Below are 144179 nucleotides of genomic sequence, written 5' to 3'. Positions count from 1 at the left end.
TTTTTACTATACGCAAACTTCATTAGGATTCTAGCAAGCCTGAAGGTTTTCCTTCATCATCCGCATGGGAAAAACTGCACACCGAGGATAAAAGGAGCGTTTGTATTACATGTAGATAAAGCCTAAAATGGTCTGTGGTAAGCTGATAATATCTATTGAATCAAGAAACGGCTCAGCATACCTGCAATCCCACATGAGAAGGCAAGTAGAGGCAGCGGCAGTACCAGCAACAGTGGCCCACCCAATCCCATCTTCATGAGAGTCGAGATGAGCCTGTTGTGTCGTTTCCTTGAAAATGAAGGTACCAACTCTGCTTCGGCCATCAAAAACCAATGGTCCAAGGACACAGTCATATGAGTCATGATTGAAAATGACCATTGCTCATGTGTTACTTGTAAGCCAACTGTCGTTGGGTTTGACATTCAGCCGGATGGATGACCAACTACCTTATGCAGTTTGGATTCATCCATGACTCATCATTTAAAGTACAAATGCAACAGCTTCATGAAGAGAATGTGTATAAAAGTTCTTTAATCGCCAATAAAAAATGAAAGGGGGCTGGCTTTGGGAGCCAAAAAAAAACAAATACAAATGCTCTTGTGGCCACTAAAAAACATACAAGTAAGCTAAAAGTCTTAAGTGGCCACCAAAAAGAAGTAAAAGGTGTCTGTAGTGGCCCGTGATTATAAAAAAAAAAACATGAGTAAAAGGAGCCTTTTTTTATTTAGTTTTGTGCCAAAACGAAAGTCTTTCATTATTGCATAAAAGAAATTTCAAGTGGCCATTAAACAAAACAGAAATAAAAATAACAAGCAAAAAGTGCGCGAAAGTTTCTTCTGCACAATCAAGTCTTCTGTACGTATAATGCTGTACGAATCTATGGGCTATGAGTCTATGACTGGTAGCGCTTCAGTTGCTCCCTAGATGCTGTAGAGTGACGATGATTTGCGTCCCCAAAGCGCTGCCAGATGCACGATCCATGGCTAAATTCAACCTGAAATCAAATAAAAACTACTAAGGCTAGAGGGTTGCAATTTGGTATGTCTGATGATTGGTGGGTGGATGATCTACGTACCAATTTGAAGCCCTAACTCCTCAGTAGTTTTTAAGATACAGATCTTAAAAAGAGCAATGGACAGACAAATTCTGTACAATACTTTTACAGAAAACTAGAAAACGGAGCTGACTTACGATAATTTTATGGGCAACTACAATATTAAAAACAAATATTTGTGGGATTTTCTCTCTTAACTGTGATCCTTATTATGGCCTCCAACACTGTGCAAACCAAAAGGCCTCTGTGAAATTCCGCAATTCATTTCTTTTGTTTCATCCTCCACAAAGGTCCACTCATCACCGTTTCATGGTTCTCCTTCAAGTAGGTCTGGGTCTGCCAACTCATCTAATGCCCATGGCAGAACAACTGACGCTCTTAAATTTTGTTGTCCCCAGTTTGGTGAACAGGTCACATCCAAACCATCTCCCCTTCATCATTACCTCAACTATTCATGGAAATTTCAGTGACTTCCCAAGTGAACAATACACTACATTTTAAAGAAGATATGATTAAATTGCAATGCAAAGTTGGCTTTTCATAATTTGGGATTTCCTTCAAATTTTATGCAGTCACCCACTGCTTGAGGAAATAAGACACTATAGTTCCAGTGACGTCAGACACACTTCCCTCTTCTAAGTCATACTGGTAACTGTGTACCAGAGATATGAAGAAAAGAACAGTAACCTTGCGAATTTGGTTTTCCTACTGTTAACAGCGTATGACTAAGAGATGTGTATAAGAAAACAGTATTATTGAGAACACTGTTTTCCTTCAGAAACTGGGTAAAATGTTTAAGATAAGGGAATTTTAACTAAAAAGTAGTAACACAAAAATAATACTGGTATGTAAGAAAAACGCAAACAAGTATGCAATATTTTTTACTAAAGTTCATAATAATAAACCTGGAGAGTAAAAATCATAAACCTTCAATTTTATCATAAGCGTCAAAATTTAAATACATTCTAATTTTTTAATTTTGTATTTCTTTCTTGGTTATTGTGACAGAATATAAAATTTGATATTCCCCAGTCGCTCAGACCTTGTATTCAGTCCTACATAAAATAACGCTTTTCCAGAAGTCTGCCTCCCAGTGTAATAATAATTAGAAAATGTAAACAGAGGAATCACACACATTAATTATTATTAATCAAGTAAACCATATCACTTTCATTAAGAAAATCAGCATTTTAAGGATTCAAAGAAAATTATTTCAATTTTTATGGGTAACTAATCAAAATAAATTTTCGTCTAACCATTTCTTGATCATTCTGTATTTATATAAGGTTTGAACCTTCTTACGATAATGCTGAATAATTTAATGAGCTTTCTAAAGAAACTGAGTGATTTTTCTTTTGAAGACAAGTGAGGAGAGAGATATGGGTCGATTTGTGCTTTACAATGAGTCTCATTTTGTTTACATGTGACGCCAGTTTCAGTTTGTGCTCTTCTTTTCGATACCATTTGTAACTTGTGGTGCCCTTACAATCTACAGACGTAAAGTGCCACTTCCTGTGTTCTGGAATATTCTCTTTTTTGTTTCTTAGTCCATAACGTTTGTTCATGTGTTATCTGCGTCTTTGCTATCTGCGCATATGTAGTATGGCGTTATATTCGCTTTCTTTCATGTTCTCTTTATTCTTTTGTGTTTTATCAGCCCTGTTACTCATACACAATGATGGTGGCATGTCGCTTTTAGAGTTGTCTCCCTAGTAATTGTAGGCTGTCATTTTCATAGCCACAGGTTGTAAAGTCCCCGCTCAACGGGTTCTCTATGATGAACATCCCGTTTTCTGTGGTGCCTCACATGCGACCTAAGGTCGGACGAACACAATCTTATTATCATTATTGTGAATTGTATATTTATTACCTGTTCATTTGCCCTTGTAACACGTATATGTGTCAGAGTATTTTTATGTCCAACCAGCACTTGTTAATCAACATGTTTTCTGTATGTACCTGTCCTGTTTTGTGTAGAGAAATAGTTTGACCTCAGGTCACTTGTAAATTTTTGTACCCGCGGTCTCTGCGTATACGCAGACGCCCACACGCCGCTTTACAAGTGGGTCACTTCATCAATAAACCAGCAGTACTTCTCTTCCTGCTCATTATTTCGCACCTCTCTCACAAGGTCATATAATTTGTTCCTTTGCCCTCGCAGCCAAAGCTAAGAAATAGGGTAGTTTATGAAGTCCATCATCTAATATCTATCGATAATACTTTTTACTGTGAACCTCATGACACATGTTTCTCGTGATGGTATTTAATTCTAAATAACTGGACAACATTTGTCACACCCAGCTTATAAAAATCAAAAACATGAATTTCTGATTCAGTTCACAAATATTACAAAGATATGGTAAAAGCTTTGTTATCTTCACTGCACACTGGCTTAGACTGTATCTTTCACTATTGACTGTAGAAGTGCATAACGCTAGGAATTCAGTGGTTAGCGTGGTGAAAATATATAGAGAAAAACTTCCCTTAAGAAAAGTAAACATCAGTTTAGTGAGTAACTCACTTGTATATATAAACATGCATACACAGCTGTATATATATATGACACCACAATGAACGGAATGCTTGCATAATCGGAAACGCGATCTTCCATACTGAAATCAAGAGTTAAATTTGAGCAACGTGGGAACAATAAAGGAACGAATGCAATGTTACGATGAGAGAGAGAGAGAGAGAGAGAGAGAGAGAGAGAGAGAGAGAGAGAGAGAGTTGCTTGTAAGTCTTAGGCCTATATGTAGAGCTACTCATTTCATTATTTTTTTTTTTAGAGATTGAGCGATACTATATCTGTATAGTATGTTTTAGCAATGGAAGAGAGAGAGAGAGAGAGAGAGAGAGAGAGAGAGAGAGAGAGAGAGAGAGAGAGAGAGAGAGAGAGTGTTGCTGTTGTGTAAGCCTAGGCCTACAAGTAGAGCTACTGATTTCATTATTTTTTTTCTTTTAGAGATTGAGCGATACTATATTTGTACAGTATGTTTTAGCAACGGAGAGAGAGAGAGACTATGGCAACGTCAAGAAACATCCAGTTACTTGTGTTTTCCTGCCGAATTTATCGCGGTACTCCGCACATCATAGAGAACGCTCTTGCGGATTTACATAGATTGGGTCAACCTGCCCTAGCTGTCACAACATTTACTGCCATTAATTCCAGCTGACCTTTAACACCATGAAATACAAATATGAATCTGTAAAAATTAAAGAAATTATCATTACCTCGTATGATGATGCAATAATAAGCCTGTTCATAACGGAAAACGAGTAAATATTACCGTTCTGATAAACAGTACTACACCGAGATATCCACACACTATCTTTTAGATTCTATGAACGAAGTCATCTGAGAAATTCTGATTACTTCGGACATGCATGGTGGTTTTAAGTATCTGAACGTTTTGGTTTTGCAGATTTAACATATATGATATAATTTGCATTGTATTTTCATATTCTAGAGTAAATTTACCAGATTATGTGTTTTCTGTAAGAAAAATTAAAATTGATGAACGAAATGTAATGAAAACTGTATCTTCACTTTTCTTGCCGATGTACATACACACACACACACACACACACACACACACATATATATATATATATATATATATATATATATATATATATATATATATATTATATATATATATATATATATATATATATATATATGAATGTCTTTTCTGTAATACTGTGTAATATGAATATAAAAAAAGGCCCCATAAACACTATTTAAACGTTGTAACCATATATTTCTGGGCACTTGCTTCTGTGCCCCTGTCTACTGGTAGAATATGGACAGATAAGATGTTACAAGGGTATATATACAAACATATGTAGGTGTGCAAGGCATTATGTTCTTTGATGGTATGCAGGTGACCGTTTCCTAAGAAGGTGGAGAGTGACCAATTCCCTAGTGGTTTTTGGCCTCATTAACTCCTGTTTGGCGACGATTCTGGAGGTCTTGTTCTCTGGTCCACCTTCTTCAGAAGAGGTCTGAGGATTAGCGCGTCGATGTTGTCCGATTTCCAATGTCCTCCTGACAAGTTCATGTTGTTGGTTTGATTGAAGATAGCAGATTCCAGCATCTTTCTTTTGTACGGACAGCTACTTTTGAAAACCAGCTCCGCCTCCCAGCTATGGAGTGGCCAGGTCTCTGATATGTAGAAGGAAAATCCCCGAACTCTCTGGAAGCATATCCACTGACCTTTGTGCTCTATTATTCTTTGCGAGAGCGATCTACCTTTCTCCCTCTAAGTGTAAACCTCACTACAGTTACTGCACGGCATCTTGTAAGCTCCGGCTTCTTCCCTTTGTTATTTAAGTATACGTTAATGAGAGAGCCCGATGGACTTGGGATAATGGAAGATGAAAGAATTGTTAGACCTGAGTTGTTCTGCGGCTTTTTGGATGTTTTCGTCGTACGGTAGCTTTATTTTGTTGTTAAAATCTATTTGTCTGTTGTGAGTGGGACCTTTGTAGTATATTTTATTCGCTTTGTTAATAGCCTTCTCGAATGTGGGTGGGTAGAGAAAGGTGTTAGGTGCTGGCGGATCGTGTTGAATTCTTTTGTCTAGGTACCCATTTGAACATATTCTCTAAGCCCCCGAGGAATGAGCTGCACCCTACCATGATCTTACGGAGACATCATGGTAGCTTAAGAAATGAATATAGGAAACAGCGAAAGTGGGTTTCCTATATACTGTGTACCTCTAGGAACGGCAATTTTCCTTCCTTTTCCTGTTCCGTTTTTTGGAATTTTATGGTCGGAACTAGCGAATTTAATGGCTAAAAATTCATTAAAGTCTCCCAGCTATTGTCCCAGAGTAAAAATATCATCTACGTATCTAAGCCAGATCATATTGCGGGGTTTGATGGACGACAAAAGTTCTGTTTCAAAATATTCCATGTACAAATTTGCTAAAAGGGGTGATAGGGGACTTCCCATTCTACAGCCAAATTTTTGTTTGTAAAAATTACTATTGAAAGAAAACACGTTGTTAGTTACACAGAGGTTGATAAGTTTTAGAGTTTTATCTATGCCAAGAGGAAAATGGTCTTCATATGGTTGTAACGTCCTTCTAAGAAAGACAACACGTCGGCGATCGGGGACTTTAGTAAATAATGACTCGACGTCTAGGCTGAGCAATTTGATGTTGTTTGAGGGGATGTTTAAAGTATTAAATTTTGTATAAAATCCTCTGTGCCGTTTGACGGGAGGATGAGAAGATTCCAGAAAGGGTGATAACAGGTCTGCGAGTCATTTTGATAGTTTGCACATGAATGAGCCCCCTGCCAGATAATATGGGCGTGTGCAATCCCATCTTTATGTGTTTTGGAGGCCGTAAAATAGAGAGAGGGTTGATTACCTTGAATGTCTCTAGTAGTTCCATGTCCTTCTTATTGCCCCCTATGGTTCTGACTGGATTTGTTAAATTGAGCAGCAATATTTGTTGTGGGATCTTTCGTTAATTTGTCATAGGTCTCCCGCATCGTTTAGAAGTTCTGACTTTATTGATGTATGTCTCTGCCTAAGAGAACTATTTTCCCCGCCTCGCCAGATTTTGTGATGTTGATATCCCCTTTTCCTTAAAACTAACTAACGCATTTTGGAATCTTTTCGAGCGAATTTGTTATTTTGCTCCAAGACATTTAGCAAAAATGCCTTTGAGACATTTCTTCTTGTCATAATTGTTTTTGCAAAATGTTTATCAAAGGCAACAGAAACAAGATTACTCTCGTGACCTGGTTTAGAGCGAATGAAACTCCAAGATTTAAAATGGTCTGTTTCTGCAGTGAAGGGATGGTTAGAGAGATTCACATGTTACGCTACTGCATTGTATTCATTAATCTGTCTCGAATCTCATGCAAATATTCATTTGTGGAATTTCCTGGCCTTTTCATTGTACGTTAATTATGTCTCTCACAATCACCATCTGTTTGTGTGTCAACAAGCACAGATGTCCAAAACTTAACCTCTGTTTTGCCTTGTCTGTGTGTAGAAACTACATTGCGGTTCACACCAGCCAATAACTACCTGGAAGATTCTGCACATTCATTCAGTAAGGAACCAGCAATAAACTAGACAACACGCAGCCAGTATGTCACTAAATACCTTCCTTACAAAGGATATAACTAAACTGCAGTTTAGTTATATCCATTGTATGAAAAGTCAGCCATTGCTTGAAAAAGTAAGAAGCCTTCCTAATATCAATGGCATCACCTGAACATGTTTGACTGGTCTCAACATTTCTAATAGTGTGTACACGAAAACAGTATTGTCGAGAATACTGCTTTCCTTCAAAAGTAAGACCTAGTTATTTTGCGAAAGTAACCAAAAGTTTTCTGAAAGCTAGTAACACAAAAACAATACTGATATGAAAGAGAAATACAAACAAGTATGTAACATTATTGATTAGAGTTCACAATAATAAATTTGAATAGTAAAATTTTTAAAACTGTACTTTTATCATAAGAATCAAATTTTAGATACTCTCTAAGCTTTGAATCTTACATTTCTTTCTTAGCAGATCGTATAGCGTATGTCACAGAATATAATATTTCATATCCCACCATTCACTCAACCTTATATTTAGATGCCTACATAAAATTACGCTTTTCCAAAAGCCTGCCTCCCGGTGTAATAATGATTAGAAAATTTGTACAGAGGAATGATAAACATTAATCATTATTAAACAACTAAACAATAGCTCTTACATAAAAAAACCAGCATTTTACGGATTCAAAGAAAATTGTTTCCCATTTTTAATGGGTAACTATTCAAAATAAAATGTCGTCAAATCATTTCTCCAATTATATACGGTTTGAACCTTCTTACGATAATGCTGCATAATTTAATGAGCTTCCTAAAGAAACTGAGTGAGTTTTCGGTAATTCTATATATTAGCTCCGCGCCTGTTTTTACCTTTTCAACTGGTTTTTTCTACACTTTTAGGGGTTCTGATACTGGCGGTGCATCTGTTTGTTGTCGGCCAAATAGAATGTCCCTTCGCCTTGTTTAGTACTGGCCCAGGGGCGGTGGGTACCTATACATTAACAAGTTATTGCACTTGCGGACGGGATATGAACCGTTCGAAACAGTTTGTACCCGTGCTCTGTCTTGTGAAGGTCACGTATGAAACCACTTGTTGGATGGACTTCAGGGATTAATTACACTCGAGCGCCAAAAATTAAAGGTAAATTCGTAATTAGCAACCAAAAAACTGTAGTAAAAGTTGAGTTAGAAGGCAGTTGCCGCCGCAGAGCTACTATATAGTTCTACCAATTTTTCTTTTGAAGACAAGTGAGGAGAGAGATGTGGGTCGATTTGTGCTTTATAATGTTTAGATGTGACGCCAGTTTCAGTTTTTGCTCTTCTTTTCGGTACCATTTGTAACTTGTGGTGCCATTATAATCTACACACATAGAGCATTAATTCATGTGGTCTAGAATATCCTCTTTTTTGTTTCTTAGTTCATAATGTTTGTTCATGCGTTATCTGCGTCTTTGCTATCTGCACATATGCAGTATGGCGTTATATTCGCTTTCTTTCATGTTTTCTTTATTCTTTTGTGTTTTATCAGCCCTGATACTCAAGCACAATGATGGTGGCATGTCGCTTTTAGAGTTGTCTCTCCAGTAATTGTAGGCAGTCATTTTCATAGCCACAGGTCATATGATTTGTTCCTTTGCCCTCGCAAGCGAAGCTAAGAAATAGGGTAGTTTATGAAGTCCATCATTTAATATCTATCGATAATACCTTTTACTGTGAACCTCATGACACGTGGATCTCGTGATGGTATTTAATTCTAAATAACTGGACAACATTTGTCACACCCAGCTTATAAAAATCAAAACCATGAATTTCTGATTCAGTTCACAAATATTACAAAGATATGGTAAAAGCTTCGTTATCTTCACTGCACACTGGTTTAGACTCTATCTTTCACTATTGAATGTAGACTGCATAACACTATGAATTCAGTGGTTAGTGTGGTGAACATATATAGATAAAAACTTTCCTTAAGAAAGTTTAAACAAATCTAGCGAGTGACTCACTTGTATATATATATACATCCACATCCGTATGTCATATTTACTTCTCCATATGTCATACTTCTTACTTGTTTATACTACTCGTGGCTTTATATGTCAATTGTCCTGGCTTAAATTCGGAGGCTACCATTCATTTTAGGACAATTAACTCAGACGAGCCTATATATAAGGACTCAATCCTGGGCATAGGCCAAACAAGTGCAACACACCGGCCTAGGTTAATAAACCCCGGATTACTCTTAGCTTGGACTGGTACTTGACGTCGTAGACGGACGAATCTTCATTTTGTATTTAGGGTTGAGGGAAACGCCGACTCCCGCGGGTTGTTTAATGCTTCTTAGTAGGGTACATGGTGTAAACAACTTATTCCTAATGTTCCTTCCATAATTGTTAGAGCTTCTTTTTATACAGGTACTTATACTGGTTCTTGTACAGATACCTTATACTGGTTCATGTAATACGAATGCCCTAGACTGGTTCATGTATTACGAATGCCCTAGACTGGTTCCCTGTAATACAAAAAGTTCATTTAGGACAGCCATCTTGTGCCAAACAGCATGCAGTCCTTAGCCTAGGCTATGCTGTGCTCATGCCTAACTTAACTGTTACATTACACAGTTAGCCTGGCTTTTCATGCATAAGAGGTGTAATTGAAGTCAAGAATTGATATATATTCATAAAATTATGGAAGAATATCACACATCTTAGCCTATGGTTGGTGGCACTGCAACCACATGCAATCTCATCATGTTGCAACTTACGTAACATTACCATAACAACTCTCGGTAACTTGCTGTTACATTAAGGCAAAGATACACAAGAACACTATTAAGTGTTATGGCAACATGTACAACATAAACTAAGATATGTGCATACCTTTTACAAGGAGAAATATGGCATTTCAAATGAAAATAAAGGAACTACATCCCTTTCCCCTCTGAAGTCGCCAAACACGTCTTGAACAGTGCGAGTTGAGCTTACGCAACTACGCAATATTTGGTTGAACTTTACGCACTTACGTACGCACACTCGATCATAGACAATCTCAATTTCGAGTGGTTAAGTCAATTTATTGATAAGATGAAAACCAATTCGTTTTTCCAGTCCACCAATTATGAAGGGTATTGTCATTAATTCAAAAGAAGGATTTCCATCATTACACGTATATATATATATATATATATATATATATATATATATATATATATATATATATATATATATATATATATATATATATATATATATATATATATATATATATATATATATATAATATATATATATATATATATATACATATATATATATATATATATATATATATATATATATATATATATATATATATATATATATATATATAGCCTATGGCTCAGTCAGTTACAGCAGCAGCTTCGGACTTCGTAGAGGTCTGTGGCGGGTTCAATCCCCGCAAGCCGGCTGATAGAATTTAGACATCCCGGGACTAAAAAGCAAATGGATGTTACAGACTAAATACACACATAAACAAAGGTCATTTCAACTTCGCTGCTGGGAAGAAAGGGCGTTGGGTTGAAGGGTCTAAGCGATGTGCAGGGCAGCCGATGACCACAAGTCTACCCTAAAAGCCAAATCAAAAAAAGTCCACACCCCATACAAAATGGGAATAAAAGCACGTTAAAAGAAAAAGAAGAAGATATATATATATATATATATATATATATATATATATATATATATATATATATATATATATATATATATATATATATATATGAGGAACCAATCAGGATTGCCAAGCCCAGGTCTTTCAATTGAAATAAGACTGCTGCTGTACAAGCCACAAAAAGTCATGAAAGAAGTTGGAACCTAAGTACCACTGTACCTAAGGCTTTACCTGGGTAGGCTAACTGCCTTGCATACCAGGGTGTTTTCCCCAACTTCCCAACTCAACAGTGACCCAATTGACAGCATTTCATTCGAATTATCCTTCCTGAGTGAATATGATAGAAGTAATCAACGCACAATCATGTGTGGAACAGAAATAAGATTTCTGACTGACATCAGGATGAAACCCAGGTCTTTCAATTGAAAGACATGACTTCTTCCAACCATATTCAATCAGTAAGAATACTTTGAATGAATTTCTGTCAATTGGGTCACTGCTGAGTCGGGAAATTGGGGAAAACAGTGGTACTTAGGTTCTAACTTCTTTTATGACTTGTGTGGCTTGGTTAGCAGCATTCTCTAATTTCAATTGAAAGGCCTGGGTTCGATCCTGATGTGAGTCAGAAATTTATTTCTGTTCCACACGTGATTGTGTGTTGACTGTTCCTATATAGCCTATATGTTATTACATTCTGAGGCCGGGTGTAATAATGAAAATGGATTTTTTTATTAACTGCCTTAAGGGCCAACACAGTGCTCAGAATATAAGCAATAAATGTAATGAATAAACTGATTTACCTTGATATCACATCTAAGTAAACAGAGAGTTGAGGTCACCTTGGTAAATTATAACCAGAAAATGTTTTAAACTGAATTTATTTACAAATGGAGCAACTAGGAAATTAATATGAAAGGGCTGACTGAGCAGCAAGCAACATACAATGAGTAATAAAAGCTAGACAGTGCGTAGCAAATAGCTGAATCTGAAAGGGCTACAGCCCTGAAATAGTTCGACACTTAAATAACTTTACTGCGTACAGGTTAAACGGTTTTTGGTGGTAAACGCAACTGGATTGACCGGGGAGAACTGTTTCTAGTGCCCCTGAACTGGTTAATCAGAAGTGTCATGCATGTGGCAGGATGGCAGTTAAATGTCTAAGGCTATTTGGTTCACTAGACTGGGGCAGACCACTTGAAGAGCCAGATAACAGGATTCTGGAAGAGAATTAGCATTCAAATCAAATGATTTTCTCTCACATGAAATTACTTATGCATGATGGAGGAATTGATCAATTAGATTTTATTAGCACTTGGTAACACTCTGGTGGGAATGCTCTAATTATTATCAATGAACTAATTTAATTTGAGTTTGGGACAAGTCATGAGGGCCAAATGTGTGTGCTAGACTGACTGAACAAAGGGGCTTTGTTTAGGAGAATGAAAAGTCGGAAATACTGAAAATGGAGAGAAATTCATGAGAAGAGAAAAAACTGGCAGTAGATTGCAACGTCAAGACGTACCTTATTTCCTCTGTGCATGGAGCTCGCTTGCAAAAAGACGAATTTGGCCACAGGAGTCTCAAGATCTTTGCCAGTGTGAAGAAAAAGGAAGGACCACACCGACTTGATGCGTTTGTGTTCTGTGACGGAGCGCGTATGAGCAGAGAAGTCGAGAGCTCCTCTCATTCGATTGTTATGGTTGGGCACAGGGCATCGGTCGATCTGAAATAACAATCAACAGCTAGCAAAAGTTCGAACAGGAATGGCTCTTATAGCTAAGTCTCTTAATGGTCAGTATAGCAGCCCACTTACGGCCAATTGCATGAGATTCGAGACAGATTATTGAATACAATGCAGTAGCATAAGGCGAGACGTTTGGCGTCTTCACAAACAGAAACATACATACAGTTTGATACAGAAGATTCGGTGGAACATTATGAGTACATGATCAGAATGCTTGCATGGCAATGCAAGTAGTGGTGATTGTACATAAATTGAGACAACAATGGTTAGGGAGAAACTGACGGAAATATTGTATGGTAGAAGTTGGGTGAAGTTGCATTCCTTGAGAGAGAGAAAATGGGATGCTCTTGTTTTTGTCTTGTTCCCTCCGATGGATGACGCACACACACACAGACACGTTCGCTCGAAAGAGACTGCGATGGGTCTCTTACATATACGTATGTATATATTTAGTGGCAATCCTTATCCTCCAAGGTAGCCTATATTCATATATCTGTGTGTGGATACATGCTGCAAGTGGATTAGATAGTGGTCATAAATTCAGTCAAACAGAATGTAGTGGTGAGTCTTCTTTTATATCTCTTGTGCAAGAAAATCACTGCATTTGTGAAACGTGCTACCATAATCATCAAGAGACATTAAATTATGGCATTGCGAAGGAAAAGACTTATAAAATGAAATTAGTGTTTCCTGACTTATTTTAGGGCAACCTCTAATCCCTCTTTTAAGTGTGAAACCTAACCTTATCTGCAGTTAGTCATAGGTCCATAGCCATGCTTCTGGACTGTATTTTTATATCCACACAGGCGGAACTTCAAAATAATCTACTCCGTTGACCATTGATATATACATCAATAGTTTGTTCTTTATACCCTTGATTACAGCTTTAATATTATTTTCAAAGCAGGGTGATATAACCTGAGTTATATCCATCAATGCAACCTAAGATTCATAGAATATTTACCACAACATACCTTGTTTTTTGCCATACACAGACTTCATTAGGATGCTAGCAAGCCAGAAGGTGTTCCTTCATCATCCGCATGTGAACAACAGCAGGCTGAGAAGAAAAGGAGCATTTTTTATACATGTAGATAAAGCCTAAAATAGTCTATGGTAAGCTGACATCTATTGAATCAAGAAACAGCTCAGCATACCTGCAGTCCCACATAAGAAGGCAAGTAGAGGCAGCAGCAGTACCAGCAACAGTGGCCCACCCCATCCCATCTTCATGAAAGTTTAGATGTGCCTGTGGTGTCGTTTCCTTGAAAATGAAGGCACCGACTCTTTGCTTTGACCATCAAAAACCAATGGTCGAAGAACACAGCCATATGAGCCATGTTTGAAAATGACCCAGTGCTCATGTGTTACTTGTAACCCAACTGTCCTTGGGTTCAACATTCAGTCTGATGGATAACCAACTACTATATGCAATGTGGGTTCATCCATGACTTATCATTTAAAGTACAAATGCAACATCTTCATAAAGAGAATGTGTATAAATGTTTTTTAATCGCCAATAAAAAATGGAAGGGGCTGGCTTTTCGAGCCAAAAAACAAGTGCTGTTGTGTCCACTACAAAACATACAAATAAACTGAAAGTCTTAAGTGGCCACCAAAAAGAAGTAAAAGTTGTCTGTAGTGGCCAGTTATTAGAAAAAGATTAAATGAGTAAAAAGATCCTTTTTTTATTTAGTTTTTTGCCAAAACGAGAGTCTTTCATCATTACATAAAAGAAATTTCAAGTGGCCACTAAACAAAACAAATAAAAACAACAAGCAAAAAGTGTGCGGAAGTTTCTTCTGTGCAGTTGAGTCTTCTGTAGCCTACACCATATAATGCTGTATAAATCTATCAGCTACGACTGGTAGCATTTTAGTTGTTCCCAAGATGTGGTAGAGTGAGGCTGCGTTGCACTCCCCTCCAAAACACTGCCAGACACGTGATGTATGGCTAACTTTAACCTTAAATAAGACAAAAACTACTGAGGTTAGAGGGTTGCAATTTGGGTTATTTGATGATTGGAGGGTGGATGATCAACATACCAATTTACAGTCCTATAGCCTCCGTAGATTGTAAGATCTGAGGGCTGACAGAAAAGACTGGATGGACAGACAAAACCTGCGCAATAATTTTCTTTTACAGAAAACTAAAAAACAGGGAGCCTTCTTACGGTAATTTTATAGGTAACTTCAGTATTAAAAACGAATATTTGTTGGATTTTCTCTCTTAACTGTGATCCTTATTAATGCACAACGCTGTGCAAACCAAAAGGCCTCTGTGAAGTTCCGCAATTCATTTATTTCTGTTTCATCATCCACAAAGCTCCACTCATCGCCGTTTTACAGTTCTCCTTCAAGTAGGTCTGGTCTGCCATCTCATCTGATGCCCATAGGAGAACAACTGACGCTCTTAAATTTTGTTCTTCCCAGTTTGGTGTACAGGTCACATCCTAACCATCTCTCCTTCATCATTACCTTAGCTACTCTCGGAAATTTCAGTGATTTCCCAACTGCACACTACAGTACATCTTAATAAGGTGTAAGGGACTAATGTGTGGTCCCAGGGCATCGCATGTGCTGAGTCAGCCATCGGACAAAACAAGACAACAAAGCATCCTGCTCTCTCTCTCCCCCTCTCGTGCACCAACGACGATCACTCGAAGGAACACAGTCTACCATACAACATTCCTGTTTATTCCTCTCTAACCATTGTTGTCTCGATTCATGTACAGTCACCAGTACTTGCATTGCCATGCAAGCATTCCGATCATGTACCCATAATGTTCCACCGAATCTTCGGTATCAAACTGTATGTATATTCTTGTTTGTGAAGACACCAAACGCCTGGCCATTTCACACGTATTACGCTACTGCATTGTATTCATTAATCTGTCTCGAATCTCATGCAAATATTCATTTGTGGAATTTCCTGGCCTTTCCATTGATATATGTTTTATCATTGTCGTTAATTATGTCTCTCACAATCACCATCTGTTTGTGTGTCAACAAGCACAGATGTCCGAAACTTAACCTCTGTTTTGCCTTGTCTGTGTGTAGAAACTACATTGCGGTTCACACCAGCCAATAACTACCTGGAAGATTCTGCACATTCATTCAGTAAGGAACCAGCAATAAACTAGACAACACGCAGCCAGTATGTCACTAAATACCTTCCTTACAAAGGATATAACTAAACTGCAGTGCAAGGTTGGCTTTTCATAATCCAGGAGTTCATTCAATTTGTATGAAAAGTCAGCCATTGCTTGAAAAAGTAAGAAGTCTTCCTAATATCAATGGCATCACCTTAACATGTTTGACTGGTCCCAACATTTCTAATAGTAAGTACAAGAAAACAGTATTGATGAGAATACTGCTTTCCTTCAAAAGTAAGGTTCAGTCAAACTGCCAAGGTAACCAAAAGTTTTCTGAAAGCTAGTAACACAAAAACAATACTGATATGGAAGAGAAATACAAACAAGTATGCAACATTATTGATTAGAGTTCACAATAATAAATTTGAATAGTAAAATTTTTAAAACTGTACTTTTATCATAAGAATCAAATTTTAGATACTTTCTAAGCTTTGAATCTTACATTTCTTTCTTAGCAGATCGTATAGCGTATGTCACAGAATATAATATTTCATATCCCACCATTCACTCAACCTTGTATTTAGATGCCTACATAAAATTACGCTTTTCCAAAAGTCTGCCTCCCGGTGTAATAATGATTAGAAAATTTGTACAGAGGAATGATAAACATTAATCATTATTAAACAACTAAACAATAGCTCTTACATAAAGAAAACCAGCATTTTACGGATTCAAAGAAAATTGTTCCCATTTTTAATGGGTAACTATTAAAAATAAAATGTCGTCAAATCATTTCTCCAATTATATACGGTTTGAACCTTCTTACGATAATGCTGCATAATTTAATGAGCTTCCTAAAGAAACTGAGTGAGTTTTCGGTAATTCTATATATTAGCTCCGCATCTGTTTTTACCTTTTCAACTGGTTTTTTCTACACTTTTAGGGGTTCTGATACTGGCGGTGCATCTGTTTGTTGTCGGCCAAATAGAATGTCCCTTCGCCTTGTTTAGTACTGGCCCAGGGGGCGGTGGGTACCCATACATTAACAAGTTATTGCACTTGCCGGACGGGATATGAACCGTTCGAAACAGACGTACCCGTGCTCTGTCTTGTGAAGGTCACGTATGAAAACCACTTGTTGGATGGACTTCAGGGATTAATTACACTCGAGCGCCAAAAATTAAAGGTAAATTCGTAATTAGCAACCAAAAAACTGTAGTAAAAGTTGAGTTAGAAGGCAGTTGCCGCCGCAGAGCTACTATATAGTTCTACCAATTTTTCTTTTGAAGACAAGTGAGGAGAGAGATGTGGGTCGATTTGTGCTTTATAATGTTTAGATGTGACGCCAGTTTCAGTTTTTGCTCTTCTTTTTTTCGGTACCATTTGTAACTTGTGGTGCCATTATAATCTACACACATAGAGCATTAATTCATGTGGTCTAGAATATCCTCTTTTTGTTTCTTAGTTCATAATGTTTGTTCATGCGTTATCTGCGTCTTTGCTATCTGCACATATGTAGTATGGCGTTATATTCGCTTTCTTTCATGTTTTCTTTATTCTTTTGTGTTTTATCAGCCCTGATACTCAAGCACAATGATGGTGGCATGTCGCTTTTAGAGTTGTCTCTCCAGTAATTGTAGGCAGTCATTTTCATAGCCACAGGTCATATGATTTGTTCCTTTGCCCTCGCAAGCGAAGCTAAGAAATAGGGTAGTTTATGAAGTCCATCATTTAATATCTATCGATAATACCTTTTACTGTGAAACTCATGACACGTGGATCTCGTGATGGTATTTAATTCTAAATAACTGGACAACATTTGTCACACCCAGCTTTATAAAAATCAAAACCATGAATTTCTGATTCAGTTCACAAATATTACAAAGATATGGTAAAAGCTTCGTTATCTTCACTGCACACTGGCTTAGACTCTATCTTTCACTATTGAATGTAGACTGCATAACACTATGAATTCAGTGGTTAGCGTGGTGAACATATATAGATAAAAACTTTCCTTAAGAAAGTTTAAACATAAATTTAGTTGAGTGACTCACTTGTATATATACACATACACGTTTTATGTATTGTATATATATATATATATATATATATATATATATATATATATATATATATATATATATATATATATATATACATACATATATATATATACATATATATATATTTTATTTGTAAATTTCTGACTCCAATCAGGAGCAAACCCAGGTCTTTCAATTGAAATAGGAGACTGCTGCTAGCCAAGCCACAAAAGTCATAAAATAAGTTGGAACCTAAGTACCACTGTACATAAGGCTTTACCTGGGTAGGCTAACTGCCTTGCATACCAGGGTGTTTTCCCCAACTTCCCAACTCAACAGTGACCCAATTGACAGCATTTCATTCGAATTATCCTTCCTGAGTGAACATGATAGAAGTAATCAACACACAATCGTGTGTGGAACAGAAATAAGATTTCTGACTGACATCAGGATGAAACCCAGGTCTTTCAATTGAAAGACATGACTTCTTCCAACCATATTCAATCAGTAAGAATACTTTGAATGAATTTCTCTCAATTGGGTCACTAGAGTAGGGAAATTGGAAAAAACAAAATTAGGTTCTAACTTCTTTTATGACAAATGTTATGGTTAGCAGCATTCTCTAATTTCAATTGAAAGTACTGGGTTTCTGAATGAGTGAAATTTATTTCTGTTCCACACGTGATTGTGTGTTGACTGTTTCTATATAGCCTATATGTTATTACATTCTGATCAGTCATAATACCTGTGACTGTTATTGATGGGGGGCTGTTAATTGTGAAAAATTGAGTTCTTTCAATGAAGAACCGTCTTTGCTTCTTGTGCCATTTGCAAAATAATGCTAGGCCAACCTGTGAAAAGAAGAATAAATACTATTTTAGAGCAACGATGTTTCTGTGATCTTACAACATCTATGATAATTAAAATTGAGCACAAGCCATCACTGATCAATAATATTTTAAAATCATCCTATTTTATTCTAAGATTAAAAACACATACCATCATGTTACATACCATCACACCAACGTCTGAGACAAGACTGGTGGAGGCAGTCCACACTCTGTTGAGCCTCCCCTTCTCCCCCGCTTCAATTCACAACAACCAATCACCAACGTCTGAGACAAGACTGCATGGGAGGCAGTCCACTCTCCATACTGCCCAGGAAGCTTCCCCCTTCTCCCATTTCGTAAAATTAAATAGTAAAATAATTTACGTACTTCCTCATTGTTTTGCAGTAATTTTTTCATATAAATATATGAGAATAGGTGTTTTCATGTTAATGATAGTCAAACATCAATAAATTAACTTTATTTTCGTGAATCCTAGAAATCCACTGGGGGGGCTGCAGTCTCACAGTCCCTATTGACGAGCCGCCCCTGATTCTGAGGCCGGGTGGAATAATGAAAATGGATTTTTTTATTAACTGCCTTAAGGGCCAACACAGTGCTCAGAATATAAGCAATAAATGTAATGAATAAACTGATTTACCTTGATATCACATCTAAGTAAACAGAGAGTGGAGGTCACCTTGGTAAATTATAACCAGAAAATGTTTTAAACTGAATTTATTTACAAATGGAGCAACTAGGAAATTAATATGAAAGGGCTGACTGAGCAGCAAGCAACATACAATGAGTAATAAAAGCTAGACAGTGCGTAGCAAATAGCTGAATCTGAAAGGGCTACAGCCCTGAAATAGTTCGACACTCTAATAACTTTACTGCGTACAGGTTAAACGGTTTTTGGTGGTAAACGCAACTGGATTGACCAGGGGGAACTGTTTCTAGTGCCCCTGAACTGGTTAATCAGAAGAGTCATGCATGTGGCAGGATGGCAGTTAAACGTCTAAGGCTATTTGTTTCACTAGACTGGGGCAGACCACTTGAAGAGCCAGATAACAGGATTCTGGAAGAAAATTAGCATTCAAATCAAATGATTTTCTCTCACATGAAATTACTTATGCATGATGGAGGAATTGATCAATTAGATTTTATTAGCACATGGTAACACTCTGGTGGGAATGCTCTAATTATTATCAATGAACTAATTTAATTTGAGTTTGGGACAAGTCATGAGGGCCAAATGTGTGTGCTAGACTGACTGAACAAAGGGGCTTTGTTTAGGAGAATGAAAAGTTGGAAATACTGAAAATGGAGAGAAATTCATGAGAAGAGAAAAAACTGGCAGTAGATTGCAACGTCAAGACGTACCTTATTTCCTCTGTGCATGGAGCTCGCTTGCAAAAAGACGAATTTGGCCACAGGAGTCTCAAGATCTTTGCCAGCGTGAAGAAAAAGGAAGGACCACACCGACTTGATGCGTTTGTGTTCTGTGACGGAGCGCATGTGAACAGAGAGGTCAAGAGCTCCTCTCATTCGATTGTTATGGTTGGGCACAGGGCATCAGTCGATCTGAAATAACAATCAACAGCTAGCAAAAGTTCGAACAGGAATGGCTCTTACAGCTAAGTCTCTTAATGGTCAGCATAGCAGCCCACTTACGGCCAATTGCATGAGATTCGAGACAGATTATTGAATACAATGCAGTAGCATAAGGCGAGACGTTTGTCGTCTTCACAAACAGAAACATACATACAGTTTGATACAGAAGATTCGGTGGAACATTATGAGTACATGATCAGAATGCTTGCATGGCAATGCAAGTAGTGGTGATTGTACATAAATTGAGACAACAATGGTTAGGGAGAAACTGACGAAAATATTGTATGGTAGAAGTTGGGTGAAGTTGCATTCCTTGAGAGAGAGAAAATGGGATGCTCTTGTTTTTGTCTTGTTCCCTCCGATGGATGACGCACACACACACAGACACGTTCACACAAAAGAGACTGCGATGGGTCTCTTACATATACGTATGTATATATTTAGTGGCAATCCTTATCCTCCAAGGTAGCCTATATTCATATATCTGCGTGTGGATACATGCTGCAAGTGGATTAGATAGTGGTCATAAATTCAGTCAAACAGAATGTAGTGGTGAGTCTTCTTTTATATCTCTTGTGCAAGAAAATCACTGCATTTATGAAACGTGCTACCATGATCATCAAGAGACATTAAATTATGGCATTGCAGAGGAAAAGACTTATAAAATGAAATTAGTGTTTCCTGACTTATTTTAGGGCAACCTTCAATCCCTCTTTTAAGTGTGAAACCTAACCTTATCTGCAGTTAGTCATAGGTCCATAGCCATGCTTCTGGACTGTATTTTTATATCCACACAGGCGGAACTTCAAAATAATCTACTCCGTTGACCATTGATATATACATCAATAGTTTGTTCTTTATACCCTTGATTACAGCTTTAATATTATTTTCAAAGCAGGATGATATAACCTGAGTTATATCCATCATTGCAACCAAAGATTCATAGAATATTTACGACAACATACCTTGTTTTTTGCCATACACAGACTTCATTAGGATGCTAGCAAGCCAGAAGGTGTTCCTTCATCATCCGCATGTGAACAACAGCAGGCTGAGAAGAAAAGGAGCATTTTTTATACATGTAGATAAAGCCTAAAATAGTCTATGGTAAGCTGACATCTATTGAATCAAGAAACAGCTCAGCATACCTGCAGTCCCACATAAGAAGGCAAGTAGAGGCAGCAGCAGTACCAGCAACAGTGGCCCACCCCATCCTATCTTCATGAAAGTTTAGATGTGCCTGTGGTGTCGTTTCCTTGAAAATGAAGGCACCGACTCTTTGCTTTGACCATCAAAAACCAATGGTCGAAGGACACAGCCATATGAGCCATGTTTGAAAATGACCCAGTGCTCATGTGTTACTTGTAACCCAACTGTCCTTGGGTTCAACATTCAGTCTGATGGATAACCAACTACTATATGCAATGTGGGTTCATCCATGACTTATCATTTAAAGTACAAATGCAACAGCTTCATAAAGAGAATGTGTATAAATGTTCTTTAATCGCCAATAAAAAATGGAAGGGGCTGGTTTTTCGAGCCAAAAAACAAGTACTGTTGTGTCCACTACAAAACATACAAATAAACTGAAAGTCTTAAGTGGCCACCAAAAGGAAGTAAAGGTTATCTGTAGTGGCCAGTTATTAGAAAAAGATTAAATGAATAAAAAGATCCTTTTTTTATTTAGTTTTTTGCCAAAACGAGAGTCTTTCATCATTACATAAAAGAAATTTCGAGTGGCCACTAAACAAAACAAATAAAAACAACAAGCAAAAAGTGTGCAGAAGTTTCTTCTGTGCAGTTGAGTCTTCTGTAGCCTACACCATATAATGCTGTATAAATCTATCAGCTACGACTGGTAGCATTTTAGTTGTTCCCAAGATGTGGTAGAGTGAGGGTGTGTTGCACTCCCCTCCAAAACACTGCCAGACACGTGATGTATGGCTAAGTTTAACCTTAAATAAAACAAAAACTACTGAGGTTAGAGGGTTGCAATTTGGGTTGTTTGATGATTGGAGGGTGGATGATCAACATACCAATTTACAGTCCTATAGCCTCCGTAGATTGTAAGATCTGAGGGCTGACAGAAAAGACTGGATGGACAGACAAAACCTGCACAATAATTTTCTTTTACAGAAAACTAAAAAACAGGGAGCCTCCTTACGGTAATTTTATGGATAACTTCAGTATTAAAAACGAATATTTGTTGGATTTTCTCTCTTAACTGTGATCCTTATTAATGCACAACGCTGTGCAAACCAAAAGGCCTCTGTGAAGTTCCGCAATTCATTTATTTCTGTTTCATCATCCACAAAGCTCCACTCATCGCCGTTTTACAGTTCTCCTTCAAGTAGGTCTGGTCTGCCATCTCATCTGATGCCCATAGGAGAACAACTGACGCTCTTAAATTTTGTTCTTCCCAGTTTGGTGTACAGGTCACATCCTAACCATCTCTCCTTCATCATTACCTTAACTACTCTCGGAAATTTCAGTGATTTCCCAACTGCACACTACAGTACATCTTAATAAGGTGTAAGGGACTAATGTGTGGTCCCAGGGCATCGCATGTGCTGAGTCAGCCATCGGACAAAACAAGACAACAAAGCATCCTGCTCTCTCTCTCCACCTCTCGTGCACCAACAGCGATCACTCGAAGGAACACACAGTCTACCATACAACATTCCTGTCTATTCCTCTCTAACCATTGTTGTCTCGATTCATGTACAGTCACCAGTACTTGCATTGCCATGCAAGCATTCCGATCATGTACCCATAATATTCCACCGAATCTTCGGTATCAAACTGTATGTATATTCTTGTTTGTGAAGACACCAAACGCCTGGCCACTTCACACATATTACGCTACTGCATTGTATTCATTAATCTGTCTCGAATCTCATGCAAATATTCACTTGTGGAATTTCCTGGCCTTTTCATTGTACGTTAATTATGTCTCTCACAATCACCATCTGTTTGTGTGTCAACAAGCACAGATGTCCAAAACTTAACCTCTGTTTTGCCTTGTCTGTGTGTAGAAACTACATTGCGGTTCACACCAGCCAATAACTACCTGGAAAGATTCTGCACATTCATTCAGTAAGGAACCAGCAATAAACTAGACAACACGCAGCCAGTATGTCACTAAATACCTTCCTTACAAAGGATATAACTAAACTGCAGTGCAAGGTTGGCTTTTCATAATCCAGGAGTTCATTCAATTTGTATGAAAAGTCAGCCATTGCTTGAAAAAGTAAGAAGTCTTCCTAATATCAATGGCATCACCTTAACATGTTTGACTGGTCCCAGCATTTCTAAGAGTGTGTACAAGAAAACAGTATTGATGAGAATACTGCTTTCCTTCAAAAGTAAGGTTCAGTCACACTGCCAAGGTAACCAAAGTTTTCTGAAAGCTAGTAACACACAAACAATACTGAATATGGAAGAGAAATACAAACAAGTATGCAACATTATTGATTAGAGTTCACAATAATAAATTTTAATAGTAAAATTTTTAAAACTGTACTTTTATCATAAGAATCAAATTTTAGATACTTTCTAAGCTTTGAATCTTACATTTCTTTCTTAGCAGATCGTATAGCGTATGTCACAGAATATAATATTTCATATTCCACCATTCACTCAACCTTGTATTTAGATGCCTACATAAAATTACGCTTTTCCAAAAGTCTGCCTCCCGGTGTAATAATGATTAGAAAATTTGTACAGAGGAATGGTAAACATTAATTATTATTAAACAACTAAACAATAGCTCTTACATAAAGAAAACCAGCATTTTACGGATTCAAAGAAAATTATTCCCTTTTTTTATGGGTAACTATTCAAAATAAAATGTCATGAACCCGTTTCTCGATCATTCTGTATTTATATACGGTTTGAACCTTCTTACGATAATGCCGCATAATTTAATGAGCTTTCTAAAGAAACTGAGTGATTTTTATTTTGAAGACAAGTGAGGAGAGAGATATGGGTCGATTTGTTCTTTATAATGAGTCTCATTCTTTTCGGTACCATTTGTATTGTGGTGCCATTACAATCTACACACATAAAGTGTTACTTCATGTGTTCTGGAATATTTTCTTTTTTGTTTCTTAATTCATAATGTTTGTTCATGCGTTATCTGCGTCTTTTCTATCAACGCATATGTAGTATGGCATTATATTCCCTTTCTTTCATTTTTTCTCTTGCTGTTATTTTCATTCTTATGTGTTTTATCAGCCCTGATACTCAAGCACAATGATGGTGGCATGTCGCTTTTAGAGTTGTCTCTCCAGTAATTGTAGGCAGTCATTTTCATAGCCACAGGTCGTATAATTTGTTCCTTTGCCCTCGCAAGCGAAGCTAAGAAATAGGGTAGTTTATGAAGTCCATCATTTAATATCTATCGATAATACCTTTTACTGTGAACCTCATGACACGTGGATCTTGTGATGGTATTTAATTCTAAATAACTGGACAACATTTGTCACACCCAGCTTATAAAAATCAAAACCATGAATTTCTGATTCAGTTCACAAATATTACAAAGATATGGTAAAAGCTTCGTTATCTTCACTGCACACTGGCTTAGACTCTGTCTTTCATTATTGAATGTAGACTGCATAACGCTAGGAATTCAGTGGTTAGCGTGGTGAAAATATATTGATAAAAGTTTCCTTAAGAAGTTTCAACATCAATTTAGCGAGTGACTCACTTGTATATATATGCACCAATGTGTTGGTATATATAACACATACTACAATTCTTCATTCTTACCTGCAAGGTAAATATGATGTATTTAGTATTTGAGGTTTGGTCCCATTCTCGCTGCAGATGTCCCAGGATGAAGGGCGATAATAAAGCTATATCTTTCAGCTCGTGTTTATTGTCTCTGCTACATTGGAGAAGCGGTAAGAGGTGAATACAAAAGACAAAAAGTATATATAATGGAATCATAACAAACATATGAGCATCGGAGCTCGATACATAATAAGGAATTATATTCTCCGTACATGAGGTACAATTCATAGGATAGAAGCCTGTGTGTCGGATTCGACACTAACACAATAACAATTTTATTATACTTATAATCTACAGCATTACGTAGCATCTAGCTGCAGCTTTGAACTGAATGCGTCTACGGACGGCGTTATATAACGTCTTGCACTTATGTTAAGACATACATGACAGTCTCCTTCCCCTTTACATGTGACTAAGAAACAGAACTGTTTCTCTACACTTACAAATCTAATCTTTCAGGAGGTTTTCCTCTTCTCATTCGGTTAGGGAGTACTGGACGTGTGTTCTTGTGAGAGGTACTAAAGAAGAGAGCAGGTGGACATGTACTGCTACTTTATTGAGAGAGCAGGCCGCTTATAAAGTGGCTTGCAGACGTCATACAAAGACATACAATAGGATACAGGTGACCAGAGGTCAATTGTTCTCAACATGAAACAGGACAGGTAAATACAAATAACATGTAATCACGGCGTCTGCCTGCAGCACTTCATTGGTAATTCCCGCCAGCCTGAACTGCCCCTCAACCCTGTAGAGCCATGATGATGGGTTGCTGTGCATGAAGGGCAGCAGCTTTATGGTGAGGGCGGATCTTGTTTGGTCCATCAGGACGGGCAGCACGCGAGAAGTGGGTACCAGTGTGGAGGAGCGCACGAGCCTTGGCATGGGGGAGGGCACGAGCGGGTTTTGTGCAAGGGAGATATCAGAGTCCGTGAAGTTCGCGGTTATTTGTATGTGGGAGGGAATGTCCACGTTCATACTTGCTTCTGCACTCTCACCTGGAGTGGGTTACACTCGCATCAATACATGCTTGGGAGAGCGCCGAACGCTTTGTAAAAGTGCCGTGTTTAGTCCATTAGGGGCCTGGGTAGTTCATGGAGCCAAAACTAGGTCGCCGTATGGGTCCGCTAATGGCTCCGGGAACCGCTCCGGGAACCACTCCGGGGTCACCACTGTGAGAGGTGATAAAGAAGAGAGCAGGTGGACATGTACTGCTGTTTATTGGGAAAGCAGGCCGCCTTATAAAGCGGCGTGCGGACGTCATACAAAGGCATACAATAGGATACAGGTGACCCGAGGTCAATTGCTCTTGATGTGAATCAGGACAGGTAAATACAAATGACTTGAAAAAGTAAAATTACAAGAATTGACACAATAATGTTCTGACACGTGTACAATGTAAACAGGCATAAATTGATTAGTAATAGATACATATTTACATAGATAAAAATGTGGCTATTTAGCGTGACCTAAGCTTGTGGGAAAGGTACTGTAGAAAATGGGAGGTTCACCATAGAAAACCTGTTGAGCGGGGACTTTACAAACATACTACAATTCTTCATCCTTTCCTGCAAGGTAAATATGATGTATTCAGTATTTGAGGTTTGGTCCCATTCTTGTTGCCACTGATGTGTTTGTTGGTATATATAAAACATACTTCAATTCTTCATTCTTACCTTCAAGGTAAATATATGGTGCAAAATAATAAGCAGGTGGACATGTACTGCTGGTTTATTAGCAAAGCAGGCAGCTTATAAAACGGCGTGCGGACGTCATACAAAGGAATACAATAGGATACAGGTGACCCGAGGTCAATTGCTCTCAATGAGAATTCGGACAGGCAAACACAAATAACATAAAAGATCAAAATGCAAGAATTGACACAATAATATTCTGACACATAAAAAGTAAACAGGCATAAATAAATCAGTAACAGATACGTATTTACATAGATGAAATGACGCTATTTGGCTTGACCTAGGCATGTAGGAGAGTCACTATAGAAAACGGGAAGTTCACCACAGAAAACCCATTGAGCGGGGACTTTACAATACTCCCCCCGCCCCAGACGTTGGTAACGTCTGATTAAACTAGGTATCTGCTGGGCCACTGGAGAGTGCTGCGGCTCTCGCGAAGACAGCTGGGGGGTGTGGTGTGAGCGGGAGCGGCTGGCTGCAGCGCTGCCTTGGTGCTTCTGGGGGCGGCCACGTGATTTTCTTTTGGGTTGGGCTGGCTGCGGGGGCAACGGTCCCTGCAGGGGGTGCTGCATGGTATCATCGACAACTTCCTCCAATAGGGCGGGCTTTAGATGGTCAACAGACACCCAATCTTCCTTCCCGTGCACGGCCAGCCGGAATGCTTTGGTGTTCCGCTCCAGCACGCAGAAAGGCCCCTTGTAGGGCCTGGTTAGGGGCGGGCGGACAGCGTCGTTCCTGACGAAGATGTGGGTGGTGGAGGACGGGCCGGGAGGCATGAACAGTGTTGTCCTTTTTTGTTTTCTGTAAGAGATATAGTTTTCTTTTAAAGAAAACTAAAAACTAAGGCAGTATTCAACTTGTTTTACTCTAATAAACAATCAGAACAAAAACAGGTCACCGGTAATTACTGTGGAATTACAATTTAGGAAAATTAAAGATGTAACATTGCTGATATGAACATATCCAACTGAAATGTTTCCAGCAAGACAAAATTATAATTTCTACTTTTCTCTTCTCCCATTCTCACTACTTCCGGACTTCCTTATTTTCAGTGCGTCCTTTAACAAAGTCTTGAAGTCAAAACATGATTTATTTCTTATCACTTGTTCTGTATGGAGCAAATCTGAGCATTTCAGTTGATAACCTATTTCTTATTTTCGTTTCATCCTATTTATAGTAGAAGAAATTCTTTCAACTGCAATACTTGACTTAGGTTTCAAGTGTTTAAAGTTTGCTAATAATTAATTTAAAATACCCTAAGTTATCATTTTCATCACAAAGCTCCAAATTCATAACAAAAATTATATTCAAAGTACAAATATTTCTATCATCTCATTTCATTTTACAATTGGGTAAAGCTTTAAACCGGAGAAATGTGAGGGCCCACTGCAAAAAAAAAAAATTCAATCGGAGATCTTCCCCATTATGTCTCTGATGTTTGGTCTCGTAGGCAATGAATTGCATTTATCTATACATCTCCTAGTAACCTTTGTAACTACATTAGCATCCCAAAATGATAGGTAAATTATGGTGTCGTCTTTCATAACACTGCACTTAACTTCTCCCCACAAAAGTATTACCAGTTCGTTATCTTACCTTGGCAATGGCCTCGTAGAATCTCTAATGCTTTTCTTCCATCGTCGACTGCGTCTCTCATAAGCAATTGGAGATAAGAAGATAATGTACTTCATGACACCTCATAAACTAACCTGTTTCTTAGCTTCGGTCGCGAGGGTAAAGGAAGAAGTTACATGACCTTCGGCTATAAAAATTACTGCCTATCATAACTAGAGAAACACCTCCAAATCCGCAATGCAGCCATCTTTATGTGTGAGTCATAACACACGAAAGAATTAACAGAATTGTATGGTAAACTGAAAGAAAGAGAATATAACGCAACACTAATATGCATACATTGCAAAGACGCCACAAGTTACAAATGGTAGTACCAAGAAGAAGAGCAGTAATTGAAATTGGCGTTACATGTAAACAATATGAAAGTCAATATAAGACACAAATCGACCGGCATTCTTTTTCCTTAGTCGTCTCCGAAGATGTCTGCATGGAAGAATAATATCTCAGGTTCTATAAAAAGCTCATTAAATTACCGTAGGAAATGTCAAACCGTACCTAAATACCGTATAATCAAGAAAGGCCCTTAACGAATTTTATCTTGAATAGTCACCCATAAAAACTCCGAATCATTTTCTGTGAATCCACAAGAGGTTGGTTTTCTAAATGAAAGCGAGATCGTTTAATGCTTGATAAAGAATTAATTATTAATGCTGTTTGTGATTTCTCTGTATACATGCTCGAATCATTCTTTCAAAGGGAGGCAGACTTTTCGAAAAGCGCCGTTTTATGTAAGCTTATGAATGCTTGAGTTACCGGTGGGATATAAAATTTCATATTTTAAGATAATGATTTTACAATCTGGTAAACAAAAATTGAAAGAGTTAGGTTTTTTCAAAGTATTCAATTTTGTCATGATATACTAAAACTTGAAGATTGTACATTTTCTACAGAAGTTTATCATTATGCACTTCAATCAGTAAAGTTGCATAGTTGTTTGTTTTACACTTACATAATAATATTGTATTCGTCTCTGTTTTGCTAATCAATATACTTTGTATTAATTCGTTCCAATTTCTTTACAGAAGCTAGTATTCTCAAAAATACTGCTTCTTCAACCCACTTCACATTCATTCACATTACCAGTACTTCCTGAGCTCTCATAACATGTTCCGTAGCAACCTTGCCAGATCATTTTACAAAAATGAAGGTACCCATATACTGTATAAAGTCTCGTAGTATGATATAATTCATTGAGAGAAGTGTAGGATCTTCACCTTCATTCATAAACACTGTTTCATGTATTTACACATATGACCAAATGAAAGAACTTTCAGTCAATACTGCTTCATGATCTGAACACAACCAAAATAATACAGGTTTATTCCGAAGTTACTACAAGTAACTGGTTAAATATTCGCCGAAGTTTCTTCGACGCAATCGAGTTAATCTGTACCGCGTATAATGCTGTATGAAACTCTCAGCCACGGCCCATGAAACTTTCAGCCATGACCTGGTGGTGGTCTGTGTTGTCGGCACCTTTAGCGGTGCCAGACGCACGATCTTGGCTAATTTAACCTTACATAAAATTAAAACTACTTAGGCTAGATGGCTGCAATTTGTTATGTGTGATGATCGGAGGGTGGATGATCAACATACCAATTTGCAGCCTTCTAGCCTCAGTAGTTTTTAAGATCTGATGGCAGACAAACAGAAAACTAAGGCAATAAACAACTTGTTTTACTCTAATAAACAATCAAAACAAAACAGGTCACCAGATATTACTGTGGACTTACAAATTATGAAAAGACAACAAAATTACAATTTCCACATTTCTTGCCTTCCATACTTACCACTTTCGGATTCCCTTGCTGTCTTTAGTACATGGTTTGTTATAGTAAAGTCAAAACATGATTTATTTCTTATCACTTGTTCTGTATGAAGCAAATCTGTGGGTCTTTCAGTTGATAACCTTTCTTCTTATTTTTGTTTCATCCTATTTATAGTAGAAGAAATTCTTTCAACTGCAAAAGTGTGCTAATAATTAATTTCTTATCCCAAGTTATCATTTTCACCACAAAACACTAAATTGATGACTCAAATGATATTCAAAAATACAAATATTTCTACCAAATCTTTTTATATTATGGGTGGGTGAAACCCAGAACCGCAGACGTAAAAAAAAAAAAAAAAAAAAAAAAGAAGTAACTGAAACTGGCGTCTCATGGAAACAAAATGAGAATCATTGTGAAACATACCTACCCATATCTCTTTCCTCACTCATCTCCGAAAGAAAAATCGCTTAGTTTCTAATGGAAAGCTCATACTATAATAGATGAGAACTTTTGTCTTGCTGATACATACAGACAGACATACATACAAGATTAAGTGAATGTTTTATTCAAGGTAGATAAGGCTTTGCTTTACCAATACATAGGCCTATAGAAAAGATTTTGTGGAAGATAAAAGGGTAATCGTTAGAGTTACATTATTTGTGCTCATTGCATATACAGACTGAACCATATACACACACACTCATATATATACATGAACCACATGCTAAATTGATGCTTGAACTATATTTTTCTCGGAGAATATATATATATATATATATATATATATATATATATATATATATATATATATATATATATATATATATATATATATTTCCACTAAGCTAACCATTCAAGTCCTAGCATGATGCGGTCTACAGTCAATAGCGGAAGATCTAATCTAAGCCAGGTGGGTTTGAAAATGTTATCCACTTCTTTGTTAGAACTTAATACGGTCACGGAATTCACATGTCACGAGTTTCAGAGTAAAAGGTATTATCGAGAGCTATACGATAAATATGCGGAGTTTTCGTAAGAAGTGTCAGACGTCTATAAATACCGAATGATCAAGAAATGTTTGGACGGCATTTTATTGACTAGGTGTGCCCATAACAAACAGGTATAGTTTTCTTTGATTCCCTAAAAAGTTGGCCCGGTAGTGGGATAGCGCCGTTAGTGTGTAAGGACGGTATAGAGTGACATACTGGCTGGGTGTTGATTGGTTTATTGGTAGTTCCTTACTGAAATGAAATGTACAGAATCTTCGAAGTTGTTATTGGCTGGTGCGAGCCGCAAAGTAGCATCTACACACAGACAGGGCAAAACAGTGGTAATGTTTCGGACATCTGTGTTTGTCGGCAGACAAACAGATGGCGATTGTGAGACATAATAAACATACAATGATACAACATATATCAATGGAAAGGCCAGAAAATTCCACATATGGACCGTTGCATGATATTAGAGACAGATTAATGAATACAATGCGGTGGCATAATATATGTGAAATGGCGAGACGTTTGGCGTCTTCACAAACAGAAACATATATACTGTTTGATACAGAAGATTCGGTGGAACATTATGAGCACATGATTAGAATGCTTGCATGGCAATGCAAGTAGTGGTGATTGTACATAAATCGAGACAACAATGGTCAGGGAGAAACAGACGGAAATATTGTATGGTAAAAGTTGCGTTCCTTGAGAGAGAGAAACGGGATGCTCTTCTTTTTCTCTTTGTCTGGGTCCCTCCGAAGGTATGACGAACGCACCACACGTGTGTTCGAGAGAGAATTCTTTGCAGCGTCCCTTCGGCCCATAGCTGCAGACCCTTTAATTCCTTTTACTGTACCCCCATTCATATTTTTTCTTCCATCTTACTTTCTGTCCTCTTCTAACAATTGTTTCATAGTGCAACCGCAAAGTTTTCCTTCTGTTACACCTATTAAACCTCTCACTCTCAACTTTACTTTCAGCGCTGAATAGATTCATAGGTCCCAGCGCTTGGCCTCTGGCCTAAATTTTATATTCCTTCCTCCCTAAAAGGTTGGTTTTCTCAATGAAAACGATATCGTTTAATTATTGAATAATAATGTATGATTATAATTTATATATACACGTGTTTTAATCATTATTACGAAGGGAGGCAGACTTATCGAAAAGAGCCATTTTATGTAGGCCTATGAACAGAGGAACGCCTAAACAATTAGTGGGATAGAATTGTATATCCCAAGACAATATTTTTATGATCTGCTATATAAGAATGAACGATTGAGAGTTGTTAAAATATTTTAATTATGGATAGTGTTTTAAAATTGTAGGTCTATTACTTTTCTTCACAATTTTATTATTATGCAGAACAATCAATAATGTCCCATAGTTGTTTGTTTTTCTCTTATATACTAATATTGTATTTGTGGTTCATGCATTTAGGTTCCCGACATTACCTCCCTTGCAGTGGCTCTGTTGTGATCTGTAACATTTTTGTATGAAGTCGGTATTGAACAGTACTATTTCTGTACACCAATTCCAGGAATATGACGCCCAATCTAAGCGGGGGACGAGTAGAATTGACATCAGAGATCTTGGAAAGATGTTCTGCAATCATAAGGGAAATTGCTCTTTAAGCGATGGCTGACTGTTCTTACGAATAGCATATTCGGCCGGGTTATGAAAATACACCCGTTTAAGATGTACTATGGCGTGCGTCAGGGATACAGTGAAATTTCCATTTGTAGTTGAGATAATGATCGGGGGGGAGGGGTTTTGGGCGTGTCCTTTACACCACACTGGGGAGAACAAAATTTGAGAGCATCAGTAATTTTCCTGTGGGCATCAGATAAGTTGGCACACCCAGATTAACTTGAATGAGGACTGTGAAGCCGTGATAAGCGGAGAGTTGAGGAAGATGAAGCACAAGAAAGAAATGAATCGCAGAATTTCACGGAGGCCTTTAGGTTCGCATGGTGTTGGAGCCCATGACGAGGATCTATTCACAGTCAGGAAGAAAATTCTTGCTAATATTTTTTTTTAACAGTTGTCCACAAAATTACCGTAAACTGGTCCACTTTGTGTCATTTTTATTTTGTTGGTCACAAAACACTTTTGTTTTTTGGCCAATTGAAACTTGAAAGCGTTTCTCGTTTTGGCAGTCCATGAAGGTTCATTTTATTTATGTAGTTTATTTTTAATTTTCTTGCCACTAGAGACGCTTTCTACTTCTTTTTGGAGGCCACTAAAGAATTTCCATTTGTTTGTATATATGTGTTTGTTTTTGTTTTGGTGGCCAGAAAACCCAGCCCCTCCCTCCATATTTTACTTGACATTAAAGAACTGAAATACACGTTCTCTTCATGAAGCTGTTCCGGCTAAAAGGTAGTGGCTCTACAGAAAAACCAAACAACGGCTGCTATTGCTTTCGTACTTTAACTGATGAGTCATGGATGAATCCCCAGTGCATCAAGTAGGTGATTATCCATCCGGCTGAATGTCAAACTCAAGGACAGTGGGGCGCCAGGGAAACACTCAGGCAGTTAGTCATTATTGTGGGTGATGATCATGTGCCGATGTTCTGGATCAATTGGAGTTTGTTTGGCGACACAAACGGTCGGTGCCTTCGTTTTCGAGGGAAAGACACCACATTCACGCAGACGCATCTCGATCTTCACGAGGATGGGACGGCGTGGGCCACTGTTGCTGCTGCCTCTTCTTGCCTTCTTGTGTGGGATTGCAGGTATGCCGAGTCGTTTCTTGATCGAAAATATATTATCATCTTACTTTGGGCTGTCTGTAGGCTTTATCTACGTGTGTTACGATAACCCTCTTATGGTCGGTGAAGGAAAACCTTTCGGCTAGCTAAACTTCGGAACAAGTTTGTGTACAGATGAAAACGAGGTCTGTAGTGTAAATTACACTGTGAATCTTGGAGTTCATTGACGAATGTATCCAAGGTTATATACCTTGGCTTTGAGGATAATTTTTAAGCAAGGTCTAAGGAATATTCTTTAGACCTTGATTTTAAGAATGCAACCCAGGTTATAACGTACTTGATGGTTACATCCACTGTCAAGAGAGTTGCTTATTTTGTACTTCTGAGTGCAAGGATAATAAAAAAAAAGTCCTGTGACCAGATTATTCTATGGGCCTATGACTTTAACTACGGGTAAGGCCAGAGTCCCGATAGAATAGAATAAAATATAGTATTTAGGCCAAGCACTAGAACCTACATGAAAAAGTAGTTAAAGGGTTTCTAAAGTAGGTCAGCCAACACTAATTTCATTTCTTCCACCCTCTGGGTTTGTGATGCCATAAGCTCATCCTCTCTCTCCTCTCCTCTCTCTCTCTCTCTCTCTCTCTCTCTCTCTCTCTATATATATATATATATATATATATATATATATATATATATTTTTCATTTTCTTTTCCCAAATACAATGATCTTCTCAAGCGCGAGAGAGGACAGAAGACCCACCATTACGTTCTGTTTGACTGATTTTTATCTTCTTGCTTGCATGCATCGCCGCTGTATACATTTATACATACATGATTATGTGAATGTGGTTTTCTTGATAGATGAGATGTTGTTTTACCAATACTTATATATGAGATTATTTGGTAGATGCAGCGTAATTGTCAGAAGTACATTATGCTCCACACGGACACACGCACACAAACATACATACTTACATATATATATATATATATATATATATATATATATATATATATATATATATATATATATATATATATATATGCTGCACACGGACACACACACGCACACAAACATACATACATACATATATATATATATATATATATATATATATATATATATATATGTATATATATATATATATATATATATATATATATATATATATATATATATATATATATATATATATATATATATATATATTATATATATATATAAATATATATATATATATATATATATTCTCTAGTAGTTTTTCAATGGTCTCACTACCACTCAAACTATTATTCTCTCTCCCTCTCTCTCTCATACGTGTTGCGACCTCTCTCATTTATTTTACTGTAACTCCGTTCATATTCTCTTCCTTTTATCAGACTTTCCACCCTCTCCAAAAATTATTTCCTAGTTCAACTGCGAGGTTTTCCTCCTGTCACACCTTTCAAACCTTCTTACTGACTGTTAGTTTCCCTTTTATCGCAGAATGTCCAAAATTCTATATTCTATTCTCTCTCTCTCTCTCTCTCTCTCTCTCTCTCTCTCTCTCTCTCTCTCTCTCTCTCTCTCTCTCTCTCTCTCTCTCTCTCTCCGTCACGTAAGTGCTCTGGACAGTTTTGCTTGCAAAAATTCCTCAATGTTAGAGTTTCTGTAAATTTGAACATAAATTCTATCAGGACACGGACTTGGGGAACGATGTATGTTTCCTGTACAGAACAGGAATCACAGTTATGCGCGTCTCGGTCGCAGTTTCCCCAGACCACATGGCCAATCTTGCGTGAAAGAAGATCCCAGCCACGTAATTATGTTCCTTCAACATATTGTACATACATGAGTGGGTGCTTTTTACTGTCCTTGAGAGATGAAGGCAATATTGTCATTGCACTCTTACATTTTATCTGTGTACATTCGTGTGTTGACTTTCGAAGACAAAGGCTGCGTACTGTCAATACAGACATACATATGCATGTATGTATGTACGTATGAGATGACTTTCTAAGGTGTAATCAGTTTGAATAATTGCCTGTTATTGTTTTTTTTTTTTTTTAAGCTGGCGGTATACCAGCACGGGCTCTTGCTCACAAATCCGACTCTCTTTCGATAAGGTTTGCGGACGGAGATGCAGTTATGGGTAGTCGATCTGGCATGTTATTATTTTTATGTATTAGCCCACAGGGGCAAAATGACTTGAAAATTCAAGCTTCCAAAGAATATGATGTTAAGTATAAAGAAGTCACATAAGGTAATGGGAAATACAGAAAGAAGAGATCACTTATTAAAAAAATGAAAAAGCAAAATTAACAAATTAATAAATAAATATATATAAAAATGTAAGTCAGTTATTACAATACAATGCGAATTGTTTTAGTGTAGTTAAGCGTTGCATCTTCGCTTGAACTTGTGAAGTTCATTTTTAATGGGAACTTCTGTTGGCAATTCCTCTTGACACTAGATCTCTTAAATTTATTTGTGGAATTTCTGAGAAAACCATCTTATTCATAAGTTTATTCAATACCACTCTTTCGATGTGTAGATGTATGTTTTTGTATATGTTTATACGGAAGTCCCCAGCGGGCTTGTACTAAACACGCCGCAAAGGTGGATACATACCGCGTTAAAATCCTTAGGCGTCACTATCCAAGAAAGATTAATGTGACTTTTCCTGTGACTTTTTTCTGTGACTTTTTTCCAGTGACTTTTTTGACTTGTTTTATCTGTGGACTTTTTCTGTTACTTTTTTATCTGTGGACTTTTTCTGTGATTTTTTTTATCTGTGGACTTTTTCTGTGACTTTTTCTCTGTGGACTTTTTCTGTGACTTTTTTATCTGTGGACTTTTCTGACTTTTTACTTTTTTTTACTTTTTATCTGTGGACTTTTTTTTTTGTGACTTTTTTTTTTTATCTGTGGACTTTTTCTGTGATTTTTTTATCTGTGGACTTTTTCTGTGACTTTTTTTCTGTGGACTTTTTCTGTGACTTTTTTACCTGATACTTTTTTGCCTGTGACTTTTTTACCTGAATTCAGATGCGAATAACCTCTTTGAAGAAAATAAAAAACAAAATCCCGTCTGTCAGCAGTGGTGTCGCTATTGTGGGGGGGTGGGCCCCGGAACCCTCCTAGTTGAAAATCTAAACTTCAACCCTTACAGTTTGTGGTACATTTGCATATAGTAAGAGCTGAAAATTAATTGAAAATTGAGCTCTATAATTTCAAATACAGGTTTACCAATTGCTAACAAAATCATTTCCTTCATTCACATGCATTCGAGAATAGTATATTTTACTCATTACAGAATTGGTGTAATTTTCTTTGGACCCCCCAAAAATATCTTGGCCCCACCTAGGCTCCCCAACTGATGGAATGCCAGCTACGCCACTGTCTGTCAGATTCACTCCAGAAGCAGAAAAAGGATGGCTGCTTACTACTGCCAGATATTTTCGTGAGACGTGAACAGTTTCAGTGTGAGTTTCGTCGGGGATTCGGGAAATATGAACTATTACAAATACTTCATATTTCCCGCAAGGGTGGGGGGTGGGTAGTACCATCAGTGCACCTCACGCGGTGCACTGTAGGCATTACTTGAGGCTCTTTGCAGCGTCCCTTATAGGCTCTACCCTAGCTGTAACCTCTTTCATTCCTTTTCACTGTACCTCCGTTCACATTCTCCTTCTCGCATCTGACTTTCCACCCTCTCTAACAATAAATAATCATTGTTTCAGAGTGCAACTGCGATGTTTTCCTCCTGTTACACCTTTCAAACCTCCTTTACTCTCAATATCCGTTTCAGCGCTGAATGACCTCATAGGTCCCAGCGCTTGGCCTTGGTCTGAATACATTTTTATATATATATATATATATATATATATATATATATATATATATATATATATATATATATATATATATATTCCCTTAGAGGCGTAAGCCTCCAGGTTTTCAGTAAGTCTTTTGGGATGAGGTTGCAACCCACTGTTGGCGAGCAGCTGCAAAGTGCATAATTCACCGCTTAGATCAACAGAAACACAATGGCATTAAAGAAGTTTTGCGATGCCATTAAGGTTTTGGTCCTCCTAAACACAAAATGCAGATTTCTAGTCATAATTTATTGTATAATTCAGTTTTCTAGTTGTAATTCATATGAATGTTTAATAAATTTCAAATTTTGTATATTAAAGTCCTCCAGAAAATCTTTGCGGTATGAATATTCAATAAATCTCAATTTTTATTCTTTTTTGTATAGTTGTATTTTATTTTCTTCTCTCTCTCTCTCTCTTTTCTTACAGAGGCAGATCACCCATGTGACTCCATCAGTAATAACTACAATGACTGGTAAATATGAAAGGAACATTTCTGAAGTAACGCCCGTGAGGCCACCCTATCCCAGGTTGAATCTGACACTCCCTTGAATCTGTCACCTTCCCCTCTTTTAAAGGCAGTTGTTTTAAGTCTTCCTCTCGTTCCTCTTTCTTTGTATTCCATAATTGCATAATTAGATGGTCTACACTTGAACATTTGTGATTTGTAATTACTTTCAGTTTGAGTCACTTGCAATATTTTACTTAAAATCAGTTTTCGCAAAGGTTCAAGAAGAAATAATGTACAGGCCCATGAAACTTTCAGCCACAGCCCGGTGGTGGCCTGTCCGATCATGGCTGACTTTAACCTTAAATAAAATTTTAAAAAACTACCAGGGCTAGAAGGCTGCAATTTGGTATGTTTGATGATTAAAGGGTGGATGATGAACATACCAATTTGCAGCCCTCTAGCCTCGGTAATTTTCAAGATCTGAGGGTGGACAGAAAAAGTGCGGACGGACAGACAAAGCCATCGCAATAGATTTCTTTTACAGAAAACTAAACATTTGTCACTGTATCCGCACTTATTCTGTCCGCACTTTTTCTGTCCGCCCTCACATCTTAAAAACTACAGAGGCTAGAGGGCTGCAAATTGGTATGGTTGTCATCCACCCTCAAATCATCGAACATACCGAATTACAGCCCTCTAGCCTCTGTAGTTATTATTTTATTAAGGTTAAAGTTACCCATAATCTTGCTTCTGGCAACGCTATAGGATGGGCCACCACCGGGCCGTGGTTAAAGTTTAATGGGTCGCGGCTCATACAGCATTATACCGAGACCACTGAAAGATAGATCTGTTTTCGGTGGCCCTGATTATACGCCGTAGAGGCTGTACAGAAAACTAGATTGTTCCGAAAAAACTTCCGCGCATTTTTTACTTGTTTTTTTTTTTTTCAAAATCTATGTGGTTTATTATTATTTATTGTAAGGAAATCATCTTTGAAACGGGTCCGAATCACCGAATTTATTCAGCTCCATATCCTTTTTATTCTATCCGTCGAGACAACTTCAGACAATCTCAAAAAGGAAAAAAATTCAATTTGAGAATTTATGGTATATCAGCGTCATCCCTCTTTCTTGTTTATTTCATTGGAATTTGAATATAAACTTTAGGCCGAAGGCCAAGCGCTGGGGCCTATGAGGTCATCCAGTGCTAAAAAGGAAATCGACAGTAAAAAAGTACGAAAGGCGTAACAGGAGGAAAACCTCGCATTTGCACTACGAATCAGTTATTAAGAGAGGGTGGAGAGTAAGAAAGAGGAAAGAGAATATGAACGGAGGTACAGTAAAAGGAATGAAAGGGGTCGCAAAGGACCTTGAGTAGTGCCTACAGTGCACCGTTCGAGGGGCAGTGATGCCACTATCCTCCTCCAGGGCTGTTTATTTCTTATTTCCTTGTTTATTTAAAAAAAAAAATAGGATTGGCAACGCCAAGAACGCAGACGTGGTCGTCGTGGGCGGTGGCGTCGCAGGACTAGCAGCCATGAAGACGTTTATGGAGAACCAGGTCCCAAATGCTGTGCTTCTCGAGGCCCAGGATTATTTGGGAGGGCGAGTCAAGACCTACAGGGAAGGTGAGATATTATTATTATTATTATTATTATTATTATTATTATTATTATTATTATTATTATTATTATTGTGTTTTTAAATTATAAAAGGCATCAAATTTTCTTCTTCTTCTTCTTCTTCTTATTATTATTATTATTATTATTATTGTTATTATTATTATTATTATTATTATTATTATAAAAGGCATGAAATTTTATTTTTATAACTGCTTTTAAATTATAAAAGTAATCAAATTTTACAATTATTGTTATTATTGTTATGATTATTATTATTATTATTAACAACCCAAACTTTATATTGAGTATTCTAATAATAATCGAGTCATAAATCAGTTTATTATTATTATTATTATTATTATTATTATTATTATACGAATGAAAACCGAGACACCACACTTCCCTAACTTTATCTCAAACCACCCAATGCTCTTTCCTCGCACAGGCTCCATTTTAGTTGAGGACGGAGCGGAATGGATCAACGGCGGTAGCAGTAATCGGCTGTATGGACTTGCGGAAAGCCTTGGAGCGCTTACCCAGCCTCTCCCGGACTCAGAGTATGGTGGGTGACTGATTAAATGCTTCCTTATCTTCTTCTCCTCTTCAATTAGTCTCCAACTTCATTCGTCTGTTCTTGTGGAGGAGCCGTTCCAAAGGCAAATCCTTATAGTACTACTGGTATTTAATAACGTTTTGACTTAATGCGTTCGAATGGTAGCTTATTTTGTAAGAGTCTGTGTGTGTGTAAGAGTATTTTTGCATGCAGCATATTAGTATATGTGTGCATACGGTTCTATTGTATGTAAGTTTGCAAGTATTGTAAACATCGGTGTGCTTTTGCATGTTCGAGTGCAGTCCTATGTCTGTATGCTTCCATGCAGCGTATCCCTCTGAGTGTTATGCTTCTCTTTGCGAATGTGTGTGCTTTTATTTTTCACGTTAGTGTGCTGTGTACCTGTATGAAAGTTTCGTGTGTGTACGGTAGCGTGTAGTGAACTCTTGCGTACGAACAGGCTCCAGAATCCTGCGTACGAATATGTGCTTGTGTGTGCAACGAATGCATCCTGAACCAGTTCCTCTTTGATTGACAAGCTTCCTCGGTTGCTGACCATCGCAGATTGGCGAGTGAAAACGTCGAACGGGAACGACGCCAACGAGGCTGGATACGACGTCGCCGTGGAAATATTCAACGAATGCGAGGAGGATGCAGTCCTAAGACAGTACCACAACACCGGTTACGGACAGTGCTACTCGGAGAGGTAAGCCTAAACGAATCTGGAACGGGGTTTAGAGTAGACCCAGCTTGAAACTATTTCTGGGTCGTTTAAAACTCAGCAGTTGGGGTGAACGGTCGATCTGGTATTTAATTTTCTGTACGTCTGCCTGTCAGTTGATACAGATGCATTTATTTACCTCTGTCTGTTTTGTGATTGATATGTCTACCAGATATTCTCTGTGATGTCTCATCTGTTTGTAATTTCAAGGTAATTTTCTTATTAATTCGTGATAAAGAGGCAATATATATATATATATATATATATATATATATATAATATATATATATATATATATATATATATATATATATATATATATATATATATATAATTGTGTTCATCTTGGACGAATATTTTTACCTATATTTTTACGTATAATACATTCGTTTTTGTCAACAGGTTCGACAAACGGTACAGTAATGGCTTAACTTCCCCGACGGAAAAAGACGCATGGAAACACTACCTTCACATGGTAAGCCCAAACGAGAGAGAGAGAGAGAGAGAGAGAGAGAGAGAGAGAGAGAGAGAGAGAGAGAGACTTTTATAAGGGGTTACATACGGCGGTACGGGCCAAGAACCAGATAAAACACAACTTTAGTCTCTCGCACCATTATGACGACAAAGGTGCGTTTCAAATAACCTACGGACGTTCTATTTGTAATTTAATGGTATTTTTGCCTTGTCCCATTGTTCCGTTTGAATACATAATTTTAATTTCTCAGGCATAATAATAATAATTTATGCCTGATTTAAGGTTAGCTGGCTTACTTCAGAGCGCGTTATTGCTTCTTAAGCACCTAATTGATTTGACTTCAGTAGGTTGTCAAGCCAAGCACTGTGGCAATTTCGGCCATTCACTAATGCTTAAGACAATGAAAAGAGGGAGTTGGAGTGGTTGGACAGCAAAATAATGAGAACCAAAAAATAAAAGAGATAGAAGTACAAGGACCTAAAAGCGGAACTATGAGAGACCCTCACGTTTACGCCAAGAACTGGATACTTGAAACTGCTTCTCGGTTACCCACAAACTGTGACATCATCTTCAGCCGCGCTTTGGGCTAAACTTGGAAAGTTGCGGTTCTACCATGGCCATGGTTCTACACACAAACGCGCATGCGCACCTCAAGCATCCATTGACCTATATGCGTGTCATCCAGCCGAGTAACCTTAACCCAAATATTTCGCTAAGTCTGAGAAGGCAATGGGGTTGGTTCTGCAGAAGATTTGTATTTTAGCATTTAAACTGGTATTCACTGACCTTGTATAGAAGTTATGTATGTTTTTACGCGCGTGAAATGTATGTTTATATGTAAAAAGGGTTATACTTCCGTTAATTAGGTAAATTCTTTTAGTACAATAGCTTTTGGACAGAAACAACACATCGCTCTTTAAGAGATAAAGAACAGATTATCGACAATTGGTCATTCAGGGGTAAAATTGATCTATTTTTGAAATGACTCGGTAGATATCCATTTATTTCAAACATTCTTAAACATGTAAAAATAGTTTTATTATTATAAACATTTTAAAACACTGAAAAATAGTTTAAATGCTTACACTCAGTAACGAATGCCCTTCTAGTGTGATGCCCGAGCATCTGATCTTATGCTCAGTGCGGGGCCCTGCAAATGCTCTATAAGGGGCATTTGTTTACCCTCAGGCAGGTCTTACCATGATTTAACGAAATTTCTTCGTGCTTTGGGTGTCGTTAGGAACACATCTAGTACAGTATGTTACTAGGGCACATACCCTACTGCTGTAGCTGTACTAGGTGCAAGAAATTAGTGATTTACAGCACATTTTGAAAGTAAGCACACACACACACATATATATATATATATATAGTGTATATATATTCATACATACATACACACATATATATACCTACATACATACATACATACATGTGTATGTATAACTGAATCACGAAAATATGGAATGTGATGAATATATAAATAAAGACAAAGTCCACGAAGGAAAGAGAAACAATGGAGTCTGCAAGGCCTTTCGACTTCTTGTCCTTTTCTTAGTAGACTTAAGAATTATAAAAATAAGTCATTTATACGAGTTTTCTTCGTAAACTTATTTTCACATTTCTTCAGTCTGCTAAGTAAAGGACAAGAAGTCGAAAGGCCTTGCAGTACTCCATTGTTTCTCTTTCCTTCATGGACTTTATATATTCATCAAGTTCCATATTTTCGTGATTCAGTCATACACGCGCACACACACAGTCTTACTTTCTCTTTCCTTCGTGGATTTTGTCTTTATTTACACACACACACACACACATTATGACTTTCATGAGTTATTGGGATAAGCTCATCTCAATTTTTCTTCTAACATTAGCGTACATGAGGCTGATTTTAAAGGTGATTGTCTTTGATGCTTAATATAAAGCGGCTTTTTGTTTTCGCTTGACACTGAAAATCTTTCTTAACCCAAAGTTTGCCTTACAAAAACTCATGCAAGCTACGGGGCTGATATGGTGACACTATTACTTACATGTTTCATGAAATTTGCTTAGATAAATGGTAAATAATAATTGGCCCAATTTCTTTTGCGGGCTACTTATTGCTTATTGACAATGATGCATATTGAGTTTTACATGATATATATGTAAGAGACCGCATCGTGGTCTTTCGAGCGAAACAAGACAAAAAGAAGAGCATCCCGTTTTCTCTCTCTCAAGGAACGCAGCTTCTACCATACAATATTTCCGTCTGTTTCTTTCTAACCATTGTTGTCTCGATTTATGTACAATCGCCACTACTTGCATTGCCATGCAAGCAATCCAATCATGCACTCATAGTGTTCCACTGAATCTTCTGTATCAAACTGTATGTATGTTTCTGTTTGTGAAGACGCCAAACGTCTCGCCATTTCACATTTATTATGCTACTGCGTTGTATTCATTACTCTGTCTCGAATCTCATGCAGTTGGCCATATGTGGAATTTCCTGGCTTTTCCATTGTTATATGTTTTATTACTGTACGTTTATTATGTCTCTCACAATCGCCATCTGTTTGCCAACAAAATACAGATGTCCGAAACATTGCCTCTGGTTTGCCCTGTCGGTGTGTAGAAACTGCTTTGCGGCTCGCACCACCCAATAACAACTTCGAAGATTCTGTACATTCATTCAGTAAGGAACCACCAATAAACCAGACAACACCCAGCCAGTATGTCACTCTATACCATCCTGTCACTATATATATATATATATATATATATATATATATATATATATATATATATATATATATATATATATATATATTTTATATATATATATATATATATATATAGGTAGATAGACATTATGTATACATATATAAACTATATTTTCATTTTCTTTTTATTCTTTCTAGGATTTGATGGTGGTTTTCATATGCTAGACTTGTTTATATGACATTTCTATAAGAACTTATGCTCATCGTCAATTAATAATAATAATAATAATAATAATAATAATTTATAAAATTACATATAATAAATATTATATATATATATATATATATATATATATATATATATATATATATATATATATATATATATATATATATATATATATATATATATATATATATATATATACACACACACACCACCTAACACCAATTATTATTCCTTACGCCGCGCCGTCGGTCCCCAGTGGGTCCTAAAAGACACAGGTACCAACACCTGGCTGGACCAGTCTGGAAGAGACGCCGATCATTTTACCGACTGGGGCGACGATCGCTGGAACCAGTGGAGCCAAGGATTCGATGCTCTCACCAATCATCTCAAGGTACAGTAGCTATCATTAATTATCTTTAATTATCTTGTCATTTTCTCAAGGATTGTTTTTTTTAGTAACCTCGAATAATGACGTACTTTTCTTCGAGGGTAATGTAATTAGCAATGATCTATATATGATATATATATATATATATATATATATATATATATATATATATATATATATATATATATATATATATATATATATGTGTGTGTGTGTGTGTGTGTGTAATTATCTTTAATTATCTTCTAATTATCTCAATGCTTGTTTTTTTTAGTAACCTCGAATGGTGTACTTTTCTTCGAGGGTAATGTAATTAACAATGATCATATATATATATATATATATATATATATATATATATATGTGTGCGTGTGTAATTATATAATTATCTCAATGCTTGTTTTTTTAGTAATATATACTTTTCTTATAATAATTAACATATATATATATATATATATATATATATATATATATATATATATATATATATATATATATATATATATATATATATATATATATATATACATATATATATATATATATATTATTCACATATTAATGTTCACAAATATTAAGCCACAAACACTGTTTAATATCCAGTTCCCTATACCTTGGGAATAACTCGTACCCAAGGGATTCGAACCAATGCCTGGTTTAGAAACAACATCAGGCAGTGACTTTGACCACTGATGGCTCAGTCACTGTCCATCGCAACCAGGCATCAGTTCGAATCCTGCCAGAGATATAAAAAAAAAACTGCCTCGGTGTATGTGAAAAAAAAAATTCAAATATAGTTGTGAGTGTGTGACAGCTGACCCCGTAGAGGGTGCGTGCCGTCAGTGCACCTCACGCAAGGTGCACTGTAGGCATTATTTAGGTTCTTTGCAGCGTCTCTTCGGCTCCTAGCTGCAACCCCTTCCATTCCTTTTACTGGACATCCTTTCATATTCTTTCTTCCATCCTACTTTTCACCCTCTTCAAACACTTGTTTCGTAGTGCACCTGCGAATTTCTCCTCTTGTTACACCTTTCAAACCTTTCACTCTCAGTTGCCCTTTCAGCGCTAAATGACCTCATAGGTCCCAGAGCTTGGCCTACGTCCTAAATTGTACGTTCTTTTCTCTATATAACATCCTCCTTCGACAGGGTTCCATCCCCGAAGACAAAGTCAATACGTCCGCCCCTGTGTGCAAAGTGTTCTGGGACAAGGACCCAGACGGAAAGGCCCTTGTGGTGACGGCGACTAGGGAGTCCTACTTGGCCGACTACGTCCTCGTCACGGCCTCCGTCGGGCACCTGAAGGAGAGACACCTTCAGCTCTTCAATCCCCCTCTCCCGGCTGCTTACCAGAATAGCCTGAACGTAAGGATGATCTGCAAGTTGAAATCATTCTCTCTCTCTCTCTCTCTCTCTCTCTCTCTCTCTCTCTCTCTCAATCTACAGAGCCTTTAAAATAGAAGATACCTATTTATACCTTGCGTGAAGTCACCGTAATCTCTCTCTCTCTCTCTCTCTCTCTCTCTCTCTCTCTCTCTCTCTCTCTCTCTCTCAATTTACAGATCCTTTAAAATAGATATCTATTTATACCTTGCATGAAATCACTCGGTCTCTCTCTCTCTCTCTCTCTCTCTCTCTCTCTCTCTCTCTCTCTCTCTCTCTCTCTAGATTCTCCCAAACAGATATATGTATATACCTTAAATATGTAACAAAAGGCAATGCATGAAATCACTGTAATTCTCTCTCTCTCTCTCTCTCTCTCTCTCTCTCTCTCTCTCTCTCTGTTATTTTTGGACCTTACAGCCCATCATTGCTGCTCGCACCAGACTCCTTATCGTAAGGTCTGTGACAACTCTCGGCGCAGAGTTTGTGGCGTGAGGTTGCCGGCACCCCACCTTTTTCAATTGTATGGAATGGTGCCTATTTGAAAATTAGCTTTTAGTTAATAGCATTAGAGGATTTTTTGAAGTCAAGATTTTTTTAATCTTTTTTTCTGTAAAGAGGACCTGAAGATAGGATGATTTAAGTTTCCATCTTTTAAATTTTCATTTTTGGTATTTCTGATCCCAAACATGACTTGAAAGGAAGATTTGCTTCAATATATAAATCGAATATACTAAGTCTAATGGAAAGGAGAAGTCATAAATAGCACTGATTATTTCACTGATACCTAAACCTCACACAAATGATGCTGCATTTACTGAAATCTATATTTGAAGAAAAACTGATGTAACGAGGTAAGCAAAACTTCCCCACAGTGAGTATAGTGGGAAAGTGCCGTCGGTTTATCTAACGCGGTGCACTGTAGGCATTACTAAAGGGTGTTTGCAGAGTCCCTTCGGCCATAGCTGCACCCACACTTTAGTCTTTTACTTTGCCTTCATTCCCTTTTCTTTTCTTCAGTCTTGCTGTTCAACACCTCTAACTGATACTTCCTAGTGCAACTGTGAGATTTTCTCCCAGTTTCATCTTTAGATCCTTGTATTTCATCGCCTTTATTTTCTAGATCTCTTTCAGTTTTAATGATTTAATAATTTACTTACATTTCTGTCTAATGTATTTGTTAATTTGTTATTTTGTTTTCTCTTTTTTTGATAATTGATCTCTTCTTTCTGCATTTCTTATTACCTTCTGTTACTTCTTTCTAATGAGCACCATATGCTGAGGAAGCTTGAACTTTAGATCAGTGGCCCCTGTGGTGGGCATGTTCCATATGAATAGGGTTCATCTTCTAAATGATAATAACAATAATAATATTAATATCTTGTTTTCCAAATAATTCAAGGTAAATGTGGACTTTTTATTAAATCCTTTCATATGGACGTTGTTTGTCTTAAATCATATGGACTTTGTTTCTTCAATGAAAGCAATGGACTTTGTTTCTCCAAAAAAACTGTTCCTTCCTTTTACTCGTTCCTACCTCAGTCAAAATGCTAATTTTGTTTACCACAATCTGATGTCGTTTTATCTGCAGAGAATCGAGCTTGGCGTTACTGCAGACAGAATGGTCAACTCGCGTCCCATTTGGCAAAAGAAGAGATTGGTGGGATAATACACAAGTTACTGCAGTTTCAGTCAGTATTTAGGGGCCCCTGGACATTTTTCTAAACATCATCTTCAACAAGTTTGAACTTCCTTCTGAAAAGGTAAATGTGGACTTTTTTCCCCATATCTGGTCGTAGGATTTTAACATCATTGCAGATCCGCAAAACTACTGGCCTAGGTTGTGTTACCGGATGGTAAGTTTAGATTAAAGAGTTTATGCCAGCACGGGCATTTGCCCTAAGGCATAGTAAGCGTGGTAGGGTGTGAAAAGGAGGAGGCCTAACATACGAACCAATAAATCTATAAAAAAAATTCAATCTAATGGCAAAAGTTAACATAGCTCACCTTCGTAATTCAGTCAGGCGACTTTTAATAAAACTTCGTCCAATGTGGCATTACCGAACGACGTTGTCCATCTTTCAGTCGTGGCTGTACGGCATCATGGAGTTTCTGAGCATCCACCAGCAGAAGAAAATGATACAGGCATTTGTGACAGGAGACAAGGCGCGGAAAATGGAGAATTTGCCGAGTGAAGTCGTCAAACAACATCTCCTCGAGCACCTCCGTCGAGTCACTAAACAAGATGTTCCAGAGCCTGCCTTTTTCAGGAGGTAAGACTTGTTTTCGATACTTTTTTCCAATCGCAGTCAGTCAAGTTTTCCCACCAGTGACTGAATAGCCTAGAGCTACTGCGTAAGGAGTTCCAAAAACGACTTTAATTTTAAGGTAAGTCTTGCTGGCCTGTTCGAGAATACTTATATTTCTTCTTTGTGTGTAGCTTTGTTGACTAGAGCATCTGTGCTGTCATTTCGAGGCTAGAATCTAGCTATACAGTTCCCTAACGCCATCCCTCGTTCGTCTTTCCAGGAGCAAGTGGGGACAGAACATCTGGATGAGAGGTTCCTACAATTCTTACATTCCAGTCAAAGGAGATAAAGCAGGTCTGAAGTCCAGAGCACCCTTGGCTCAACCAGTCACCAATTCGAAAAACGCCAAAGTAAATTTAGAATCATTTCGTGTTTCTTAAAAAGTTGCGTCTAGGATTAAGGGCAGATTGCAGGTTAGCTTTTCCAGTTAGGATTTTGAACGTTTATATAAATACCCCAGTATTCAAGGCGTTGTATGAACTTGACAAATTAGCAGGAGGAGGCTTCCTCCACCAGAATAATGTAAACAACATTCTACTGTACAGTAAGAAGCTTGCTTTTGCCACGTGTTTATCCTAATTTATGTAGGGTCAGGATACGGTACTTACCACTACTCCCTACAGGCAACGATGTATGTGTATGTATGTATGTATGTATATATATATGTAGAGTTGAAATACACACACACGCACACACACACAATATATATATATATATATATATATATATATATATATATATATATATATATATATATATATATATATATATATATATATATATATATATATATATATATATATATATATATATATATATATATATATGTATATGTGTGTGTGTCTGTGTGTGTATGTAATGTGTGCAAGTGAGTGTTTGTACGTCTCTGCATGTATATGTGTGTGTATGTAATTTTTAATGCAAATATATATATATATATATATATATATATATATATATATATATATATATATATATATATATTTGCATTATATATATATATATATATATATATATATATATATTTGCATTCAAAAATTACATACAAACACTACTTGCACACACACATACACACCTTGACACACACACATATATATACATATATGTATATAATATATATATATATATATATATATATATATATATATATATATATATATATAATGTGTGTGTAATTTCTGAAAGCAAATCATGCCTGCCTCTATGAAAAAGAACTTCACAAACTTACCTAGCAAATTTGATGACACTGTAACTATTAAGCAGTATTGTGCGTGACCTCTGACCTCTGATCATTGCAGGTCATCCACTGGGCAGGGGAACACACCAGTGACACGCGGTACGGCACCGTGGACGGTGCAATGGACAGCGGGGAGACGGCAGCCTTTGCAATCATCGACGACATGGACAGTCTAGTTTAGCTCTGGGATTCTTTTTTCAGGACGAGGCTGCGAATCCCCTTGCCCAGCGTAGGCAGGAGCGTCATAATTAACATTTGGGGAATCTAATATCACAGGAAAAATTTAACATCGGAGGAAAAATTAACATCTGAAGTTAAGTCACATGGTAAGGGGATATTAACACCGGAGGCGGGACAGTTAACTTTCGAGGGAAAATAGGAAAATTGTTAATTCTGGAGGAAAATCAACAGCTAAGGTAAGAAATTAACATTCAAAAAAGATAAACTCAAGAAGAAAAATTAACGTTAAAAGATCAGCAGGATAAAAATATATAAAAAAATTCTGATTAAAAAAAAATCAACATCAAAGAAATAGTTGACATCGAAAAAAAACTTCAACATCAAAGGGAAAAATTAACCTTGATAGTAAATATAAACAGAAAAAATTAACATCAGGGTAAAAACTCGCTGTTGCAGGAAAAAAATTAACGCTGGAAGAAAAATTAGTAACAGAGAGGAAAAATGGGGCTCAGCCGTGAATGCAGGCCGTGTAAAACAATTTGGTTGAGAAATTTCGATCTCAGAAATATTCCTCCAAGTTGTTTTTAAAGAAGATTATTGTTTTGACGACCTCGCATCTTTTACCAATGATTCCCAGATATCTCTAAAATCAGTTTTATTGGAAATTTAAATATAACGAACAAAATTTTCGTCATATCACCCGATGCAATAAATCATAAATTGGTGTGTTGTTTCTCTTTCCGGTATGTTGTTCGTTTTGTTGATTGTATGTTGCCATAAGGTTAGTCTGAAGTTTATTTTGGACAGGCGTATAAAAAGATCTTTCTTTCATTTATATCAAAGATCGGAATGTAAAATTTTGACTTTGATTAGGTGATGTCGGTTTGCTTTCATGCAAGGAATTGACGTTGGGGTCATGAAGATTTTCCCCAAAATAAACAAAGGTGAAGATTTATGTGGAAATTTGATTAGGCCTATTGGCCACAGAGGAAGTATTTAAAGGTTTAAGAATAATAATTCATGCGAAGTAGAATCACAAATGGGATCCATTTTTTTCGGAAAGAGCAATAGTAACGAATGCGCAACTAGACCAATCTCCCCTAGTTATCTTTTTTTTTTTAAAGAGTTTTTCTTTGAATTATGAAATCACAATATCTTGAGCTGCAAAAAATAATGATATAATGAAATTATTGTTTTACAGGCGAGTTAGTAAATTTAACAGTACAATATAGCGTTGCGACTCATGACTCGTGTCTCCATGACTGTATGTTGACTACTTGCGTGCACTAGTGTACAGTTTGAGACTGGTGTACTGCCGTGTATTTGTCGCCCTTTGATTGATAAATTATTGAAAACTAGTGACTGAGTAAATTGTGGGTGTGTGGTGTTAGGCCTACTGGATATAGAACAGGTCAAGATGGTATTGGGACTGGAAAACAGGCCTAGACTACACTAGGTTACCTAGGCCAAGTCCGGAAAGTCACTGTAATAATGCTTTCCTTTTAGAAAACCTGTTGGCCACATGGATGTAAATTCAGTTTATTCAGTTTTAGACAGAAACAAGGATTTGCCTCGGAAAAAAAACAAATTCCTGATTGTAAAGTGTGGATGTGCAAGCGTGATGTTACATAGGCCTAGTTTGTTTTAGGAAATGGGGCCCACATTTGGCAGCATAAATCTCGGAAAACTTATTGATGACCTCCTCCTCGTCCTCCCCCTCCTCTATTCAGTATAGGCAAAGTTATGGAGATGGTCAGTAGGGCAACAGGGACATTCTACTAAAAAAAAAAAAAAGATGGGCTGCCACTTCGACTACCTAATTTGGAACAAGAAGAGGATGCCTAAGGTAAGCAATAATATCCTTGCGCCTTTTGGGATTTTGTTACATCATCTCCCTGACAAGTTTAAGTTAGGTCACCCTTATTGTTGACTAATTTCCAGAGCCATCGTTACTGTTGACCAGTAGCTGGACTAAGCACATGTATGTTTGACCTACAGTAGGTTCAGAGTATCGTTAGCGCAGTTAACTAAGTTTAGTCTTCTTGATGACAAATGGTGGTAACTGTCAGGTTCGTTCTTGAATGTGTCATTTCTACGACAAGTTATAATTTATAATGCCTTGATGGTAGGGTAGGGTGAATCTTTAACAAATATTGGTTATTTTTCGGAAGACTCGTCACGGCCCACATAATAATTTCCATTTTTCTTGGGTAAAACACATCAAAACAAAAACTTTCTTCTCATTACAAAACCTTCGCAAATGCTTACTAACATGGAAAAATAATTAATAAAATTACAACTTATAAGGCAAGACAATACCTGCCCCCCACCCTTCTCCATAGCTAATTCGGCAAAATTATAACCAGGAAACACCCGTAGGTTACGTTAGGTTGGTATTTGTGGGTTCTTTTAGTGCCCTATCATTTTCTAGCCATTTTTGCATGAAAAACATAAAATGGTTTTCATGCAAAAATGACCAGCTTGAGTTTTCTGAAATGGCTGGCTGGAGTTTTCCGTTCTGAAATGGCTGGCTGGAGTTTTCCGAAAAACTACCCAATTTTCTCACACAATACATATAGCTTTTGCATGTCAGACTGCGTATCTCGTGTTTTTTATGCACTCTTAGTCATTATTGTTTGTGCAATTCACTCGATATTGTGTTTCCCCAGACCACTGTATTTCACAGTTAACTGGGAATCCAATGAGAAATTGGGGGTTATGGATGAGAAACCGCAACAAGTGAATTACACCAAACAGAATTATCAAAAGTGTAGAAATCACAAGATAAGCTGTTGAAACTGATTCATGATTGCAATTAGTAACGGTTATAAAACAAATGATGAGCAAGGACAATTACAGTAATACTTGATAACCTAACCCTCCCTAAACTAACCTAATATAGAGTGCTGACCAAGTGACCCCTTAACCTAACCTGAGGGGGAAGCATATGAGAATAATGAGGATGAGAAAGGAAAAAAAACCTTGCAGTTCCTTCCTGACCCAGGTTAAAGTCTTGCCTCTCCCCTAGCAAGAGAACTGATCTAGGCCATGGTTGTGGTTTGTTTGATTGCTGGGTGATATGGAACCCTCTGATACAAAGATCTGACTGTATTATTTTGTTAAAATAAGATGATTCCTTATGTAACTTCCCCTAACATAACCTACCTTAGGGTACTGGTTCCTGCCCTACCTGCGGGGTAGCTCAAACCCCCCAAACATAACTTTTGACCAAGTGCACTGTGAACTTTAGAGCAATATATAGGAATATGTAATAAGTTAGCCTTTCCTAACCTAAGCTGCCAATGATACTTTTTCCTACCTGACTGGTCTCCCCTTTAACCTGCCATAACGGTTGCTGCTTAACTAAATTTCTTGATATTAGTCTTGTGCATGTGTGTATGTTATTAAAATGTTAATAAAGGAAACCAAATCCTCAGCATTATGGCTGCCACCCAGCATTCACAAATTGTAAGAGGCTGGAAGATTTGTATTTTAATTATTTTTACAAACTAAGAGACTGATTTGCCTGTTTTTATTATATATATATAAGGTCTCCAGCCTGCAGTGAAGGTGATGTGTCAATTGTAAAATGGGATTTATGACTACATTTAGTGAACTGGTGGGAAAAACTTCAAGTAGACAAATTGTTTTGCATTTTTTTGTTTTCCCATAAAATTTCTTTTAATGCTTGTGAAGATTTCTTCATTCCCACCAAAAATTTTAATTGAAACTGTTTAATATTTTGTTTCTACTTAAAATTTTGATTAGAATTGTTGAGGAAATATTTATTTGGTCTTAACACTAGAACATTAGGAAACTCATACACATAATGCGGATAAACAGTTGTCTTATTAGAGGGTTCTGACCCAGTTTAATGTGGCCTATAACTGCATAGTAGCTGTAGGTGACCCGTTACCCACATGGTTGATACCTAATGGTGGTGACGCGACAGTCACGCGAGTGATGCATGGGCATGTGGCTATGAGGGAACTTTTTGATTAACTGCTGAATTTCATTACAGTCAATAATACTAATGGTGTCATTTATGTATTGTGCACTAAGTACCTGAAATGAATGGCAATCAGGTGGAAGTAACCTGTGCTTGATAAAATGAGAAATTTACTTTTCATATTACCATTAACTGCACCACATTTGCAGAGAAAATGTGATTTCACTCAACATGAAGCAAGCAAGATGAACGTGTCACTACTGTTTTGCTTTAGATAATCACCCCGCTAAGTATAAGATCACAGAGGCAATGTAATTCTTGCCAGAAGAAAGGCACACGCAGAAAGTGTGCTACACAGAAGGCCAACCCCATGAGGTCCATTTACGAAGAGGTTCATTTTAGCCTTTGGCACTGGAACCCTTGAAAGGTTTTGATCAGTTGATATATGGTAAAACTGAGAAAGGCACGGTTGTAAAAAAAAATGCATTGCAGTGATTCTGCTCAGTAAGTGTCCATTAATTACCCACTCGGGCACAAGGCATTTCAGCTGAATTAATGTCTGTATTGACAGCACTAAAATTGAATCTTTTAAGATAGACCTGCGCAATTCGTGTGTTGTAAATTATTGTCACTTTTGAATGATAGGAGGAAATTCACTCCTGAGAATTTCAGCGTCTCTTTAATAGTTAGGTAGGTAATCGCACAAAGAGAAAATGTTTTAGAAAGGGGTCAAACAGGTATTTTTAGTTTTCTGTAAAAACTATTGTGCCGGCTTTGTCTGTCCGTCCGCACTTTTTCTGTCCGCCTTCAGATCTTAAAATTACTGAGGCTAGAGGGCTGCAAATTGGTATGCTGATCATCCACCCTCCGATCATCAAACATACCAAATTGCAGCCTTCAAGAATCAGTAATTTTTATTCTGTTTAAGATTAAATTTAGCCACAATCGTGCTTTTGGCAACGATATAGGACAGGCTACCACCGGGCCATGGTTAAAGTTTCATGGGCCGCGACTCACACAGCATTATACCGAGACCACTGAAAGGTAGATCTATTTTCGGTGGCCATGATTATATGCTGTAGCACCTGTACAGAAAACTCGATTGCGCCGAAGAAAGTTCGACGGATTTTTTACTTGTTTAATATAGTTATCCTTTATAATAAAAGTTTTGGGGCGCAAATGTTCCGTTTTCTTTCATAGCATTGATGATCATAGAGTTGGGGTGATTATCATCCAAGTCTTTATGAAATTATAGTTACTGAAATAGTTTTTTTTTATAAACGGTTGCAAGCATCAACGTTGAAGCTATAAACCCGTCACCGCTGTTTAAGCTTCTATTCGGTATCGACTAAATGAAAGTAAAAAAAAAAGTCAGCATCAGAGAGGTACCAAAAAAAAAAAAAGTCAGCATCAGAGACGTACCTTAACTTTATTCCTACACAATTTTTTAGGTACTGTATATGATCACACTTCATTTGTTTCACATGCATCCATTGCCCATTTTTTCATTACATAAAACTATGGATAATTTTGTCGAGTGCTGCATTATTGTCAGTACTGTTCTTCCCCTTCTGCATTAATCTGCACTGACAATGCTTGTATGTTGTTCTGGTACAAAACACTTTCGCCTTGAAAATGGAAGAAAAGTGCCAAATCATAAATTAATATGCTCGTTTGATCGAAAGCAATCGCATAAGAAGAAACAAATATTTGACCAAATTATTAATAGCAAGTGAGACGGGCCCAGATTTATGGTTATGCATTAAATGTACTGTATGCGCACGTAGTGCTGCAAACGACTCTCAAACACACTACAGCACAAGTGCTGACAGTGACAAGTTGACAACGTTGGATTTTGCTTAATTAGGTCACCGTCAGAAGACGTCAGTTGAGTAATATTCAAAGTTTATTTACTAATAATAGTGAGTAGTTGTGAAAAATAACGAAAATATAAGGTAAATGAAATTATGTGATTTGTTTCTAACATAAGTACTCCTTCAGTTACAAGTGTAAGTTTTTTGTCAGCTGCAACTTGTATGAATTCTTAAAGTAAGCGAAATATGTTTATACTTTAATAAAGTAAGCAAAGTCTGTTTATACTGTAGATAAGAATCTTATCAAGGGAGATGTGCAAACAGTTATTTACATAACTTTGTTTCTGTTTCTACAGTAATTAAGATATTCAGATTTTGCCGGCTTCTCACTCTTTCAAACCCCCAAGACAAAATCTGGTGAGAAACTTCTTTCTTTGAAAAATCTGGTAACAAACTTCTTTGAGAAATTGCGTAGTTCAAATTGTTCGGTCCATTCATCGAAATCAGGTCTTTATTTTTATTAGTGCTGCATGATAGCTTCTTCAGCCCAGTCTCCCAAAGTTGGTCATGTTAGACCACATGGAATGTCGTTCTCGCTTGCAGTGTTTCTTCCTTCTTTTGCTTCGCAGAAAGGTTGACTCAGAGGTAGTTCTTGTAGTCGAAGTCACCTTCCCTCACTTCTTTCTACAAGGAGGTGACTTTGATGTCTTTTCTGCAGGTACTTCTCCATGCAGGAGGCTTTGCAGTGTCTGCTAGCCACTCTTAACCCCCCACCCCCCGCCCCACCCTTGACTCGGTAGACTTTAGCAATCCTTTGATTTCTTGTCGCAGTGACATTTTCTCCATAGTCTGGCATGAGAACTTTTGCCTCGCCCATTTGTCTTATTAAACAAACTTGCATTTTTCTCGAGTCCCATTATTTCATACAGCCACCAAGTTGTTCCTGTTTTGAAAAAAAAAAAAAAAAAAAAAAAAAAAAAAAAAAGGGACTTACCGCCTACCACCTATAGTAAGAAGTCACAGCAATAATTTGATTGCAATCCCTGAATCCTAAGGGACTGTCCTCAGCCAAGACCACCGCGCCTCAGCCCCCAATATTTTAACTATTTCTTTTACCTAAGAAGGCATTTGAAAGTGAATTGTTATAATTGTTTTTTGTCTGTAGAAAGCAGTAGTACCCATAGCTCTTTTGCTAATCTAATACCTTAGCAAATTAGACATTTAATAAAATATGTTGTTTACCGTTTTAATAAAATGTTTACCGTTTCATTAGATATCTACGACCTTTGCTAAGATTTCTTTCTGTGCTGTGACGGGAGAACAGTGATAGCTATCCGCTTTAATGGTTCCAGATACTCTTAACTTGGCAGCTGAAGCTCTTCCTTGATGAACTTCCGTTATCCATCACCCCCTTCAGACCGTCCACTAACAGCTCATTCTGGTCGAGAGCTTTCACTTCTAAGATTTCAGCCACTTTTCACTTAGCTGACCTTGTGTCTATTTTTACAAAGGTTCTTCTTCTTTACAAGGATTGACCAGGTGAAGAGCACCTCAATCCGGGTAGGAGCTTCGTTGTTGTTCTCTCCAGTAAAGTCAAATACTAGCTGATGACTTCATTTTAACCTCGACCAAAATCATAAGTTCATCGTTTTGTACATTATGTGAATTACAAAACAATTCTGACAATGGCCTCGTTTGAAGTGGTGTTAGTGTTTTTCGGTGCTGCCCTTGTGATATTGCCATTGGGATCATTTATACCCTAAAGATGGTTAACCACAATAAAAGCCTGAATTTCCACATTCTAATGAAGCACTCTTTAACACATGTCACAGTAAAATTCTCATTAAACTATCAAATATCGAGGGCTGACAACCAGAAGTGGTTATGTCCATTTTTGGCAAAATTGAGTTAAGTCCACCAAAATGATTCTTTCCCCTTGGGCTATAGCCTATCTACCAGAAGTGTTATTTCCAAGTCTTATTAGAAGTGGCCGTTTAGCAAAGTCATTAACTGCTTAAGTCCATTACTGCAGAGTTTATTCCTAAGCACAACTGGGTATGTCCACTTGACCAATTCTGGTTGGGGAAGGGTTGCTATTGCTTCCAGCCACAACGGCCTTTGTCCCTTTTAGCAGTTTTGTTTGACTGTAATAACTTTGCAATTATTTTTTAAATACAATGCTAATTTCGTGTAACATTTAGCAGTACTTGTTTTATTCAGAAATGAGAATAGATGAAATTGAGAACAGGCTCTAATTAGCTAGTTACTATAAGGGAGTAGTTATCTCTCTCAACTAGCTAACTGGATACAAGTCAACTCTTAAGTAGTTTGGTGGTAGTTTTCATTCTTACCTTTCCTATATTTAATAATAATTAACTGTCTGCTGTACATCGGCGAAGATGGCAAAATTCCTTGGTGACGCTGAAATATTAAAAGAATTAGATTCAATGGACAGCGATCTTGACAACAGCAGCTTTGATCCCGACTATAATATTACTGGTGAGGATACTGCAGATTCAACATCAGAGAACTCTGAACAATGTGCAATTAGAAGAAAGAAGGCAGATCAGCAAGCAAGCCAGCTTGCACATGAAACAGAAATTCACCAACTGGAAAAAAGTGCAAGAGAAAGAAAATGTAAAAAGCAAGCTTGGAAAAAGAATGTCAGAAAACAACGGCATTTATTTGGAAAGAAATATATGGACACAAAGGGGAGACAAAGGCCAGAAGGAGTACCCAAACCGGTAGACTGCTCTAAGTGTAGGTATAAATGCAATGAAAATTTTTTCAGAAGAAGAGCGAGTTACAGTCTGCAGTGAATATTGGCGACTTGGTGACTATAACCATCAAAAGGAATTTTTACTGTCAAGAGTGCATATCACCCAAATTCAAAGAATAAGAGCAAGAGGAGACCGTAAAAAGAAAATGAGAGGAGCTAGTTATGAGTATTCCTTTAAAATCAAAGGTATTACGGAAAAGCGGGTGTGTAAGTTCTTAAAAACCCTAGATATTGGACATGGACCCCTCGACACTGCTTTGAGACATATCTGACAATGGAACATTTTCTGGCGAGGACAGGCGTGGTAAACATCTTCCTTCAAACAAGGCAAACACTGAAGATATCGATGCTGTATGGAAACATATTGAAAGCTTCCCAACTATTGAGTCTCACTATAACCGTAAAGACACTCGTCGTAGATACCTTGATCAATGTTTATCTATAAGCAAAATTCACAGACTTTATAAAAAAAACTATGAAACATCCCATCCAGCAAAAACACCAGTACATGAAAAAACCTATAGTGGAATCTTTTGCAATGAGTATAACCTTTCTTTTTTTCATCCAAAAAAAGATCAGTGTGCTAAGTGTACTAAAAATAAGCGGCTCAAAGGAGAAGCAAAAGAAAATTTTCAGGAAGAGTTTGCTGAGCATCTTAGGCGAAAAAAGAAGCACAGAGGGCCAAAGATGGAGATAAGGAGCGGGCAACCAATGAAAATGCATGTGTCTGCTACATTTGACATGCAAAGTGTCCTTCAAATTCCACACAGTTCGGTTTCATTCATGTACTATAGTGGGAAATTATGTGCTTATACTCTTTGTGTGTATAAGGCAACAAAACTGAATGATGCATTTTGTTATTGCTGGTCTGAGGTGGATGGTGGTAGGGGTAGCAACGAGATCGAAACTTGTTTGTATGATTGGCTCTGCCAATTGCCTCCAAATGTGACTGAGGTATCCCTATTTTCTGATACATGCAGTGGCCAAAACAGGAATCAGAACATTGCAGCTATGTTCCTCTATGCTGTACAGAGCACTATACTCAAGACAATCACCCATAACTTCTTGGAGAGTGGTCACTCTTACATGGAATGTGATTCAACGCTTGCTGCAATAGAGCACGATAAAAATAGCACGTGTCTACACTATGCTAGACTGGATATCGACATTTCGTCGTGCCAGGTGTCGAAATCCCTACTGTATTAAGAATCTTCATTATCAGGATTTTCATAATTTCAAGGAGCTTGCACAAACTCTGATTAAAAATAAACGTATAGATGAGGATGGCAATATTATCAACTGGCTTTTGGTTAAAAGCTTCCAATTTGAGAAAGATCAACCAGGGGTTATTATGTATCGCTACAATTATACTGACACATTCTTGAAGCTTCGTGTCTCGGGACATGGTCGGCCAGCAAGGCAGAAAAACCTCTCCCGTGCATATAATGGCAAATTCCGTATTAGTGAGGCCAAGAAAAAGGATCTGATCAACCTCTGCAAGAAGTTTGATTCCAGAAGTACAACCCTGGTATGAAGCCCTCCCGACACGAAAAAATGTGAAGGACCAAGTTCCAGAGCCCTCAGTTCAAGACTCGGGAGATGATGATGAATAGTGAAAATACCTTTCAAGATACTGAAATAAAGGATTTATTGTTTTAAAACATTGTTTTTGTACTGCATTAATATTTTCCTCATATATCCTTTGAATGTATTGAATAAAAGCATTTTTATTTAAAATTGTTTATCCTAGTAAATTGTAGCAGAATCTTATCCATCCAGAAATGGTTATGTCCAATTAATCAATGTCTTGGCAATGCTATTCATTGCAAAAAAATTTTCTCTTATAAACATTTACATCATCAACATATATTCACCAACATATACAGTAAATATTTCTGATGTAGCTCCAATTAATGTATTTTTAATGACTATGCAAAGTCTTTAGAAATGATTTACTCAAAACCTCTTTTTTGGACATAACCACTTCTGGTTGTCAGCCCTCGATATAGTATTGGCGAAACTAACAAATTTTCACTACTTTCATTTTTCAGCTATAAAATTTGCAGTAGTCTGGTCAAACACAGTATCTTTCTCTCATGCCTACAGCACATTCTACCGCTGGTCTCATTGGATTTCTTAATCCACGTCTTGGCATCAACATTCATTAAGCTATGTATCCTTATCATGCATCATCTGCTTTGACTAATATGCAATTAATTTCGTGTCCATTTGACCTCATGAGGTCCAGTACTAGGAAATACTTTCATTTTTTTCCGTACTGGTTTGCTTTCCCTATATTGGACCCTTAGGGTTGTAGCATTCTGCTTTTCCAACTAGTTTTGCAGCTTTACTAAGCTTTTTGAGTATGTAATTTGCGGGAGAGCTACCAAGTGGTCGTACTACCCGAAAACTTTCAAATTCAGAATAATTGTGCCATGTCATGTATTTACGAAATAGGATCAAAAACAGGAGTAAGTCTGTATTTCAGCAAAATCCCCTACATCCTCTAAAAACGGTCTTGGAACGCAAGTATGCAAGTTTTAGAATTTTTTTTCATGACAATTTGCATGAGCGACTGTTAGAATTTTTAAACTTGGGTTTGGAAGCTCCCTAGTCCATGTGAGAGTACATTTCCCTGATGATCAACTTCACAAACCTTGTTACTCCCATTTTGGAAACAAGTCTGTTCGAACAATGCATTTTATCATTTTCTGACTGTGCACAGAACATTCTCCCGTTGGCACTGATTGGGTTTTCACAAAAACTGTCACCACACTGAGATGAATTTATACGTATAAAGTCAAAACAGGAAGGATATTATTAAACCAAAGCTTAACAGCCATGTGTCACAAATACAAGGAATTAACCTCCTGACTTAATATGCCTATTGATGGTACTTTAACAAAGGCAAGAATGGGTGAAGGAGATACGCCTATTGATGGTACTTTTCACGAGGGCAAGAATGGGTGGAGGAAACGTAATAAAACTTTGTGGTTATGTGAATCTTTATTAACTCTTTGAAAATTACAAATCACAAATTGTTTAAATTTGTACTTTTCATAACTAACAAACCTGTGGTCTTGACATTAGATAAAGGTTCCAGCTGGCGCTAGAAGATTTATCCTAATGTTAAGACCCCAGGTTTGTTCCGTGTATGATTTACTATTTAAGCCTTTATAATCTTTAACATGACCTGTACTGTACAAATTTTTCTTTACCTTCTATGTGGACAAGCATAAAAACCTACCGGTATGAAATTAGTCCACATTAACACTACTTTACTTAAATTTTCTTTAACATTATATATCGCAAAGAAACTTTCTTTAAACATTATATCAAAGTTTCAATTCAAATAAAAATATAATTATTTATTTCCCTTCCATTCTTGTAGCAAGGATACAGCAACACATAAACAAATAAACCCCCAAAAAAAAATTAATTCCTGTAACCTTGATATATTTTCTCCCAACAAAATCACATACTTACCAGTACTTACCACTAAAACCTCACGGGAACAATTAATTGTCCTTGCCCTGTAACAAAAATAAATACATTAATGAAAAGAAGAAAAATTAAACAAGTCGACCTTAAGAAGCATCTCAGAATAACAAATAATCATGGTGATCATAACCCAGTGCTCAAATGTATAGTTTCATCTTAACATTAACCATATTCAATTCAAACTTCTGTAGTGACACAGTTGTGTAATTTTACTTATGGTAACAGGTCTACTAAATATTTGCATTCAATTTCCCCCAAATAAATGACATGGTCACCTCATGTCAAAAAGAGGATTGGCTTTAAGACAGACCAGAAACTAATACTGTACAGTAGTAGAAGAGATGAGGATGACCATGGTATCCACAAATAACACAAGAGGGGAAAGAACTCATTTCATATCCCAAGAATTAAAAATGTTCATAAGCTTTCACTTATAGACAACAAAATGAAGATAACTTACCTTTCAACATTTTTGAAAATAATTAGCCAATTTATTTAAGCAGGTCATCCCTCTCATTCAGCTGAATGCAAGTCCTGCAAATATACACAAATGCAATTTAATAAAGGAGAGTTTTTCCCCCTTGAATTGCTACATTTTTAACATCTCAGAACAACAAATAATCACGGTGTATCATAACCCAGTGCTCAATGTATAGTTTCATCCTAACAACTACAATTGCACACATCACAAAACTATAAAACTAAAATATACTCACGGGGTCACAAAATTCCAATATTTGAAGTCATGGCATCCTATGGTCTGACAAGCGACCATGCTGAAATTAAAAAGAAAAAATCTTATCAGTACAAAATTACACCCAGCTAAAACAAAATCATTGGGCAAACATCAGAACAACAAATAATCATGGTGATCATAACCCAGTGCTCAATGTATAGTTTCATCTTAAAAGAGGCTTTGACCGACTTTAATACTTGGGTTCATAAAAATGTTTTAAGGGACCATCATCAAATAAAAAACCATCTTGTATCAATATTTCAGTAACTGTTAAACCAATTTATGAAAACCTAACCAAACCACTGCTGAAGGTCAGTGGGGAAGATAATTTAAATGAGTAAGTTGCAGGTCAATATACTATGCAAATGAAAATGAGGCTCTCTCAAAAACTGAGAGGATTTGGACACAAGAATAAGCGATGAAATTTTGTCAGTAAAGTACAGTATAATCCGTAACAAAAAAAGGGGGGGGGAGGCACACATGAAATGACAGTGGAGATAATTCATTTTGCCTTTGCATCAACCAAATTCGCATCTACCTGAAAAATCTCCTAGTACTAAGAATCACAGTGCATTGGTCAGAGCTAAAGAAACTGTTGAAGAATTACGATATTGTCTTCACTTTGAGTAGGCAGGGTATAATTAATTCCAAAGCCTCAATAGTAATGACAAAATACCACAATTAATGACTCTCCTGTAATTGCTGTTATCTCTAAAAAGGTTATCAAATTATGCCTTACAAGCACATTACATTTTCAAACATGAATGCTATCCAAAAAACTAAACTGAAATTCTTAACTTCCTAAACCAATATAGTAATTATTTTAAAGAGATTTCTTAGTCAGCACACTATTGAGAAGATGAAGAGTGCAAGGTTGTACATAATCCACAATGGGTTACCTCTTCAAATGCCAAATATAACCATTTTTCACCTTACAAAATTGTAAATGAGAAATTGGTTTCAATTAATAAATAATACCATGTACCAATTACATTGACTGAAAGCCTAATTCATTCTTTCATCATATAAGGGGCAAATGCTACCTCCCATTCATGGGAGCAACGACAATGTACACACTGAAAAGATGACAAATCGTGTAAATACTGTAAAGAATTAGCACAAATAGTCTCAACTGACAATGAATTAGAGTCCATTCATCTTCCTTGGTAGATAAAATTCATAACACTACAGAACCACTATGAAGAGGAAAACAAAAACATTCATACACTAACTTACATGTGTTCCAAACCATCCTCCAAGCCCTTTCAGTCTCCTCTGCTGACATCTGGTGAAGGAGAAAGGAAGAGTACACAAACAGACACTGAACAAATTTCCAGTAATTTTAATAGTAACTACTTCAGAGAGCTGGGTAATTTTCAGTTGCCATCAAACAAAATATTTTTTCATCATCGCTTGTGCAAGTGCAATTTTCACATTCAAGTTTTTACTCTTTAGAGACTAGTCAGTTTCCAATGTTATTGAACAACCATCGTATTCAGCTGAATATTACAGTTTTCAAAAACAGAAAATTGTTTAACTGTGCATTATACACTACCTCATTTTGTTCCCTTCCTAACTGTCCACAGGTAGCTGCTGTGTCAAGTTTCTCAACATGAACTACCACCACCGATGTGCAAATTCACTTGCATGAATGACTGTAAAAAAACAAAAAGTTAAGAAAATTGTCTCCAAAGCACATTCTAACCTAACAATACAATGAGTTTCAGAGAGCTGGGTAATTTTCATCTTCCATCAAAAGATAAAGAGTTCATCATTTAGATACAAACCATTTACAAAAATACACTACAGTATACTTTCTTTGTGGAGCAGAAAAGTTACATTCAAAAGTTCTCATTACCTGACTTGGGGCGTCTGTGCAGGACTCCACCACCACTGTTGACCTCTTTCCTCACCACTGTTGACAAAAAGAAATAAACTCTTGACACTAAAGGTAAATAAACTGCTGGTGAAATCATATAAAATGCATTCATACTTTGCACTATGAATTTCAGAGAGCTGGGTTGTTTTCACATTTCATCAAAACAAATATTTTTCATCATTCAGAAAACCTGCTTAGTCCAAAAATGGTAATCTACATACGGATTTTGTTTTAACATGCAAAATGATTGTACTTTCCAAGCTTATTGTTTTTCTTTACATACCTTGATTTCAATGTGGTCCTATCCAATACCAAGATTGGTTATTAAATTGTCTCCCTTCACTGAAACTGTTATCTGCAAAAAGAAATTGTATTTTAATACAATAAGCAAAAGATATATATTTATTACTGTATCTTAACTTTAAGTATTTCAGAGAGGGCAAGTAAATTTCACTGTTATCATAATAGCGTATTAAAATCATCATTTGTGAAAACCTATGTAATGGGACCGATTCACTCGCTAAATAGACAAAACACTGCACACTGCATATAGTGGCTGGAGACACCACACTTTGGTTAACAAGTAATGAATATTTCCTGCACCTATTATTTTCATTTACTAAACCCAAGCCACCAGTCCCTAAGCATTTATAAAGATAGTCCTAAACTTGATCAAGCTGAATAACTCACCTACCCATGTCCATTTAACATAACCAAATTGAGGAAGACTTTTTACATTACACACCAATTCTGTGTAGTGCTATCCATTAATTACATGGCAAAGGACAGCAGAAAGTTTTCAACATTTAAAAAATCATTTCCTTGATAACATTTTCTCTCAAAACTATATGGATTGTCTGCTTCCCTACACATAATGTTTTCATTTTAAACACTTAAATTGTGGTTGCTTTTTCAATGTCTACATTTTTTAAAACATAAAAACAACACAGTTACCAGACAATCAAGGTTTGCTTCTAATGTGAATCTTCAGCTAAAGAAAATTGCTCCTTTTTCATCTAGTTAGTTAAAACTAAATAATGGTGATCTCAGTTAAGTTTAACCATCAGATACATTGGCCCTATTTCAACAAATGAAGATCCCAACAGTCACTCAACGAGCTATACTTATATATAATTCAAATGAAGATCCCCAAGTCACTCAACGAGCTATACTTATATATAATTAACACAAAAAAAAACTATCAGTGAAACCAGCATTAAAACAAAAAATGTAAACTCTCACATTACCTCAAAGGCATTACACAAGATGCTGCAAGGCCAGGCCACAGTGATCTTAACTGGAAAGGACAAAATTTCATTCAATACTTTCACCAAAGGCTGCAAAGTTTCCAAACAACAAAAATTCAGAGAGCTGGGAATGTTTTCAGTTACGATCAATTTACTTACAACTTTCATCAGTTGAAATTAAAACAAATTCAAATATTCACAAACATTTACCTGATATCAAAACTTGATGACAACATGCAATTTCCACGTACTAATCTGGCCAAGACGGAATGTATGCATTAAACTTTCTTCCACCCAAGACTTTAAAAGGCACCTGTAATGAAAGAAAACATATGTTACTCAATGAAAAGAATGCCACTGTTTTCTTTGTACATAGTCTTTCAGAGAGGGCAAGTACATTTCACAAGTTATCATAATAGCGTATTAAAAGTCATCATTCATAGGAATTATAACAGCCTCTTAGCTTCCTTTAGCATTTAGAAAAAAAATCTTTTACATCCTTACCTTAAAAAAAAAAAAGGCTTCAACACAACATCACCAGTCTGGAAAAAATAAAATAAAATAAAATAAAATTCATGATTAACACAGTAAAGGAGAACAATAAATGCACTCACATTAGACAGTTTCTGCCTCCAAAAAAATTTCTACAACCAAAATGCTTTACAAAAAGAAAATTAAAACTTGATTAAGGCTCTGTGCAAACTAACAATTTTTTTCCACTGGCAATACTGTCATTCCCAAAAAACTGACACTGGTGCATTCTCACAGAAAACAAACCACCAGTCAAATTTGCCCTCCATTACCAAATTCTTCCAACTACTGTAAATCAGAATTTCAGGAGTTCAAGCAGCAACCTGAATAGTACATTTTTGTACAGAACTACTTCAAGAATAAGGCTTAAATACCATTTGAGAATAGTACAAAACCACTGCTCACGTGGAATTTTCCCTAATAAGGTGAAATGAGAGTCTGCCACACTCTCATGCTGTAAAAACTCGAACATTTTTGCATCCACTCTTTGCCTTTTACCAATATTTCCTGGGCAAACATACATGTCTTTTCATTTTGAAGTCCAACTATTTCGGTCTGGTATTTTACTTTGACAGTATTTCCTGTGATAATTATTGCAATTTTAATGCTAATTTTTGTACATATGCCTGCTTTTGCCAACACAATTTAAAAATTTGATCAAGTCCTACACTTTGTCAAATGAACTTCCCAAGTGCGTTAATTTTATTATGTGCATGAACACTACGTAGTATTCTACACCTTAGTAACAAAACTAATGGACTTCATGAAACAAAATCAGTATACTGCAAGTTTCTCCAGTTTACATCCTGATGTAAACAGCTAAACATTTTGTCTACACTGATTCACAATCTTGGGATTGTAAAAGCAACCTAAACACAGCAAATTACCACTTTTGGTCCTTAAAATATTCCCCCAACAAACCCAATTCTAGTGAAAACAACCTTAAGCATTAGGTATAACTTCAACGAAACCTCCCAAAGAACCTTGAACTTGCACAAGTTGTGTCCCACCCTTAATTAACAAGGATCCTTATGATCATTGTCTTCAATGGAGCGGCATTAATCTTGCCACATTTTCTGTGCATAATTCATAGGAATAACACACCTATCATTGTGGCATTTCAGAACATTCTGAAACAGAACTCATTTTGAAGACTACACCTAAACACCAGAGTATTTTCCTCTCACATGCACAATAACATCTCTACATGCTGTATTACATTTCTCAATTATGACTCAAGAGCATGAAAAAATTATTCACTTTAGGGCACCTTAACCAAACTAGCTTGAATTTCAGTCATGACTTGTCAAAAGTATTCAATTCTTCAAAGGACTGAATTTCCTTGATCAAAAATGACTTTGTTCACTACCAAAGTTGGGACAAGACTGCCTCTTTACAAAGTTCTTAACCATGCCAATGTACATTAACAAACACTTACATGATTTAAAAGTACAATGAACTGGCATCCACTCCCATCAAAACAACCATCGCGCTCATGGACTCAAAGCTGGAAAGTTACAAAAAAAATTTTTGTTTAATATAACAACCAGGCATCATAATTGCTTGCTGTATTTCAACCAATACTCAGGGTATATAAAGTCTTACCTTATAATTGCCAGATATTCTTCATGGTTTACTGAAATAACTCTGTGGTTATGTGATTAACATTGCTAATCAGTCAATAAATGGCTAGTACCATCACTCTACATACAATAAAGGATTCTGTTTAGCAAAACACACCCCTCAGTAAGGACTAATGAATGGAACATTTAAATGTCATAAGTATTTAATGAGCTGTTAATAACACTTAAATGCTTAACCACTATCAGCCCAATCAATATATTGGCAGATACATTAAAAGCCCAGCAATGTGGACACAAGAACCCATGTCCACTAACTTATCTATCATGCCAATCTCCCCCAAAACCCTTCCCCCTTTTACTTTTATAGTGCACTTCACTTCAGCCTTCAAACAGGACTATACTGGGTAGGAAGCAAATACACTATCATTACATAGGTTTTATTACAATCATAAAACCTATTCGTATAATGAAAAATTCTACTTTTTGGCAGGTGCTTTGGTAGCTTGCTTCTTCTTGGCAGGTGCCTTGGCTGCTTCCGCTGCTTCCCTCTTTGCCTTCTTTTCCTAAAACAGGAGGAATGAAATTAATTACGTAGGTCCATCCACTGGAAGTTACAATGTCAAAACTAAAAAACTGTCAAACATTCTGAATTCCACAAGGAGAGAAAAAAAAAAAAAAGTGACTTACAGCAAAAATTGCATTTTTAACTTCAATGTCTTTCTGCTCTTTAGCAAGGGCAGCAGCTCTGGCAACTTTAGCATAAGGATTGAGGTGTTGCATGGCTTGGCGGTTTCTCAATGGGTTCAGCCTAACCTTGCGGCGCACAATAGTTTTCCTGAAATAATAAGGTTCAATGATGGGCAAATGTTCTTCCTTTGACAAATACTAAATCTTGTTAATACACAGGAAAATCTACAAAACAAACAGGTCTCTCTAGATGAATACTTACTTGGGTTCCCTTACAACAGCCAAAATTTCTCGGCTCTTGAGAAGCCTTGCTAAGTCTGTGTTTGTCATTTTTGGCATGGGCAAATTATAATGCTTTTTCATTGAAGATTTCTTCTGCCATGTACCGTACAGGGAATTGAGTTTGCGGAATGCTGGAAATAAATAGAATAAAATATTTAGGAAAAATAAGTCTTATTAAATTAGACATCAAGTTTTAAATCTGAACGACATACCAAGAAACTATGCATATTTCTATGCATATCCAACACATATGAAAAAGAAAGGCAAACTAATATGACTGACTTTATGATACCAACTCTAAAATGCAATAATCACCTGACTCAGTCCAGATACAGAATCTGCCTACGTGTCCACCAGGAGCAAGTTTCAAGAGATTGAGTTTGTTGACACAAATGGTGTCTACACCTGGGATGTTACGGAATGCTCTCGTCAGTCCCTGATCCTTGTTGTAGATAATCAAAGGACCCCTACGCTGAATACGACGGCGGTTACGCATCTTACCCTTACCAGCACGGAACCTCTTGCTCTTGTATACCTGATGAAATATTTAAAGTTTTCATGAGATTCACCACAGAAAAGGCTACAGTCCTGGACCTGTCGATATATTTTTGAGGGGCAAAACAGACATATCAGAGAGGGTTTTCCTATAATCTACACTTTCTCAACACTAACCTTGAGAATATCTGACCAAATCTTGTTCTTTTTCAGCATCATTACAGCTTCCTTGGTGGTGCTGATCTCCTGAACCTTGTCAGTGACCACTAATGGGATTTCAGGAGTCTCTTGGATCAAATGACCTGAATAGAGGATATAAAAACTGACTTGAGAACAAATTTCTTATAAAATTAATCATCTGAGCACAAATTCCACATTTATGTACACCCATTCTTTGCTAAACAACTGACACTACAAAAATTACTGAAATTACTGAGCTTACCCTTAGACATCACAAGAGCTGGGCTGGAGGATGCTGCAATAGCAGAGCACATAGCGTAACGCTTCTGGTTGACGTTGATCCTGCGATGCCAGCGGCGCCAGATCTTGGTGGGGGCAAACATGCGGCCACCACGGCACATATTTCCGAAGGCACCCTGACCGGATCGATGAGTACCTCCACCACGGACACGTGGAATACGGGCAACGGCACGACCAGTTCCCCATGATTCAGCAGATGTCTGGTGACCTGACAATTAAAAACCCAAACACCATTAGCACAAGAATGTTTGTTCACAAAAACAGCTATATAACTTTGCTAGTGCATTGACAAACTACAACACTGTTGCAAAGACTGGCCAGGTTTACGTACCTGCATCAGCACTGACAGCATAGGGCTGCCTTGCATTCTTGGACATCTGATCATGAACAAAGTTCACAACATCTGGCCTAATTGGGGCCCTAAAGACAGCTGGAAGAGCCACACTAGCTCCTGATGGCGCCCCATCCACATGGACGCTCACCATCGGGCGAGCACACATCGTAGCCTATAAGAAAATGTACATGTAGTTGGGCATTAGAGCATGAGGTAGATAACATAAAACTATAGGGAATGACTTGATAATACTTCTATATACTACCTAAATGACAAATACGTTAGTTCTAGCTGCAGGACCTATACCAAGATGTATCCTTGGTAACTGGCTTTCCACATCACAGTAAATTAACAAAAAGGGTGGTTGATATTTAAAACCTCTAATCAAAGACTTTGCTAATGTCCCATTTATTTAAAGGTCATGGCCTTGATTGTAACTTTTTTTTTTTTTTTTTTTTACTCAAACTAGTCTGTGAGCATTATTGTCAAGGACATGGAACATGCCAAGGAACTGTCTATAGAAAAGGAACATTCCAAAAAAAATAGCAGAGAATCTATCACCCAAGGCAACACCCTACCACTTCCCTTGAAGGTCTTGTATTACATTGACAAGAACGGAGGAAATATAGTAAGAACTAAGACAAGAGGAAGAGGCTGAAATTAATTTCCTACTCACACCTGTCTCTTTCAAACCCTTGCTCTAACAGTGGAAGAGCCATAGTTGCCAACAGCTTCGGAAAAATACACAGTTGCAGAGGCACATCCTGCACAACTGTGCATAGCATATGAAGACAGAAGGCTGCTTCCATGCAGAAGGGAACCTCTAACCTTCCCTTTAGTCTGCATAAGGCCAATAAAGAACTTTGTAAACAAGCACCAGCTACCCCCTAACATTTCAGTCCAAAAAAAAATTTAAACATACACCAGTGTCTTCTTTTGGCAGAAGATTGGATAATTAGATGGAAATTTAAGAGAAGGCTCTTGATATCACACCTTACAGAACTGAGAAGGAAGGAGAATATGGGCAGTCCCTGGCCAAGCGCCGCTAACCAAAAATCGGCGATAATAGCACCAAAAATCCAGCGTAATGGTGCCGTTAACTGGATATTGGTGCTGAAATCCCCACTTAATGGCGTCATTAACCAGAGATTGGCGCTGAAAATCTGGTTAACGATGCTGCCAGCAGGAACTAACAGTCTCTCTAGTATTCACACCAAATTCCATATTGCAAGTACAAAGGCTGACGCACATGAACACAATAGCTCCACATCAAGTTTATAAAACAGGTACAGGTTGCTACAAGAGTAACTTATTATATGCCACTAATCACATTAGCAACTAAAAGAACCTCTTAACTCCACCACTCACCACCTACTTCTAATCAATTACCCTTCTTGTTACTAAGCTATAAACGGGAAGCTACTGCCCAGGCCAGATATTCATCTTCATATCTGTCAAAAGCTGTAAGTAAAGATGTATCCTAAAAGTTATAAATAAGCTGTAACTTCATTGTTCACTCCAATTACCTTTAGGTTAATGAAGGCGATAATGAGTTTTAATCTAGCACTGAACATAAATATACATAACCATTAATAATAATGGCATGTAGGTCTTAGTGCATACTACATTAAGGCAAAACCACCTTATTCGGATACATTTTGGAAAAACTCATGAGACTCACTTTACCAGCCCGATTATTTTAGGTCAGATCTTTAAATATTACCTTATTTCTCATCTGTACATTAGGAAAGGAAGTAAAATAGAAGCTGACTCGATTACAACTAACCACTTTACCAACCCTGAGTTATTTCAAGTCAGTTCTTTAAATATCACCTTATTTCTCATCTGTACATTAGGAAAGGAAGTAAAATAGATGCTGACTCCATTACAACTACCAACTAGTTTTCGTTAATTGCAATTAAGCTCCTAGGTTTGATTACAAAGTATTTGCAAACCGATGGATTTTTCAGTTCCTTGTGACAAAAGGTTAAATGAATGTGCATTCTAAAGAGATGTGTTAATTGTACATGGGATTGAGATGATTACACTTATTAGCCAATCATATAAAGACCAACCTCAAATTAAAACTATGTTTTTAAGATTCCTTAACATACACTACAACCTGATAAAAACTATAACAATTTCTCAACTGTCGATCAAAACTTTCAAGATTTGGTTGCACTTTAAGTAAGATGCTTAAAGCTTTAATGTAAGACTAATTCATTTGCAATTTTGCCTTATGGTATGCCATACACACACACTGACTGTACTTTCATTCTGGCAAAATTGCCTTATGGTATGCCATACACACACACTGACTGTACTTTCATTCTGGCAAAATTGCCTTATGGTATGCCATACACACACACTGACTGTACTTTCATTCTGGCAAAGATGAAGTGTCAGGATTCCAGAAACATCTTGGAAACTTCACCCCAGGGTTGTGCAGTTTTTACTAGCTAAATATGCCTATTGTCAGAGTTGGGACAATAAACTTCACGGGAAAAAAGTACAAGAAAACAAGCAAATGCATTATAAGCATCTAACCTTCCAATTTCAAAATTACAGACCTGCTTTAGTTAAAAACAATATAGTTACGATTCTGAACAAGGTTAAGATGCCAAATAAGGGTTTTGAACAAAGTACTGACACATCACCAAATATCTACATTGATTTTCAAATGTTTTCTCCACTTGTGAGGCAAAAAAATTTCACATGTAGGCTAGGTTATGTGACTTGCATCAAGTACTAAGATAAATTCAAAGATACTTAACAACACCAAATGATGTACAAGTGTTTTTGTGAATTTCGTAAAGCATGTGGATTGATAATAAACAATACTATTACATGTGTGAAATATAAGTCCTGATATTTTTAAGAAATGTGTGCCCTATGTACAATAACAATGGGGAAACAGTTGGGAAGCCGGCATCTTTGGGCTAAAGCAGGTTGAGGGCCAGGGATAACTATGTAAAACATACTAACCTAATCCAAGCAAGGTAGGCTATGTAATCAGGTGTTGTTTTAAGGATTTATGGCCACCTAAGCCAAGTTAGGTGGTAAGGTCCAAGGGGTGTGGAGCAACTGCTGAACTATTTTAAATCTTCAAGTTTATATGGGTAGTTTGCAGAACAGTGGGACAACCCCGAACAGCAGCAAAGTCCATTGTCTCCGGTGTTTAGTATTACTTGTTGTGGGAGGGGAGCAATCACTGGCCAGCTAACATGGTGCCCTAAGTGAGGTTAGGAAGGTAAGCTCAGAACCAGGCATTCTAGGAAAGGTTAAGTTTGTTTGCATATGCGGAACCTGTTCCTATCGTTCTACACTAGCCCCTTTTATCATATACACTAAGCTACTCCACTTCCAAAGATACACCCATTATTACTAGCATTAGTTTACATATATAGCCATATCAAGTCAGTCTTATGCAGTTGAATGCGTTGCCATCTTCACCCCTATCATCAAGCATTCAACATTGCCTGTAGTTTAGCTGGGTAAATCTGAATACTACCAACACAGCCTGGTTCCCGTAACATTCACTGCCTTTTGCTCGTTTTTTTGTTAAGGTTTATAACTTGTTTGTTATAAATGTATATTTAGTCATGTTTTTATGTTTATTCCAAGGGGCTAGTACTAACAGAGCCAATTTAGCACGTAAACTGAAAGCCTAGTTAGCCTACTAAACCAGAGGGCTGCTGTACCCTTAACTGATCCTATTGAAAACTGAACACTTACATAAATCCTGACATACCCTTCTCCTAACTTACATTTAGGCTAAAACATGACATGTCTGAATCTGAATCTGGGCCTAGGCCTAAACCAACCACAGACATCAGGAAGCATACTACATTTTCTAAATAAGCACAATCTCAGTAACAATTTTCTTGGCTCATGACAAGACCTGGTAAAAGTTCGTTTCCTGTCTGTATTCCAATTCCACACAAGGGATAGGGCTAGTATAAACCAAGACCACTGAGAAACAAGGCCTGTTGGATATGACGTCACGACGTCGACGCTGGTGATTCTCTCTCTCCCTAGCTTCCTTCCCATTCATCATTTGCATACAAGGTTTTCTCATGGTTCCATCGTTTCATTTTGTAATTGGACCGTAAAACTTACATGGCATAATGAAGTAGCGTGCCATGTATACATCTTGTGTGCTTTATTGGCTGAACTTATTACGGCAAGTAGGTAAACTCAACAGTAAGCTCACTGTAACAGATATTTGACTTTTGCCTTGGATGACATTACGATAACTAGCACCGATTAATCCCTCGATTCCAGTGCTTGGCTTCAAGCCTAAATTTCAGATTCCATTCCATTCCACATTAGGATATCTTTCGACTGCAACATAAAGTCTGTATTCATCATGCTGGAACCAGCGTTACGCTACGTCGGGAGTGCAAACAAACAGGCTACAGTTAAGTTTGTCCGACAAGGTAACGCAAGTTAGGCCTGTGCAAGTATTGCCTACTCCAAGGTATAGCCCAAGAAAGCTGTAGCCTGAAAAAGGGATTTCGGTAGGTGTTGTGAGCAACAAAGTAAAGCGCAATATAAAGACTGGTTTATGCTAGATTGAATCTTAGTAGAAATTCATATAAACTAGATTCAACAGAATCTAATATATGTTACCCTATGTCACACACAGGTATTATTTTATAAGTTGCCAATACACACTACGAAATTGTAACTTACATTTTTGAAAAGAGCTCTTCATTCTCATTATTTTGAACCCCATAAACACTATTCGCAAATGACAAATAAAAAAATTAGAAAATTTACGCCTTATAAGGTAAGAATACCCCTCCCCTCCATAGCTAATACGGCAAAATTGTAACCAGTCAACACCCGTTGGTGAAGTTATATTGGTATTTTAAGGTTCTTTTAGTGCCCTATTACTTCATAGTCATTTTTGCATGAAAAACTCAAAATGGTTTTTCGTGCAAAAATGGCTGGCTGGAGTCTTATTGGCAACTTGTGAAATTTTACCTCAAGTGAAGCCTATGTCTCAGAACGGTAAAACTTTACAAAGGTTGCGCACCCTATATCTCGGTAAATAGCCCGTTACATGCAAAACATTACATAAGAAAACTTTTTCCCCATCCTAAAATACAACTGTTAGGACACATGACAGTAGTTGTTATCAGTGACACGCTACACTGCTCTCCAGCATTTCTTCCGGTCTCCACAGTACGTCGTCCAGTCGGGGGTTATTTCGAAGGTTGGGTCAAAGGCTTGTACACATGTGTAGGCCAGGTTTGGGTTCCTGCACATGCTATTTTTTTGTCTAATTGACCTATCGTATTCTCCAATTTAGATTTGATCCAGAACCAATCATAAGCCTAGGATTATACCCACTAGGCCTTGATTTCTCGGCATTGCTGTGAATTCGTCCATTTGATTTCCGCCCGCAAACGTAATGGCTCTCTGCCTTGGTTGTGATTTGAGTGTTGTAGATATCTGGGATATCAGCCCACAACATCGAATGTTGCTGGAGGGACGCTCGGGCTAATGTACCGTGATACGGCAGAAGGGAAGAAGCCTTCAACAAATACCTGGCCTGTCACCTCTTCCACCGAAAAAACCCATTTTACAAAGCCCGGTTTCACCTATTTATGCGTGATGTCGCTGCCCTCTACCCATTTCCTGTTTCCCCAGTGGAACACGAATTTGACACCTCCCAACAATAAGGATGTTCATTGATGTAAAAGTAGGCTAAGGTGAATGGTCCCTAAGTAAGGCTAAGAGCAAATTGGCTGCACATATTGGTAAGTGTTCTTGTTGGCCACTCACACTGTCTGGATGTCCACTCAGGTTAAGAACAGCCCACATGTTCGGATTGTGAACTCAGCCAGAACAATAACCCTAAGTTTTGGGGGTTTGTTTATGTATGCGTAGGCCAATCATGTCTGAACGTCCGGTTAACCCCTAAGTTTTGAGTCAACAGTTGAATGGAGCCTAGTATGCAGTTTGTCGATAAATATATAGAGCCTAGTTTTCTGCTAATACCTTCCCCATCGCTCCTTTTCTGTAACCCGTGGCTAGTGTGCACAGCGCAACATTACCACCTGCCAGAACATACAAGCCTGCCAAGAATATTTCAAAACGCGTATAAGGCGCAAAGTGCCGTTCCGCCACCCCCAAACTGAAAGCAGAAATGTAAAAAAAATGGCCTAGGCTAGCGGTGTCCGTAGGTGCATAAAGGTAGACTACCAGAATGTTGTGACATGTTGTAAGTAGAGTAGCAGGAAACATTTTGTGTGCAGAGTAGTGGATCGGCCTCATGTATGCGGAGCAGCGGGTTAACCTCACGTACGTAGAGTAGAGGGGTCAGTAAAATGGGCCACTGCAAAATTCGTGGACAACGCAAACCTGTGTTCGTTCCCCCTACCTAAAAACACCGGTTTCCCAACAGGGTCCCCCTTACCGTTTGTTGTTAATTAGGAAATGCATATGAACATGGCGCAAAAACATCCCTTTACATGAATTCCTCCTTTGTCGGTTCCCACCACCCAAAAACCCCGGTTTCCCAACACCGTCCCCTTTACCATTTGTTATATGCTTTTGCATATTCACTTATTGCATGTTTACAGTAATTACGCCAAAGTATATGTTTTTCGGGCATTTTCTAGCATGAAATATGGTGCGGAACTGTTGTATATTTTTACCCCTTACTGGACCTAGATTGATTAAGGCGAATGAAATTAGACTGGCCTAGTATTCTCTTTCGGTGATCTCGATTCAACATGGCAAAAGTGATTAATCTACACTGTTTCGCCGTGTTTAGTACTAGCCCTGGAGGGAATTGAACATCCCTTCACTTGTCCATAAGTGCATTTTGCAAAAGAAACTTCAGAAAAAATCCTAAAATTCACAATTCCATTTTTTATATAAATATTAAGTTTGCAAAAATTATGTATATGGAATATTTTTAATTTCTTTATGAAGATTCAAAAGATATAAAAAACCAAGTGGGGATGTTCGGTCCGGAAACGAACATTATCCTAAGATCCCTTTACTTGCGTAGTCTAACCCAGTCAGGCTTCGAGGGTTCCTAAGCTAGGTTTCATTTTCATGAATTTCATTATCCAAAACCCAACCACCCGACATCCCTAACCTGCTAATTTAATAAACCCAACCTTTACTAGAATACCGTGGCGTGAGCTACCTCCCTGAATTTATTACAAGAAATGGCCTTGGGGTTTGTTGATAGGGTGGCGTCCTAATGTCTTTCGACAGTGAAGCCAAATATTCACTTTTGTAAAAAGCCCCTAACATGACATAATTGGAAAGCATCTTAACAAAAATTGCGGAAGACTACGAATTTTAGACTGCGACATAAAGGATTGGCAATTTACATATATAAACCTTACAAAACATATTAACAAAATCTAATTTAGCACGGCGGGTACTAGGTATATGTATACACTACGTTAGGCAAAATGACCCGCAAAACTAGCAACGTGGGAGGCCTATATCGTCAACTAGGACCTCGGCTGACTAAAATCTTTAACAAATCACATACGGGAGACTTATCAGCGCTCACTATGTCTAAATATAAAGCGAATAAAAGCGCACACAAAAATTCCACCCACCGGTGAAAGCTTTCACCAGCCACAGCGGAACATGTGGTCCGAAAATGACAACTCTTTAAATATTTCAGTTACGAACGAAAATTACGCACAGAATTCAACTACCACAACACTTCATTTCCATGCCTAGCATTTGGACGTCGCCATGACGAAATAATATGAGTAATTACGCGAACTTACCATTTTTTATTTTAAAAGACGGATCTTCACGTGCACTGTCAACGAAGATCCTTCCTAAAGAGGATGGGTGGCAGTGCCGCCACGCGGCCAACGCGTCAACTAGAAAGGCGTCGTTTGCTCTGCTACAATCGTCGTACTTTTTCATTATTTAAATATTTATTATTATTATTATTATTATTATTATTATTATTATTATTATTATTATTATTATTATTATTACTATTATTATTATTATTAAAGCGAGAAAAATTAGCAAATATTGCACGGTGCTTTAAATTTATTATTAATATTGAAACGAGAAAAGTTAGGTAATAATGCACATATTTTTCATTATTATTATTATTATTATTATTATTATTATTATTATTATTATTATTATATTATTATTATTATTATTATTATTATTATTATTATTATTATTATTATTATTATTATTATTATATTTGCTCAGAAGCATCTTTCTCGCCCATGATGTGATTTATTTAATTAATAATTTTTTAAGATATATACATCTCATATCTGTGGAAATAAAGTAATCAGATTGCTTAAATTAAATAAACAGAAAAGAGAGACTGAAACTGAATGGAAACTAAAGAGAACACATTTTAAGAAATCACTTACTTAAAGACTTAAGGGCTAATAGTGCTGTCCATTGGCCATCAGTGCAGAATTTGTAGTGTCAAATATAATCATGACAGAGATAAGTAGACTATCAACTATGAATAAGAACAGGATAGCCAAGAAGACGCAGAATATTACAGGAAAGAGTGTCAGAATTCTGGTAACTATTGGCTTTGTTGTTTTGTTATGTTCATAACATATAGCGCAGTGTCTGGGGCTGCTGCAAGATTGCCATAAATTTTGTCTTGGCTAGATCATCTCAGTGAACATTTGTAAAAAAAAGTTTGCAGAAGTCTTCAGATAACTATTATCTGTGTGTCTACTCTAATTATGTTTATCTAATTCTTCTGATATGCTCTTTGATTTTACAGCATATTTCTGTATGTACGATGTGCTGATTTTGGTTCGAGTATGGATGTAATTTTATTCATTAAATAAGAAGTTAATTCATGCAGTATGGTGGGATAGTGAAGAAGGGGTGCTACGGTAATGATTATATTAAGTAGGGTGCCATCACTAAAAAAAGACTGAGAACCACTGGTATAGAGAGACGAGGAATGTGTGTGTGTGTGTTTCCACCTAGCCACCTCTGCTCAGTCGTATGAATGAACATAAAATCAAAATATAACTTTTTTTTAAAATGCAGTAATGAGTATCCTGGTCATCATTATGAGGCTCAGGTGTTTTTCGGGGCTCTTATAAGAGAAGTTAATTTTCATATTCGTTGTTTTCGGGGCCATGCAAATGTTTTGTTTCATCTCTTTAGGAGCGAATTTTGAACTGTGGTTCTGTAGTGGCTAGTTCCCAGTGAATAAAATATGCGTGTATGTACGGTAGGTATAATATAGTGCATTGTCTAATATAAATGCCAGCAAATAAAAGAAAAAGGAATTTACGCAAAAATAAAAGCACTGCGTCCATAAGATAATGCACAGGCTATGATGTTATATATATATATATATATATATATATATATATATATATATATATATATATATATATATATATATACATATGTATGTATGTGTGTGTGTGTGTGTGTGTGTGTGTGTGTCAACTTTATCACTGGCACAATTATCTGTGCTTTAATACAATTACTAACAGGACCTCATTGAAACTGAATGGTATCTAGCGGAGATATTTATTCAATGAAAGTTACTTTTTTTTTAATAAATATCCGCTAGATACCATCCAGTGTCAGTGAGGTCCTGTTAGCAAATACACACAGGCACACACACATATATATATATAATATTTATATATACAGTATGTATATTATATGTATCTTTGTTATATTCATACCCTACCATAAAGTTAGATTAAGGTAGTTAGTTCCGAGACCAAGAGCGTAAAATTAATATTTTTCAATAGTGCGCAAAAACTAATTCAGTCAATTTCATTCTTAACACTTAGAGGGGCATCGCTAGAATGCTAAATGCTGGAAGAAAATTGTCACTGGTAGTTTTAATATTGTGATGATGCTATGATAACCCACTTCCAGAGAAAAGGTGAACAGTGCTTGCAAGCAAGCCCACTGCTTGCGCTGGGGTACATAAACTTATGGTAATTATCGTACACAGCCGCCAAGCCCTGTTAGCATCCGATGAAAGTTGTTCATTTTCCACGATTTACTTGCTGATGTGTAGAATAGTGCCAACATTGACTTTCATGCAAAGTTTTATCATCATTTGTCCACTTGAAATAAATGCTTAATTGGTGCAAAGAATGAAATATTCTTTATTCGCTGCCAATACGGAAGTTCTTTTATCAAAACTCTGCAGTGTTTATTAGTGAATAGTGGTCCACAGTTCATTGCTAAAATTAGCAAATCCGAAAAATATTATTCATGGAGACGTTCCATTGTTTTCATGCAATTAAATGATAATTTCATAAGAATTTGTAAAAAAAAATTTGTATATACTATGTCAAAATGAAAGTATTGGAAAAAGATAGAGATTTCGTTACAGTTGGTGTTCATAGAACGCCACCTCCCTCTAGAACGGTGGACGATAACGAAAAGTGTGACGTCAGTGTATAATCTATATTAGACAGAATCTTCTTCTTCTTCGTTACTAACGAATAACACGATTACTTGAAAGGACATTGCTATTACAAAGCTTCTGGACAGAAGCAACGCCCTTCCCACCTAGTACCCGTGACATGTTCCAATTGCCGTTTCTCGTATTTATATTATTGTCGTCTAACGAGGTATGATTGCCGGATATACATGTCATCGGGTATTATGTGGAATAAAACGATTTTGTATTGTTAAAGTCATTGAATATATTCTTAATCGATATTATGGCCTTTCAGTTGTCCTTCCTTTGCATTTTGAAAACCAAGACTGCGGTAAGATTCCTATGACATCGGAAATGCTATCATCATTACCATCGCCTAAACCGCCGATTAATCCAAACTAAGGGCTTCTGTGAAATTCCACTATACCCATATTTTCCCCGCGTTTCATCTTCCACAAATCTCAGTTCATCCCCAGCCTCCTATCTCATATAGTTCTCATCCAAGTAGGTCTGGGTCTTACAACTCTATAGCAACGGTAAGGCTTTAAATGTCTATGACATATCAGGTCACGATTTCAGGTGTAAATTTTGGTAAGAAATTTACTTTTGAGAGACTTATGCTTAATATTGCTTTCCTTGTTTCACAAAAAATTGGTAACTTGCAGAAATGTTTTTGGATGACGGTTCCTGGTTCCCAGGCGCTCACTTCAAAAACACAGTTGCGGGCACACTATACAAGTCTCTTGAGGTGCGAAGCTTTATTCCCTTGAATACAATTTTAGCCAATTTTATTTTGACTTTACATTATATATAGCATTTAACAGTTTTTCATTTAATTCAGCACCATACCCCGAAACCTTCCAGATGTTACTTAATATTTCGAATTTACTTTTATTACTCCTCCGCTTTACGTTACTATTTCTTTTTAACTGGTGCCGTCGCTTTCTAGGTTGGTGACGTCCTTTATTTTCATGGTTATTCTTATATATTCCACTAGCTTTCTGTTTCGGGGCTTTCAGGGACTCTCAAGTTAAGTGGTATAGTCCGCTGACTCTGTAAGGTTTTACACCTGAACAAATGTTCGGTGCTGTCCTCCTCTACTCTGCAGTTATCACAGACCTCGTCCTTATAATCTTCCTCGATACTTATTTTCCTCAAAGCAACCTATGAATCCCAGCTTCTTCATTTCTTCCTTCTTCTTTTCTTTCAATGTTTCTTCGATATCTTGCTTTATTCTTCTCTTTATTTCCTTTTTCAGTTCTTTTTTGCCATATTTTCTCATTTCATTTATATCTGTATTATATTTTTTACATATATTTTCTACGCCTTTTGTCCAGCACTGTCCGTAGGGGGCTCTTAACTGATCTTCCACTGTTTCTTTGATTAACCTTTTCTCGTCTGTATATATAATATTGTGGAATAGCATTATTTTCTTGTATTCAATTCTATAGGCTACTGGCGATATGCCGGACTCCGCTATAATTCCCCAGTACGGCGTGCCCTTCGGCTGTTCATACATTCCTCGGAGGATCCTGTATTGCATTTGCTCCAGAGCGTTTGACTCGTTTTCCGTTAAGTTGCTCCAGGTCTCTATGCTTTAATTCTTCTTCCTTGTTTCGAGTACTATTCAACAGTTTGGTCTTCGGGTGCTGGTTGTTATCTCAAACTCTTGAATAGAGCTATGTCATCAGTCAAGTTTATTTTGTCAACTTGTGGCAGAGACGTAAAGTGAGTTCATTATGTTTTGTTGCGTAAAATGTGCTGTAACAACAAACATCCTCTGCACTCCTCTTTACCTGACCTGGTCGTCTTCGCTCGCAATGCTGGGTAGGGTACTGCCACAAACAGTGCATCGTTTTCTATCAACTGATTTAATACTACTCAGTTTGCTGTGAATTTTATCCTGGCCACAGCTAAAATGTGGAATGGTGCAGTTGTGGAATCTTCTGATCTCCAAATATTTAAGCGAGGAGCAATTTCATTCCTGCTCTGTGCTGACGTCGCCTGAATTTCGGGTATATCGGTTTTATTTTCTATTCCGTCATATTTCTTTATTTCTCTATATCCTTTTCCTTTAATCTCTCTCTCTCTCTCTCCTCTCTCTCTCTCTCTCTCTCTCTCTCTCTCTCTCTCTCTCTCTCTCTCTCTCCTCAGGCTGATTTCCCTTTGGAACCCTTTGTGGTATAGTCCGCTGACTCTGTCCATTAGGGTTTTTAGCTGAAGATCTAAAGAAAGAAAGAAAAAAGATTTAGCAAAAAGAGGACCAATAAACCAGAGTATTGTAGAATTTTTACCATTATATTTCATGAACTTGTTTACAGTTCTAAGATAACCTAACAACAGTGATGATTAAACTTGAACAAAAATTCTGGAATACGCTTCCATCCAGCTATCAATTTTTCATTTCTCTTCTGTAGTCTAAAATTACCTGATACTGTACAGGTAGACCAGTTGGTCAGTACTTATAAATGGAGAACCTATGAAAAAATCAAACATATAATGGAAGGTTTACAGGGAAAATGCATACGATGGTTTAGATTAAGCTGGCCTAGCACGTGCAGGGTGTGAGGCATGGTATGGACTTATGGGCTCGGACCTAGCCAATCGAGACAAAGATGCATACAAATCGTTATGTATTATGGTGGTGTCAAGAGTTTGTGTACTATTATGACAAGAGGAGAAAGAAAATTGAGGAAATGAAGAACTGAATTTGGGCAAGGTACTAAGTTACAGTCCAGAACGCAAAAGTTACAAATGTAGTAAATATATCCTAAACCGGTTTGAACCAAAACAGCGAGTTTACAATTGCTGGAATCCATCTATGTTACTTGCGATAAAACGAACACCTACAGGAGAGAGGTGGGGATTACCGCGCACATTTTCTTGAGCAGCAAAAGAGTATAATGTTCTTTTCCCTTTACTGCTCATCCGTTCCATTTATTCTTTTTTCTGCTTACTGCCCAACTTCTTTCATTTTACCTTGCTCCAGTGTTCACAAACCCTCAAAGGAGCTATTATAAGAACACATTTTCCGGCATCTTTAAGCATCTTGCTGACAAATCTTAGACCAGTTAGCTAATAACTGATTGATTTATTTCAATTAAAGAACGTTACAGAATAGCATAAACTGTGACAAATCGAAATATTCAAAGTTGTGGCTTGTTCGTCACTTACTGTAAGGAAAATACGCGGCTGGGATTTTACAGAAATATGAAAACTTAGAATTGCTGTTTGGTACAAATTCGGAGCCAAGCTGCTAAAAGATGCCGGGAGAAAGTACACTTTTGCCACCGCCTTTAGCGTTATGATATTTCTTTGATTCACTTAAAATATTTCTAATTACATTAACTTTTCTTCTGTATTGACAAAGCTAGAATATATATATATATATTTTTGTCTTTACTGTCAGCTGTGTAAAGCGGAGGCAATAAAATGAAGCAGTTGAGACTGGTAAAGCGTGTATAGAAATATGCTACGTCATCCTGATTCTGCTCTTCTGGAATGACCCCTTTCCGCCTTTGGTGCGAGACACTCAGTCGATCATTTACATCCGGCTATTGTATTGCATAGCAATTAATCTACAAACTTGGCGATGAACATTACCACCCTAATACAGTTCAACCTGTATTGCAGTGTTTTACTTACGTTTTTATTTATTTATTTATTTGTTAATTTATCTGGTTTTCTAATAACTTTCTGTTTCCCATTACCTTCTGTTACTTCTTTCGAAAGAACACCATATTCTTTGGAAGCTTGAATTTCGGGTCGCTGGCCCCTGTGGGTTTGTTCCATGTGAATGGGATTCATACATGTCCTACGTGTGCTACAACAGACTCATATTAATAAGAATAATAGTTTGCCTAGAGTAAATCAGAATACTAAGCAAAACAAATAGTTTCATGTACGTCACTAACGTCTATGAAATGAGACCTAAGGTAAGAGCAAGAGAGATCAAAAGGAAGCTTTCAATAAACATTGATACGTGGGACTTAAAGGTGGTAGGGTGGGGACTGACGGGCTAACCGAATCGAGCCAGTTTTGGACTCCTGGCAAGGTGAGGATTCATCAAGACATACCTTCAAGCGGTGGTTATCCCAAGAGGTCATCAAGTTACACTGCGTTGTAACGGGGTCTGTTTATCGCTGTATCCTAAGTAGATAGACATTCGTATTCGTTTTGTCTCTGTGAATCGAATATACAAAGTAGAAAATGAGGGTGCCGGATGCATAGTACCATGCGCCATGAATAAATACTCTGAGGATTAACGTAGCTATGATACATAATTGTACGATGCTAAACACGTAAAATATTTTCATGATTCTTGTTCGCCACTTTTTTTTATTCTGCATTTAGTTAGCATAGTTTTATTTAGTGGTTGTATTCTGCGCCTAAAAACTGAATAGCAAGATAGTCTAAAGTTTCACAATGTCTGAACTGTTGTTTCATGATTTTGATCTTAGCTCGATTTTTAGCTTTCTGTAAAAGACAACTATTGTGCTGGCTTTGTCTGTCCGTCCGCACTTTTTCTGCCCTTCCTCAGATCGTAAAAACTACTGAGGCTAGAGGGCTGCAAACTGGTATGTTGATCATCCACCCTCCAACCATCAAACATACCAAATTGCAGCCCTTTAGCCTCTGTGGTTTTTATTTCTATTTAAGGTTAAAGTTTTAACCATAATCGTGCTTCTGGCAACGATAGGCCACCACCGGGCCATGGTTAAAGTTTCATGGGCCGCGGCTCATACAGCATTATACCGAGACCACCGAAAGGTAGATCTATTTTCGGTGGCCTTCATTATATGCTGTAGCGGCTGCACAGAAAACTCGATTGCGTATAAGAAACTTCGGTGCATTTTTACTTTTTTTTTTATTACGATTTTTTTTTTATTACGAAGTACTGTAATAACTAATTTTCACTCCGCTGGGAGAGATAACTGTCAAATTGCAGTACACTCATGAAATGTGAGAACAGTCATTCTTCCGAGGCCTGCTCTTCAAGGTTTCGTAGAGATGGTGTTTTGGGTTGGGAAATATTATTACTATCCTGACTTTCATAAATGTTTCTCTTAATTGAGATTTAAGCCAGATGTTTCATTGATAATGAACTTTTGTTTTATGTTAAGTGTAGCTTAAAGACGTTATAATAATAATAATAATAATAATAATAATAATAATAATAATAATAATAATAATAATTTTACTTTTTTGTGCATGTGAACAAGAAAATGCCTGATTATTTCATTAAAAATATACCATAAACATGCTTGCGCACACACTCAAATTTAAGATTAGCTTTACAAATGTAAAGCTTGAAAATGGCTAAAGCTGCAAGTTTTAAACAAAGGAACGTAAATTTTCTCTTGCGGTTGACTCAGAAGATTAGTTATTTGTTGCTCTGACAATGCGCCAGCCTTGTGTGTCGGCACGGACTCTTGTTTCAAAGGCTAATTTAGTAATCCAATAGGATACTGTGTAGGAACTTTCACAGTGCCAAACAAATAGAATGTGATATCTTTGATCCGACGTTGCATATATGACAGTAATATATTAAGATTACTTTAGTATAAGACAGCTGCACTTGCAATATAGCGGATTAGTTTGAATCTTGAATTGTAGTATATATATCATTATTAATATATATATATATATATATATATATATATATATATATATATATATATATATATATATATATATATATATATAAACATGAGCAAGTTGAGGTATGAATTTATATACAAACTAATGGAATGTTTAATAGCACGCTCATCTTATTCCAGAAAAGAACGAAAGACAATGGGAGAAAGATAGCTTAACGGGAAAGTAACCGATCACTGATGTAATACCTTGTGTAGAAGTGTATGAGAGTGAGAGAAATTAGCAGCATTTATGTGCGGCGTCACGGCTTCTGTTGAAAAAGTGCTTTCTGATGACTGACAAGAATCATGAGTATTTTCCATTAACTGTCAATTAGCCCTGAAGACAGGCAAGTCGGCAGTGTTCGGAAGGCTGGAATATTAGAATTTCTTGAGGCCAAGACCGCCTTCAGGTACTAAGAAACTGGTTCATAGAATTTCGTACAGGGTGGATCGTTGAGCCTACTTCGGCTATACGCTAGCACAGGCCCTTAACCAAAGACAGCCCCTAAGTGCCATTGATAATTTATGAAATTGGGCCTCAATCGCCTTTCTAATATTGTAAGCAAACCACAACTAACGGTCGAACGCGGTATCGCCCCTAATCTTTTTAAAAGAATGAAAACTCCCACTAATGATCGGCCAAATTCTTTTTCTGGCCTGCCTAGAATAAAGTAAGATTTAGGTCATTTTTTCTTCATTTTCAATTTGTGTGTTGCTTTTTAACACCGCACGACGAAAAACCATTGTATAAAGGTACAATGAACCTGCAAACGGATGAGATAAATATCTCCCGGTGATTAAATAAGAGAACGACAAGATAATAACTCTGATGCAGAACTCCCAAATTTCTTCTTTTTTCTCTTAGGTTTCAATTTTGAAGTTACCTTTTAACTACGCATGACGCAAAGACCATTGTATAAAGCTACAATGAATTCGCAACGCATGAGATAAAGATCACCCGGTGATTAAAGAAGTTAAGAACCCCGATACAGAGAATGTAAACATATCCTTCTTCTTCTTCTGCTTCTTCTTCTTGGCCCACATAAGGGGCCCTCCGGCAACACTTGTTGCCTGTTGACGCAACCCACGAAGACGGAGAGACGAAATTTACGAAAGCAAGCAGTGATTGCCTGCTGCTGTGCTTGACGAGACGTCCCTCACAAGGTCCCACTGCGATAGGTCAGTGACTTGCAGTTGTTAAGAATGTGTCTGGAATGTGATTTTCGCTCGAATACTTTCGTAATGTTGCTGACCTTACTAGTGGGGACGAATTTATCTGAAGTCCTTGACGAGTGACGTAGTTTAGACGGCGATGCTTCTTTTTTATATAAGTTACAAATGTTAGTCTGGACGCTGACTTGTCGCACCCTAGACCACAATATTCACGCTAAGGGCATCACCTGCCATCTGCTAGTATAATTTCAAACGTTTGCAAGCTTCCCGATTCAAACAGTGAGGCCAAGGCACTCGGATCCACTGTGCTTTCACTAGGACATTTAGAAAGGCATTAGTTACGTTAAGGTAATCTAGCGAAGTTAGACTAGCATATAGGGCTGCCTAATCTTTCCAGGTATTTAACCCATACTAACCAGTTTAGGGTAGCCACAAAGAGCTTCGTTGGGTGGATTGCAGAGTATTTGGTCATGAATTACTTGATGTGGTCCAAGGGGGTGAGTGTGAAACCTCCCCTGCCAGGTCAGGGCATGGCACCTTAAGGTAGGTCAGGAAGGTACAGTATGGGTAGGTCAGGACACACCATTCAAGGAAAGGTGAAGTTTGGCCCGTTTTCACGGTTGGATTTCTCATGCCTACCCATCTCCCTATTCTGCATCTGCTCCGCTTTGGTTAGGCTATATCTCTCACCTTACAGCGGACAACTACTGCCCTAGTCTATCTAGCCTATGTTCTGTCATGGGGCTACATCTGGGCAGCTAAGGCTGGGCAGAGCTGTCACGACACACAGATGTAGCCTTATGACAGAACATAGGCCAGTCTCACCTAGGGCCGTAGTTGTCTGCCACAAGGTGAGAGATATAACCAAAGCTCCTTGTGGCTACCCTAGACAGGTTATTGTAGGTTAAATTGCTGGTAAGGTTGGGCAGGCCATGACTGGAAGTGTGAGCCGTCTTTCACTTTCAGGCTCATTACATTTTGCCCGCAACAGAGTACGACTACGTCGTATGTCATACCCCATGCCATTATGTGAATGTCCCATTTGTGAATGATGCAGTATTATTGTACTTTAATACCCAACTACCATAATTGCCATCTGACATTTCTGTTTTAACTTTCATTCCCATGGCATTGGCATTAAACTCAGCAATCTTAGGAGTGGTTGTGGTGTTAAAATAAAAATTTTCCAAAGACATTACACAACCACCAGGTGCTACTCCTTGGGTGGCTGTTGTCAGTCAGTCATCATGTATCTGAAAGAGAAACATTCATTGAGCCAGAAAGTAGGAGTGGCCTCATCTATGAAATTTTGGCCATACCAAGATATAACCTAGCCACTGAAGTCCATATTATCTGTTTGAACTAGATAGCCTAAATAATTGTTTTGAAGAGAGAGTATATTGTAATATAAGCAAAACTTTATCGTGTTAAAGGTAACTTAAATGATTGTAATTAATGATGTACATATGTGAGTTTTCTTCCACAACTGTTGAATTTCTCTCATCTTAAACTGGAATATTAGATAATATAGTCATGTTGGTGTGTCAGTATTTCAAAAGTCTGACTAACAAGTACAGGGCTATTCATTTTTCTCACTAGATATGACATATCATGTTAGAATAAAAGGGCTCTATGGCGATCTTATATGACATTTTGCCCTGGTGGAAGCATATGTAAGCATGCATAAACACCCATAGTTATTTATGGATATGGTATTGTGCTGTTGACAGCAGCTGGTGGAAAGTTGGTGCATCTGAAAGAGGTCTAAGGATCTTGATAGTAATGTGGGTTGCTAAATCCCCATTACTGTACATTCAGCCATGTCTGTTAGGTTGCAGTAAGCTATGACTAGCCAGTCTAGCTTATTATATTCTTGGCTATGTATGTACCAAGTGAGATGCAAATATCTAACTAGCTGTAATTATTGAACTGAATAGATGCTCAACTAGTCAGTGCTCAGGTTAAATTTGGTGCAATTGTTTCCAAAATAGAATTACGTACTGTGATTTATTAAATTTTATGTTGTTTTGGATTCAGTAATTTCATATCTAGTGATATTTGGATAAAACTTTAATTTATAGATTTAAATGTACTTTATAATTTTTTGTTGCCAAATAAAGCAAAAATGTAGAGCAGCCAGTGTGCAGGTCATTTTTATTTTCTTAATGTTAGTAGTTTTGGTATGAATGCATGTTTATCCAGCTTTTTGATGTTATTAGGTTATAATCATTGCCTTTCTAGCACATAAGTTTCAAGTCAGTTTTTTACCAAGTTTTTTAATATGATCTATAAATTAGGCAATACTAAGCATTTTGTACTTATGCAGTTGATGTAATATAAAAACACAGTGTACATTTCATCATGGCATAACCTCATCTTTTTGTTTCCAAGGATAATATAGAAACAAAAAATGAGGTTATTATTGTGCTGATTAATAGGAATTTTAAATGGTCTTAGAGAATTTTTGCAGTAGGTTTCCATATGAAAAATAGTTCAATACAGTAGAACATTGTGAAAGTTTTCATCAGTGATATCTGGTGAGAATTGGTACCCATATTTTACCCAATGAGTAACCATACTGTTTTTTCTGTTTGCAGGTGTCAGGGCAGCTATAAATATGATACCACGCTTTTTACTCAGGAGGTGGGATGGAATTTTTTAGTGCTATATTTTGTTTATTACATCATACTGGTTACAGATAATTGTTCTTACGTTAATACCAACCAGCACCTTGTATACAGTACAGTATAGGAGTATTGCGAGCACAAGCTGAAATCTGTCATTGAAGCTTGGTAATAAGGTGGTTAATTGTTTCAAGGTAGGTGCATTGCTTGGTACCACTCACTCACTTGTCAGTAAACCAGCACTTTTTCTAGGCCCTCTGTCCTATGCAGATATATTGCTGTGTTGTCAGCTGTGCATTGAAGCTGTTTTTGATAAGCATTTCTCAAGTTTACGACTTGGCTTAGTGTGTGATAACACTTAGCTTTATGTATGGATGTCAATCAGATCAAGTAAAAAATGCACTGAAGTTTCTTTGGTGCAATTGAGTTTTCTGTACAGCCGCTACAGCGTATAATCAAGGCCACCAGAAACAGATCTACCTTTTGATGGCCACGGTATAATGCTGAATGAGCCTCAGCCCATAAAACTTTAACCACGGCCCAGTGGTGGCCTATCCTATATCATTACCAGAAACACAATTATGGCTAACTTTAACCTTAAATAAAATAAAAACTACTGAGGCTAGAGGGCTGCAGTTTGGTATATTTGATGATTAGAGGGTGGATGATCAACATAGCAATTTGCAGCCCTCTAGCCTCAGTAGTTTTAAAGATCTGAGGGAGGACAGACAAAGTGTGGACAGAATAAAGTGCAGATGGACAAAGCCGGCACACAATAGTTTTCTTTTAAAGAAAACTAAAAAGGGTATGAATTCTAGATGTATAAGGTGAGACAGAGTGTGTGGGATCATTTTGTTGCTGTTTACACATTGGATCCTTGCAGTTATTTCTCTCCTTGTAAGGGTAGGGTCTGCAGTCCTGGATTGCCCTGTGAGGCATTTGCTCTCATGGATCAAGAGGGGAGTGAATCCCCAAGGCAATAGAGCATCATTAGCTTTGGGTCTAATAGCAATAATATCGCTTCCTTCCAAGCTGATGTTCCTGTCATACATATGAAACTTGGGTTCATGTCAGTACCCATGGTTACAAGAGTCATTCTCCATGTGCTCATGTAGGTGAACTGGAAGCTGGCATTTCCAGTTAGGCCCTTTAGACAATCCCTCCCATATAAATAATGAGTCTCCATATGAAAGACATAGGTTTGTATTCACATAGGAATACATCAGATTTAACCCTTAATGGACGGATCCCCTCAATAGAGGATCTAAAACAGGTTTTGGGTGGTGGATGGATTCCCTCTGAGGAGGATTAATATTACATGCCATATGATTTATCTGTATCAAGCTGGAAAGAGTTTCCAATTCTTCAGTGGCCCAAGAATGAATTGTGGCAACTAAAGAATTCAGCTCAGCTCGATCGTGGGCATCTTGGGAACTTCAGTATTGTTCTTGACTTGGAGGGGGAATGTCTTGCTCCCCTCTCTGCCATGACGTCTCTTTATTTGTTTGCTTGTAACTATACCCAGGGATTACTGTTGGTTTTAGTCCTTACCTTTATGATATGATGTCAATTATAGTTGTAATTTTGCAAAGAAATATGAGAAAAAACATGTATAAATAAAAAAAAGTTACTGCATTTCCCAATCTCAGAAAATTTATGTAAATATTTTACAACAAATATGCTCAGAATTTGTTACTGATTTTAGTTCTTATCTGTTATGATATTGTGTGAGTTGTAATTATAATTTTACAAGATAAAATAAAATAAATTATTAGAAAAACATGTATAACTTGGTAAAATTTACAAGTATTTTGTAAAAGAGGCCCTACACAGGGTTGTAAATAGTCACTTTCAACTTCCCGTGGAAGGTAGGGAAAATTTTTTAGAATTTTTTTTCTTACACCATGTGCATTTGCATATCTTCCTCTTTCCATTGGTGTGTTTTTTTCTTGAATTGGCCAACCTTAAAGTTTGCCCAGTCTGGGGGTGTGCATTATATATAATTAGCCTGTCCCTTAAGGGTCAAGGGATCACTTGCATTCTTAACAGATGTGCAGTGAGGTCTAGAACTACTGGACATGTTTCCAAGCTTCAATGACTCGACCAGCTGTTACTGAAGATATATCTGTTTAAAAGAATTCTGGTTTGTGTACAGTATCTAGGCAACATACAGATTATCTGTTAAGGTTTCTTATTTGTTCCTACAAAAATATGAACCTCTGTCTGTTATGTGAACACTCACTCTTTAGGTGGGAGGTATGTCTGCAGACAGGGAAGGGTATCTGCATTCATGCCATTAAACTCTTAATTAGAAGTACCCTTAAAAAGAGGTGCCCCCAAGTGAGATCTTTCCCTTAGTATTGCAGAGCCATCAAAAATGAGAAATGAATTGATGTTAAGTGATGTTGATGCTTTTAAGCCAGTTCTAGTGGCAAAAGCTCCCATGTAAACAAGGGCCCTCCCAGCTCACCTCACCTCCCCCTTGCTTACCTTGGCCTACCACCCCCCACAATACCCCTTTCTGATTGTGTTTATGACTATGTTGCCAAGTTTCTGGGCATGATTTTTTAAAAATTGTATTTATTGTATATATATCTTGTATATAAATATATTGCTAATAAGGTGGAGTTTCAGAGCGGGTGAAAATGGATAAACAAGGCACTTGTGCTTTGAAATGTGTTGAAAGTTGGAACAGTTTATACAGCAGTTATGTGGAATAGTATTTTTGTTATTAAAAGACTGTGGGAGTGCTTAAATCTATACTTTTAAGTCTCTTGATTTCTTATGAGTTTTATATGTCACAAATCTGTAATGTAGATATTGTATTTGCCTCTAAGGTGTGGACTATGACTTGTTTCGTGATTGCAAGGATGATAGTCAGGAATTCAAACTGTCTGAATTTAGTCAACACTGTTTTTTAGGACTTACTGTCTGTTCCACATTAATCTTGAGACCCATCAGTTGAAAGACACTTAAAACCCAATTCAGGATGACTAAGTAAAATAATTTTCTTGAATTTTGGAAGGGAAGGGGATTTTAAATCATGGTAAAAAAAATGTAAAGTTTACATAATCATGTTCTGTAATGTCCAATACTTGTTGGAACTAGTTTAGCTGAGTTGAGTACCTCCTTGAAATTAGACAGGTTGATATTTTCTTTGCTCATTAGTGTTATCAGGAAAGTTGAATTTAATTTCCACTTCTTTTTATTTGTTTGTTATACAGTGTCAGCAACATCATGTGCTTTTTCATAGTCAGAGTCCTGTTACCACTACTACTGTTATGAGGAAGTAGAGGAGACTCATCATATCACTAGCAGACTCCTGCATTTCACTGTATCATTCTCTGCGATGTTTTTTTGGTTTAGCCATAGATGTTGAAACAATACACAGTACCTGTTACTGTAACTGTGTGTGCTTTTTATCCCCAAAGAAATATATTTGTAAACACTCCACCGTTCTCAGTAAGGGCCAATAGATTATTTGAGTTAATAGACATAAATGAAAAGTTTTCTTCAGATGATAAAAATGTAGAAATATGTTAGATTCCTGCCCATGTAGGCATTGATGGCCATGAAGCTGATAAACACAGACAAAGCTGTAACTACCATGACAAGATCACACAAAGATATTCCTATTAGTGATTGTATAATATCTCTTAAATCCATTATAATCTATAAGTGGCTTGATTATATAAAATAATGAAATTTTTAGTAACAAATTAAAAGAGATCAAGCCCAATGTTAAGTATGGAATTCAACTTATCAAAAGGAATGGCACACAAGTGATTTTGACTTGGAATGAATCACTCTCATATGACCCATGAATATTTGGTAAATAACTCATGTGATCCAATCCATAGTTGAACGTACTGTACCAGTGTTTAAACTTTTTTTGCAAGAATGTCCAAAATATAATCAACAACAAATGCCAAGGTTTGGAAACAAATCATTTAAAGAAATTTTAAGTTTCTCCATCATTTTCAAGTAATCCAATTATAGATTAAGGAACTGTAATTTAATAAGAGCCAAACTTTATCTGTAGTAAGGAAAAGTCCTTCAGACCAGGTCTGTGAATGCTAAATAAATTAGCTCAATGATCTGGCTCAACTACTTAATAATAATAATAATAATAAAAACCTTATTTATTCTTTCCAGTCTTGTTCATTCGAAAAGTTGTCGGAGTTCAGCCGTTGTGACAAGACTACAGCACAGCTGGAATTATGAGGACAATGGTTCACAAGGTTCTCGCTATCACAGGCAGCATGCCATTTTGGCAAGTGTTATTGGAGCAGGTGCCGGTGTTGCACTGTGGCTGAAATACCACCTCACAGCAGGTAAGCCTTCTTTCAGTTTCTTGCTTTACCATGGTAAAGAAAAAACTGTGTTCTGTATATAGACACCACCCTACTTACGAACATTCAACTTGTAAACATTCAGAGATAAAAAACAAACAGGATTGCAGATTAAAATTGTGTTCAGAGCTCTCCCCTTTTCCACCTGCAAGTTCAGAATTTATTCTGTGCACCTACTATATTGTATAAAATACAGTACTGCATGTACAGTGAATTGTTTTAGGATGAAAAAATGTACAGTACTGTATTGACTCTATATCATACTGTATTTAAATAGGCGTGAAGAGTACGGTAACCAACTTACAAACAATTCAGCACACAAATAGCCATCCAGAATGTAACTCTCTTGTAAGTGGGGTGGTGTCTGTGTTTCTGTTTTTTTAATTGTTTTGAAGTAGATTTGTCTTTGCTCTCTTTTCAGAGGCAGCCAGTTCTCTCTTGGTAGCTGACGAAGAAGTAGCTGAGTATGGCGCATATAAGGATGGGATGCCAGAATACACGCTGGAGGATGTCGCCAAACATGACACTGTAGATAAACGTGTCTGGGTTGCATATAGGCATGGTGTTTATGACATCACTGATTTCATACATGAACATCCAGGTAACTCTTTCTCGTTTGTCATTGTACTGTACTTGCCGTTAGGCTTACTTTTCTTCATGATTTGACCACTTAATTGCTTTTTATTGCAGATTTGTTAAGTCATAATTTTTCCCTGTGTTGGGTGTGTTCTTGTGGCTTGTGTTTTTTGTTTCATCTGACATCTGTGCATTTTTTTACTATTGGATTTGCCATTTTTGAAAATTTGTGAGCATTAATGGTGGATATTATTGTATTGTTTAAAAGTTTTTTGAGAATTAAGATTGGAAATTAATGTACTGCTTTTGAATATTTTCTTAGTACTACCTATGATTTGTCGGCGTGCAGCTGCTGCCTTGGTGATATAAAAATTAAGCTTAGTAAGATAAGAAAATTCTTGAAATGATTATATGGTCTTATTAAAGACATTAATTATTGATTTCAGTATTTGTCATATGCCAGTCATTCATGTATGGAACTCAGCATAAAATGAAATCATGCTTATTTCATTGCAGGTGGAGATAAGATCTTAATGGGTGCAGGAGGTTCTGTGGAACCATTTTGGGCGCTCTATGCAGTTCACAAAAATCCTCATGTATTGAAAATATTTGAGAAGTACAGGATAGGTATGTTGTGACTTTTTTTTTTTTTCCTAATTTTAATTGGATGGCATTTTCTGTGTTCATTCATCATCGTCTTTGATGGATGTTGGCGAAAAAGACTTGTACTTTTTGACAAAAATATTGATGTATTTCTTAAAATGCTTTGATTCAGATTGTAGGAAACTAGTCATAGTAAGATTTGTAATCACTGTAGCTATGAAAAGTTTTATACTCCTTTTGGTGCTTGAAATCTTGTAACCTGTAATTCTGTCAGTGTTCCTGTGGCATGAATTTGATTGTGATTTGTTGGGATGGAAATTGAGACAGTCATGTTGGCCCCAAGTTATTTTTGTATCTGATATGTCAGCCACTATGCGAGGTTAGGCTAGATAAAGTCAGTTGGGGCCTAACTGCTTGTCACTTGATGGCTGGATAGGCAGGGCTGACATAACTGGGTTCCATGAACATTTGAATTCGTTTTTAAAGTTATTTTTATTTCAACTTGCATATTTAGCCTCTGCGTGTATTTTACCAGTTTTAGATTGCCTCATTTCTTCCATAGCTGTGTTATAAAGCAGTCATTTATGAGTGTATTGTACTATAGCGCTGTAACCGTCAGCTGATCTTGTTTTGGTAAAGACTTAAAATTTCAGTGACTGCTTGGCTTTGCATATTTTCTTTCAGCTCTGCTATTAATGTGATGTACTAATTGATCAGAAAATTTTATCCAAAATACAACAGGAAATTTAGCAGCCGACGATGTTGGAGCTATGGTCAAAGACATGAGTGATCCATATGGCAACGAACCAAGGAGACATGTTACCCTAATACCAGCATCTCAGAAACCTTTCAATGCAGAGACGCCGCTGGCTTTCCTTGCTGAAAACCTCATAACACCAAAGTAAGATGTATTTTCTATTGTGTTTTTCACTATTCGGAATTAACTGTAATATTTTGTAATTTGTTACCAGGCTTTTAGATTTTGTGGAGGGGTATTGTGAGTTTGTTTTGAATAGGAAGTACTGTACACAAAGTACAAAGTTGGTGGACAGAAAATGATTGAATGTCAAACCAAGAGATAACAAAGGAAGAATGTTGAGAAGTAGGAAAATCAGACTCTTCTCAGAAAGCTCACAAAAAGTGCCTAATCTCTAAACTAGTTAACAAAATAACCCAATGTACTGTATTAAAGAAACAACACTTAAGTTCATTTAAGACTGACAGGTCTCTAAATACAAAATAGGAAGCTAAGTAGTCCAAAGATCATTCATCGCTGTTGTTCCCTACATCAAAATGCTATCCAGAAAAAGCCACAAACTAAAAATACCTCATAATAAAAGAAGCCCACAAAAAAAAACTACAAGTAACAGAAGTGATTTTATCAGCTTTTGGAAGGGAACATTCCCTTCTCTTCTGTAAGCTAACAAAATAGTCTCCATCACTTCAAGTTTTTCCGTGTGAGGTTCCTATATTGGGGCAAATAAACATGGGAACTGTGTTTATCACCTATAAAAATACTTCTATAACAAATTCCAGGTAAATAAGGTAAACCTAACTGAAATATAATCTTCCTCAGAACCAAAATGTAAACATTCTTTTCACAAAATAAAACAATATTTTCATAATAACCCATTAATCATAAATGGCCTTATTTCTGTACATCTCCATTTACACCAACTTGTTTGATCGAGAAATACCAAGGCTCCACTGCACAGGTTCACACCACCCATGAGGTGCGACTCAGGTGTGTTCACATGTTTTCTGCGTTGCCTTTCCATGATCGAGCCATATTTGTGTTTTGTGTCATGCCATTCATTTTCATAGTTTTATCCATCTTCGCATCCTTAGTTCTTAAGTAATGGTGGTATTTTATAGCATAATTACTGTATGTAATGGTATATACTATAAGCCACATAATTTTTTCTAAGATAAAAAAGTAAAAAAATGTCATGGTGCATCTTATAGGTTAAGGTCAAGTTCATAAGTTTAACCAGTGGGGTGGAAGCAACTGGTTTTAATGACAATATCAAGCCCCACTCTGAAATGTGAGCACAAACTACTGTGATCTTTTACAACAAAGTTGGACTTGACAGATATAAAAGCATTGCAGCCAAATATATTATTTTGCAGTTTGGAGCTTTGTTTCCAATAATGTCGGTACTGTAATATAGAAAATTACATAGTCAAATAAAAGTCAAAGCAAATATGAATATCAAATACATTCCAGTCACATTTTCTTCATACTAAAGTCCAGGCATTAATAGTTATCATATATTCTTTGTAAAGAATAATTAACAATTTCTTCCTTTTACTGCTACTGTTCCTATTTCTGTACTTCATATATTTTACATTATTTTTGCTAAAAGAGTCATTATTATGATAGAGTAATTAAGTAAAAAAAAGGCATTCGTCTGAGTAATTAAGTAAATAAAGCAATCGTCTGTGTTGGAGCAACTAAAAGTAAAAATCTGGAGTAATGGACTCAACGCAGAAGCATAAAGTGAATAGCTGACTGCTGAGCACCTGTGGGCCCCACAGCACATTCACTCATCTATATCTCCACTGCCATTTGCTTCATAGGGACTGAAAGTATCTGGGAAAATTGTTCAACCACTATGGTGGGCATAATAAATATTTGTTAGTTTTATGAAACAAAGCAGGTTTAAACATTGTTCATTTTTAGTAACAAATTGAGCTGCATTGGAGGGTTCTCATATTTTTAGTGCAAAAACCCAGAAAGAGGTATTAGGAAAACTTGGAATTTTTATACAAGTTGCAGTAGTAAGAGTGATAGTTGCAGGACAGCTGTTAAAGACACAACTCACCTCTGCCACATGCCAGTAGCTCTATGCTTGGTGATTTAGTTGACTCGGTTTTAGAGATTTATTGTATAGAACTTGACAAATGTGTTATACACCTTACCAGTTTTTGAGTTGTCTCCCTGCATAGTTAATTTTTGTTGATATGTGTTCGGCAGTACTTTGACTTGGTTTTTCAATAATTCTTTCAGTGAATTATTTTATGTTCGGAACCACCTACCAGTGCCTGAAGTTGATGCCAAGACTTATGAATTAGAAATAGTGGATGAAACGTTGGATAAAGAGAAGACGATAAAGTTGAGTGATATCAAGAAGTACCCGAAACACACTATAACTGCTACTATCCAGTGTGCTGGTAACCGCAGGTCGGAGATGATGAAGGTAAGAGCTAGTGACAGTGTCACTGTACATTGTGCTTGTAAGTATAGAGGAGGAGGTTAAGAAGCGTTGGACTTTATAATAGGTGGACAGTAAGAAATGGGAGGGTTAAAAGGTGATAGGATTAATAGCAGTGTGGTTATGAAAAATGATTGTGGAAATAAAACAACCAGATTCAGTGATCAGTTGAACACTTATTGTTAAAGGTGAAATACTGGTGGAAGAAAAAAAAAATTTGTCTCTTGAGCCTTGTGTTAAGAGGTTAGCAGAATGTAGTGTTATTATTTCTTAGATCCTCAGGGTTGGAAGGGCAATTTTAACCTTATTTATGCCTAGATATATAGATCGTGACTTCCTCAGAGCAGGGTATAAATTTACGTTGACACCTTTAGATTTAGAAGGAAACTGCCCTGAGATGTTAGAAAAATTTTTGGTATCTGATTCTTTTTGCGAGCTCTATGAGAAGTTTCACAGAGTTGGCATAAGGATTTATTTTTGAATGATAGGTGAAAATAAGAGCAAGGTAAAGTTAAGTTAGACAACTAGGCAGGTAGGGGGCTGTAGGAAATGGATGAAAATTAAAAGGCTGTCGAAGGCATGCTGTAGGCAACATCCATCCCTTCACCCCCCCCCATTGCATTGCTGTTGATATTTAACATTTAGTTTTTTTTTTTTTTTTTTTTTTTTTTTTTTTTTTTTTTTTTACTTTTATCTCGTGGCTGGTGTTAGCATACTTATAGATCGGTGAGAAACATTTTGATATTGTGTTGACAACTAAAGCAGTGTCACCATGTTGTTACATCACAAATGAAGATTGGGACAAAAGTTTATAGTTCTTCAGAGTTCAAGAATATGACAACAAAGTATGGGTAGGACAAGTAGATTTGTTGGATTAGAATAAATATATGTTGGAAAATTAGGAGCTGTGTAGATACACAGATTTTGATATTATGTAACTAAATTGTTTCAGGTGAAACCAGTAAAAGGCCTGAGTTGGGGCCAGGCTGCCATTGGGAATGCTACGTGGAGTGGAGCAAGATTATGTGATGTACTTAAAGACATGGGAGTGACGTTAGAAAATACAAGTGCACTTCATGTACAGGTAATATATTAACTCTCTGAAGTGTTATCATAAATACTTTACTTGATAAGTGGGGTTTTGATTATAAGATTCATAATTATTTTATTATCAATTACTGAAGCTATTATTTTTGTGCTTTGCTGTGAAACAACCCTGATACTTTCTGCATTCCTTTACTTGGAGATGTGAGTCAGGAGTTGTGATTCATGGATGTGGTTAAACTACTGTAAATAATAATAATAATAATAATAATAATAATAATAATAATAATAATAATAATAATACAGATAATCATCATCATCATCATCATCATTATCACTCATTTGATGAAAGTGTCAGCTTAGATACTTAGGAGTTGATCATCTTCCTTGAAAGTAGTTATCAGGCCTGGGTACAAGCAACAGGTTTGAAATGTGTATAGAAATAAATTAAAAATAATTTTGTGGTTTACTGATACAAACCTGTTAATTTTACAGGTGTTTTAACCCCCTCTCATTCCTTTTATTGTAACTCCATTCATATTATTTTTTACATCTTACTTTCCACCCTTTTCTAGCAATTGTTTCACAGTGCAACTGTGAGGTTTTCCTCCTGTTACACCTTTCAAACCCTTTTACTCTCAGTTTTCCTCATAGGTCCCAGTGCTTGGCCTTTGGCCTAAATTTTATATTCCATTCCTTTGCTTTCATTCTAAATGGGAAGACCTTAACTATTGTTTAACTGTAGCTCCTTTGTATGTTAATGAGTTCCTTAGGTATGAGTGAGAAGAGGAGGCTTGTAATGCAGCAACAAAATTAGCCGTAATAGTATGAAATGATTTGGAAGAGAATTTCTAGAATTATTTTTAGTGAGACACTAGGATGAATTTATAACTGTCTTTTGCAGTTTGAGGGTTTGGATACTGATCCTGCAAGTATGCCATATGGCTCCAGTATTCAGATCGAAAAGGCATTAGATCCCCAAGGAGATGTTATTCTTGCATACGAGATGAATGGAGAGCCCATCCCACGCGATCATGGATTTCCTGTGCGGGTAGTTGTACCTGGGGTTGTTGGTGCAAGAAATGTTAAATGGCTTGGTAAGTTTTTAATATTGTTAACATTATTTTGGAAAGGGATTCTGAAAAGCTTTCTGTCAGTGTGAGAGTAAAAAAATAATTGTGGTTTACACACATGGTTTGTTTTGACCACATCTTTACTTGCCTTGTAATGTACAAACTTCGTGTGTGATAATATCGGGCAGTTATTGTTTGGCTAGTTCTTTGTAATGAGGTATGTTAGGGCAAGACTGAACACTAGGAGACAAATGTTGAGCCTCCTTGTCGCAGTAATTGTTTCCACAGGTTCCATATTTGTACATTACCATCTTTAATGCCAATAATGGTGACTGCTAATTTTTGCAGGGTACAAATTTTTGCAGGGTACAAACTGGTGACATGCCCAGTGAAAGAAATAGTGGAGAATTCATTTAGCATCTAATCAAGTAAAGGAAAAACCTGAAAAATGTTAATAATGAATATGTTGAGGAATTTCAGTTGGGGATGACAAGCCTAAACTTGAAGGGAAAATCAGAATTGCTTTTGCAAAGGTTGATTACCTACATTATATATTTAGATACAGTTCTTTACCTTGTGATCTTCTAACCATCTGCTTATCTTTAATAAGAGCAGGTATATTATAGTTTTTAAAAAGCATTACAATCAGAATGTAAAACTTTCTTGAATTATTTTTAGAGCATCAGGTCATATTTTTTAGATACAGTATTACATTTTTTTACAGGTAAGATTGTAATATCAGAAAAAGAATCTGACGCACATTGGCAGCAAAATGACTATAAGGGATTTGCTCCAAATATCGATTGGGATACTGTAGATTTCACAAAGTCGCCAGCAATTCAAGAATTACCTGTTATTTCTGCAATATGTGTCCCTGAAGAAGGTGAAACACTGAAAGTGGTTGATGGCAAAGTCAGCCTAAGAGGTTGGTATAGTACAGTAGTACCATATTGCCAAATATTTCTGTTTTGCTCCTTGGTTTGTCTTATTGTCCTTACATGTTCCATCACAAGTTTTGCCAGTTTTAATCTAGATTATGTAAAACTAATTTAGAATCCAGCCATGTTAATATAAATTACAAGCTTTCATACCCTACATCAAAGTGCCTTGTGAGGGTATAAAGAAGCAAGACCTAAATTGTTACATGTAATAAACAAAGTGGAAGGTAGATATTTGGTGACAAATCCCCTGTAGGAGAAACCCTTATTGTTTCCCTTTGTATTTTTTTTTACAGTGCTTCATTTTCTTTGTAGGTTTGTTTTAGAGCTTTCTTTTTTATTAATTATTGGGTCATTGTCAAAATCATTTTTACTTATGACTAAGTTGTTCATGTGAAGAATGGTCTGTGGTTGTGTCATGTTTAGATACATTCTTCAGAACTAGGTTCACAGGTGAATCTGGTTCTGCTCTGTTGAAGTCCCCCATCTTCTTTAATGCTTTTTGTTTCCCAGGACTCTGAGGATCACGAGAATCTTGTTTATATTGTAAGGTGATGAGGATGTTTTGGTAGGCTTCATGAGATTTCCCATCCTAGACTGTCTTACTGTTAACAGTGAGCTCTTAAGAGATGAGTACACGATTCTGCATGCAATAACAGTGCCACATACTCAAGTACTAGTACAGTGATGTAACCTCACACTTTACAGTGTAGACTTAGTTTATGGTGCTGTGTGTAGGTGGAGCGGTACCAAATCTCAAGGAAAGCTACTTGAGTCACTTTTTATAAGATTATTTGAGGAATAAGCCAGGTAGAGGCCATGATTAATTTAAAAAGTATGTGGAAACATGAATGAGGTCTCCAAGCAGATGAAAAGACACCATATGAGCTGGTCGTCTTCCATTGAAGCTGTTTGGTATTAGTGAAATTTAGAAGTTGCTAATACATTTGAATATAATTACATACTTTTAGTGCATTATGTTACTAATTATATAGGCCTTTGTTTTTAGTGGAATTTCCTTTTCCCCAGCTGCTGAAATTGGTGTTTGAGGATTTTTTCCACAATTTTTTTTTTTCAGGCTATGCATGGAGTGGCGGTGGCAGGAAAATTATTCGTGTTGACGTCTCAACTGATGGAGGTAAGAATTGGCAAGAATCCGATACTTTAGTATCAGATACTGCACGTCATCCCCGTGCCTGGGGCTGGAGTCTCTGGCAGGCAGAGGTTCCTGTTGGTGAGGGCATATCTGAAACTCAGCTGTGTGTAAAAGCTGTGGATTCACAGTACAACACCCAGCCTGAAAACTTTGAAAATATTTGGAATCTGCGAGGAGTAATTAATAATGCATATCATAGAGTAAATGTTAAGTTGACCCGGTAGACAGAATTTTCATTTTATTGAATAAATCACCATTGTACTTAAGTACAGTTTAGGAGAAAGTCTGTTGAAGAAGTTATGAAAGGGTGCTTAAGATGTCAAAGTATGTTGGTTATTGTAAATATTGAAACTTGTTTGAAATACTTTGCTTTGACTTTCAAATCAACACTTCCTTAAGGTTAATGGAGCCTTTGCCACGTTCTGTTCTCAATAAAGAATAGAAGAGATCTTTGGTGCAAGTAAGTCAAAGTTTATGATGATAAAATTCTTGGAAATCACTGCTGGATATAGGGTTTAGGGGCTTGCAGATTTTTTTATGTAATCCAGGTGATTGGGATTTTTGGCAGTGAAATTTGTTTTGCCATCTTGTCATCATTGGTTCCCATCATTGTATTAAGATTTTTTCTTATTCTTGCTAATAAAAAATTAATTATATGTATATATATATATATATATATATATATATATATATATATATATATATATATATATATAGTATATATATATATATATGTATGTATGTATAACTGAATCACAAAAATATGGAACGTGATGAATATATAAATAAAGATAAAAAATATGGAACGTGATGAATATATAAATAAAGATAAAAGAAACAGAAACACTGGAGTGCTGCGAGGCCTTTTGACACTACGTCCTTTACTTAGCAGACTCTGCTAAGTAAAGGACGAGTGTCAAAAAGGCCTCGCAGCACTCCAGTGTTTCTGTTTCCTTCGTGGATTTTATCTTTATTTACATATATATGTATATATACACATATGTACTGTATATATATACAGTATATATATATATGTGTGTATGTATCTCTCTCTCTCTCTCTCTCTCTCTCTCTCTCTCTCTCTCTCTCTCTCTCTCTCTATATCTATATATATATATATATATATATATATATATATATATATATATATATATATATATATATATATATATATATATATATATATATTTATATATATTATTTTAGTATATTCATAGTACCCAAACTCACTTAAAATTCATGAGATGCAATGTATATTATTGGAGTTGGGATTAAAGCCAGTTGGTTGGTCTCTTTGAAATAATTTTTGGGTAAATGCTACCTCAGTTAAGAGACTTAGTACAATTAGTCAAAATTCCATATATTTCAGTTCCCATTTCCCATATTGTAATTATAGAATGTTAATTGTGAAGATTTTATCTTACAGTACAGTACATTGAAGGAGAATTTTTCCAAGGTTTAAATATTACCGTGATATATGACTATTGAATGTAGATTCTGATAAGTATGCTATTACTTTATGATTTTCCACTTTAGCTTAATGTTGGATCCCAGGCAGCATATTAATTATTCATATGATCATGTAAGTAACTATCCTGTATGTTAGAATGAATGAATGGATGACATAACTTAATATATGAGTATAGACCCCAACTGGTAACAAGGGGTATTTCCCTGTACAGTATTCAGACACAGGTCTGAGTGGACATCTGTTATTTTACATTTGCAATATATGTTTAAATGTTTATTTTTTCAGTACATAAATATTAGCTATTTTTTATTTATGCCTTATCTTTTTTATTTCATGTGTAAAGTTGAATTCGTCACACTTTGAGTAAGCTGTAAGTGTGTATGTAAGTGGTAAAGATTTAATGGACTCTCTCTCTCTCTCTCTCTCTCTCTCTCTCTCTCTCTCTCTCTCTCTCTCTCTCTCTCTCTCCATTATAGTGCATTTCTGTACAAGAAGAGTGTATAAGATATAGAGTACTGTAATACTGAAGTGCAGTAGTTTGTTTCAATACGTGTAGTTCCTTTTTCCATTGTGCTGTATTTTTCACAGAAGGGAATAGTGAAATATTGATATTATGTAACTGGTTTTGGGTTGTGAATCAATTACTTGTACAGTATACTTATATATTTTCTCAATAATTTGCAGTACTTATCACTTCCTTTTTCCCCACTGAAGTCAAGTAGAACTAGAAACCATAATACACTATAATACAAGTGAGTGGAATTGAGAAATAACATTTTCCATGGATTTCACTGCTTCATAAGTTCTTTATTAGAATCTTAGTCCTGAAAGTGATGCATTATTGTTGGTTTTCCACTTAATCAGTTTACGTTTTTGCTGTAATGTTAAGGTTTTTTAGGAATATATATATTTTTTGTAGTGTTTATTATGTTTGGTTTTTATTGTAATGCACAGTGGTGGAGACACACCGAACATTCTGCAAGAGAAGTGTTACTATATTTCCTGAAGAACTTCCAAAGACATGTTTATGGAATCATCACCTCAATTACTTTCCATTACCTCTATTTACTGAGCAGCATGGGCAGTTATTCATGCTGTTGTTATAATTGTTAGCAAGAACAAAATAAGCCTTAATTTTAATGCAAACAGTACAGTACCTTGTAATACTGTAGCACTTAGGCATTTAGACATCTAAGGTATATTATGTTCTACATGTCTCAGAAACTAAAATTGATGCTGTGTAATTCACAGTAACATGTATAAAAGCATTGTGAAGGCTTACAGTGCTGTACAGTAATCAGGCTAATGTTCAACTTATACATGTGGCTGCTGATATTTAATGTACTTTGCATTTAAAATGAGGAGCAAATGTATAGTGATTTATTTCCTCATGAAATATTCTTAGTGACCTTCTTAGACTACTTGCTTCAAATGGCACCAGAAGGGAAAAGATACTACAGTCGACCCCCAGTATTCGCTGGGGATGCATACCAGTACCCCCCCGCAAATAGCTAAAATCTACGAATACTTGACAACCCTCTAAAAATGCTTGTAACTGCTAATTTTGATAGTTCAAAACACCAAAAAACCCTCTAGAAATGCGTATACCCGAGGATTTTAGTAGTTTTACCACAAAAAGTGCATTTAGTCACGAAAATTATATGAAAATACAATAATCTGTGAATATTTCTGTATGAAAGATACCGTGAGTAGGCGAATTTTACACAATTGAAGTCTACTGTATACTACATGTTCCACAGAAATGTCCACAAATAGGTGAAGCCACGAATCCGGGACTGTATTAAGAGATGATTAGAGTAAGAATTGATGGACACCATCTTTTAAAATCTGGCCTTACTCATATCAATTTGAATAGAATTTTTAACTTTTTTTATCCAATTCCCTTGAAAAGATTGATTTATGATGTTCGTTTCTACTGAGTTGTGTAAGTTTATATAATTTTTCAAATGTTCTCTCTCTCTCTCTCAGGTCAAGGATTGTGTTTTCTCCCTAAGTATTCATTTCATATTAGCTTCCAAATGTGACAAAATCAGCTGAAATTATTTGTAAAATTGAAGAAAAAGAGTACATATTCATAGCCTGGAAATTTGTTGGTTTAGTTTCATCTATATAGTTCATGAGTAAACTGGGATTTATCTTTTTCAGACAGGGTAGTATTTTATTGCTTCATTACCAGACATGAATAAAAAGATTGAGATGATTCAGAAAAAAATTTTAGATGGTTTAGACAAACATATATATATATATATATATATATATATATATATATATATATATATATATATATATATATATATATATATATATATATATATATATATATATATATATATATATATATATATATATATATATATATATATATATATATATATATATATATATATATATATATATATATATATATATATATATATATATATATATATATATATATATATATATATATATATATATATATATATATATATATATATATATATATATATATATATATATATATATATATATATATATATATATATATATATATATATATATATATATATATATATATATATATATATAATATATATATATATATATATATATATATATATATATATATATATATATATATATATATATATATATATATATATATATATATATATATATATATATGTATATATATATATATGTATGTATGTATGTATGTATATATATATGTATGTATAAATATATATATATATATATATATATATATATATATATATATATATATATATATATATATATATATATATATATATATATATATATATATATATATATATATATATATATATATATATATATATATATATATATAGCAATCAAAAGGTGTGGTGTAAAAGGTTCAAACATGTTTTTAAGTATAATCAAAACTAAATTTACAGACTAATCGAAGGTATGATTTTGCGCAACTTTACGATACGACCATATCAGTTGATATTATGTTATTCAGGTGTTACTCAAGATGATGATGCTTTGCACAAACTGCAACAGTGTTTTATCTTTATTTTAAGAATTTGGTTACCCTTTTTTGTAAACAGTTACGTTTATATTGCCCTAAACTGGTAGCAGAGATAATTCTTTTCCTAAGCTCTGAATTAATCCATGAGAAAGGTCAAAATTGTAAACCTTTCAAGGTAATAAATTTATAGATACAGTATACCTGCATTTGGCATACATATTGTTCACAATTGCATTTGTATATCCGGTGAGAAATATTCAGAGCTGTAAAATTAAGACATTTTAATACCAGTATTTTATGCTCTCTCTTTTGCTTACATTATCCAAAACTTGCTGAGGGTTCTTACACATAAGTACTTAAAATGCAGAAGCATAACTTATTGTGATGCTGGTAGTGAGATGCTTTAATATATAAGATTTTCCTGTTAATCAAAATTGTGATAATTTCTTTAATAATAGTCTAGAGGACAACACATGATTTTAAAATTATTTTTCACATATTTAAAAGTACAGTACTTACAGCATAACTGTACTGACAGCTCTCTCTCCCTTTGTGTCTCTCATACAATACTGCAGGTGAGCTTCATAAAATTGGAAACTATACTGAATTCAGTAAAGTATCTGAAGTTGTTATAAAAGATTTATATTTCTGTTGACTTTTGAACTGTTTAATATATATTGTACTTAAATTAAGTAGTGTTTGAATATCCTTTGGAATATGTTTGGGCATATATTTAACAGACATACTGTACTGACCATCTGCTATGAAAAGTTTTGTCTATGTATTATTTTGGAAAATGTGACTTTAGTTAATGAGCGCATTCAACATATCAATAACGCTGCTACCCTTTCCTGAGTTTGAGAGTGGTGAGTGGTAAATTTACTTTCAACCTCTGTCCAGTTATGTATTTACCATTATAGAATTCCTAGGCTTGCTCTTTTTGCTAATTTTTTGTTTTTGTGTGAGCCAGAGTTTTCAGCATACATTAATAAGTAAAATTAAATCAAAAGAAGGAACCATGGGGTCATAATTGCAAATTACCATTTCTGTCTAGCTTTTCTGTCCGACTCATCATTCACTGGTTAGTCAGCCAATCCTGATTATATAAAACTTATGTGACCAAGAGTTGTCATATTTTTGCTTTATCCTCAAATTTTTCTTGCAAAACATAGGACCAAGAAATCTCTTGTTTACAAAATTGAACCAGTTAAATCATATTTTGTAAAAAAAAAAAAAAAAAAAAAAAAAAAAACGGACTTAATATGATCATGAAGGGTTTTGAGATGGTCCAGGTATAATACAGTAATTATTAATTCCCCAGCTCACAAGGGCGCCACAGAAATATGCTTAAATTTTTGGTAGCTCAACCAGAGACTGCACCAAAATTCAGAAAAGGCTGTATTCTTAGTATAAAACATCTTGTCACTTCAATTTTCCGAGTGAGGCATTTACAGATTCACAGGGCTCCGTTTCTTTCAACTGATTTTCTCATAAAGCAATAGACTGCCAACGGTTTCTTCATTCCTTTTTGTTGCGTTTTCATCTTTGTGGCAGTTTTAGTTAAGTATGTTAAAGCATATTTTCCTGGGTGACGAATGATCAAAGTAGAGAAAAATTTTGTTACTTATGTAACACATCCATGGAACAAAGAAATACATTGCAGGAATGGAAAATGCAAAGTATTATGCTATACTATATTTAAAAAGGATTCTGAAGATTAATCAAGGAACTTTAGACTAACAGGACTACAGAACTCCAGTTGCCTGTGAGATACTTGGGGTCTATTGTAGAATACAACTTAATAGGACACTTAGAATTAGACAATTTAATTCCAGACAGCTAGAAAGGGCTTCAATGATTTCTTGAAGGAAGATCATGGTCAATCCTTTAAGGCCTCTCCCATTACATGTTCAGTATGCATGATAAAAGTAGAACAACAAATAAACTGTACTTGATCTGGATTCCTGGAAGACATTTGACAAGGTGCCACATGGAAGATCAACGGCGAAGGTAAGAGGTCTACATATCACAGATGAGGCAAGGTACAGGATTGAAGACTTATTATTTCTGTGAAATTAGGTAGTTGGTATGCTTCAATTTCCAATTACGTGAAATAAGGCAGAGCCAAAACTTTGTTAGCCTATCTTTATGAAGCTGGAATTCTGTCTCATTTTATTTCGGACTATCAGTACTGAAACTGTTCTCTTATTTATTACTATAAGTAGCATGTTTCATTGTTGTATTTCTGGTAATTAAATATTGCACTTGAGCATTCAGTCTGCCTAAGGGAAAGCATCTAGAAAAATGTACAGGCACTCTTAGCAGTACAGATGTTGTTGTAACACACATGCCACCAGTTGGTCATGGTGATCTCTGTTGCACTGGAGTGAGGGCTGGTTGTCTTCTTTTAGCTTAAGCTGGCCTCCTACTCTTGCTCTTGGGCAGTCCATAACAAGAGCTGGTTGTGTAGAACTCATAATAACAGTTCATAGAAGAGTTGGTTTGCATTCTACAGTTACAAAAAGGAAAATGCAGTATAATGTAAGAAGAAGAAAATTTTACAATGAAATGTAATTGTAAAAGAAATGTAATTGTAAAAAATGGTCAGTACTTAAAGAAATAAAAATGTAATTCCTTCCTCTCAAAATCATATCATGGAAAGCAGGCACTACAAATCAAGTCCTGAATGCCAAGTAAACACACAAGACCAAAAGTAATAGAAACAATAGCACACAAGCCACAAATATAATCTATGTGTATATATATGTGTACAGTATATATATATATATATATATATATATATATATATATATATATATATATATATATATATATATATATATATATATATATATATATATATATATATATATATATATATATATATATATATATATATATATATATATATATATATATATATATATATATATATATATATATATATATATACCTCACCTTTAGGGAGAGCAAGAAATCATGTAATTAATTTATTCACCCCTTGTATTAAAAACATGTTGATAGGAGCACTTATAATTATTGATATTGTGAGCACCAGTGAGTCAGGAAATCTGATGAAGTGAAAGGATGAATCATTGCAATATTTCTTATCAATACATCAATATATTTATTTGGATGTAAACTATCAGTCATTAGGATTTACTATGTAAGAAGTTGCCCTTTAATTCTTCTTCATAAGACAAATCGAAAAACCTACTGAATATTGAATAAGTTTTATCTGAAAATAGGTGATTTAAAATTTCTTAGAAGAGTCTGATGACGTAGAGGCTCCTGATTGGTCGACGGAAGCGAACTTCACGATCCTTGGGTGATCTTGTTTAAGGTCGTAGAAAATCGGCAGAAAGCGAAGGAATTCTGGTATTAATTTGAACTGTTGTTGATTTTATGTGAGTAGCATTAAGCATGTCTTGTATTTTTTTTTATTCTGTTACTCTAATCTGTAGGCTGCCGCCGTTTTAGAGCCGTAATTAAGCCGATGCTTTGCGATGTAGTAAATCGAAGTGGCCTGCCGATTGAGTGCCATTCTGATGTTAGCCGGCAGTATTTCCTATTCATTTAGTTTATATTGTTTACGTATTGATTAAAACAGCCAGCTGCCCATTAAGTCAAGCCTTGTTTTGTTCAGTTTGTGTATATGGTGAAAGCTGTGTTCCGACTGGATAGGCAAGACTAAGAGGTCTTAAGTTTCTGTTTTCTATCCCCGAGTCAGATTTAAGGTAAGCATGCTTCGGTATTTCTAAGTAAGGGCTTCACACCGACTATTACCTTGGGAATTGATTTTTCGGATACTCGTAGTGTTGCTGATGAAGGTCAGTTATTATTATCTTCATATTATCCCGTAGGGGGGTAGAGCCGCTAGTGCACCTCACGGGGTGCACTGTAGGCATTTTAGGTTCTTTGCAGCTTCCCTTCGGCCCCTGGCTGCAACCCCTTTCATTCCTTTTACTGTACCTCAATTCATATCTTCCTTCGGTAATTCTATATATTAGCTCCGCGCCTGTTTTTATCTTTTCAACTGGTTTTTTCTACACTTTTAGGGGTTCTGATACTGGCGGTGCATCTGTTTGTTGTTGGCCAAATGGAATGTCCCTTCGCTGTGTTTAGTACTGGCCCGGGGTGGGGGACCCGGGTTGGGTACCCATTTGTTGACAAGTTATTGCACATGCCGGACGGGGGTATTATTTTATAAGTTGCCAATACACATTATGAAATTGTAACGTACATTTTTGGGAAGAGCTCTTCATTCTCGTTATTTTGAACCCCATGAACACTATGCGCAAATAAATAAAAAATTAAAATTTCGACATAAGGGAAGAATACTGGCCCCCGCCCCCATAGCTAATACAGCAAAATTGTAACCAGCAAACACCCATAGGTTAAGTTATAGTGGTATTTTAAGGTTCTTCTAGTGCCTTATCATATATATACTAGTCATTTTTTGCATGAAAAACACAAAATGGTTTTTCGTGCAAAAATGGCTGGCTGGAGTCTTATTGGCAACTTATAAAATTTTACCCGGACGGGATATGAACCGTTCGAAACAGACATGCCCATGTTCTGTCTTGTGAAGATCGCGTGTGGAAACCCCTTGTCGGATGGACTTCATTGGTTAATTACAGGTTTAATTACACTTGAGCGCCAAAAATTAAAGGTAAGTTCATAATTAGCAACCAAATAACTGTAGAAAAAGTTAAGTTAGAAGGCAGTCGCCGCCCCGGGCTACTATATAGTTCTACCCTTTCTTCCGTCTTGCTATCCATCCTCTCCTAATGGTTATTTCATTTGTGCAACTGCAAGGTTTTCCTTCTGTTGTACCTTTGTAACCTTTTACGTCCCGTCACTTGCCATTTGGCCTAAACTCTATATTCCATTCCATTCTGTATTCCATTCCATTCTGTATTCCATTTCTTATTTACCCAACATGGTATGGGACCCTTTGGGAACTCGGGATTTTGGAAGCATTGGGAGAAAGACTGGACCGCCATGTTATGAAATGGTTCCGCGCATGCGCAAGTCATCAGGGAGCCATATGTTTAAGAAGGGATTGGCTAAGGAAACCTATCATAAAAGAAACCATAGTAACCTAATGTACCCAAACCTAACCCAACGTAGCAGGCCGAGTTACTTAGTCGGGCTGGAACCCCCGGTGAAGGAAACTCCACTTTACCAAAAGCTTCCCCATAACACTGCGCATGCGCGATAACATTCCAGGATGGCCAGCGTACACTTGTGAAGTTAATTACAGGATATTACAGATGACCAACAAAAAATAATGGTAAATTCTTGATAAGCAACCAAAATTCTGTAGGAAAAGTAAATTTCCAAAGTAATACCCCTGTGGAGCTATAGTATTGCTTAGTTCTACCCGTGTTTCTTTGGTATTATTTAATTATCAATCTGGGAGTAACAATAAAACTTACGTTGCCCAAGGTGTAGTTGTAACATAGCCTAGGCCAAATTATGGGAAATGTATCACACATGGGCTAGGTAACCTCATAGTAAATTGCTAAGGTAAGTCGCATATAAACTAGTATAGACTGCAGTAGGTGCATAGCCCACCCCAGTAATAAATTCACGGTAGAACATAATAGCTCAGGCCAGGTCATTGTAGGTCAATACCACTTATCCCTGTATACTATGATTGCACCTGATAATTGCTAGCATGCATAATTAGTAATTCCTGCCCCTTGGCATATGGTAGTAGTGCACAGTATCAGTAACATTTTTTTCTTTTACCCGAATGGTCACTAAACCTGAAAAAAATTCAGTGCACCTAAAAAATAATTCACCATGAAGTTAGGCTAGGCTAATATCAGTGATCCCTGTAAGGTGCTATTTCTGTGATCTTTTGTGTGGCAAAGTGGTAGCAAAGTGTGTTGGTGAGGCGCCTCAGAATATCATTGTAAATAACGGTGATAATTATAATATCCTCTCCAGTATAGCCTAATTCATCTAAAGGGAGCTGCCATAAATGCTGTAGCAGTACGAGCGGAAAAGCAGCAATTTCATGTCTTGGTGACAAAATGCAAGCCTCCTTGCAGTTGTGTTGCCAGTCGCGATACAGTTTACATCACCTCTGTTTTATGTTGGCTGTATCTTTTAGTTTTTGTGATGATATGGCCTAGATGCAAGAATTCTTGGTTCTTCAATATTCTTGAGCAATCCTGGGATCAGTGACATGAACTGGGTCTTGGTTTTATTGTATAGAATGGCAAATCCCTCTGCATAGCCTATCTGCACCAAGTATTAATTCGTTGCTGGAGACCTTTTAATGATGGGAAAATTAGAACCATATCATTGGCGTAACAGAAGTTATTTGTTTCTTTGATAGTGCCTTCGATTTGGAGGGAACTCAAATTGACATTTGGGCCTTCTGTGTATGTATTAAATAGATATTGAGAGACAGTGGTCCCTTGCAAGAGCTTGATTAGAGAGCCAAACTTGTACAACAATACATTTTCCATTTGGCACAGAATTGCTGTATGGAGAAACAGTAATATTAAATGCCAATTAAATGTAAAGGTGTGTCTCTTTTTGGCAGCTTCAGGTAGTTTACTCTTGTCAAATGTTTTTCTCATCTACAAAACATAGGAAATCAGGAGAGGCTGATGATAGGTACTAGTTCAGCAATTGTTTCAGGATTTAGATACAGGTGTCAGTTGAGTTGTTTTGCTGTAAATCTGAACTGGTTGTCAGAGTGTAGTGATTAGAAAGGGAGAAGTCTTACTAGAAGAACCAATTCAAATATCTTTGATGAAATTGTAGTGATTGCATTTGGGTGATAATTTCCTGGATTTAGCTGCATCATTTGGCTTGTTTTGGATTAATGGTACTGAGTGAACTAACAGTAGGGATTCTGGGAGAAACTGGTGAAATATGCACTCATTGGAGATGACAGGTAGTAAAACATAAATTATCGGGTGGGAGAAAATGGAAAGCTTCTGCAGGGAGACCATCACAGCCTTGTGACTTATTATTGTAAAAGGTAAGTTATTTATAGCATCACTGATGTTAACCCAGCTTAATAGCATGGTAAAACAGATGTTTTTGATACATGTGAGCGTATGGTACAGAAAAACTCCATAAATTTTTGAGTGTTTGTTTAAAATATTGAGTTTTTGGGAAAGTACTTGGTCAACATTGAAAGCTAATGCAGGCATGGCATAAAAAATATTTTGACCTAGATTGTGTGTGCGGAATGTAATCATAAAGCGTGACTGACATATTAGAGTGTACAGTTTAGCTTTTTGCCATCTGATAGAAGTTTTGTATACTGATGAGGATTGAGGTACAGGTATTGTTCATTGAGGAATTCTCTTACATGTTGTATGGCTGCCTGTGTATTTGTCTCAATATTTTTGTTTACCTGCATATACTTTTTGATTAGGGATAGACACATTTATGTGGAAATTAATTCTGTACCCTTCATCTAAGGATTTAAAGTCATTCCAGAAATGAAACTAGCTTTTGAAATCAAATAAAGCCAGCTTGTAGTACTGTGTTTTACATCATGGTTATATGCAACAGAATTCAAATAGCCATTGAGATGGTTTGAAATCAAATACATTCAATGGATGTAGTTATTTTAGGACCTGGCCATAACTTGAGGGCAGATGTTGAGATACAGAAGTGGCGTTAACATAGAGCTTAGTATGGCATTAACATTCTGTAAGAGGTCAAAAATAGTTTTTTGTATTTTGTTTAGGATGAATAACTGCCATTATTGTGTTTTAGATAATTGGAAGTTTTGAAGAGGTAAGAATGATGTTGAGACAAAGTGTGAGTAAGCCACTTTCAAAGGCATTAGTAGGAGCTGGTCAATCAATAAGGGCAAGTAAAGAGTAAGCTAGGGTAAGCGTACCAATAGGTACTCAAAAAACATGGATTTTTTTACTCTACAGACTATGTCCGTCTTACAAATAACATAACGAATATGATATTTTTACAGGTTATGAAAAAATGGGTGTAGTTTCGTGGTATGTAAAGAAATTATAAATATTGCAAGCCCATGCCGAGAAAATGGTCAGTAAATTTAGTGCGTTCCTATTATGAAGCGTGTCCAATGTACGCTCCTCTGTCCATTAGGTACTCTTTCACTCATAACTCTGAAGTTGTTAAAGCTACACAAGTCTCCTTTGGATATGTTAGACCTCATTCATTGCTTTATTTGATCATCTATTTTCAAAAGAGCTTCAATTACATTATCTTAACTTCCATGGGGTATTTATGGAAAAAAGTTAAAAAAGGCAAAATTTGTGTTTGACATCATGTTCCCATCTTGTAAAAACAACATTATAGCTTGAGTAACATCATTACATAATGCAAAATAGATGTACTTGATAAATGTATCAGCAGGGGAAGGCTTATACATATGAAAACTGTAGTGAGTACAGTCAGGAAAAAAATATTTTTATTGGAATTTTTTCTTAACAAAACATGGTATTATGATATCCTATTCTTTGAAGTATCACCTCTATATTAATTACACACCTAGTAACTACATGAGATTAACTTTTCAAGCAAACAAAAGTGATTATGAAAGAAAAACTAGCAAACTGCTATTTTACTTGAATATTTTTACTGAATACATAAAAGAAATATATGTATAGTTATCGATAGTAATAAGAAATAATAAATTGTTTGACTTGGAAATTCTTTGCCACTTCCCATGGGAATCAATGTGGTATATTTACTAACTAAATACAATAAAAAAACTATTTATACTAGCACTTACAGTAAAAAAAAATAATTTGAAAACGAGCTAGAAAATCTTTTACCATATTTTCATTTTAACTTTGCTAAATGGGAGATAAGTATTGTTTTTATAGTAGATGGAAACGAAAATCCGTATACACGATTTCTATATACTTGTTCTGGGCTTTCTAGAACAACTATCTCATCTCAGTGATGTGGATAGGACACTTCTTCAATTTCTGGCATTATGTAGAAGCCATCACTTTTTTCTTTCAGAAATGACACTTCATACCCACCTTCATCAACCTTTATGACTCTAGCAATGTAGACCTCAAATGGGGATGTCTTTCTACCTTTGCTTGATGATGTTGCTTTTTCTACTTTACTCCAACCCAAGTTAGAAGCTACTTTGGGTTCCTCAAGGGTAATGCCAAAAGAAAAGTTGTCTCTTTCATAATCTAAGCTCTCATCTGAACTATCATGCAAACTCAAGACTTCGTCATTTGATGATTCACTTGCTCTACTGGTATAGGAAGGGCCTGCCACTGCTTTACTATCTTCAGTTAGTTCTTTGTCTTCAGGTATTTCTTCTTTATCACTTGTATCTTTCTCTACTCATTTCCTCTTTTGCTGTGTTACAGAACCTTTCTTACTTGTTGATTTTGGTAGTTCTCTCTCTTCATCATCTGTATCTGTTTGTACTTTTTCTTCTTTCTTTGTGTTACTGAACCTTTCCTGCCCATTGAGTTTGGTGTCTTTTGCTTGATTCTTTCTTTTCTCTTGCTTCCTTTATTTTTCAAATTCATTAACCATTTTCAGTGATGATATAGAAAATACTCTGTCCATCACATTTCTTATCACCTTTGGCCCTTTACCTGGTTGCCTCTCTGGGAAGAATTTATGGGTGATCATTGCTGGACTTACTGTGGATGGTGTGTCTTTAGACCTTTGGGGAAGGGGTAGTCGATGTTTGACTGGAACCTTCATTTAGGTGTTCTAGCTGGTCTTTTGAAATTCCTTTGGAGGAGAGGTAGCAGTAAAGGGCATACTTGAATACTGCTGTAGTACATGTGCATAGCTTTGTAATGCAGTACTAAATCACATAGTGAACCTTTCATCTTGTACATGTGTTCCCTTTCTTCCCTTGTTGTTACACTTGTGTCAGTGGTTGTTTGACAACCTCGATTTACTGTAAATGGAGTATAGTCTGACATGAGACCTCCTTGAAACCTCCTTGGTCTACTCCTTCAGAAATTGTAGAAACGTGCTCTCTTTGTGATGCAGCAGCTTCCACCATAGTGTAGTCAGGGCATCAGGATCGAAGGAGCACCAGGCCACACTTCTAAATCCTGCCTTTATATTTTCTGGTGTGACATACCTCTGGTACACATTTAAAAACAATAAGGTAGTGATTAAGTTGAAAAATAAATGCAATTATTTTACCCACATAAAAAACAAATCCAGTTAAGTTACCCATAAAAACTAAAAGCAATGAAGTGATATATTCTTGACAAACAAAGCTACAGTAGTAATTATTGAATCATATCATTTTCATTTAAATGATTCAAATGGGCTACAATAATTTTTCCTATTTAACTTACTTTTCTATATCATTTAAAGCATCTGCAATTATAGCTGGTCATATTTCTTTTGTTGCACCTTTCTTTTTATTTTCTGATTTTGACTTTTTTTAATCACACTGGTTTTATTTTTACTTTGTTTTCCCATACTGTATTATTCTCTCTGAAAAAAAAATAATAAACGTTTAATGTCTTTTATGATGAAAAAGTGTGATGACCAATAGGTACGCAGTGTGTGGTGCCTTATATGTACACGCGTACATACAGGACATCACACACTGCGTACAATTTGGACCATTCATGGGGTAAATTGACTTGGATATTGCTCCAATGGTTTTCATGGAACAGTGGCCCATATTCTCTCTAGCTGTAGAGGTAGCCTTAGATTGTTGTGTTTTGTGGATCAAGTCTCTCTGGCAGGCAATATTATTTTTGAGTACACATTGGGCATGTGTGTCTTGGCCTTGTCCAGTAGGTACGCACCCTTATTCCTCTTACATCTCTTATTTTACAAAAGTTTTAATGCTTGTTTCTTATGGCCCCAGTCACAAAATCATCCTGCAAACAAAAAAAAACCCAAATATATTTAACGCAAAGGAACCATGATATAAGAACATACATAAGAAACCTTTAGATTTTCATAAGGAAATGGTGTATTTTTTCACATTTCCTTCTATTTTGATTTGGTAACTAGTCCATTACAGAGAGCAGAATCTAGAAACTTGGTTATATATAGAATAATGGTGAGGGATTATTCTGAGACCAAAATTGAATATTAAAGTGCTGTCTTTTTCTGTACAGACATTTTTAAATGCCCAATGCGTACATATTGGACTGATGAGTACTTATTGGTACCTCTACCCTAATTAAGCACTGTAGTTTCTGTTTGACCTCCTAACAGTTCAATTTCAAGTTGGCTTGGAGCTTTTGTGTAAGCCAAATCGCATTAGAAAATTAAACGCCCAATGGTTGCTTGAAGTCTGTAGGTATTTCATCAAGAAAATTTAATTTTACTAGTACCCACAGTATATCTGCCCCATTGTACCAGTGTCACAGCTGTCTGGTACGATCAGTATCAGATGTATAGTGTCAGTTCTCACTCGGTGCACAAAGGCATTATTATTAAAAGGTGTTTCCCTCATCCTTTTGGCCCCTAGCAGCACCTACCTTTCAGCCCTGTATTTCACTGTATTTTGATGTCCTTCCATTTTATTTTCCTTTTTCTCTCTTATTTCTTAGTGCATTTAGAGTGTTGAATGGCTGAAAGTGCCCAGTTGCCTGGCTTTGTAGTCTAAATTTCATGATTCATTCATTAAAGTGTTAACAAGTATGAATAGTTTTGATGGTTTACTAGTTTCTCGTTCTGATAACTCAAAATGATTTGTTAACTGTGGTTTATATGTTGCTGAAGTGTTGTGTGTTAAGAGAGGGTTTTTTTTTTGTGGTATTGTCTAATGAACTGGTTACATTCCAAATCCTGTGTTTGAAAGCTTTACAATTTTGAAGTCTAAAGTTGCTTCATTTTTAGGTTGAAATTCTTCCTTTTTACAACCGAATGAGCATAAAATGTGAAAAAAATGCCATCATCCTTGACATTTTGAGGTTATGTAATGGTTTTGTCAATTTTGAGATTTTAAGATTAATATAATGTGTTTCAGGCAGTGACTAATATAATAATGTATTTCAGGCAATGATTATCCAGTCCTCAAGAGAACAAGTTTTCCCATCCCAAGGATTCTCCAAATACCTGAAAATAAAATTTTTGAATGATGGCCAGAACCAGCAGTATATAAGAAACTAACACAGAAGCTCTAGCTCTTACCATGTAGAGGTTGAGAGGTAGTCCACCCTATATGAAAAAAGGAAAGTTCTTTTTTGAGAAAGTAAGTTCACATATGATAGTTTAAGAGAAATTTAGTCCTGATAACACATGTTGGTTCCAAAGTATACAAAAAAGCATTGTTAAGGAATTATAGGGCCAAATGGATGATTGAATAGGCTTGAACAACGCACATGAAGAATTGGGTAGTACTTGTCAGCAATGCTTTTATAAGTACAGTGAGGCAGTGAAAGTGTTAGCCCCAGTTATGTGGGACAAATTCTTTGGTGATAGTTTATGTAAGCCTGAACCAAGGAGGTCAAACAGCCAACTGCACATTTAAATGTGAATGCTCAGTTGTATTGGTGAGGAATAACTGCAGTATCTTTTTCAGTGTTTGGTTCAAATCATATTTTGTGCAAAAAGTTCATGCAGGAAAACATTGATTTTACAGAATTTTATTAAAAATACAGGTATTACACAATGTATGATGGAAATTACTGGCATTCAAGGGTTTAAGACTTGTACATTTAATCTGGTTAGTAGAGTACTCCCCGCAGGGGGGTTAGTGCTGTCATTGCACTTCGTGCGGTGCAATGTAGGCATTACTTAAGGGTCTTTGCAGCGTCCCTTTGGCCTCTAGCTGACTGCTTTCATTCCTTTTACTGTGCCTCTGTTCATATTCTCTTCCATCTTACTGTCCACCTTCTCTTAAACAGTTGGTTCATTGTGCAGCTGCGAGGTTTTCCTCCTGTTGCACCTTTCAAACTTTTACTGTCAAGTTTTGTTTCAGTGCTGAATGGCCTTAGTTGCCCCACTGCTTGGCATGTATGCCTAAAATCTATAAATCAATCAATCAGTAGAGTACTGTATTGTAAAATGCTGACAACATCCAGAAACGAATAAGAAATTAAGATTAAGAATTGATGTTGAGAATTTGGAATCTGAATTGAGCAAGTTAACCTTAAACCTTCCCTGGCAAGGGGTGGTTCCGGGGAATAGTATCATTTGTGCACCTCATGCAGTGCACCGTAGGCATTACTTGAGGTTCTTTTGCAGCTTCCCTTTGGCTTTATGCTGCAACACTTTTCATTCCTTTTACTGTACCTTTGTTCCTGTTCTGTTTCTTCCATCATACTTTCCACCCCAATTTTTTCATATTGCAACTGCAAGGTTTTTCTCGTGTTATACCTTCAAAACCTCCTTTTTACCCTTAATTGCCCTTTCTGGGCTGAATGACCTCATAGGTCCCAGCACATGGTCATGGGCCTAATTATACGTATATTCTATTTCCAACCTTAAACCTTGATGGCACTTATTTCTATTGTCCATAATTTCAATTTTTTCTTTTTATTTCTTAATACTTTATTCCCACATTTAAGATTTCATTGTAATTTATAGTTTATTTTATAAGCATTGAGATGCTCATTTCACCTGTTTTGAAAATGGTACCAGAGGAGTGCTGAAACATTAAAACTGAGGTATCCATAATCTACCCCAATCACAACTAGACCATAAGTAGCATAACCTTTTAAGAACTCTGCATTTCTTCAAAAAGTAAGTACAGCATAAGTGCTTAGACATGTTTGTAACGCATGAACATTTGAGGCCGTTATTCATTTGATTTTGGAGCAACATGTTTCATTTTTTGTGTCTGAGGTAAATATGAGATGAATAGGTTAAAGTAGAATGAAGGAGAACCCAAGTGTGTATCTATGCTCTGATCCCAGACAGTGCTTGAGCAAGCTCACCCAAAATAAGCTGTTTTCATAAGAATTGTGATTTAACTAAACTAAACAGATTACCAAGGGTGTCGACTACACAGCCAACCGACTAGTGACATGCGTAGAATATTCAAATAGTTTGTCAGGTCTCTCACGCTCTATAGCTATAGACTGTTCCCTTTGCCTTAAGCCTTAATATCATTTTCCTAGGTAGTCCAGGAGCATTAGTTCAAATATGGCTTCAACCCGGAACAAATTAGTAACAAGCTGAAATTTTCAGTAGGTGCTCAGAGACCTTCCTAATGACATACTAAAGTCCCCAAGAATTCGCGCGAGGTTTTGAGAAATTCAAGATTGCGTCCAAAATGGCCATCGATATCATATTTTTGTTATATCTCAGGTCTCAATCAAGATAGAAACACAAATGAAGTATGAAAATATAGGTTTTCAAACACAAATGAAGTATGAAAATATAGGTTTTCAGACCCAAGGAATTCATTTATGTCAGTGTATGTGTAGTAAATTGAGCCCGTGTCATGTTTTTGAGTTACAAGTGCATTCACACATGTTGTAACAAGTAATTCTGAAACGCCAGAACGTTTTTTTTTTTTTGCTGGAAAAAGCAGACTGGGAGAGTCAGACAGACAAAGAATCATCTGACAAGTCTGTACCAGGATGCAGTCGATCAAGATAAAGGTGCTGCTGAGATTGATGAAGATGAAACTCTCCATGAGTTTCAACAGCTTCTAACTCACCACCTCGAGGAAGCTGCCACACAGAGCAGAACAGGCAAGCTATGGGTCAGTACATCAACCAGGTGCTGCTCATGCTCAACTTCATCAAGGCTGAGAGAACTGGCAACTGGAAACTCCACCTCCACTGTGTGCAGGAGATGATTCCACATTTCCATGCAGCAGGTCATATTCCATATGCCAAATCAGCCAGACTCTACTTGCAGCAGATGAACTCCATTGAAGATGTCATGCCACCTGAGGAGTACGCACTGTTCTCAGACAAAGGGTACTTTACCATCCGTGAGCTGATGAGTTCTGGTCTGGAAACTTCGCCGACCAGACAATTGAGCAGTACCTCATGAGGATGCTGAAAACTAGTGGAGGGGATGACCCATGGCAGGGGCATAACTAACAGCACCTTGACCAAATGGATACATGCACTGCCTCGCTGCATGCCTGTGTGTGATGCCTAGAAAAGTTCAGGTGTTCACACCATGCCATCTGAGCAGCACAAGGATCTCCGCTCATCCTCTCAGGTCAAAGAGAAGAATGACTATAATGTCTTTCTCCAGTGGCTAAAGGCCCATCCACCATTTGCAGGCTACCAAGCTGATCGGTTGGTATCCATAGCCACAGGTGTTGTGGTTCATACATCTGTCAATTGTGACAATGCAGTGCAGATTGGTCTTGCTGCAGCATCTAAGATAACAGGAAATGCTTCACAGACATCACCCTGCATCGCACTGACAAAGTGAAGACCATGGGAGAAAGAACAGCATCAATGTCAGGGGGCAGAGCACAGTGGTAAATCCCACTATATTCTTTAACCATCACTTGCATCTTGAAGACAAGTTCTGACATGGATAAGTACATGTCATATGAGCTTGCTCCACAGCCCCCATCCCTCTTTCAAGATGGTGCTATGCGGAAACCAACCAAAGAGTGCTTTGGGTACTGTCCTCAAGTCATTTGCTCCGATGCAACACAGCCTTCCAAACAACTGTCAGTTTGTAGTGGATGGCGGCTACTTGCTGCACTCTGTAGTTTGGCCACAGCGATCTACCTATGGAAGTGTGTGTCAGGGCTACATTGCCTATGTCCTTAAGCACTATGGGGCTGGCATTACCACTGTGTTTGATGGCTACAGCACTATCTCCACAAAGGCAGCAGAGCAAATGCGAGGGCAAAGAAAGGCCACATCCAGTGACATCTTGTTTGACCAGCACATGCATACCACCACTACACAGGCAGCATTTCTGGCAAATAGCAACAACAAGAAGAGTCTCATAGACATGCTATCTGCATGATGACTCAATCAGGCATAGCAGTGAAGCAGGCAAGTGCTGATGCAGATGCCTTGATTGTCTCTACAGCTCTATCCTTGGCAGAGTCTGGTGAACCAGTGGTTGTCGTTGCAACTGACACTGACTTGTTGGTGATGCTGGTGAACCAAGCAAGTGCAGACATGGATCTTTATATGCTAAGCTGTATGAATCCCACCACATTGTACAAGGTTTGTGATATCCAGGAAAGCCTTGGTGAGACCAGTAAATATCTGATGGTGTTACGCCATAACTGGATGTGACACAGTGTCTGCTGTGTATCGGCAAAGGGAAGCGCAAGGCATTCAACCTGGTTCACAACAAGGAGTATGACCAGCTCAAGACATTCTATAATGCTGGAAGCACTCACCAACAAGTGCAAGAAGCAGGTGAAAGCTTCCTCCTGAAGTTGTATGGTGCACCTCATGGTGTGTCACTGGATGAGTTCCACTACACTGCCTACAAACAGGCAATCAGCAGAGTATCTCTGTCCTCATCCTTCCAACTGGCAAGTTTGCCTCCGACAAGTGCTGCAGCCAAATAGCATTCCTTCAGAACTTATCATACTGTCCAAGAATGGATGGGCAGGCCCTTACAGCCAACAGCCTGGGGATGGAAGCTGGAGGACATCCTAATTCCAGTTGAAATTGACCACCCCATTGCCCCCGACTGTCTGATCAACATGATCTCATGTGGCTGCAAAGCAGATAGCTGTGGAGCATCATGTGGCTGCAGGAAGATGGGGGTGCACTGCTCTGCCATGTGTACAAATTGCAGTGGTAAAACCTGCAAAAATGCAGCACAAATGCCATCCTTCATTGATGATGATGAAGAAACTGAAGCACCAAGACCAGTTTCTCCTGAAACTGATGACGAAGACGATGCCAAGACCATCGTCAAAATTATTTGATTTATTGATTTATTTATTGATTGACTGATTAAAAGTCTATAATTAGGACTACAGGTAAGCATTTTTTGTCTATAGTTAAGGCAATGGTTAAGTGTTGTTTCTTGCTACTGGCATGACTTTTATTGTATAATGTGTGTATGTTCAGGTTGATAAACATGTATTTTGTTTTTCTTTTGCTAATGATTCCATTTAAAATTCAGATAATAAAAAAATAGTTCGAGAATTGCAGTCCTTGCCCCAAAAACATATATTTAGACATTGTTTGACTTTCTATGATGTTCGGGGCTTGAAATATGACAAAATCTAAAATTGGCAGCCATTTTGGATGCCATCTTGAATTTCTCAAAATCCTCACAACGGATTCTTGGGGACTTTTAGTATGTTATTAGGAAAGGTCTTCTAAGCACTTCCTGAAAATTTCAGCTTGTTACTAATTTGTTCTGGGTGAAAAGCTAATACTCCTGGACTATAGGCACAAATCCTTCTGGTCAGGCCTCTGAGAGCTACGTAAATTAGCTCAGTGGCTTGGTAAAGTACGTAAGAAAATGCTTAATGAGATTTTATAGATACGTGTTATTGGTGCTTGTAAATGACTAGCCAGAGTTTTAGTGTTCATTTATCTCATTGGGCATAGCATTTCAGAAGGAAGTTGTGCGTAACACCAGTTTTCTTTATAAAAAGACATGGCTGCCTCCTCTGTCTTAGTGTTTTCAGTATCTCTGAGGGTTTTTTGCCACCTAGACTTGTATAGATCTATAGTAGCCCAAAGAGCCATTCCAGTTTGGTGCCTTCCAGATGCCCTCCAAACGATTCAGGGAAGGTCTACTGGACGATTTTGCACACTGGCAGTGACGAGTTGGTCTATCATTAAGACTGGTATTTGTTGTGGGTTGAGGTATTCAATTATTTTTTCTCAGACTTCATTGTGTTGAATAATTCCCAGGGAAGTTGCTTGTTATGGAATAGTATTAGAAAGATTTGATTCATTATCAGCTGTTCCTGGAATGTTAGATTCAGAAGCATGGTACAGTAACCACAAGATTGGCATTGTCTCCTTTTTTACTTTTCATGCAGCTAAAGAGTGCATTGTTTTCATCCATGTTTAGTGAAGTCTGGATAAAATTGTGGCTTCAGTGTTGGTTGTTCTCTTGAGATTTTTGCCAGTATGATGTAGGCAAATTGGATCTTCTGGTCCTTATACTCTTGGTAATCAATCCCAGACCTTATTTAAGATGTCATCTGTTAAATAGAAATCCTAGTTCTGGAGAAAGAATCGGCTTATGTTGGTGTTGGGTTGTATTCTGACACATATTGGTATGAACTATGTGACAGTGAGCCATAAATTGTTGAGTAATAGCCTGATGGTCTTTTTTGGACATCCACTGGCAAAATGGTAACATATGTTAGACTTCGTAGGTTCTTCATTGGGATTGTACATTTAGGCCCATTATTAAAGCAAAGAAGGATCTCACTTATGGCTTGATAAAAGTCTTATTTAAAAATTTTTCACTCTATCGTCATTTCTTGAATTTTCTACAGTAGGCATTGGTTGATACCATACACTTTGTGGACTAAAGATAAAGTTGTTTACAAAAAGTAATTTGGGAACATAATTGTGTTGTATAGTAAGAAACAAAAAAAAATTAAGTATAACAAAAAGTTGCAAGTGCCCCTTTATGGAACAAGTAAAAATATTCAAGTGGCTATATCCTTTGAGTTAGTGGGCCAGTTTGACCATATATACTTGTACAGTGTATTGTTATTAACTTTTCAAATTTAAAATTGCTGGGTGTCAATTAACATAGATCTTAATAGATCAAGTACTGTTACACTAAGTTGGAGTGACTGGTTATACTAACTAATGTCTAACCTTTTTTTTTTTTTTTTTTCCAGACTGAAAAGCTATGCATTGATGAAAAAAGGAACACCTGTTTCTGTGAAACATGCCAGCTATACAAGAATTCAGCACTGGAAGAAGTGGAAAATTGCTAGTGAAAAATGTATACTTCAGAGAAGCATCTTACCAATCTAGTATAAAAACTTTTTTACCTGTATTGTGTTGAGAAAGAAGTTACATGTGAACATTTTTATGTTCGCTTTTCCCTGTGTGCTCTTAGATGGGTAATGAGTTTTCTCTAACCACTTCAGCGCACATCTGCTTGAAATCTCATCTGGACTAGGTATTTAGCCATCCCTATTCTCCTTGATTTTTTAAAACCTTTCTACAGAAGTTTTTACTGGTTCCATATTTACAACTAACTTCCTCACCTCTTCTCACCAAATGTGTAAACAATCTGTGTTCTTTACACTGCACTCAATCTGTGAAACTAGCATTTTATAGTGACGCCTTTTCAAAATAATTTTTTTTTTTTTCACTGGCTTTGTCTCTAATGCTAAGGGTTTTATAGGCCTTGTACACATTATAGCTATGTTTACTGACGAGTTCTCTATGTACACTCGGCAAGAAAAGTGAGGATATAGTTTTCATTAGATTTCGTTCATCGAATTTCAATTTTTTTCTTACAGAAAACACATAATTTTGGTAAATTTACTCTAGAATATGAAAATACAATGCAAATTATATCATACATGTTTAATCTGCAAACAACAGCGTTCAGATACCTAAAAACACCATGCATGTCCGAAGTAATCAGAATTTCTCAGATGACTTTGTTCATAGAGATATAAAAGATAGTATGTGGATATCTCGGTGTAGTACTATTCATCAGAACGGCAATATTTACTCGTTTTCCGTTATGAACGGGCTTATTATTGCATCATTATACGAGGTAATGATAATTTCTTTAATTTTTACACATTCGTGTTTGTATTTCACGGTGTTAAAAGTCAGCTGGAATTAATGGCAGTAAATGTTGTGACGCCTAGGGTAGGTTGACCAAATCTATTTAAATCCGCAAGAGCGTTCTCTTTGATGTGAAGGGCAGCGCGGGAGCTTCGGGGGAAAACACAAATAACTGGACGTTTCTTTACGTTGCCATAGTCTCTCTCTCTCTCTCTCTCTCTCTCTCTCTCTCTCTCTCTCTCTCTCTCTCTCTCTCTCTCTCCATTGCTAAAACATACTATACAAATATAGTATAGCTCAATCTCTAAAAGAAAAAAATAATGAGTAGCTCTACTGATAGGCCTAGGCTTATACAACAGCAACTCTCTCTCTCTCTCTCTCTCTCTCTCTCTCTCTCTCTCTCTCTCTCTCTCTCTCTCTCTCTCTCTCTCTCTTCATTGCTAAAACGTACTTTATAAATATAGTATTGCTCAATCTCTAAAAGAAGAAAAATAATGAAATGAGTAGCTCTACAGTACATAGAGGCCTAGGCTTACACAACAGCAACTCTCTCTCTCTCTCTCTCTCTCTCTCTCTCTCTCTCTCTCTCTCTCTCTCTCTCTCTCTCTCTCTCTCTCTCTCTCTCTCTCTCTCTCATCATAACAATGCATTCATTCCTTTTCGTTGGACATAGCTCAAATTTAACTCTTTGATTTCATTATGGGAGATTGCGTTTCCGATTATGCAAGGATTCCGTTCAATGTGGTGTCATAAATTCATTTGTGTAAGGTTGCTTGGTAAGTTATATCGAAAAATGTTTATTTTGCTCAGAACTGTCGCTGCAAATTACAATTTGAACGAATACGGTAAAACTTACTTCTGCATTTATGTATCAATGATTTCAGAATCGTAGAATATGATTGAAAGTAATAAGAGGTCAAGCAAAAAACAAACACAATAAGACAGAAGCTCCTCCCCTTTCTAAAGTTGCCAGATGTCGCATTATTGAGCAACATATGTCCGAAGATTTAAAAAAACTGTATCCTCACTTTCCTTGCCGAGTGTACCGTACACTTACTTCCACTTCATCAAGGCTACTCATTTCTTGCTACCTTCAGTCACTGCTTTCACTGTACAGAGTACAGAGTACTACTATTAAGACCTATGTGCCCTTTCACCACATATTTCAAAAGGCTTTTACTGTTTCTACTGGTGCATATTTTCATGGCACCATATGCTATTCAGTACACGGTATCGAGCTCGACCTTGCACTTTTCCCACAGTATCCACTTGAATGATTGGACTTTTTCCTTTTGTATGTTTCCAGTAATTGTAAGGTATTTTGCTTAGGTTAATTTTTATCATCCTAGTGTCGTACAGTTTATGTTCATTCTCTTCATTTCTTTAGAAGATTCTGCGAAAGTGCTTCCGTCATCATGTTTTATTATATCTCTCTCTTCTCCTGAATTCCATGTGCATTTGTTTTTCATTCAATTTCCCGTTCATATTCTCTTTCTTCCATCTTACTTTCCACCCTCTCCTAACAATTGATTCATAGTGCAACTGCGAGGTTTTCCTCCTGTTACACCTTTCAAACCTTTTACTGTCTATTTCTGTTTCAGCGCTGAATGACCTCATAGGTCCCAGTGCTTGCCCTTTGGCCTAAATTCTATATTGAAATTGAATTGAAGACATATTCTTTGTTCTCTGTAGGGGTGGTTAATGCCATCATTGTACTTCACACGTTTCACTGTAGGCATGACTTGAGGTTCTTTGCAGTGTCCCTTCTGCCCCCAGCTGCAACCCCTTTCAGTGCTGTTACTGTACCTCCATTGACATTCTTCCATCTTACTTTCCTCAACCCTCTCCTAACAATTGGTATCCAGTGCAACTGCGAGGTTTTCCTCCTGTTACACATTTGGAACCTTTTTGTTGTCAATTTCCGTTTAATTGCTGAATGACCTAATAGGTCCCAGCATTGGCCTTTGGCCTAAATCCTATATTCTGTTAAGTTCCTCGTTGGACGAGTCGGTAGAGTTCTTGGCTAGCACTCTGCTAGGCCTGAGTTCGAGTCTCTGGCCGGCCAGTGAAGAATTAGAGGAACTTATTTTTGGTGATAGAAATTCATTTCTCGGTATAATGTGGTTCGGATTCCACAATAAGCTGTCCTGTTGCTAGGTAACCAATTGGTTCTTAGACACGTAAAATAAGTCTAATCATTCAGGCCAGCCCTAGGAGAGCTGTTAATCAGCTCAGTTGTCTGGTTAAACTGAGGTATACCTCCCTCCTATATTATGTTCTATTCTTGTTCCATTTTGCCTCGCCATCATCATTGCCTTAGCCACCTTCATAATCTTCCTTGCATTTTCTTTGCCAGTGTTTGTAGGTACTCTAGCCTTCAAAAGAATGTTATCAGACTTGATAGTGCCTTTCAGCTATCTTGGCTGACAGTAGTAGCTGTATATATTTTTTGAATAAATATACAATGCACCCACAGTCAACAGCGAGTATACACCAGCTCTCTAACATTTGTCTCGGAATCTCATGATCTACTGTATCTTTCATTATCTTCACTCGAAATCATGTGCTATTATGTACTTGAGTGACCTCACTTGTACAATGATTCTTACTGATATCCTCAGCTTTTCTTAATTCTTTGTTATATATCTACAGACCTTCAAATGATTGTGGTAGGATTGTTTATGCATGGTACAAGTTGTAGATTCTCTCTGTAAAGATTGCCTGTTATTGATTTCCCTGTCTGAAGATGGTTGTAAGCTCTCCTAAGCACCAGAGATGATTATGTATGTGAGATTGAGAAGTGCTCAAAACAGGAAAGGGAATTAACACAACTGCAGAACAAAGGAAAAGATTAGAAAAAGTAAGGTTTGTAGGTAGGTTTTAATATAAAAATCTTTGAAGTCAAAGAAAACAAGAGATTGGAAAGCATAAGATTTTTAGGGAGGTTTTTGATATAAACATTTTTGAAATCAAAGAAAATTAGAGATTAGAAAGACCAAGATTTGTAGGGAGTTTTGATATGAACATTTTTAAAGTCAAAGAAAACAAGATTTTTGATATAAGCATTAGTGCCAGGTAAGAGAATTGCTGGTCATGATTCATAGTATGGTTGTTAGATTTATGATGTCTTCAGATGTAATTATTGTATTGTGTACTTCAGGGTGGGAGGGTGGTTGTGGAACGATGAAAAGAGGAAAAAGGAAATAGTTGTCAAGCATTTCATTTTGTCAAACTGTTCGAAGCATGTTTGAAAAGGCAGTCTGTATGCAATGCATTGCTTAAGTATTTTTTTACTTTCTCCGTGATCATGAAACATAGGTTGATGTATGAGTAAGGTAATTTTTTTCTGTTTAAGTTTTATGATATATACCAGCTTTTTAAAAATAAAAGTGTTGTTTGTGTTTTGTTAACTCCACCCCTCCCCTCTCTCTCTCTGTCTTAAACAGCCATTTGACTGTGAAGAACGAACCGTACAGTGCCATTTATCTTGTTTTAGGCAGGGCAGAACAGCAACTGGTTTCCTGATATGACCTCTGTTGTTGTTAAATGCAGTTCTTTATTTCTGATTATTAGCTAAGGAGCTCTGGAACAATCTACCCCCCATTATTATAGATTGTTTAGTGTGCCTGTTTTGTTGTAGCCACCACCATGACATATGTTGTTAACTGCTGTAACTTGATTTCAGCAACTTGTCAGTTAAGCAATTATTATTGTCTTGTTTATGGATAATTTCTGCATTTGAACTGCTTTCTCAAGTCTAGTAGGCATACCCTAAGCCTTCCAATAATTTTTTTGTAATTGATGTTCATGAATGTCCAATTGTATTTATAGAAGCATGTATGCTGTATAATTTTTTTCCTTGGTACCAGTTTTCATACTACAGTACTTGGTTTTAGGCTACAAACCCTTAATGATGACAATCTGTGGTGCCTGTAATTATTATTACTTTTCTGCACCTCTTGCGAGTCTTATAGGAGAAACAGCAATCTTACTGGACATTGTTGAGAGATTGATTGGGGACTGTTCCAGTCACTCATCATCAGCCAACCATGGTTATGAACTGTCTGTAGACCAGTGAAACTAGGCTTCTCTAATTCATGTACCCAGGTATTTAAAAGTGGCTAACTTTCTGCTGGCTAGGTAAGTTCTGAACCGAGTGTGTTCTGCATCCCATTGTTCTGTTGACTTCCAGATTTTGGTCAGTTCTGGAAATGTGGCACCTATTCAACTTTCTGGAGTTTACATTGTTTTTTACTAAATCTCAGAGGAGTGGCTTAGTTTTTATGTAGTTTGTAGATGTTGGTGGCATATAGAGCTTAAATATAAAAAGTAACGACTGAAATTATAATTGGGCAAATCGCTTTTCACCGCTGAATGACCAAAGTCCCAGCACTTGGCCTTCAGCCCTAGTTGTATAATTTTATTCTATTACTACTTTTATCTTTCTTAGTAAGGCAGTCAATTAGTTGTGTTGCTTCTGACTAGAAATACTACTAGGTACTGAATGCTGCAAAGGAGCTGGGTACTTGTGTGGAATGTTTTGTAACTTCTAATGACATATTCATATGTCCATATGCACTAGTGTTGACTTTTCTGGAAGACTAGCATAAGAGTGCCTTTGTCTTGAAAGTGGGTTGGATTGGTAGCCTCAGTTTTCCAGCCCTTGGTGCTAGTATTTGTCCTTAGGGGTTCCTTCAGTGGCCAAATTAAATAAGCTTTACTTCGACAGTGAACGTCAGTTTTCAATCTAAGTCCGTTTTTAGTAAAGTATGTAATTCAAATAATTCAATTTAAAGAGCTTCAAGCTCCATGGTCTGTTACAACGTTATGTGAACTCAAGGCAACAGTTTTCTGTTGCTGTAATGTAGCTAGTCGTGTCTATGTTTTCCAAGTCTCTTGAGCAGTAATAAGAAATCCTTGCCAGCCATGGAAGAGCTAAAGCAGTTACCCTTGTAGTCTGGTTAAACTAATTATCTTTACGTTTTAGTGCTGAATAATGGTGAGTGGGCTTTTGGCTACTTCCACTTGAGTTGTAGGTAGAGAATCCCACCTTTGATTGCCAACAACAGTAATACATTAGTAGTAAGTTCTATGCGGGGATTAAATGTTTTCAAATCAAGGCTGAAAGGTGGTTTTAAGTTGCAGGAACCAAGACTGTAAAGGAAGGGCTGTTGCTTGAGGGTATTGGTTTTGCTGATATCTCTCTCTCTCTCTCTCGTGTGTGTGAAGAGGAGGGACCAGAAAAGTATGAGGTACAGTAGTGGTTAAAAAAAAAAAATAAAAGTACTGAAGAGTAATGAAAATTTGGATTCTATGAAAGTTTTCTAATGCATGGAAAGACGCAGTACAGTAAAAAGAAAAAGTTACTGCAGTTTAGTAGAAATACTATCATGAAAGGTAAGGTATAGAAAACCAGTGGTCTCGTGAGATAAGACAAATTTAAGAAATGCTGCAACAAAGGAAGTAGGCAGCAATTATTGCTTTGTGCAGTTCTACAATTACACTATGTAGAATGAGTAAATTGTTTACACAAGGAACTATGTAGAATAAGTAAATTGTAAAATTTGAGAATAAAACAAATTGCAAACACTACTTTTATTTAATGCCAAAACCCACAATTTTTTTTTTTTTACTCCTTGAGAGACCATTGCAATACCCCAAGGAAGAGCATTCTCAGCAAGAAGTGAAGTGACCAATTAATAGTCTAACTCAGGCTGTCTTTAAGCAGGCAGTTTGATTTCTGGGATGAGAAAAGCCCCTGTAGAGTAACGTGCTTTCCTGGGTGGATTCCAGTTTACTCAGTGACCCCTGAAGAAAGTCAGACTATCTAAAAATTAAAACTTAGTCCAATGGGGGTGTGTTTAGGGTTAAGGATTACCACAAAGATAAGCCTCTGATGACGTCATTCTCATGGCTGACACGTACTAGAGGCATTAGCTTGTTTGACATGTAGTCTTTACTAAACATGGCGTGAATATCCCGTGGAGTTTCCTGACAGAATTTCCTTCTAACATCAAATATAATGGCCATAAAAAAACTTAGTTCAGTTCTCTATGGATGACATTTGAGAAAGTCTATGGTGGCGAAACATACAATTTACGACATTCATTTTTGTTGAGATTTTTGCTGTTACAGAAAATGGGAATCTTATTCACTCAAAAATATATTTTTGAGACTAGCAGCCACTTTGATACCCACTTTGTAGCTAATACAACACATGGTTTAGAGCTTTAATGGATTATTATTTGTAAATATTAATAAATAGGGATATTTATCCTTTATTCCGAGGTGCTTAATCAGTAGACTGACTAGGTTCTCAATATGGTGTTGACTAAAATGTATTCTGTATGATAAAAACACAGCCTACTCCCTTCTCATATCCTATCATTTAGCCACTATATCTGACTTGGCTGCAATTTTAATAACAAGATAGACTTAAATTTTGCCACCACCACTTGTTATTGATGTGAAATGTAATGGCACCAACTATAAAATGTTACCAAACGTTGTGACACCCTTTAGAATTAAAAATATACGCTATATGATCGACTTCAAAAGCTGACTCTTCTTATAAACGGTTATCTCGTAGAACTTTTTAAACTAAAATGAATTTTGACTTTCATAGTTTTATTTTTAGATTTTGTTCCTTAAATAACTTTTCCTGACTTTATGAAATTTGTAAGTACAATGCATTTAATAGAAACCTGGAAACCACCCATTACCAGATTATTGCTTCACTTACTTTTTAAAGAACTTATTGAAAGATTTTAGCTTAATCAGGAGCTTTTTCAACCTGATTTTTAGTGTTATAAAACACAGCATCTTATGATGATTTACTGTTAAAAACTTAGTGATCATGTGCATATGAATTTTAAATCAACCAGTATACATTTCATGAATGCAAATCTGACCTTATAACATTTTTAAAGATTGAGAAGTTATATATTTAATCAGATTCTACATTTGTTATGAGCAGTTTATATGACCTAACTCCTGCCTGCAACATTTATTTGGCAAGTATGAATATTCATCTATATTCTCAGATGTCACACAAAGGATTTACAGTCACAAGCAATAACAGTAAATTCAATGAACTTTACTTCAATTGACAAGGCATCCTCCAGTCTTTGTTACAACAAAAGCAATTAATTACATCAAGACACACACTATCTTCCCAAAAGCAGACAAGTGACCTAAATGCCTTTAAATAACTCGTCTTAAAGCCCAACACCATTCAATGTAAGTGATTGAGTCAGGTAAATGGTAAGAGACGTGCAAAGCTAATGTCCTCCTGCCCCGTTCTTCCTCCCCCAGCAGGGCAGCAGGTCGGACTAACGTCAACCTTCACCGTACACGTGGACCACCAGGCCAGATTAGGTTCTGTGCAATAACACCTTACAAACTCATCCCATTGCCAGGTAATTAGGGAGACATGGGCAGCACCTGATTGGAACAATACTTCGGTTGTTTTGGAGTTTGGATGTGTCTCAAAATTTTCTGCTTCCAGTTTTCACAAGAATAATGATGATCATGTTTTGGTTTTGCTTATTACAACTGGGCAACAAGAATAAAAACTGGTTATATATTGCTTTCCAGAAAAAGGCTACATGCCTATAGTCACTGCTGTTTCCTACAGCTCACTGGAACGGGGCTAAAAACGAAATTTACATCCCCACATACTCTCTACACCAACGCTACAAGACACTAAAAACTGCACCTTTGTATCAGACAAGACCAACACCGCTAGAGTCATGACTGTATATCAGTTATGAAAAACTTTCTGGAAAGTTATGGCTTTTAACTTAGACAATCAAGCCTAAAGACTTTCCATTAAAAAACTTGTACCAAACTGCTGGCAAGCCTCAAGTTTTGCATAACTTAAAAAGCCTATTTTTTGGAAAGCACTTTGAGGATAATCTTGACCTTTAATCTCATTTTTTCAAGAACATAAAGTTCTTAAAATTTTTTTAATGACATGACTCCAGGGACCAAGTTCTCCCAAGATGACATATTTTGGGTACAAAACTTCCAAACTAACAACACTTTATAGGGACAAAATCCTCCCAAAATGATGCACTCGCTGGGTATGAAACTTTCCCAAAATGACACAATGGATACAAACATAAACTCCATACTTTTTGGGCATAAAACTCTCCACATTGACACTTTCTGGTACACCTGTCCTATGGCACCAATTCTTTTTGGCACAAAACTCTTCTATAACGACTCTTTTACCGATAAAAACCCCTCCTACAATGGCACTTTTAGGGGACAGTACAGTTCTAAAAGGACATACTGTAACTTTCTTAGGTACAAAAATCTCCCAGTTTGGCACACTTTCTTGGTATAAAACCACACCAAACTGAAACTTTTTATTACAACAGTCTCTCAAACTGAAACTTTTTAGTACAAAAGCCTCCCAAACTGAAACTTTTTAGTATAAGTCTCCCAAAATGAAACTTTTTAGTGCAAGTCTCCCAATCTGAAACTTTTTAGTACAACAGTCTCTCAAACTGAAACTTTTTAGTACAAAAGTATCAAACTGAAACTGTTTAGTACAAACATCTCCAAAACTGAAACTTTTTAGTACAACAGTCTCTCAAACTGAGACTTTTTAGTACAAAAATCTCTCAAACTGAAACTTTTCAGTACAAAAGTCTGAAACTTTTTAGCACAAAAGTCTCCCAAACAAGTTTTTAGTACAAAAGTCTCTCACACTGAAACTTTTTAATACAGCAGTCTCCCAAACTGAAACTTTTTAGTACAACAGTCTCTCAAACTGACACTTTTTAGTACAAAAATCGCTCAAACTGAAACTTTTTAGCACAAAAGTCTCCCAAACAACTTTTTAGTACAAAAGTCTCTCAAACTGAAACTTTTTAGTACAGCAGTCTCCCAATCTGAAACTTTTTAGTACAAAAGTCTCTCCAACAAACTTTTTAGTACAAAAGTCTCCCAAACTGAAACTTTTTAGTACAAAACTCTCTCAAACAAATTTTTTAGTACAAAAGTCTCCCAAACTGAAACTTTAGTACAACAGTCTCTCAAGCTGAAACTTTTTAGTACAAAAAGCTCTCAAACTGAATTTTTTTAGTACAAAGGTCCCAAACTGAAACTTTTTAGTACAAAAGTCTCTCAAACTGAAACTTTTCAGTACAAGAGTCTGAAACTTTTTAGCACAAAAGCCTCCTAAAAAACTTTTTAGTACAAGTCTCTCAAAATGAAACTTTTTGGTACAAAACTCCCAAATCACCACTTTCTGGGTGCACAACTCCCTCACCTTAAACTGAGTAAAAAGCTCTCCCAAAATGACACTTTTTGGGTACTTAACTCTCTGACTGACACCTTTTGGGTACTTAACTCTCCCTGACTGACACCTTTTGGATATGTAACTCTCCCCAACTGACACCTTTTGGGTAAAAAAAAAAAACTCCCAACCTGACAGTTTTTGAGTCAAAACTCTCCCCAACAGACACTCATTAGGTACAAACTGAGTTTTTTTGGATACAAAACTCCCAAACTGACACATTTTTTTAGTACAAAACTCTCCCAACTGATGAACTTTTAGGGTACAAAACTCCCAAACTGCCATCCTTTTCAGGTATGAAAACTCTCTCAAAAAGATAAAATTTTCTGGTACAAAGCTTCCAAACTAACACACTTATTATGACATTCACCTCTGAGTACAAAACTCCCATATTTGCATACTGTATGCACAAAATACTCCTCCAAACATACAATTTCTAAGCAATAAACTCCAACTTCTGGGAAAAATATTCACCTTAACAACAAAATACCAGACTTCCTAAGGAAAACTCAAAATCAAGCTTGGAAAAAAAATTTAAAAACACTCACTTTCTAGGTGGAAACCAAGTCTTTCCATTAGAAAAATACGAAACAACAAACAGAATCTCCATGGGAAAAAAGGTTCCTGTGAGTTAACAGGTTTCCTCTACACCACCTCTCCCTAAAAAACACACTTTCCAGGAATTAAACCTCAAGAAAAACAGCCCTTTCAGGAAAAAATTCTCAGCTAACACTTTCTAGCCTAAAAATAAACTGTACTGACACACTTCAGGCAATGGAACTGACCAAAAACACTTTCTACAAAAAAAAAATCCCAAACCAATATACTTTCTAGGCAAAACTATTCCAAATATGAAACTTAAGCAAGAAACTCATGAACTAAATCTTTATGCATAAAATTCAAGGGATAAACTACACCAAAACTGCAAGAAGGGATGTCTAATAAGAATAGATGTCTAATAAGAATAACACATAGGCAAATAAACAACAAAATCTCGTAACCAACCAGACTTTCTAGGTACACAAACCAAATGACACCAAAAAAAAAAAAAAAAAAAAAAAAATTAAAATGAACAGACATTTTTGGCACAATCTCAAAAATTCAGGTATCCTGAGTGCAGAAATATCAAAGCAAACAGAAAATTCTGTTGGAAAAATTGTAACAAACAGACTTTCTGATGGCAAAAGCAATTGTATCAACACCCCACGAAAGTGTGCCACTAATAGTACTTACTTTAGGAGAATATCACAAACACTTTCCAAACCACAAAACAATCACTAGACACTTCCTGAACACAAATATAAACAAAAAATTTCTGAAAGGAAAGTACCGTGAACAAACAGACTTCCTGATCAGTAAGTATTGTGATTTAACAGATTTTCTTAAAGTAACTTACAACAACAAACTTAACTAAAATGCAAAAGTGTCTCAACATATACTCTCTGTAACCAAATAGGAGAAATTTCACAGGATGTAAAGTGCCACAAGCCAACACATTTTGTGAAATGTAAAGTATCACTGATCAGGAATCTAAATCTAAAACTATCATAAACTAACAGATTATCTAGCTAGAACAAACTTTCTGAAAACCAGGTCATCATAACGACACTTTCTGAATCCCAATTCACACACCAAGTAACAAGCTCTGCGTTGTAAACTTTATATAACAAACTCAAATGACACTGAAGATGATGAATACTGAATTCTCTCACCGTGCATTAACGAGTCAATCCACAATCCTCACCTGGAGCCCAGATTACTACAATGGACACCACACAAACTGAATCTCAAACTTGATGTCACAAACTGACACACCTTCAAACTCAGCAGTTAACACACACAGGAAAGACATACAGTACTCTACTGTCACAAATTAATATCTGAACACCAAAATCCACTGTCATCAACTGATTTACGAAGGCTAAACTCCAGTGTCACCAAGTGATTTTTGGATACCAAATCCACTATCACTGAAAAAGTGCTGAATAACATATCCATTGTCAAGTAACACCTGAACCCCAGAATATCACAAACAAAATATATGAACATCAATCGCCATTATCGTAAACTAAATTTTTCCATATTCCGCACTCCAGCATCATGAACCAAACTTTTTCTTGGCCAAAAACTAGACCATCAAAAAAGAACACTTCAGGAATCCCTTACTTGCTGAATCAAAATTTCCATCATGATCTATCTTTTAGAACTGTAACCTGCACATGTTCCTGTACACCAAACTCATCACAACCATAACAGAATCTAACTGATCATGAGCTTTTCAATAATGCTTCCTAAAACCAAAACATTATTAACAACACCTATGTCAAACTTTAACCATTAAATTTCTCTCATTCTAAAGAATCACAAGCAAGGACTTGATGTAAACCCAAACCATCATGAACAGAGAGCTTTCAATCCTAAACTAGATATCTCCAGTAGGCTTTTTGAACGTAATCAATGTGTAAGGTAAACTCTGACCTCAAACTCCGTATCAAAAACTTGGAAAACACTTGCAATAATAACTGATTAAACCAGGAAAACACTATTCTTGACCCCTGGCTTGAAGTAAGTTACCCAAAATAAAACTTTGTAACACTATCAATAAACTAAATGGAAAAGCTGTATTATGAAAATCCACAAACAAAAGATTGCACACATGGAAAACAGTTCCTCAAAACAATACTAGACAACATATGTTTACTGGCGCCTTAACTCCTGAGCTTGCTTTCTTTGTGAAATCCGTTTTCTTCAAGCTAAATTAGTCAGTAAAACGTTACCCAAATCATTTTACTTTATGGTATTTATTCTCTAAAATCAGTTGTCATTCAAAGTGACTGTATCTATATTTCTGTATGTTTCAACTTCACTGCATATTATTGTTTATTGTTTCGACCTCAGGTCAAGTCAATTCCATCTCTCACGGCCCCAAAACAATACTACCATCTGTAATATGTAACACCTGCTCCCTTTGACACCTTACAGTGGTGACCCGGAAAATTACATCAACTTTCTTGGCTCAGGATTTCAATGGAAAACGCAAACCTGTGTTACATGTCAATACCATCCACAACCAGCAACAAAATGCCATATCCCCTTTCATGCATCACATGTACCTGTCCCATCGCAACCACTCAGTTCCCCTCAAAACAATACTAGTTACATAACCACATTGCATCAGGAAAATAATGTTTCAATTTCTAATTAATGCCAGTTAACTTCATTTTAAACTCATACCACTAATGAATTAGCACGCCTAAAACGTGAACACTTCAGAATCATTTTTGTTTATGGTAAACATCATAAATCAAAATTGTTTCTTCATTCATAAAACTCAAGACTGTATCTATAACTGTGTCTCTGTATGTTTCAAATCCTCTAAAAATCCATGGCATATTAGTTATTCACCTCAGGTCAACAATCCACTAAGGAAACAGTCAACTAACATCAATAAATCAGCATAACCTTTACCTGCTTTTCTTTGACACCTTACAAACAAGTAACCACATTGCATCAGGGAAAAATATTTCAATTTCTAATGCAAAATTCCAGTGGCAACTAACCTTCAAAGAAACTAGGAATCAATTCCATCAGAACTAAGTAATCTCCAAAGCTGGCAAATGTAAAATTCTTAACTCCACTAAGGAAGTTTCAACTAACTCAAAGATCCATTTAACATAACCTATTTCATGTAAATTTAACAAAACTTTAAATGGGGCTCATTTCACATCAGATAAGCATTCCCTTAGAGATGTAATCTAAACTGAAGTTTCCTAACCCCCAGTGAATGACAGGGAATGTTCTAAGAATTAGCCTTTGCATTCAGTCATGTCTAGATATTTCAAAGAACACTCAACTTCCAACATGCCATTTTGTAAAGGACAGAATAGAATATAGAACTGAGGTCCAAGGCCAAGAGCTGGGACCTATGAGGTCATTCACCACTGAAACTGAAACTGAGAATAAAAAGGTTTGAAAATTGTAAGAGGAAAACCTCACAGTTGCACAATTATTCAGTTGTTAGGAGAGGGTGGATAGCCACTTAGTATGGTATTTGGCGACACTGTATCAGATAATAATTTTACACATTACTTGAAAAACTTGTAAAATAGGTTTGTTTCTGTCCATTCTAGGACACACACATCCATCAAAACTCCTCCAAGATTCATATTTACACACCTCTTTTTGCCTAATTACTGACAATGTTATCAATTTGTAAGGTTTCTCACACATCCGCTAAAGGCATGGCCATTGTGGTATTTATCCCTCCTTTATTTCAAGTACACGAATGAAATGCTGAAATGTCGGCCTAAGACAAGAAGGTGTTTAAGCCCCAAGCTGGTACCCCCTTTTGAAATGATAGCATGTGCCCAAAACATAATTAAAAGTAATGTTATATAATCGACCAAAAGGATACCTTATTAATTTTCTACATGTTTTGATATGGTTAATTTATACCTTTTATGACATCTGAGAGGATATAGATCATATTGAGTACTTATCAATAATTTTGTGAAAAGTTTCATGCAAAATAACAAAAGAAAAAAGTATCTGATGCAGTTAAATCCAAGACAGAAAAAATGGCAAATTTTACCCAAGATATTAAGCTTTTACTCTCGCTAACTGATGCTCCACTAGTTAGATTTTTCCATATAGCATCACCATATTTATCAGAACCTGGCCAGGAAAAATTTATTCAAAGAACAAAATCTAATAATCATCTTCTAAAGTAAAATGTGACAATTCTGAGAAAAAAATTATCCAAAAAAATGACCATGCATAAAAAATAATTAATGAATTTCAAGTCATTTGTATTATTTTTACACTTAACTATATACTGTACAAAGTAATTTTAGTCAATCATCCACCATGAAAATCAGCCAGTCTTATATGTAAACACCTCTAAAGATCAACCAAATAATGCTATCCATAAATATTTACATGTAAATTTATCCAGTAAATGTTCTATCAGCTGCAATACTTGTCTTTTGCTCATGTCCCTTGTTTTCTACAGGATTAGAAACCATGGCTCAAATTCCACAACAAGACATGGAGAAAATCTCAAAACCAAAAATAGACTGCCAAATTGTATGAAAATCATAACTTTCTCCCGTTATCCAGATAAAAATGAACTAGGTTTTCCTTCAGCCATTATAGATTTGTTTGACACAAAGTTTTGGCAGGAAAATCTACAGGCACTAGCCAGATCAAAAGACACTACATGATAGCAAGCATCTGCTTCTGTACAAATATCAGTCATGAGAGGGGACATAACATAAGGCTTGACTCAGCAGTAACTTGCCAACCCCCTTGGACTATCTATACAGTCTTCTTTAACATTTAAAATGTCTAACATTCTTCAAGGGGCACAGAAATGGGAATCTATCTAGGAAACCACAAAAAAATCTATGAGGCTTTCCCTATCTCAACAAACAACTGCCAGCTTAGAAAACAACTCTTTGAGTCAACTTCAACTGGTCATAATACCTCCTGCTGATGATCCACCCTTCTCAGGGTACTGCAATGTTGGCTCCAAGGAGTCCTTTATTTTGTCTTTCCAGCTTTTCTTTCATATATGAGGACTTCTGTACTTCAACTTAAATCCCTTAATAATGAACAAAGATTTACAGTTTTCTTTCAACTGTCCAGGTTTATAGATTGTGCATACATACTGGTCTTTTGTAAACAATTAAGACAAGATGAAATTAAACTCAAATTCTAGTACTATACAAAACACCACAAAAACATGACAAATTTTTAATCAATGTGTATTTTTCATAACTAACAAACCTGCAGTCTTAACATAAGGGAATTTCTCTAGTGCCAGCTGGAGTCTGGTTAAAAAAGCACAAGGATTTGGTGGCAATGGTTGGCAGCCATTGGGGGGTGAAGAAGGGGGCGCAGGTCAACCTGGCTTACCATACAGCAAAGCTGACGTATCAGTTTTTCTTTCAGGCCAGGTAACTGAATGAGGGGTAGTTTGGGGTGAGCCATTTACATTTAAGACTGCAAGTTTGTTAGTTATGAAAAGTACAAAATGATTTACATTTTTCATTTGTTCAAACACAGAACAAACCTTTGGTCTTAACATAGGGGAGACTTACTCTTGGAGGGGGGAAAAAGTAAGCCTCAGAACTGACTGGAGGCTTGGCTCACCTGGGCTCAATTCCTGGCCAAAGATAGGACATAGGAAGGAGTCATATGCCTCTGATCTGTTAAGCAAAAGGTTACTTTAAAGCTAGACATCTGGGCTAAGAGACAATGTGAACTCATATATACATTGTGTCTTGGAGGAAGGTAAATAAACTGTAATTGTCGCAGACAACAAAACTTAGAAAGAAACTGATACGTCACAGCATTGTTGGGGGTTAAGCCAGGTTGGCCTGTGCCCTCTTCTTCACCCCCAGTGGCTGCCAACCATTGCCACCATATCCTTGTGCTTTTTTAACTGGACTCCGGCTGTCGCCAGAGAAATTCCCCTACGTTAAGACCGCAGGTTTGTTCTGTGTATGAACAATTAGAATTTACTGAAGAAATCGGTGTCAAACACAAATTAACTTTACTCCCAAAAATTTACCAAATTACATCCTTGACAACTTCAGATCCAAATATCTGTGATCATGGACCAACTGGACAGCTAACCAAGGACAACATTCTTAGGAGTGAAAATGTTATGAGTAAAACTAATGTGAAAATATTACAAGTGGAGTACTTAATCCCTTCTACATGGGGGTGAAACAGCAAAAACAATAATGATACTTCTAAGTGTGCAAAGAGTATAGCAAGGCCTCAAGAATGTTTGGAGTGTAAAATGATGCTTCAGAGAAACATGTAAGACTTCAGCTAAGCAGAGGTGCTTAACCTATGAAATAAAGGATACTTGTGTGTGTAAAATGAAGAAAGTTGCTTTAGTAAAAAGGGAATTTCATTAAAGAGAGTGAGTGAGTAAGCATGTAGACTTTAAGTATTAAGAGTATTAAGAGCGCAAAATGCCATGCATGTAATTATGGATCTGAACTGCTTCTGTCAACTGGAATACGAAGAGAACAGTTCCTACAGTACAAAAAGTGTGCGATGCTGTAGTTTCCAAGTTGTGTTGTAGGCATGCAGTGTTTATATGCTAAAGTTAGTATAAGACTGAAAAAATGCCCCTTGAGCACTTAATGTTTAAGTCTACAATGGAAACCTAGTAAGATGAAAGGGCGAGGAATAACTAAAAAAAAAAAACTAATGACTTCAGTCAAAAGGGGACACTCTATACCTCTTTGTACTTAGATTCAAAACTTATCTAATTTCAGATTGTCCGGGCTATATGGTATAACCCAGGACTGACTAAATGTTGCTACAATTTCCATGAATCATTTTTGGTGCCATCTGAGTTTAACTCAATTTTATTCTTGATTTATGGTACTATATGACTACTAAAATAACCATCATTACCTTTAATAGCTAAAGTTAAAAGACTGTGAAAACTGAGCAAAAGGTGAAATACATAAGTCCTTGTACAATGATTTGGTATTACAATACTTTTCCACTGTCAAATTTTAAATTTGGATTTTTAACAATATAGTGGCAGTTAACAAGATACAGTATTGAGTATTAGTAAAATTCAGCGGGAACTATATGATGTTAACTTTAAAAAGTATGAACAATACAATAAAATCTTCTATATGTCAAGACACTGTAGTATCAGGAATTTTAAAATTTACACAACCTACATATCTGAGTAGTAATGAAAAACAAATTTCTCAAACCAATTACATATATAAATCCAAAATCATCTAGAAAGTGTACTAAACAAAAAATAAACTACAAACACTGACCAAAATAAGTGTTCATTCAATTTGAATAACGACTGATTCATTTACCTACAATAACATTGT

General features: G+C 36.5%; 4 protein-coding genes and 2 long non-coding RNA genes across 8 annotated transcripts; 4 read left to right on the top strand and 2 right to left on the bottom strand.

Moving 5' to 3' along the window:
* The first annotated feature begins 33546 nt into the window (after positions 1-33546).
* LOC136841998 (spermine oxidase-like) lies at positions 33547-47740 on the top strand. The gene is made up of 9 exons (XM_067109400.1): positions 33547-33717; positions 37982-38027; positions 39476-39630; positions 40070-40186; positions 40742-40883; positions 41301-41373; positions 44558-44692; positions 45838-46053; positions 47663-47740. Exons 1-9 carry the CDS (start codon positions 33657-33659, stop codon positions 47738-47740), a joined length of 1023 nt encoding a protein of 340 aa, XP_066965501.1. The 5' UTR covers positions 33547-33656.
* A 58-nt stretch (positions 47741-47798) lies between these two features.
* On the top strand, positions 47799-50138 carry LOC136842122 (spermine oxidase-like). The gene is made up of 4 exons (XM_067109491.1): positions 47799-47834; positions 48157-48344; positions 48601-48730; positions 49679-50138. Exons 2-4 carry the CDS (start codon positions 48175-48177, stop codon positions 49796-49798), a joined length of 420 nt encoding a protein of 139 aa, XP_066965592.1. The 5' UTR covers positions 47799-47834; positions 48157-48174; the 3' UTR covers positions 49799-50138.
* An 11194-nt stretch (positions 50139-61332) lies between these two features.
* Positions 61333-67353, bottom strand: LOC136841864 (uncharacterized). Its single transcript, XR_010854113.1, has 10 exons — positions 66207-67353; positions 65913-66015; positions 65703-65752; positions 64739-64810; positions 64435-64491; positions 64132-64231; positions 63813-63861; positions 62557-62616; positions 62301-62374; positions 61333-61872 (listed from the first exon to the last, which is right to left on the bottom strand). It is a non-coding gene; the product is annotated as an uncharacterized lncRNA (long non-coding RNA).
* Positions 67354-68239: 886 nt separating this feature from the next.
* Positions 68240-77979, bottom strand: RpL4 (ribosomal protein L4). Its single transcript, XM_067109259.1, has 8 exons — positions 77867-77979; positions 70092-70266; positions 69723-69968; positions 69458-69582; positions 69101-69320; positions 68766-68916; positions 68504-68651; positions 68240-68379 (listed from the first exon to the last, which is right to left on the bottom strand). Exons 1-8 carry the CDS (start codon positions 77867-77869, stop codon positions 68293-68295), a joined length of 1155 nt encoding a protein of 384 aa, XP_066965360.1. The 5' UTR covers positions 77870-77979; the 3' UTR covers positions 68240-68292.
* A 9211-nt stretch (positions 77980-87190) lies between these two features.
* On the top strand, positions 87191-103545 carry shop (shopper). Of its 3 annotated transcripts, none has more exons than XM_067109261.1 (11): positions 87191-87323; positions 89915-89960; positions 94097-94275; positions 94715-94894; positions 95386-95496; positions 96214-96373; positions 98483-98672; positions 99640-99771; positions 100636-100828; positions 101529-101729; positions 102821-103545. In XM_067109261.1, the coding sequence occupies exons 2-11, from the start codon at positions 89935-89937 to the stop codon at positions 103120-103122; spliced, it is 1674 nt and encodes a 557-aa protein (XP_066965362.1). In that variant the 5' UTR covers positions 87191-87323; positions 89915-89934; the 3' UTR covers positions 103123-103545. The 3 variants fall into 3 exon arrangements, with proteins under 3 accessions (XP_066965362.1, XP_066965361.1, XP_066965363.1); XM_067109260.1 differs by lacking the exon at positions 87191-87323 and adding an exon at positions 87442-87484 and having other exon boundaries at positions 102821-103261; XM_067109262.1 differs by lacking the exon at positions 87191-87323 and adding an exon at positions 87558-87665 and having other exon boundaries at positions 102821-103261.
* A 7123-nt stretch (positions 103546-110668) lies between these two features.
* LOC136841862 (uncharacterized) lies at positions 110669-126727 on the top strand. The gene is made up of 3 exons (XR_010854112.1): positions 110669-110792; positions 119368-119563; positions 126083-126727. It is a non-coding gene; the product is annotated as an uncharacterized lncRNA (long non-coding RNA).
* The last annotated feature ends 17452 nt before the right edge of the window (positions 126728-144179 follow it).

This window comes from Macrobrachium rosenbergii, chromosome 9, assembly GCF_040412425.1.
Source record: "Macrobrachium rosenbergii isolate ZJJX-2024 chromosome 9, ASM4041242v1, whole genome shotgun sequence".
NCBI classification, from domain to species: domain Eukaryota; kingdom Metazoa; phylum Arthropoda; class Malacostraca; order Decapoda; family Palaemonidae; genus Macrobrachium; species Macrobrachium rosenbergii.
Note: the sequence above shows the minus strand (reverse complement) of the source record. Positions and strands in the feature narration are given on the sequence as shown.

Bases quoted from the DNA above. Each gene is read 5' to 3' on its own strand.
- LOC136841998 (XM_067109400.1), top strand. From the start codon at position 33,657: ATGGGACGGCGTGGGCCACTGTTGCTGCTGCCTCTTCTTGCCTTCTTG. The intron at 40,884-41,300 runs GTAAGCCTAAAC...TTTTGTCAACAG, and splicing joins GGACAGTGCTACTCGGAGAG to GTTCGACAAACGGTACAGTA. The intron at 41,374-44,557 runs GTAAGCCCAAAC...GTCGGTCCCCAG, and splicing joins GGAAACACTACCTTCACATG to TGGGTCCTAAAAGACACAGG.
- LOC136842122 (XM_067109491.1), top strand. From the start codon at position 48,175: ATGGAGTTTCTGAGCATCCACCAGCAGAAGAAAATGATACAGGCATTT. The intron at 48,345-48,600 runs GTAAGACTTGTT...TCGTCTTTCCAG, and splicing joins GAGCCTGCCTTTTTCAGGAG to GAGCAAGTGGGGACAGAACA. The intron at 48,731-49,678 runs GTAAATTTAGAA...TGATCATTGCAG, and splicing joins CCAATTCGAAAAACGCCAAA to GTCATCCACTGGGCAGGGGA.
- RpL4 (XM_067109259.1), bottom strand. The intron at 68,917-69,100 runs GTGATTATTGCA...ATTTATTTCCAG, and splicing joins CTGTATCTGGACTGAGTCAG to CATTCCGCAAACTCAATTCC. The intron at 68,380-68,503 runs GTAAGTCACTTT...CTCCTGTTTTAG, and splicing joins TTAAAAATGCAATTTTTGCT to GAAAAGAAGGCAAAGAGGGA.
- shop (XM_067109260.1), top strand. From the start codon at position 87,457: ATGCTTCTTTTTTATATAAGTTACAAAT. The intron at 95,497-96,213 runs GTATGTTGTGAC...AAAATACAACAG, and splicing joins ATTTGAGAAGTACAGGATAG to GAAATTTAGCAGCCGACGAT. The intron at 101,730-102,820 runs GTTGGTATAGTA...TTTTTTTTTCAG, and splicing joins TGGCAAAGTCAGCCTAAGAG to GCTATGCATGGAGTGGCGGT.